This window comes from Sciurus vulgaris (genome assembly GCF_902686455.1).
Source record: "Sciurus vulgaris genome assembly, chromosome: 10".
Lineage (NCBI taxonomy): Eukaryota > Metazoa > Chordata > Mammalia > Rodentia > Sciuridae > Sciurus > Sciurus vulgaris.
This window is the reverse complement of record NC_136470.1, coordinates 89,271,577-89,395,313: the sequence shown is the minus strand read 5'-3', so window position 1 is coordinate 89,395,313 and position 123,737 is coordinate 89,271,577. Positions and strand designations below refer to the sequence as shown.

At 42.2% G+C, this 123,737-nt stretch overlaps 2 protein-coding genes across 7 annotated transcripts; both read right to left on the bottom strand.

Annotated features, from left to right (window-relative positions):
- Positions 1–6,946: 6,946 nt before the first annotated feature.
- LOC306670481 (cytochrome P450 2J2-like) lies at positions 6,947–15,869 on the bottom strand. The gene is made up of 6 exons (XM_079155111.1): positions 15,748–15,869; positions 15,112–15,285; positions 14,361–14,502; positions 13,421–13,608; positions 7,370–7,511; positions 6,947–7,273 (listed from the first exon to the last, which is right to left on the bottom strand). The coding sequence occupies exons 1-6, from the start codon at positions 15,757–15,759 to the stop codon at positions 7,005–7,007; spliced, it is 927 nt and encodes a 308-aa protein (XP_079011237.1). The 5' UTR covers positions 15,760–15,869; the 3' UTR covers positions 6,947–7,004.
- A 14,737-nt stretch (positions 15,870–30,606) lies between these two features.
- Positions 30,607–120,696, bottom strand: ABCC5 (ATP binding cassette subfamily C member 5). Of its 6 annotated transcripts, XM_079101532.1 has the most exons (31): positions 120,559–120,696; positions 118,952–119,076; positions 104,120–104,302; positions 80,579–80,736; positions 80,231–80,386; positions 79,437–79,584; positions 74,415–74,648; positions 74,106–74,279; positions 73,331–73,478; positions 70,916–71,064; positions 70,497–70,604; positions 66,197–66,553; positions 63,411–63,482; positions 61,059–61,183; positions 60,867–60,939; positions 59,224–59,427; positions 58,124–58,267; positions 55,252–55,354; positions 52,144–52,328; positions 51,360–51,506; positions 50,985–51,114; positions 49,366–49,519; positions 49,148–49,276; positions 47,283–47,469; positions 46,334–46,423; positions 44,036–44,225; positions 41,550–41,709; positions 35,602–35,680; positions 34,551–34,664; positions 33,767–33,931; positions 30,607–31,092 (listed from the first exon to the last, which is right to left on the bottom strand). In XM_079101532.1, exons 3-31 carry the CDS (start codon positions 104,246–104,248, stop codon positions 30,991–30,993), a joined length of 4,314 nt encoding a protein of 1,437 aa, XP_078957658.1. In that variant the 5' UTR covers positions 104,249–104,302; positions 118,952–119,076; positions 120,559–120,696; the 3' UTR covers positions 30,607–30,990. The 6 variants fall into 6 exon arrangements, with proteins under 6 accessions (XP_078957658.1, XP_078957655.1, XP_078957657.1 ...); XM_079101529.1 differs by lacking the exon at positions 118,952–119,076; XM_079101531.1 differs by lacking the exons at positions 118,952–119,076; positions 120,559–120,696 and adding an exon at positions 107,667–107,821.
- Positions 120,697–123,737: the final 3,041 nt, after the last annotated feature.

The window sequence follows — 123,737 nt, the reverse complement described above, 5'->3', positions numbered from 1 at the left end:
CATTGCTCTGACCCTAGTTGCAGCCATACTAAATCATTGGCAGTTTCTCAAAGGCACCATTTCCACTTCTGTGCATTCTTCTATCATTCTCACTACCTGAACACCTTTCTCTTCCCAGGCTTCTCAACCTAACCAACTTGTCCTTCAGATCAGACTTAAATGTGAGTGATTCTGAAGACCTTTCCCAGACCTCAACTCTGATTTCAATGTTCTTCCTTTGTACTTTTATGCTGCTTTATGCATATTTCTATAACACCTCATTCATTCTATAAATACTTACTTAGCACCTACAGTATAACAGACTATCTGCTAAATTTAGAAATATAATTTAGAAGATACTACCTTTGACATCACAAAGTTCCTACAGTTTTGGGGAAGAAGGAAACAAGTAAATAAATAGGCAATTATAATAGATTGTCATAAGTGCTATGATCAGAGACACACCCGAGGCTCTGTGAGATTCAGAAGAGGGGGATATAACTCAGTTAAGTTATTGGGGAATAAGAGGCTGTAGGAGAAAGCTTCCCAGAGAAACTGACAGAGGTCAACAAGAAAAGGGCAGAAACATTTTGGGTAGAGAGAATAGCATGTGTGATATTTCCTAAGGCATGACTTGTTTGAAAAAACTAAAATAAATTCACTTTTGGCTTGTCATAGATAACAAGCCTGGAATTTGATTTTACTTTATTTGAAAGCTAAAGGTTGGATCTGGCAAAAGATAGGAGACTCCTGGGTCAAAGACAAGACTTTATCATCACTCCTCAGCAAGCCTCATAATCATCATGTCTACATGTGTGCCCTTGTTCTTTTTGAGTCCCACCCTGACAATGCTGTGGCCCAGATAGATGTTGACATGCTACAGATTTACCCCTCATTTGAAGAACTTGGGGAATCTACTCTTTTATACTAAATTTTTATAGTAAACCAGCTAACAGCCTTTGAAGGTAGACATAATGCTTTCCTTCAGAGCAAAGGGAAAGTTCGTTTTTAATCTTGGAAGAAAGAGACAGCATCACACCATGGAGCACGAGCATGTGTAATACCCATTATAAAAGATTCTGGTTCCTAAGCTGAGCATTCCTGTCCTTTAGTTCCACCCATTGAGTTTTCAGGTGCCCCATTGGATTTGGGACTCAAGAAACCAGCAGAAAATTTTGAATAATCTAGCTAATCTTTTGGTATGAGTAATAAATTACCCTTAATTTCTGTCCCAGGATTCTTGTGTTTTTTTTACCAGCACAGTAAAACTACAGCAAGCTATTAGCCTGTATCAAGGAGGATAACATACCAGGCCTTCACAGTTCTTGACAAGGGTCTGTGAATTCACAATTTCAGTGGAGAAGTGCCTTCTCTATGTTCTGTCAAGAACTTGAGTGTGGTCATAGGACTGATGGCTGAAGGTGAAAGAAACTGGAAGTCACTGAAGGTGAGGAAGCCCAGAAACTAAGTGTTAGATATTGACTGATCCACATGAATTTGGTGTAACAAGGACTTGGAATGGAATCCTAAGGTTTCAGTGAAAGAGAGGTGGTGGTGAGATGATTAATAGTGCTGAAGAGGTGTAAGAAATAAAAAGCAGAGTCTCAATAGAGGAAAAATATGTGCTCAAGGCAATCAGTGTGAGATAGTCATGAACCCCCATGAAAAGCAGCACCCCTTAATATTAAGAGAGTGAAAACTCAGAGTGCAAATGCACTCTAGGGACCTTGACTTATAACTTGTTAACTATTAAATGCTCCCCACTTAACTCATGATTTGTTATCTATTAAGAGCATCGGTGCCTTATTATTAAGAATACAAGTAACGAAAAATGTTGGTGAGGATGTGGGGGAAAAGATACACTCACATTGCTGGTAGGACTGCAAATTGGCACAACCACTATGGAGATTCCTCAGAAAACTTGGAATGGAACCACAATTTGACCCAGTTATTCCACTCCTCAGCATATATCCAAAGGACTTAAAAATCTTCATGCCTTAGTGACACTGCCACATCAATGTTTATAGCAGCTCAATTCATAATAACTAAGCTATAGAACCAACCTAGGTGCCCTTCAATAGATGAGTGGATAAAGAAAATGTGGTACATATACACAATGGAATATTTCTCAACCATAAAGAAGAATGAAATTGTGGCATTTTCTGGTAAATTGATGGAATTGGAGACTATCATGCTAAGTGAAATAAACAAATCCTAAAAAAACCAAAGACTGAATGTTCTCTCTGATACTCAGGTACTGATTCACAATAGGCAGTGAGTGGGGGTGGGGCAGGCATGGAGGAGTGGAGGTTCACCAGACTGGACAGAGGGAAGTAGGGGGAAGGTAGTAGGGATGGGAATGGGAAAGACAGTAGAATGAATTGGACATCACTTTCCTGTGTTCACATATGAATACACAACCAGTGAAACTCCACATCATGTACAACCACAAGAACGGGAAGTTATATTCTATGTATGTATGATATGTCAAAATACATTCTACTGTCATGTATGTCTAAAAAGAACAAATTTTAAAGCATTAAAAAGATCATAGGTGACTTTTCCTACTCTCCAAGGATAAGCAACATAAAGTATAAAAATATTGAGCAGTCACCGAAACAGCAATTTCCCAGTACCCATACCTTGTTCCTCAAATAATTTGTATTTTCTTCCACACCCCATCTGTGTATCCTCTTTTTTAAAAATATTTTTAATGTAGATGGACATAATACCTTTATTTTCTTTATTTATGTGGTGCTGAGGATCAAACCCAGTGCCTCATACATGCGAGGCAGGCGCTCTACCACTGAGCCACACCCCCAACCCTGCGTGTTCTCTTAACTGTAAGCTCATGGCCCACAAATGACAGTGGCAGGAGACAAGCCTTGGAGGATCAGCAAGCTTTCCTTTATTCTGGGGTGAGGTCCATCAATCAGGCATGGGAGGGCCCATTTTATGGGTATGGAGATGGTCCCCAGGTTACAGAAGGAGTCTGGGTTTTACAGTTTCATTGGAAACTGCAGACGTGCAGTTTGGACAGTCAGGGGCTAGTTGTTCAGGTTAAAACTTTACCTCTGGAAGGCAGTGGTAAAAAGTCCGAAACTCGTTGTCACTGGGAAAAGCTCATAACTGGGTGTTCACTGCTTATCTTCCTTCTTCTGGGACCCATTGTTACCTAGAGCTTCACTATTTGCTTTTCTCCTTCCAGGACTCATCTGCAATGGGGAAGGGTAAAACTCCAGGACCCAGCATTGCAGTATCTGCCTCCTTTTTTTCAAGATCCACTGGGGTTGGGAAAGGGTAAATGTATGTTTTTGGTGGAAATGCTAGGGATGAACCCAGGAAGTGTTGAAAGTTTGCTTTTTCCCTCAGGGCCCATTGTTATTGGGGAGGATGTATTTGGAGAGGTTTAATATTTGGCTAATTTCCCTTCCCTTCTCCCGAGCCACACTGTCCCTCCATTTTTCTTGGGGAGCTATCTTGGAGGAATATAATTTTCCATAACCCTTCATTAACAGTTACAGCAACTCATCCTTATCACAGGGCAAAGATGTTTATGCAGGACGCAGTGTCAACTGAAAGATGCAACATTTGGCACAAAGGTGACTGCTGACTACCATTCCCTGTGGGCTGAAAATCCAAGAGAAGAAAAACACCTTTGGAAATGCCCTAAATCCAATGAACATTCCTAAACTGTAGGCCACTCCTACAGAATAATACCACCTATCTCTTTGTCAGGAGAGCCAGCTTGACACTCTCTGGGTCAGTGCTATGTCTTCCTTGTGCTCCAGCAAGAAGTCCCAATATAGAGAGTCTTGTTCCTTAGCAGTTGTACCTATATCTGATTCTGATGGAGAGCACCAAAACAGAGTTGATAAAAAGTGATGAGGAATCTCTCCGGAAGATTCATTAGGGCACAAGGGGGATGTGGTCTACCTCAAGCACCAAATGAATGTGGGACTGGGATGTGCTAAATATTCTTTGCTTGCACTTCCAGATCATTCTCATATGCCACTCCATTGACGCTGACCTTTATGGACCACATCAATGGATTCTCTTGCACTCTGGCTTCCAACTGGGTTCTGCCAATTACAGGCAGGAATAGGAGATCGGAGCATGGGAAGAAAATGAAGTAGAGTACTTATTCCTCCCACTCCTTTCCTCTTGCAGCCACATGCATTGGCTTCTGGATTCTGTTTCTAAACTCTTCCTGGTTGCTCAATTTGAGTGAATGAGGGTGCTGTTCTCAGCCAGAACCTGAACTGACACTGGAAGAACAAGCAGCCCTCATTCAGTCTGCAGGAAAAGCAATGTCTTCAGGGGGATATCCAGGGGCCACTGTCAGCTGAGATGATGAGTGGAAGAATCTTAGGGAAGGGGAATCTAATTGTGATCCAGGCAAGGAGTATTTATGATTGTTCATTGACATTCAGTGAGTACTTAGTATGTACCAGGTACTGTGCTAGGTACTCTGCATTCAGTATATTATTTCATTTAGGTTTTGTTTTGTTTTGTTTTTTTGCAGTGCTGTGGTTTGAACCCAGGGCCTTGTGCTTGCGAGTCCAGCACTCTACCAACTGAGCTATATCCCCAGCCCTCATTTAGTTTTAATATCAAGTAAATGAGGTATCATTGTTATTCTACTTTACAGATGAGGAAACCAAGGTTTTTTGATATTCTGACACTCTCTCTTTGTTCATGGGCAAGATCCTGACTCTCATTCCTGTAAATTTAGATAACTTCAATGATTAAATGACTTTGTATATATTGGGTACCCAGTTCACTCACCAGCACACATGGCACTCAAACTGTGATAGATCACTAGAAGGTGGTAATTGGAAACCAAGAGAGAAACCCATCCAAGGAGAATGGCTCCTTTCATCATCATTATATTATTTTAGGGTCATAAACAAAGATGCATAGAGCTTTATGGGTGTTACATGGGAGACATAGATCCCCACCAACATTTATCATTCTCCAGACTATGCTGAGTACCGTCACTCAAACTAATTAGAACAAATAAAACAATAATAATAATAATCCTAAGGGGCAGCTCCATTTGACATGAGAAGAAACCAAAGCACCCAGGAGTTGGGGATTGAGAGCAAGACAACAACTTCAACCAAAGTGAAACCCATGTGAGGAAAGCTTCCAGAGGAGCTGACAACATAAAGAGAGGCAAGAATAACATAAAGAGAGGCAAGCAAATCAAAGACAGAAGGCTGGATTTTGAGGGGTGGGAGACATGGAGCGAGGGGTATTAAAGGTGCTGTAAGCTCCAGGCAAGGTCTCTAACAGGGAGAGGCTGACAGAGGATTAACAAAGCCAGGCTAGAAGCTGTTGAATTAGGGCCTAGTTTTGTTTTCTGTACCCCAGATCTTGTGTGGGTCACAAACATCTGCCAGCCCAGGACAGGGATGTCCTTGTAGAAGAACCCAAACTTTCTACTACTTTTGGGGACACCTACTTTTGGGGACACCACTTGTCCAGTGTGTCCCAGTCTGGACTCCCCAGGTTCTGTGTATGGTTCCACACAAAAATAGAATGTCTGTTATAAAGTTTCAAGATTTCAAAAAACATAGTGGAATTTGTATATTTGCCTACAGAAGGTCAGACATGAATTAATATATCACATTTCCTTATTTCTGTCTGGACTCCTTCCAGCAGTGTAGAAGTAATGATCCATAGCCTACTACTAGTGAGAAACATTGCTTCATTTGTATTCATATCTTTTATTATTTTAAAATATTATTTTAAATTATTATTATTATTATTATTATATTATTAGTGCTGGGGATCAAACCCAAGGCCTTGTGAACACCAGGCAAGTGCTCTACCACTAAATCACATTCCCACTGCTTTAAATAATACAACAGAGAAATATAAACCATTTCTTTTTTTACAAGTTAGGTTAGGTTTATTGAGATACAGTACATATATATAATAGCACTTTAAATGTACAATTGTATTAGTTTTGACAAACACATATTGTCATGTAACCATCACCATAATCCAGGCATTGAATGTTTCCATTCCCCTAGAAAGTTCCTTGTATCTGTCTACATTCAACCCTACCTCCAGACCTTGGTAACTTGGCAACAATTTGTTTTCTGTTCCTCCAGTTTTGCCTTTTCAAGAATATCATAGAAATGGAATCATATAATGATTTATGGGAACACATATTTTCATCTATTTGGGTAAAAAAATATCTAGGACTGGGATGGCTGGATTGTATGGCATTATGCTTACTTTTACAAGAAATTGCCAAACTGTTTTCCATCATGGTTGCATCAATTTACATTCCAACTAGCAGTGTATGAGAGTTGCAGTTGTTGGGCATCTTTTCCAGTTATTGGGTTGTCAGGGTTTTGTTTTTAAGCAATTCTAACAGATATGTAGTGGTATCTCACTTCAATTTTAATCCGTATTTCCTTAATGCAAGTCATTCTCTTTAACAAAGAAGTCTTGTTTGAGGGCGTTATATTTCAAAACAGGGGACCCTTGAGGAGCAAGCAGAGAGGGTCCTTGGTGAAGAATTTTCTGGAAACAGGTTGACTGCTGGTTTTACCTGATGAACTGGGGGAGCTCTTTCCCTGTCCTGGTTCATCAGGGACCTGCATTTCTTCTCAGTGGTCAGAAGAGGGCAGGAGAGGGCAGAAAATAGGCTGCTTTTTTTTTTTTTTTCCCCCCAGCTCATCAGTCCTTGGCATTCATAACATTTGCAATCATTATTATATTTATAGTTTTGCCTGAAAGCTTTTCCCTCTGAAACTACTTGGCTGCTACTTTGTAAAACAAATGAACCATTTGATGTCATGTTTGAACTGATTTAATGTAAAACCTTAATTAACCTTGCAAAATCCTTCCCTGCCAAAGCATAACTAACCTAACCCAAGAACTAAACTAACCAAATTGAGCTACCTTTGGAGAGTCCTTGATAAATGCACTCTCCACTATCACCTATGGGGCTTGTATTGGGGGAACCACAAGCAGCTGAGCTGGATGAATCCCTGTTCGTCCTCTTTTTAACTGCAAAGACTAAGAGAAACTGAGGAAGACCTCCAGGGACCCAGCTGACTACAAGCTTCTTCCCTTGGACCTGAACTGGAGCTTTTCAGGCGGGGCACCGCACAGATCTCCTGCGGCTCGGGCTGCAGAGTGCCACCAAAGACATACTCCAGCCTGAGTCCCTGACTCCCCTCTGGCACTTGGAACCGAAAGGTCCGGAGAAGGGTGGCAAACATCAGGAAGAGCTCCATTCGAGCTAACTGGTCTCCTGGGCACACCCGATGCCCTGGAAGTAGAGGAAAAGGTCAGAGGGTGGCAGCTGCCCACGTCTGTCTCATCATCTTCATACCTACCACCCTGAACCCAACCCTGTGCCTTGTACCTGCAGAGAATGGCAGGAAGGCTTCATTGACCACGAAGTTTCCGTCCTCATCCAGGAAGTGGCTGGGGTTGAACTGCCGAGGGGTCTCCCAGTACTCAGGGTCATGGAGCACAGAGGCCAGGTTGGGCAAGATGATGGTGCCCTGCGGAGAGGAGCTGGTGTGGCTCAGGGAGCCTCAGAGGCCCAGTACCCAGTCCTGACCTGGTCAAAGTGAGCTCAGGGAACAGCCATGTGCTGGTGGGAGTGGAAGGGGGATCTCAGGAGGGCCTCACTCCAGGCCCGCAGGAATGAGGGGGCTGAGCATTACACCCTCTGGGCTACAGGCAACCCACATTTGAGAGACACACAGAAAAAGACAAAGATGGAGAGAAAGGAATGACAAAGAGAAGATAGGCTCAGTACTGAAAAGGCAGAGAAAAGAGTGAAAGTAAAGCACGTGTCTTTAGGGCTGGGGGGAGAGCGTGACCCATCCTCACCTTCATCCTGACCTCCACCCTAACCCTTGCCTCACTGTCACCCTAATCCTAATCCTCACTCTGTCTCAGAGATGTGACTGATGGATTGGAAAGAGGATCAGACTGCTCAGATGGGAGGGAACAGGAAGGAGCCAAAGACTGCAATCAGGGTCCGCACCTTCCTGTGTGGGCCCTGGGCTGAACAGAGATGACGTAAGGAGGCCAGCGTGGGGCAGGATGAGTTTGGTTATGGCCCCAGACCTAGGACAATCAGTTCCAGGATTCTGGGTAAGACCTCCTATTCCATGGCTCAACACCATAGAATTAAACCAGCCACGCTGTGAAGACTAGGAGACTTACTACAGGATTCTAGAAATTTAAAACAAAACCAAGTAACAAAACCTCAGCAAAAACTGAAACCTGCATCGGAAGCAGAAGCTAATGAAGAAAGCAGAAATCGAGTTGAGTAAATACTCCCAGAAAGCACTTTTCTTTGATGTTGTTGCAGTCTATGTGCTTAAGGGAAGGACCAGGCCCTAGCCTTCTAGACCAATGGGACACCCAGACCAGGTCACTCTGTGGCTTTAAGCACAGAGTTGGAGAGGAATGTGTTCTCACTGCTGCCTTTGTGAGCTCTACAAATAATTTCCCCATTATAGTCCTGGAATTTCCCCCTGTTTTCTCTACCTGGGATTAAGTAACCCTTGGCATTGCTATAATGTGTGTGTGGTGCTGGGGATTGAAACGGAGCCTTGCACATTCTAAGCACACAGTCTACTACTACTACCCCACAGCATCCTCAGTGGTTCTTCATAATCACCTCTAGATGAAGGGGCTTTTGGAAAGATGCTCTCTTCCTTCCAGAATTATTCATATCCTGTTCTGGGTAATATTCTGGCTTTCTTGCAAGGTGACTGACTGATCTCAGCACATGGAACAGGTTCAGAGTATCACCTATGCACACAGAAAAAGGTAACCTTCCCTTCCCCCAGGTTACAGAACCATCTTCCTGCTGGGTGCTTCCTGGGGACTTTATACCAGCTTCTCCCTAGTAAACAACAGTTTGAAACTCACAATCAAATAGAATGCCTGAGCAGAGATGGGCTTGAAGTGCAACCATTGTATTAGGGACCATTGTTGTTGTCATTGCCACTCAACAGATGGGAACGTTTAGGGATATCTGTAACATTTAATGATCTACTGTCAAGCTTTGATTCCACTTTCAGCAGACATCCCTCTCTCAAGTTGTAAAAGCCAAATATTGATTCCAGGTTGTTAATGGCCCCCTGGAGTCTTTATCACAGAGCAATTCCTAGAATCAAATTGGCAGGAGTGGGCTCTTAATAAGGAATGTCTAATCTCAAAAGGTATAGAACATCTGAGCCCTGGTCTTCTACTTTTTAACTTGACCTAATTTGGTACAGTTTTTAGAAAACCTGGACCCAGGCCCTCCTGCCATGCCAGCAGCAGGACAAGCCCATGCCACTATCTTGTCCTCATATTTGATAAACCCTTGAACTTGGTGGCCAATGAATGCAAAGAATGACTCAGTATCAGCCAATCAGGCTGATCAGTGGATGATGCAAAACATTTGTTTAACATGTCAGTTCATTTACTTACCAAGAGATGCATTTTTGGAACAACATAAGCAGCAGGGAGTGTGGTAGAAAGAACGTAATCTATGAATTCTAAAGGACAATTACTTGAAACCGAGTTAAAGTCATTTACTAGCTGTGTGTTTGGGGTAATTTCTTGTGCTCTCTAGGCTGAAATTTTCCTCCTGATAAAAGAAGAAGAAAAACAACAGCAATATCTAAAAGGGTTGCCATGAAGGAGAAATGTGTGGAGGTGGGAATCTCATTTGATCAATTAGTAAGTTAGTAATGGCATCCTGGTGGGTCCCTGGGAGTCAAGTCTGCCTTGAACCACAGTCATAAGAGCTGAACAAAGACTGTCATGATGCAGAAGATCAGACCACCATACCCTCTCTCCCCATGGCTTCCCCAGTGTGCCACATTATACCACCTTGGCTTCCACCAAGGATAGACAGGTTGGAGCATCAGGAAAGAGCCAAAGTTCCTTCTGGGGAAAATCTTAGGGCTCCAGCCACCAACTCTACATCTGCATCAGGGTGCCAAGATGAGTGACTCTGTTTCTTTTTGATTAAGATGGCAATCTTGCCACATACACACCTGTAATATGTTACCTCTTAAATGCCCCCCAAAGATCCTTGACGCCTACCATTCACACCCTTGTGAAAGCTCCTCCCCTTAGGCTGGGAAGGATCTAGTAACTCACTTTCAGCAAATAGAAAATGGCAAAAGGGATGGGATATCACAACTAGATTAGGTTATAAAAGACTAGCTTCTATTTGGGTTATTCTCTCACTTGCTCTCTGATGGAGGTCAGCTACCATGTTTTGAGCTGCCCCATATGCAATCCATATGTCAAGGAACTGAGGGAGGCCTCCATCCAACAATCTATAAGCAACCAAATTGTAAGGCCAGGCATGTTGAGTGAGCTTCCCCCAGTGGAGCCTTCAGATGAAAATGCAACCCCACCACAAACTTAATGGTGACCTCACAAGGGACTTTGAATTAGACATATCCAGCTAAACTGCACCCAATTTCCTGACCCTCAGAAACTGTGAAATTATAAATGTTGTTGTTTTCAACTGCAAAGCTTAGGGATTACTTTGTTACACAGCAAGATATGTAGGTACTCAGTTTGACATCTTTTGTCTAGCATCTGGGTGACTCATTCAATGGTACACAACACCACTGTATCTTGCAACATTGTCGCAAGGTCTTAATGGAATGGTGAGCACAAAGCACTTAGTGCACAGAAAACCTGGGCAAAGAGCAGGAATTACTATTGTCCAGCTTAGGTAAAAAACCTGCATGAAAACCTATCTCAAGCAGGATTGCCAGAGAGATATATACCTTGACTGTATTATTTTGACTCTACATAAAAATGCATTCAATTTCATGTTAAACTTTTGCCCAAGAATTCAAAAGTCAACTTCAATGTTCATCATGATCTTGGCAGACTTCTCATCTCCATGGAAGGCAGATAGCAGACACCAATATGAAATGATCTTAAAACAAACAAACAAACAAACAAACAAAAAAGACTGCAATCCTTTGTAAGCATGTAATGCCAAATAGAACCACAAAATAAAATCTAATTTTAAAAACCATGTTTTTAGTTAACCATTTTTACCTAAGAATATTTATATAAGAATTTTTATATAAGAATATTTTCATGTGTAAGAAATTAGATCTTATTGTATTATATAAACTTGGAATTATGCTAAGAAAGAGAAAGACTTCTCTGTAAAGATACAGACCACAGTTAAATACTAAAGAAGTTCTTTAAAAGTGGGAACATAAAAATACAGCCCCTGCATTCTAACTATCTGATTTTAAAAAATCTATGCATACACTTATTTTTTATTCCATTTATTTTATTATTTATTTATTTGGTACTGGGGATTTAACCCCGGGTACTTTAACCACTGAGATACATCCCCAGCCCTTTTTATTTTATTTATTTATTTTTTGAGACAGGGTCTCACTAAGTTGCTGATGGCCTCGTTAGGTCACTGAGACAGTCCTCACACTTGCAATTCTTCTGACTCAGCCTCCTGAGTTGCTGGATTATAAGCACCAAGCCCAGCTGTGCATACATTTAAATGGTAACCAATAGTTTAACAGAGTCAGCTCCAAATAATGAGAAACAATATTCTCTTATAGCTTCAACTCTGGACTTAATTGTATTAATGGAACATGAAGTGATACAATATAAATTGTTTCTGAAGGGAAAATAACTCCTTGGTTACACGGGTTCCAAGCTAAAGGAAGCCCCATCTTGTCTGAGTCTGTAATAGCCCCATCCATATATATGAAGAAACACTTGCTGTAAAATCATTAGTCTTTAATGCATAAACATTTTTGTTTGTTTGTTTGTTTTGTACCAGGAATTGAACCCAGGGGTCCTTAACCACTGACCCACATCCTCGCCTCTTTTTATGGCTCTTTTTATTTTTAATTTTGAGATGGGGTCTCACTGAATTGTTTGGGGCCTTGTTAAATTGCTAAGGCTGGCTTTGAATTTGAGATTCTCCAGTTTCAGCCTCCTGAGCTGCTGGGATTACAGGTGTGCACCACCACACTCAGTTGAGTAAAAATTTTATATGAAACTTTTACTCATTAAAGACTAAAACACCTTCATTTTAACTTGTAAAGTAATTTAACTTTTAAAAGAATTTTCTATGTATTTCTATGTCTCTTCTAAGAGAACTGATCAGTTTTGGACAAGAAAAAATATATTGAGTAATAAAGGAGTTAAGACAAGAAGCAGTTGCCATTTTGAAGACTGTTTCTGCATTTTTCAAAAAATTTCTACTTAAGGCACTATCCAGTATATTTTCCACTGACCCTTGAAAGGCTATTATGAATGGTGATCCTCACAATAACTTCTTGGAGTGCCATAAGCTAAAGCTTTCCTTAGACAGGCACACTTCCTTTCATTAAATAATGAGAGGCATAACTGTGATTCCTTTTTCTGCCTTCATTCTAAGGAAGCTCAGAGACATGTTTTCTGTATACATACAATAGCTGTTCTTGACTAAATAGTTATATATGACTTTTCCTCTATCTCTCTTTATTTGGCACTTGTCCTTTTAACCATGAAATGAGAAACAAGAATGACATTTCTGCTAGAAATCAATTCTAAGGAAATAATACAAAATGTAGACCAAGCTCAAGGCATATAGTAAATTGCAAATAGCCTAAATGTTCACCAATGAGAGCTAAGAAAAATCACAAAAACCCTCATTTGACTGGGCCCCATGACGCACACCTGTAATCCCAGTGGCTCCGGAGGCTGAGGCAGGAGGATCACACATTCCAGGCCAGCCCCAGCAACTTAGTGAGACCCCTGTCTCAAAATAAAAAAATAAAAACCAAAAAAGACTGGGGCTATCACTCAGTGGTAAAGTGCCCCTGAAATCAACCCCCAGTACCAAACCAAATCAAATGAAGAACAGTCATTTGGTGGAACACTGTTCAGACATTAAATGGTATTAAGCAGTGGTTTCAAAGTGTGTTCTCTGGACCCATAGCAACAGCACCACCTGGAACCCTGTTGCAAAGGCAAATGCTCAGGCCCCACCCCAGACACTGGGGGTGGAGTCAGCAATGGTCTTAATAGGCCCTCCAGGTGATTCTGATGTATCCAGGGGTTTGAGAATCACTGTTCTAGAAGAATCTGAAGAATGTGTTAAGTGAAATGAAAGATTCAGAGTGACATATTCAGCACGATCATAGCTATGTGAAATATACATGTGCAACAAAGATTGAAAAAAGAAACATGTAAGGGTTATCTCTCAACAATAGGAAACTTTAAAAATATCCATCAGTGTGTGCATTCTTTCATAATCCTCTATCCTGGTGCCATAGATAGATAATAGATAGATGTCTGACTGACAGAGAACTAGCAGGTTGGTAAAAGCTATAGCAGATGGCTGTGCTGGGCAGGAAGAGTGCTGTCTGCAGGCACTGGGTTGAGCATGGGGCCATGCAGGGCCACCTACCTTGGGCACGTAGTAACCACACACATGGGTGGATGTCACACACTGGCGCACAGCGCCTACGGCCACAACACTGCTGAGGCGCTGCACCTCGTGGAGGACGGCTCGGGTGTAGGGTAGTCGCTCTCGGTCTTCATAGCAGACAGCAGGGGCAGTGCCCAGCACTGCATCCAGCTCCTGCTGCACCCTGTCTGCAGGTGACTCAACATGGGTCTGGTGGCCTGGCCCCGCATCCCATCCCAGTTCAGTCTGCCCCATCTAGAGACAGCTGCTGAGTCTCACAGTGCCAGGATCAAACTGCCCTACCCTGCTGCCTCTGGTCCCATGGGAGACAGAGCTTGCTTCTTGTAAACAAGAATTTGCAGGATTTGTACCTGCAGGGCACTTAAGGGAAAGGAAAAGACCCAGGTTTGAGCCCCTACTATGTGCCAGGTACTCCATATACAAAGAGACTTGTCATGGGAACTGTTGTCTCCATTTTACACATGTTCTGAAACTAAGGCTCCAACAGGATAGGTTCTTTTGTCCAAAGTGACTGGACTGAACTGGAGCTAGGAGTTGAACTTAGGTCATAGTAAATTTGTCCCTCAGACAACTCCAGCTGCCTTTGCTCCTCCACAGCTATGGTCTTAAGGTGAACATTAGCATAGGGCCTGACACTTGGCAGGGGCTGGATCGTTATTGAATGAGCAAAGTCATGCCGCCCCATTTACACTGGCTCTGAGAGCTGGAATGACTTGCCCAAAGCCACACAGCAGGCTGGGAATTGAAGCACCTCCCATCTGACTCAAAGCCACCAACACTCTCTTTACCACACAGGTGACAGCAGAACCTACTCCTGGGGCCATGGGACAGTGATGGGGGCAATGCCCATAGCCCAAAAACCCCATGTGGGATTGACAGGCACAGGGCAGTCAAGCAGCTGTAACCAAGAGCTCCTCACCTTGGATGGCTCTGTGTTGGACCATGTAGATGAGCGCCCAGTGCAGGGTGGTTGCTGTGGTGTCGGTGCCTCCCAGAAACAAATCAATCACCACCTGGATCAGGTTCTCCTCATTGAATGTGGAGACAGGGTCGTCCACGGCCTGGTGGGCAGTGGGGGAGCAGCTCGGGTCTGGAGTTCCCCCCAGCAGTCTCCTGGTGCCTCTCTCTCTTGTTTTGTCTTTTTTTTTTTTTTTTTTTTTTTTAATGGTACTAGGGGTTGAACCTAGAAGCCTCTACCACTGAGGCATACTCCCAGACCTTTTTATTTTATTTTGAGACAGGGTATTACTGAGTTGCTGAGGCTGGCCTTGAACTTGCAATCCTCTTACCTTAAACTCCTGAATAACTGGAATTATAGGCATGTACTACCCTGCCCTCCTTGAGGCTTGATTTGTCCCAAGACTTCTGTAAGTAAAACTCATTGGAGGGTCAGACTCCTTGGGAGGGCTTGAGTCCTAGGACTGCATTGACTTTTGATGGGGGACTGCCCTGGGGTTATGGCCTGATATCTTTCAGGTCATCTGCTTCCCAGCCTACCCCTATCTGAAGAAGCCAGTTCTTGGCATGGGAAAATATAGGGAGAAAATGTCTTCTTAATGTAATTTTCCAAGGTGCTTGGGTCAATGATGAGGAACTGAAATCATGCCTTGAAAGGAGGCTCAGCCCAGTAACACAGCCCCTTGCTTTCTCTGCAGCTCTTCCAGGCCCACCTTGGTGATCTGGGTCAGGTAGCAGCTGATAAAGTCCTTGGGAGCCTCGGGTGTCCTGAGCTTGTGCCTGAAGATCTCGTGGCGGATGAAGCCCTGCAGAACTTCTTGGTACCTAAATATCTCCTGGTGGGGTCCTGGGAGGTAGCGGAGCGCCCAGGGAAACATATCATAGAGCTGTGGGGAGAGAGGCCCACCCAGGGCCCACTTAGGCTCCAGCTCCTGAGTCAGGGCAGCTGAAAACTGTCCTGAGGACTCCAAAGTGGACTGAGACCTCTGGGTTGCCTTTCATCTGGAGAACCCAGAATAATCTAGACAGAAATAAGAGAAGTGGTAGCAGTGATTGTGTTCAGGGCTTAGCTAGAATACTGCAGGCTTAGAAAGCTGCATTTCTGAGGCTATAAACTGCCTCTTAACCCTGCCCGACATCCATGTTAAAAGCCCACACAAAGGAGGTTTGGTGACACGAGCTTGTTAGCTTGCTGAGCAGATGCTGCCTAAGGAACCCAGCATCAGGCTCCACAGTTTCCCCTCCTGCCCACTTTGCACCCTCCCTATAGAGGCCCTGGCTGAGGCCCCTGCCTGCCTCGGGCCCCAGCCATCCATGGCCTGCACATCTGCCTCCCAAACACAAATTACCCGGCGCCACATGGTGCTGACAAAGGCCAGGCCAAAGCTGATGGCTTGAGTGAGTTCCTGGAAGATGGGCTCCTCTGAAAAGAAGCGGTGGCCAAACACCAGGACCCCGATGACTCTGGCTGTGGACCTGACAATGGGGACCTGAGGGTTGAAGGGTCTACCTGAGAGTAGAGGGGAAGAACTCAGGGTAAGGAGGCACAATGAGAGCTGCCCTGAGCACTCTTCCAATCTTGGCTAGGGTCACTCATTTGCCTCTTCAATCACCCATTCTCATTCCTCAGTCACGCACCATCACCATCCAGGTGCTTGCTGAGCTCTTTGTATGAGCCAGGTTTTGTGAAACGTGCTGGGTTTGCAGAGAGAAGTGTAAGAGACAGTGTTTAAATGCATCAGAATGTAGGACTGGCAGATCACAGCTTGGAACAAGCGGGGTGGCAGGGGATTAGCTTTGCCTGGGATTCAGAAAGGACTTCTTAGGGCAGGGGGACTTTGGCCAATTCTGAAAGTATAACAGTGGTTTACTACAGTGAAGGAAGGGGTGCAGGTCAGGACACTCCTTGAGGGATATGCAAATGTTGAAGGTGCGAGAGGTCTTGGGTATTGATGGAGGACACGTCCCTAGCTATAGAGAAGGAGGGCTTCTGGTTTGCACTGACCTGGGCATTGCTGGGCCTCTCTCCATCCACCTTGGAGAAACTCCCAGTCTATTGATGTAGCTCAAAAGCATTGTCAATGTTCCTGGGTTTCATAGGTGCGCGCGCGTGCGTGCGCACACACATGCACGCACACACACACACACACACACACACACACACACACAAATGCACAGCGAGGCTCAGCCTCCTCTGCAGGAAGGTGCACCCATGTGGAAGGTGTGCAGAGCTTAGGATAAACCAGTTCTTCTCTAACTCTTACCCTTCTCCCTGTGGAAGGCCTCAGCCAGCTCTGCTGCCTCTTCCTGAAGCTGCACCTCCAGTGCCAGCTTGCCTAGGCCTAGCCCACGGAGCGTTGTCAGGCAGAAGCGTCTCTGTTGCCGCCATGTGTGCCCATTGCTGCAGATGACTCCTGGCCAAGATGGGGAAGAGGAGGGATGGACAGTCCTCCCAACCTCCAGGTCAACATCACCCATCTCTCACCAGGCCCAGAGTGCAGATCCCAAAATAACCTTCCCAATCAACTCTGGGGTTGTGCTCTGGCCAGATGGTGGGCTCAGTGATGGCTTCCTCAGGTACCTAAGCCTGACTTTGCCTTTAAGAGTCCTCACAAGAAATTGAAGAGGAGATAAAGAAGGAAAGGGGCAGGGTCATTTGCTGAGCCAGGTTCTGGAATGCGCCTCTCAGGTATTTGGGCTTGCTTGGTCTCTTCCACATCTTCAGAAAGAGAGGGTACTCATTATCCTCATCTAACAGATAAGCACACAGACCCACAAGGGGCTGAATGGGATTTGAATGCAGGTCTTATTTCCTTCCACACCATGCCCTCCACTCACATACAGGTTTTGAGGAGATTCAAGTCCTCCTGGTAGGTTCCTCACTGTTCACAGTTCTAGGTCAATCCTAACTTTGAGTCTAGGGACCATCCAGCCATCTTCCCTCTCCAGTAGGCGGGACAGTCTTACCTCTTTCTCCAAACAGGTCCTGGAAGAGTGGGGTGAGGGGCCTGCCGGAGAACTGCTCTGAGTTGGAGACCAGAGCTTCCTTCACCGCCTGGAAGCCATTTAGCACCACAACAGGTGTGGGGCCCACCCACACTGTGAACACACTGCCATGAGTCTGAGCCAGCTGTAGAGAGACAGGGCAACCCAGGGCTGTGGACAAAGCCTGTGGGCCCCATTCTTTGGGATCTGCCTCTTCACATGAATTCCCCACCTTATTACTCCTAATACTCATGTCAGGTGCACTTTCTCAGAGCAACCCACCCCCTTCCCCATGCAAGCTGGGGTCACAGGGTCCCTGGAACTAGAGTAGTCAGTGCCCAGGACTTATGCCCCATCAGTTCTTGAGGTGGGCATCTTCTACCACTTTACAGATCATGTAAATAATAGCCACCATTTCTTGAGAGCTTAGTGCCCTAGGTGGACTTCACATGTATTATTTGAGTCCACCTGCAGGGTAAGCATGTGAGGTAGGTATCTTTACCTTCATTTTGTGGGTCAGAAATCAGAGGCCAAAAGATAGAGCAAAAGACCAGAAGGTTGGACCATTTCTCCTGATTCCCAGTGTAGTGCTCTTTCTACTGCAGGAGGAGTCTGGGAATCCCAATTATCTGGAATCCTCAACCAGATACTTAAAGCACTTATGCAGCACCGATTGAGAGGAGAGATGAACATTGCTGTGTGGAAAGATAGTGCCTCCCATCGACTATAGATCTCAGCAGAAATTCAACTCTGACCCAGATTCCATATCGTACTCAGTACAACAGGGGCCCTCTGGCCATTGGAATTATCTACCCTGGAAGATGCCTTTATGCAGAGATCACTTGAGTGTCACTTGAGTGTGCCCATGGAGTCCCATTCCTCCAGATTCCCATCTCAAGTGGTTTTCCAGAAAATGACTTCTATCCACAACAGTGCTCTCTCCTGAGTAAAATCCATTCACTTTTTTTCCCCTTGATGTTATATTTGCAGTAGACTTCTACTGCCCTCAGAATCATCTTAGGTACACTCTGCAAAGTCTTTACATTCCATTTTTGCAATCCCCCTATAGTGCAGCATTTGACAGGTGAGAAAACCGAGGCTTAAGTTCTCAGAGCTGATGAGTAACAGGACCAGGATCCACCCCCATGTGTCTGATCCCAATTTCTTCCTTCTACCTCCAGTGTCCCTGGGCTGAAAACAGGAGGGGTTGCTCTGCCCACCCCTTTAGGGCCTGTAGCTTGAGGACCCTTCCCTACCTGGATCAGTGTTTCTGGGTGCAGTTGAAAGCTTAGTTGCCACAGGTTTCCAAGTAGGGGGATAGGGAAAGGGCCAGGAGGAAGGTGACTCCTTTTCCAGCAGAAGGTACCAAGTTTCAGGAGCAGGAAGGAACCAGCCAGAAAAGCCAGCCCACTGAGCAGGGAGAACATCTCTGTGGTCCTGTGTCTCCTCTCCTCCCCTGTGCCTCCCAAGGTTTCCAGCACGATCTGGCCACTCTTCTCTCCCCACTGACTGCCCTGCCTTTTATGCTGGTGCTCTCAGGTAGTGTGGTGGAGGAAGGCAAACCCTAGGGGTCTTTTCCTAATGAAGTAAATTCATTTGGTCACACCAGTCACACCCAAGCCATGCTGCTCAATAGGGCCACAGGGCTCCTCAGCCTGGGATAAGTCGAGACACAATTATTGCTACATCAGCATTGGCTCACCTGTGGCCCATGGAGTTCCACCTTGGGGAAGCTCCTCTCAGCCTCTGCCCAAGCAGTCTCAGCTAACCACAAGGCTCAGGTGATTGGGGGACAGAGGCAGCCACTGGAATGGCAAAGTCTTCTCTGGGGATACGCTCTCCTGACTGGACATGACTAAAGCTGGGCTCCTATACCTGCTCTCCTCCACCCAGGTACACAGCAGCTTCTCCTGAGGGCTCTCCAGCCTCCCAGTCTCCACCTGCTCCAACCTCTGGTCAGCTTAGACTCTTCATCTGCCCTGGATTCCCATGTTTGTCAGTGGTTAAGTTCAGTAGCCCTTTCTTATGTTTCAACTGTCTTGTAAGCAGGTTCCTGGCATCTAAATCCCAGTTCTATCCCTTACTAGTTGACACTGGGTAAATTGTTTAGCCTCTAAAATGGAGTTAGGAGACAATGATTTTAGCCAAATATCTTATAGAGCTGTGGTACCAGTCCAGTAGCAGAAAGATGCCACACTCTAGTTGGTAAATTGAGCATAGTTTAATCAAGAGACTATTGGCAAAGATGTTTGGGTAGCCAGGTGCAGTGGCACATCCCAGTAATTCCTGCACTCAGGAGGCTGAGACAGGAGGATCCTGAGTTCAAAGACAGCCTCAGCAACTTATTGAGGCCCTAAGCAACTTACTGAGACCCTGTCTCTAAATAAAAAATATAAATAGGACTTGGGATATGGTTCAGTGGTTGAGTACTTCTGGGTTCAATCCCTGATACAAAAAAAAAAAAAAAAAGATGTTTGGGCAGGGAATCTCCAGTCATGATGTTAGCCATAGCAGGAAGCCTTTCCACTGGAGGTGCTGAGAGTCGAGGGACATGTTTGGGGTAGAGAGTCCAGCTTGGGAAAACAAAAAAATCACTGATAAAGGACAGTGGTGCCACAATGTGAATGCACTTAATGCTAAAAACTGTTCACTTAAAAATGCTTAAAATGGTAAATTGTGTGTTATGGATACAGTGTTTTACTACAACTTTTAGAAGGTCAAGAGGCAGAGATTGGGAGGAAGCTAGCACCACTAGGTGGGTGGGGAGGGTGGTTGAGGAACTCATGCAGCACCTTGTGCTCTGTGAGCTCTAGCCAGCTCCAGGGGTGTCTGGCCTGATGTGGTGAGAGCAGTGCTCTGCTCCCCAGGCTGTTGGGAGGTGAGCTGGAAAGATGTCATGGGGATTGTGCTTGTACAATCGTGTTGCTACTGCAACTTCCAGGGCACTGCTGCCTTCTTCCTTTATAAGCTGCCTTCTCTCTGACCAGTCCAGTCCCTCCCTCCTCAAAACATTGAGACTACAAGTCTCTGAAACCTTCCCTAGCCAACTCCATCAGTCTCTAACCTCCACCTCCTAACAACACGTCCACATCTCCTGCAGTGCCCCTTGCCTTGGCCCCAGGTCCCCTCCCTGCCTCTGTTAACTACCTTGTGTGTCTACCCCATCTTTTCTACAGCACAACAGCTCAAGGGCGGGAGCCATGCCTCTCTTTCTTTGAGTTTCTCTAACAGTGTCAACAGTTGCTGCAAGTTGCCATTGAGTGGTGTGACTCACTGTTGGAAGGATCTGGTGGCCATGAGTCCCCATCTTATAGTGTGCAGTGTTCCTCCATGAATACTCATGCATGACCAGAAGCTCATTTGGCCACCTCCTGTCCCTACTGCAATGAGAGCTACTTGAGGTCAGGGACCTTCCTCAACTGGAACATCATCCCTGTAGCTTGATACACGGTTTCATTGTTCAACTGGATTCAGATAATTTTGGCATTTGAGGCTGGCCATTTTGGGGTAGCCATGGTGGGTGGTACTGGTTTCAGTGGGGACTTCAGTGTGGATGATGACTGGGATTCTGGAGATAGAGGTGGGATTGAGAGATGGGCTTGTCATCTTCCCATGACCCACTGACCACCTTCCCCTTGGGCTCCAGCTTTCACCTGGTTATTTTGGGCAGGCTCATTTCCCAAATCATGCATGGCATTTGAAGCCTTTTTTTGGAGAAGTCTGTGACCCCTGTGGGAAATGTGCCTACTCAAATGTCCCAAATGTGCTGACCTCTGATAAACTTCCCCTCCCTCTCTTGTCCAAGGGTCACAGTGTTCTGGCTGCTGAGGGTGGGACTTGGTTCCTGGAACAGAGACACACCTGGCACACTGGGCCACAGCATGTCAGATTCCAGGTGTGGTGGGGACATGGAAGCCTCAGTGACCAGACCAGCCCCTTCATTGCTTAACTGAGGCCCTCAGTGTCTGACTAAGGTGTGGCCTCCTCAGTGAGATGGCAGCAGTGGTCACAAGTTTTGGTCTTAGAGGGAATCCCTATGCAGTGAATGGCTGACCCTGGGGTAGCCAGCTGTGAGTTACATCTGCCTCCTTGGTGGTCTCCTTATGATTCCAGCCATTATCACCATCCAGGCCATTGGGTTCCCTGTTTCCTTTATATTCTGGGCCAAGAATGGACAAAACTCAGATCCCTCTCTGCAGCAGTGACTTGGAACAGGCTATTTGATTGCCTCGTGGTTGCAGTGTGTTTATGTTGAGAACGCCCTGTGCAAAAGTACAGGTTAAGATTGCCCAGATGCTATGGTGCCAACAGTCTGAGGAAACACTGGGCAAAGACTCAGTGTTAGCAGTCTTATCCTTGAAACTCAGATACTAGTTCCCAGGGATAGAGGATTCTGAACTTAGCAAGTTAACCATAATGTCTTGTCAGTGCTGTTGTCTTCGAGCCTACCTGCTTTGCAGAAACTTGCCTTGACAGAGCCTGTTCCTTGTATGAGGTATTGTTGCATCGAATCTCCAAACTACTTCTCTCTACAATCCCGAGAAGAAAGTTTTTACTTCTGCCTTACAGGTGAAGAAAGCAAAGTTCAGAAGGGTGAAGTTGTTCGTTTGAGAAACAACACTTATGTCTCAATTTTCTCTCTACAGCTCCCTCCCAGTTGGGACAGGCCAGCACTCTCAAAAGATGGGTTATAGCTGGTGTGGTGGTGCACACCTATAATCCCAGTGGCTCAGGAGGTTGAGGCAGGAGGATCTCAAGTTCAAAACCAGCCTCAGCAAATGTGAGGCACTAAGCAACTCAGTGAGACCCTGTCTCTAAATAAAATACAAAATAAGGCTGGGGATGTGGCTCAGTGGTCGAGTGCCTGAGTTCAATCCCTGGTACAAAAAATAAAAATAAAAAATAAAAAAAGGTGGGTTCTGTGAGGAACCCAGAGCTCAGGATGATTCTAGATTCTAGAGATTCTGATCCAGTCACAGAGGCCTCCTTTCTGGGGCTCAGACTACTGCCAGGCCTGTTATCTGCCTCCTGTCTGATGTTGCACCCAGAAACCTCCTCAGGGCTGCCATCTTCCCCCTCTTCTCCTTCTCTGCCTGCAGATTCCATCAGAGAAGAGCCCCTTCCACAGCTCCTGGAGAACCAGTAGATAAGAAGTGTATTTCACAGTCTCAGCCAGGGCAGAGGTCACTTCCCTTAACAGATTGCCCCTCACCATATGGACCCTCCAATCCTACCCTGCCACCATAAAGGAGAGACTAAGCACTGTGGAGACACAGAGATCACTAGGAATAGGGTAAGTGAGGCAAGCGGAGACAGAAGAGACCCCAAACTTATCACCACACACCTGGACCAAGAGTGGGATTTTTTATTTCCTATGTTTGTGTTTAATTTATACAATGTATCCCAGCACTGCACGGGAGGGATGGGGACAAATAGAGGGTGGCCCGATTCCCTCTGAATACTATGTGGTGTCTCCAAAAGATAGTAACTATTTCTGGGACAGTTTGGAGTCCCAGGAATCCCTTACCAAAAGAGGGGCAGGCTCAGAGACCACATCCAGGCAGCCAGAGCAAGGGTTAGTGCTGAAGGACCTGGGGCTGGTTTGCGCTTTTTATTAACAGTGTCTAATTTCACTCCCCAAAGTATCCCTGCTAGGGCTGGAGTTGAGGCTTAATGGTAGAGCACTTGCCTGGCATGTGTGAGGCCCTGGGTTCGATCCTCAGCACCGCATATAAATAAATAAATACATACATACATACATACATACATAAATAAAAGACCCATTGACAACTAAAAAAAAATTTTAAAAAAAAGTATCCCCATTTCACTGTGCCTCCTGAACACTGTGACCACAGACTCTGTGAGTCTCCAGGCGGTGTAGATGGGGTAAGGAGGATGTAACTCCTGATGGTTTGCCGTCTAGAATTCATTTATGGCATTTGAAACCTTTTTTTCTTGAACATGGAGAAACCTGTGACCCCTGTGGGAAATGTGCCTGCTCAGTAGTCCCAGGTGTGTTGACCTCTGACAAACTTCCTCTCCTCCCTCCCTTGCCCAAGGGTTACATCTAGAATTCTGCTGCAAGTTCCAGTGGAGTTTCAACTTCAGCTTTGAAGAAAGGGACACAGCAGCACAAGACACACCTGTGTCTTTGCTGTGATCCAAGGAGTCTGATCTCACGGAGGCTTAGTGTCTGCAGGGTGTGGCAAAGGACGGTCAACAACCTCCCCGCCCTGAAGCCCTGACATACATACAGACATACCCACACCCCAATGTGGTCTGCTTTCAAAGAGCTTCAGGAGCAGTAGAATTAGCCATCAAACTAGAACCAGGTCTCTATTGCACTTAATAATTTTATTTTACCAGAAGCCCAACTGCTGCTGTGTTCCCAGAGGTTCCTTTAAGTAGAAGCTTCTGCTGATCACTTCCAGGGGTGACCACCTATGAGGCAGTCAAGTGGGCTAGTCTGCACAGGCTGGTGCCTGGGGACTTCGGCAGCTCATCTGGAGACCTAAGGCTCCTTTGGATCTTACCCCCTGGGGGATTATAAAAACCCAAGGCCAAGAGGAAAGGGTGTCCCTAGGACTTGAAATGGAACTAGTCCAGCTACCAGCCCAGGGGTGAAAGACCCTGAGTGCTCAGTTGCATAAGACAGAGACAGGCACAAAGGAGGAAGGGTAAGAAAAAAAGGCAAGAGACAAATAACCTAAACTCTGTTCTCTGGGCTGTAAGCACCATGCGTCTGTTTTTGGTTTTTAGTGCCCAGCATGGTGCCTGGCACTTTAATAGATGCTCAATAAATATTTGGGGGGAAAAAATATAGGAGGCTAGAGAACAGGTATTAGGGAAGCTGTGAAGGACAGTGGTTGAACACATAAGATTGGAAGAAGCGAGTAGCTGAAACTTATAGAGAACTAGAGGGAGGCCATTCTCATGTGCCTGTGAGGACAAGGTTGGGAAAGGACTCCTGGTGGGAGAAAGGGGTTGGCATATTGCTTTTCACCAGTGAATGGCCCCAGGACTTCAGCTCAACAGATCCTCCATCAAGGAAGGACACACAAAAAATGAGTCAGAGCAATGTCCCCAGTCCCGGGAACCAAATGTTCCCAGGCCAAGCCAGTGTCTTTGCCCCTGTCACTTTGTGCCTGCAACCCTACTGGGATGGCACTGGGCCATTCTCAGCTGGGTGATGGGGTTCCCCTTCAGGAAGATGACTGTGTCAGGATGGTGGGAGATCACCTTTCGCTTAGGCAGGGGCTGGCTGAGTCCACCTGAGCAGGTGGAAGGGAGCTTGCCTGAGTCCAGGAAAATGCTGAGCCCAGGCTGGAGGCAGAAATGGAATACAGGGCAGACTGCAGGGAAGGAGGCAATCCTTCCCCAACATGCACCATTTTTCTCCCTTCCGGGAACTAGAAGGAATAGGCATAGTTCTGGAGGTGTTTCCAAAGGAGGTTAGCAAGATCCAGGCTTTTCAGGTCATATTGATTGACTCGCATTAGCCATAGAATAAGAGCTGGAAGAAACCTGAGAGACCATCTGGTTCCTGCACTTATTTTTGATGAAATTGAAGCCAAGGTCATGAGATGTGAGAGAAACAGCTTGAACTCTCTTAGGCTGTTTGGGCTTGAATTCTGTGTGATTTGCTGCCTACATGAAGCCTGAGACAAGAAATTTTCTTCAATTACAAAATGTGTTTAATAGTATCTACTGTGGGAAGCCATCCTTATCTAGCAGAATCAGATGGTTCCCTGCCTAGTTCCCTTAAGAGAATGGATCCCCTAACTCCACCCTATCCTGTCCATCACAGAAGAAGCTCCTCCCAGTCTTGGCCCCCTTTACCTGTGTGTCTGTAAATAAAAGAGAGTTTGGCTACACCATACTGTTAGAGGCCAGAGCTGGTATGCCAGACCCATCACGACCCTTCTCATTTAAACGAGTATTGGCTCTTGTGTGTTTATTGAGTAGATAAGTTTATGGGTAATTGATTGATAAACAGCCAACATCATCCTCTGGCAGTTAACCCTTTTCTCATCCATGCGGGACATAGCTGAGAGACCCCCACAATCTACCTTGTGAAATGGTTGAGAAAATTAAATCAGGTTGTGTTGAAAGTGCCTGGATGGTACACAGCACACAGGTGCACCTGAATTCCAGTCAATGCAGGTGATGGAGGAGAAGCATAATCTTCAGGCCTGACTCATGAATGCTTTTTGCTCAATATTCCACTCTTGTTCTTCCCAGATCCACCAGCCCAGCACAGTGGACCCAGCTGAGAACTTCAAGTCTAGAGGTTGAGAGAGTGACCAGAGGGAGTGAGCCTGGGTTCATGAATGGCCACATGAGTGGAACTCTCACTCCATCCCTCCATGGATCTGCTGAGAGTTTGGCCTGTTATAGCTGCCACCTACTTTTTCTACTCAGAAACAATTATGGGCTGGGAAAGCACACAATGGTGATATGGAAATTGCATTAAAAATCAAACCGAGAAGACAACATGCAAAAATGAAAAGCTGAAACAACCTCAATGACCATCAAAAGTGGACTGGTCATGTGAATCATGTACCTTCTTAGACTTTTTCTGCCCAGTCTCTAAAATTTTATCCTCTGGTCCTGATATTTCACATCTCTTTCTCTGCTTTACTTATTCTTCTTGACACTATCATCATCCAGTGCACCACACAACTTAATTATGGCTTGTTCTCCCAACAGAATGTCAACTCCATGGGGTAGGATGATTTTGCTTCATTCGTTACTGTATTGTCAGTTCCTAGAACAATGCCTGCCATGTACCAGATGCTCTAAATACTTGTTGGATAAAACAAATACATGGATCTCTACAAGAAAATGTTAAAATGAAAATGTTTCTCACAATATTTAATGACATGAAAAAATGTACACAGTATGTCGAAATCATATAAATTGAATCTGTAAATTATCCCAATTTTGTTTTTAAAAATTGGTTGAGGAATAATGCTTTTGTACTCAGAAGAAAAATCTGGAAAAATATAGATCAACTTGTTAATAGTTTTGTCCTTTGTAGAATGCGATTAAGACATGGTGAAGCACACCTGTAATCCCAGCAACTTGGGAGGCTGAGGTAAGAGGATCATAAGTTTGAGGCCAGCCTCAGCAAATTGGTGAGACTCTGTCTCAAAAAATAAAAAGGGTGGGGTGCAGCTTAGTAGTAAAGCACCCTGGGTTCCATTCCCAAAACCTCCCATCCCTACTCCACCCCACCGAGAAATAGAAAAAAGAAAAAGGTCTGGGACCATAGCTCAGAGGTAAAGTGTTCCTAGTTCAATCCCTAGTATTGGAAAAAAATAAAAAAAGATGTATTTCTATTCTGTACATTTATAGACTACTGGATTTACAAGCATGTATATTTTTGATAATCAAAAAAAGCAAAACATACATGCTTAGAAAAAGCTGTAAAGAATATAGCAATATAACATCAGCTATTTCTTGGTGCTGGGAGCTTCAGTAATGCTATACAACTACCCCAAATGTAGTAGCTTTAAAGAATGTTTTATTTGCTCAGGGATTTGGGAAGGGCTCAGCTGGGTGGTCCACCTGTGATCTAAGTGGCATCCGCTGTTAGGGCTGGGGGTGGCATCCCCTTTCCAAAATGGTTTCTTCAGTCACAGTCTGTTGTCTCCGTACTCTTTGGCTTCACCCTCCATCTGGTGTCAGTCTCCAGAGAGCCAGGTTCTCTGTGTGGTTCACAGTATGTGGTCTCAGGAGAGCTATTTACATGGCTGCTGGCTTCTAGTACGCAAGAAGTGTGAGCTTCGAGGCCACACAAGGACTCTGTGCAGTATCACTTTACCACACTCTGTGGATCAAGGTGGTCTCAGGACCCACCCAAATCTCAAGGGGGTAGAAAAACAGACTCCCAGCTCTTGGTGGGTCAGTGGCAAGGTCAGACTGCAGGATATCACAATGAGATGGGAGATACTGTAGGAGTCATCTTTGGAAAATATACCCTGCCATAATAGGGTTGCAGGTGAGTGTTTCATTTTGTTTTAAGAACCCAGAGAAACTGGTTTGAAGAGACAGGCTTGGGGCTAGGGCTCAGTGGTAGATGGTACAGCACTTGCCTTGCAAGTGTGAGGCACTGGGTTCCATCCTTAGCACCACATAAAAAAATAATTAAAAAAATAAAGATATTGTACAACTAAAAAAAAATTTTTAAAAATGGCATTTGCTGGTAAATGATGGAGTTGGAGAATATTATGCTAAGTGAAATAAGCCAAACCCAGAAAATCAAAGGCCCAATGTTTTTTCAGATCTGTGATACTAATTTCACATTGCGGGGGGGTACCACTATGGATGAATAAAGCTACTTTAGATTAGGTAGAGGGGAGTAAAGAGAGGGGAAGGGGCGTGGGGGTAGGAAGGATAGTAGGGTAAAACAGACATTATTACTTCATGTACACATATGACTGCATGACCAATGTGACCCTACAACATGTACAATCAGAAAAGTGAGAAATTATACTCCATTTATGTATGATTTATCAAAATGCATAAATGCATTCTACTGTCATATATAATTAGAACAAATTTAAAATTTTTAAAAAAGAGATAGGCTTTATGGGAGAGAGAGATATGAGCTGAGATTTAAAAAAAAATCATGGCTGTTTAATGAGACAGGATCAAGAAATTCCGGGCTGAGAAAATGGTGAGGACTTAAAGGTATGATAATAGATGGCCTATTTTTAGGAACACTGCACAGAGAAGGAGGGTTGGAGCTAGAATGGACAGCCTTGACCATGCAGGTAAGTGAGACAGGCCATTCTCTAGGCATCCATGCCTAAAGGTACCTGGAGGGTAAAGTATTTGACCAGTTTGCATTTTTAGTCTGTGACAGTAGCATATCCAGTGGTGCAGAAAGGGACATTGAGGCAGAAAGGCTGGTTAAGAAACTCTAACCACAAGACGAAAGGGAAGGGAGGTGGGCCTAGTTAGGGCAGAGGTAAAGAGAAACCGTGGGGGCGGTGATGCACAGGACCTAAAAGTGGCTGAATTGGGAGAGAAGGGGGGTTGGGAATGACTTGCCTAGTATGTGTGAAGTCCTGGGGTCCATCCCCAGCAGTGCAAAAACAAACAAACAAACAAACAAACAAATAACCTCTTGAGAGGAGGGACGGGACAGTTGCCTGTGAGACCAGGAATTCAGTGGCACTAACAAAAACAAGGAATGCTATCTTTGGTGTCTGTGGAGTCACTCTGCAGGGCAGGCAGGACAATCTGGTCCAGGAGAGAAGCCATGATTGCAAATGAAGTTTTGTCACTGCACTTCGTGAGTGAAAGGACACTATGCAGGGAGAGAAATGGAATGGGCAGAAGTCAGGAAGTACTTTCTTTTAAGGGGTGAAGCAGGATGAGAGGTGGGAGGAGAACCAAGAGATGAGAGAGAACAGAATGATTGGGAAGACGAGAGGACAGTGTCACAGCAATGGCAAGCTTGGCAGGAAGATCACAAGGGCTGGCTCTGCTAATCCTGTTACTCTTCTCAGAGGACAAATCCAGTGCATGAGAAGAAGCGCTCACAGTCCAGACCAGTGCTGCCCAGCAGAGCCTTTGCAATACTGGAAATGTTCTGAACCTGCATTGTGTGACAGTAGTCACAGGCCACATGTGACTATGGGGTACATGGCACATGACAACTGAGCAACTGATTTTTTAAATTTATTTTTTGAGGAACTGAATTTTTAACTTCAGAGTCAAGTTCCTGAATTTTCAAGATGGCAGTTTGCAAAAAAGCCTAGACTTGTGCCCATCGGTGGAAATGCTTTTTTGTTTGCACGCAACAGAAAATAGAAACTTTAGCCTTTTGAATAGACACTTATTCTTAGTGGGTTAATTTGAATGAATTGGTAGCAAGGGGAATCTTATTATTTGAGTTGCTAAGGACACTCAAAATGCTTCATTATAAACACATTTCACCACGACCACCCACCTCATTACAACCGCTCATTTCCCCACTCCCTGCCCTCCTATCAACAGCACGGGAGCTTCATTTGGTGACATACGAAGGAATGCAGTCTGCAAGGGGTCAGGCCCATCCATAATGACTTCAGGCATTGTGGGTCCCATGCTCCTTGCAAGTAACTGGCTTGGCTACCAGCCTTTCCCAGATGTAACTCCATCACTGGACAGTCAGATCCAAGGCACCAGTACTCCAAAGTCATTCAAAGCCATCTCACTCCCTTCCCAGAGGACTATTTTATGCACCAGGAATTTTTTTTTTTTTTTTTACAAAATCCAAAATAATTTTATTCACTTTTTCAGATTTTTGCTTCCACAAGGTGTTCAGCAAACATGCTAAGGCGACAGAATGTCTAGTTGGTCACAACATGCAACACTGACCATACAACTGATGACAGCAGCGACCACGCCCACCTGAGCTACCGGCCCCAGAGCACAAAGGGGGTCTGCAGGAACACACCGAACCACACGGCAATCAGCAACCTGAGGTAGGTCTCTTTACAGTACAAAAAAACTTCTACGCCAGTGTGAGACACTGATTAGCAAGAGCTGCTGAAAGTTGCAGACTTTGGAGAGAAGGAGACTGTGCGACAGCTGCAGTGAGGAGGGAAAACAGACCCACACGATCCTGCACCCTTCACTGAACTGTGGAGGTGTGGGAACAGGCAAATGAAAAGTACCACCTAAAAAAGCAGCAGTCGGCCCCGGGGCTGGGAGCCAACAGGTCTCGGAGCTGGAGAGCTCCGTGCAGTGGCCAGCTTGAGGAACCTGAGGCAGTGCGACACTCTGTGAACGGACTGATTCCTGTTTGGAAACAACAGCAAAAAGAGGAAGGCAGGAAAGAAATCCCCCTCTCCGAGGAATGCGGAATGCGTCTGCGACTCTCATTCCTGTTGGAGGGAGGGCAGAGGGGTCCGGGGTTGTGCCCCACTGCTCTCCTGACAGAAACAGTAAGTGACACCAGGACAGAAAGCAGGAGCCCTGAGAATTCACGGCGCTCTGCAAGGCCTCCTGCAGCCCCGTCCCATCCTTGGAGTGGCTGCAGAGAGGCAGCAGAGGGGGCCGCGGAGGGCCCGCTATTGCCACAAGTCTTCCTTTGGACACCCAGAAAGCCCAGCACCGTGAAACAACCAGCTAGAGAACAACAAAATGCTATCCTTCCTACGGTCTAATAGCAAAACCAGATTTCTAGTGCAGCAAACTGTACAAAAATGATAGAAAGGAATATGCACTGTTATTAGCACAGTGCTTATTTTAATATAAAATAAACAGCTTACATTTTCACTGTAAATATAGGCTATATACAGAATTATATATAGATATAGCTACACGTATAAAGCTTCATTATAGGCCTCTGATACATTTATAGTAACGGTTCCCTGAACCTTTTAGAGTGCAATTAAGAACAAAAACTAAATTTTGTTTACATGAATATGGAATAAATACAATAATCAAAATATGATTCTCCCTAAAAGTGAAACACACAAGCCAATCCTGAACTGCTGTGCGAAAGATAAAATCGGGAAAGGCAAGGTTTCGGCAGGAGGACACGAGGGGCCCACCCCAGGCAGGGAATGGCGATGCTCTGAAGAAAGGACCTCATCAGTGGGGAGGAGTTAGCCCTTGACAGCCACCTTGTTCTCTGCAGCAGCAAACATGGCGTAGAACCGGGAGCTGTCGTTGGACAGAAGGACTGATGGGGTGTCAAACTCCACCACCTGCAAGAGGAGGAGATGGCGTCAGACTGTGGGACAGTTGGGGTGATTCACAGGATCTACTGCTAAGGAAGGGAGGCAGACCCCAGAACTCCCCGAGGATGGAATCAGGGGGATAACTCAACTAGTCCTGCTGGGCCCATTTTTCCAAATACCCAGGGAGTAAAGGAAAGTTCAGGGAGAAAGACCTCTAGACCTCCTGTGTATAAATCCTGCTTCTTTTAGCCTTGGGAAGGAAGGAATTGATCAAATGCAGGGGAACAATCATGGCTCAAGTCAAGGACATACAGGCTCGTGCCATTTTGCTGGGCAAACCAATCTAACCCTGCAGATGGAGAAGGAAGAGCTCAGGATGCCTAGTTGGCAGAGAAAAAAAGGAAGGGACTGACTTGGTCAAATGCCCATTCCTGAGATGGACTTCCAGGCAGAAGGCACCATGTTAGTAGGGCAGAGAGCATCCCACGTGTGGGAGTCTGTGATGTTTGAAAAGTACTGCTAGGCGAGATGCCGATGTATCACAATGCTTATCTTGGGGAGGGGAGATAAATGACGTGATCTTGTTTTTGCCTTTTTGTGTGTTTTTAGGGTTTACTAAAATTAAAGTCTTACAGAAGGAACGAGCCATGTATCATTGGTAACTTGTCTTCTGTTATTGATAATAATGGTACCGCAATGGCTACTTTTTTGGGGGGTACTAGGGATTGAACCCAGGGATGCTTTACTACTGAGCTACATCCCCAGGCTCCACCCCCCTTTTTTTTTGAGATAGGGCCTCACTGAGTTGCTTAGAGCCTCGCTAAGTTGCCAAGACTGGTCTCAAACCTGCAATCCTCTTGACTCAGCCTCCAGAGTCACTGGGATTATGGGTGTGTGCCACCACTCCCACTTCAAAATAGCTTCTTTTATTTAATCTATTATGTGATTAGTTCTTTATGTGCCATCTCTCAACATGTAATCAACCCTTACAACTGTTGAGAAAGAGACAGAAAGGTTAACTCTGCTTTTCAGGTGAGGGGACGCAGGCTCAGGGACTTGACCAGGGCAAAAAGAAGTATAAGCGTTATTTAACAAGAAAAACAAAATAAGGGAAGAGAAGGGTAGAGTCCCTCATGAATAATCAATCATCCTCCAACTCCAAAACACATCAGGTCATGCCTAGACACAAATAGGCCTGGACTGATATTTTTTAAAAAGAATTTCCTAGAAGGTGTTCTTGGTTCCTTCTACCTTGATTTATTTTATTTTTTTGCTATTATCAGTTTTTCAAAGGCATAGAGAGAGGTTTATTTAGGAAAGTAGATACGTATTCAAGGGAGAATGGGGGTAATCTCAAGAGTGGAGGTAGCAACCAGTTGGTGTGGGTGTCCTTTTTACCTTATTTTATTATGTTCTATTTAATACCTACAAACACAGTAGTAGTGCTGCATATGTCATAAAGAATCTCTAAATATTTAGGATCATGTAAAGGACAGTCACGAAAAATACTAAAGTGAACATAATTTCAAGATAAGGAAAAAAACTGTCTACATTTTCTCAACTCAGTTTTCGAGCCCAGGAAGAACCAATCCTGCAAAATGCTTTTCTCAATATGTCCCCCAAACAGTGAGGTGCAGTGGTTAAAAACACTGGCTTGGGAGTCAGGGCCTGATTAGTCCAAGCCCTTCCACTTCCTGTAGCCCCTTACCCGTGAGGCAGAGCTGGCAGTCCTGCCTGGTTCTGGAGTCACATGGAGAGATGGCCTGTAAAGCGCTAAGCGCAGTGCAGACACACAGTAAGCCTTCAATAAAAGTGGCTGCTGTGGTGCCATTACTGTTAATAACAGAAGACAAGGCATTATAAATGACCTATTTCTGCTAAATTATTAATATATTTCTATCCCAGGGGCACACAAAGGAAGTATTTGTCCAACATAAATTTACTTGACAACTGCTTATGTACAGAACACTGCTGGGGACCCAAAGAAGAGTGAGGTGTGATCCCTCCTTCAGGGAACTTAAAGGGAGCTCTCCAGGGAGAAAGGGTATTTCACAATCACTACAGATGAGGCAGAAGGCTACAAGAAAGGGACAGATACAGTTTGAGAGAGCTGAGGCAACCAGGGAGTCTTGTGAAAGCTTTTGCATTTGAGCCATGTCCTTCTTCAGGGACAGGCAGGCAATAAGCAGGTAGCATGAGCTCTGGGAGCAAAGACAGAGAGAGGACAAGGCTTAGAGGGTGCAAGATTGTCTACAGCCAATGAAGCCTGCAAAGAAAGGTGGGAAACGAGGAAGGCTAAGCTAGGACCAGACTGTGGGAAAGTCTGGAACACCAGGACAGAAATCTGGCAAACTACATGATTGCAAAAAGCAAACACAGGGTGGCTGGTCAAATATGCCTTAGGTGGTTTGTGTAGGTGAATGAATCACTAAGTGAACGTGCTCTCTGCCCTACCTCAAAGTGCCACAGCTTACAAGCAGCAAAAGAACTATTAAAGCAAAATCAGAGTGTGGTAGGAGCCCACCTGATTCCATCTCTTGATTGTCTCCTTCCCAAGGGCAACCAGAACGGGGTTGCTATGGCTGCTTATCTGAATGCCCAGGATCACATGAAGATGGCAATCAGCCCATCATCAGCAGAGGCCAGCTTTCCTCCCAGAAAAGGCCACATGCCAAGCCAAAGTCCCTGAAGGGCTCAGTACCTGTCCCTGGGCCAGCACCATAATCCTATCAGAGCCTAGAACCGTATGCAGGCGATGCGCAATCGTCAGCATGGTGCAGTCCGCAAATGCTTCTCGGATGGTCTCTTGAATCAGTAAGTCTGTCTCCGTGTCCATGGCAGCTGTGGCTTCATCTAAAATCAGAATCTGCCAGCAAAGCAGAGGAGAAAGAGGGATCCAGAATGCTTAATTCCTTAATTCCATTCTGGTTGATCTCAGTTTTACTAAAATGTATTTCCTCATTTTAATTCTATACTATACATTGTTTTTTCTAAGTAGATACACATGTATAAAAATATGCTTTGGCTTAGAATTGAAATAACCCACATGTGCCTTGATTACCACAAACAGGACACACAAGTAGTACTGTTTTAATTCAATACTTGTCCCTACTTGCTCTGTGGCTCTTGATGTACACATTAACTTTTCTGGACCTCCCTTTTCCTATTTGTAAAACTAGGGTAGGGTGGGGTAGTTTGATGATCTGGAAGTCTCTTGCCGTGCTACAACTACTCCCTGGCCAGAAACAACAGCTGTCCTTGGATTCTGAAGGCTTAGGGAGGTTAAAAAACAGAACAAAAGATACTCCCCCGAATCCATATACTAAATCGTGTCAAGGTTAATCTAGAATCAAGGCTGGCTGTGCTCATGGAAAGTGCTCCTGGGCTTCGAGGCAGGAGTTGGGGGCTGCACTGGCGCTCTAGCTCTTCTCTGCTGCTCTCTGCTCCTGCCACCTGCCCAGTGCCTCACCTCACTGTGCTCTCACCTTACAGTGACGCAGCAGGGCCCTTGCTATGCACAAGAGCTGCCGCTCCCCCACAGAGAAGTTGTCCCCGTTCTCCATCACTTCAGATTCAAGTTTCAGAGGTAGCTGAGCAATCTAGGGGTAGGGAAGCAAAGATTGGAAGGGTGAAAATCCAAATTCAACCTTTCCAACCTCCAGAGGCAAAAAGAAATTATTCTGAAACTTATGAAAGAATCAGTAGGCACAACCTGGCTCATTTGAAAAAAGGGACATGTGATCACATGTGCCAGGATCCATATTTTCTATGACGGCCCATGTCTCAAATACAGGAGTCTATGAGTTCCACACCATCCAAATATCCCAGAAGTTTTAATATTTACATGTTTCCCAAATCCTGTCAGATGGTGGGTTCACATTTTTGGTTCTGAAAATGTGGTCATATAAGAGGAGTAGGCAAAAGTCCACTCCTGAAGGACAGGCTGTAGGCCCATGGCTGCCAAACTTCCTTCTGTAAGCTGTGGAACACATTCTTCAAATGAAACTGTTTGAGGAAGCCCAGTGAGAAAGATAAAGCAGGCTCATCTATGTGAATCGGGGACGGGGATACCCAGCCCGACTCCAGGCCAGTGGTACCCATCTTTAGATGTGGCTCCTGGCAGAGGTTTGCCGAGTTGCCCTAAGAGGTCTGTGATCCACATGCATACTACGTGTTTTCTGCAGACTCAGTAAATTGTATAACTTTTGCACATACATGGATGCTGCACAAGTATTACACTCTTATGATTAATTAATTTCAAAGCATTAATGAATTCTGAGTTGTTATTAATATCTTGATGGATAGTATGAGGCAATATGGTGGTGTGGGAGATGGGGCTAGGAGAAACCAACTCTTAGGACATATCTGAAATGCCTGGGAAGCTCTGCTCCAATGCACTCTTTCACAGACATCCTGAAGGTGGAGGGAAAGGTGGCCACTGGCAGAGGGAGCCAAAGCAGGCTAGGGAGTGAGAGTAGCACTCCTGGTTCCCTCTCTTACAATTCCAGCACAGCTCATGCATGGCTCTTCACTTACACATTCTTTCATGTGCGTCCTTTCTAGGGCATCCCAGATCTGGTCTTCAGTGTACTGGTTGAAGGGGTCCAAATTTGATCTACAGAGAATGTAATAACAATTTCTCAGAGGCCAGCATTTAAGCAACCAAACTACAAGGGCTGCCTGTGCTGAAAGTTTAACACGCACACACAGAAACGGAGGACTCCAGCACTGAAGGTCACAGATGGTTCATTCCACAAGCAGCCACAAAGAAGTCTGAGAGGGGACTGAGCCTCCCTTTCTTCTCTATAAAACCTGATTCAACTTTAACTTTTTTTACGTAAATAATACTAGTTATAGATTTTTTTTTTTTTCCTTTTTTTTGTACTAGGGACTGAACCCAGTGGCGCTTAACCATTGGGCCACATCTCCAACCCTTCTTTATATTTTATTTAGAGACAGGGTCTCACTGAGTTGCTTAGGACCTCACTAAGTTGCTGAGGCTGGCTTTTAACTCACCATCCTCTTGCCTCAGCCTCCAAGCCCAGAAAATTAAAAAAAAATACAGATATGCAAAACACAATCGGAACAAAGATGAGTATGTTTTAAATACCTCTAATGATACCCCTAGAAACAAACACTGAGAGCATTTTGACAGATGTCCTTTTAGATTTCTTCCTGTGTCAATGTGTTAAAATACATCTCTTGATATGTATAAGCTTAGAAGAATATAAAAGAATGCATTTTTTTTTTTTTTTTCTTTTTTGCAGTGTTGAGGATCTAACCCAGGGCCTAATGCATGCTAGGTGAGTGCCCTGCCACTCAGCTAACTGCAGGCCCTGCTATCTTTCTCAATGCCCCATCACTGAGCAGGGAGCCCAATCAGGAAAAGAAAACAACCCAGCAGAAGGGCAGAGAGGAAAGGAGAGAGGGAAAAGGATAACTCAGAAGGAAAAGATTTTTCTGGTACAGATGACTGGCTTGGGGATTCCTGATGTTTATTGTACCAACTGTTTCTACCTCAAAGAAATCAAGATGATGCCAAAGGAACAGGACTGGACAGTTCTGAACATCGTGTGACAATATGGGGGCAGAGACCAGAGTGACTCATCCATAAGCCAAGGAATGCCAAAAATTGCCACCAACTACCAGAAGCCAGAACAGGCAAGGAAGGACCCTCTTCTACAAGTTCTGGAGGAAGCAAGGTCTGCAACACCTTGATTTCAGACTCCTGGCCTCTAGAACTCTGAGATGATAATTTCTGTTGTTTAAATCCACCTAGTTTGCGGTACAGTTGTCCTTTGGTATCCACAGGGGATCAGCTCCAGGACCCCCAAGGACACTAGAATCCATGGATGCTCAAGTGCTTTATGCCAAATGGTACAGCATTCCACATAACCTACATATATCCTCCTATATACTTTGAATCATCTCCGAAACTACATATAACACCTAATGCAATACAAATGTTATATGGTTTCATACTGTATTGTTCAAGGAATAATGACAAGAAAAACATATATAATTTGGTATAGATACAATGCTGGGGAACATTTTCAACCTGAGGTTGGTTGATTTCGTGGATGGGGAACCGGTGGATAGAATGGCTGACTGTCCTTTGTTATAAAATCCTAGGAAGTAAGTATACTTAGTAAATTCATCAAATACTTCTTAGCAGACAAATAGCACAAAAAAGGACAGCTGCCTGCTCACTAAGCAGCCTGCCCCATCAGATTTTCTATGGGTGAAAACTTGGCAGATATATTGACAGGCTTGATCCTCAAACCCTGGGCCTATCCCAGTGCTGAAGGAGTCTCAGAAGCCTAACCCATGGGCTCCAGATACATAAGGAATATTTACGTGCACCAGTGGGTGGTCTATATACACATTAAGGCAGACCAGACTATTCCCATCAGGGAGCTAATCAGGAATAGAAAAAACACACTCTCATTTAGAGAAGCCAGATGGTCCTGGGTCTGACCCACAGGGAGCAAGGAAAGAAAAGTCACACATCCAGTGCATCAAGAGTATTCAGATGGACAGGCAGGAAAAAAAAAACAAAAACAAAAACAAAAACAAAACAAAAAAATCCCTAAACATGAGGGTGCTTATTTTTAATAATCTGAACTCCTGGGGTCCTGATGTTGTCAAAAGTACATTTCCATCTTTGGTTTTCTACATTTTATTTTAAGCAACTTCTAAGCTAGCCTACTGGCCACTGCTAAATAAAGCCAAGAACACCTCCCAGGGTGTGAGACCATGCAAAAGATCCAGTGGAAGACTGGGCACTTAAACACCCTGTCCGACCATGTAGGGTGGGCTCCTGAGAAGACCTGGTCCTCAGCAAGAGACACCGGGGCTCACATACCTCTTCAGGAAAGCTCAAAACAGTTATTCAGAAACATGGACATGGACTGATCCTGGCTGTTAGCTGATAAGGGTAAAATCAGGTGACAAAAGAAGTGAACACAGAGTAAATGACAAAGACTAAAGAAAGCAGCAGACTGGGTGGAAAATTTTCTCAAGATGGAGGAGGTAGACCAGGAGACTCAAGATGCTGGTAAAAGGTCACTAAAGGTCAAGATCCTGGGGAGGTAGGCTTGCCTCTTGTTTTTAGCGAGATGAACTATCCCTCAAGGTTGTGATTATGAGTGGTGTCAAATACCTCCTCCGGGAGGTATCAGTGAGGGTAATGAGTGAAAGCCCAAACACTGCAGCCAGCTGGACTAGGTTCAAATTCTAGTTCTGCCACTTTCAGCTGTGTTTCTTTAGGTAAATTTCTTAACTTCTCTGGGTTTCAGTTCTTCTGTCTATAAAACAGGCATAACAATAGTACCTACCTCATGGAGTTTTGAGTATTTGATGAATTAGCACAATTAAAACACTCAGGACAGTATCTGGCTCATCCTAGGTCCTCAATAATAAGTCCTCAATAAGCTTAGCTGTCACTATTACTCTTGCTGTGTTGTTATTTAGAGCAGCAGTGTCCAGCATAGAATGACTTTTCAACAAATGTTAGACCTATCTAGTGGACTCTGTTACTATCTGATGTAGAAACTACAAGTTGTTTTTTTTTTTTTTGAGGGGGGTTCCCAAATTCAACAGGAAGACTATCAAAAAAAGGACAGGGGGCTCCCTTAAAACCACAGAAGAGTTCAGAGACAACTGAAAGACCCTGAGATTCTAAGAAGGTGCTTCAGCCCATCGCGAGTCCCAAATGCTCCTGTACCAGATGTTCTGGGCCCAGGATAAGCCAAAATGGAATGAGCCAGTTATGGTCCCAGTTGTTTCTGCTGTGATTGTGAGTTGAGAGCTGCAGATGCTTCCTAAAAGTAAGAAAATTTAATGAACAGATCAAATGGCAGAGCACTGCCATGGGAGGGGGAGGCTGGAAAAGCACGTAAGGCCTGGACCTGGGGCCTCTCCTCATGGAGCCATATCTCAGTGCAAAAGGCTGAGGAAAGGAACAGCAGCAGAAACCCAGGCCTGAGAGCCAAGCCCAGATATGAGGGAGGGCTGGGATGCAGATATGGGGAATAGCACGTAAGGCCTGGACCTGGGGCCTCTCCTCATGGAGCCATATCTCAGTGCAAAAGGCTGAGGAAAGGAACAGCAGCAGAAACCCAGGCCTGAGAGCCAAGCCCAGATATGAGGGAGGGCTGGGATGCAGAAACCCAGGCCTGAGAGCCAAGCCCAGATATGAGGGAGGGCTGGGATGCAGATATGGGGAATGGACAGGATTCTGGTTAAATCTAGGGAGGGATGGCTACAAATCAGCTGGTCTACGATATCGATTATATACATATGTAGACCAATTCAGGAATCTAGACCTCGGGACTGTCTGAGTTTGCTTGATCTTGTTTTCCATCTTGCTTTCCCTCTAAGAGTTCCTTCCAAGCTTTAAATTACTTGCTGGTATCTCAAGATGCACCTGCTCTCAATGTTGGTTAATGGCGGTGGAAACAGGGTTTCCAGATTCAGAGCCTCCAGGAGGCAGTTGAGGAAATAGCTGATCTCTCCTGCCCTAGCTTGGGAAGCTCAACTCAGGCTTTCTACTAAGAAAAGCAAATGAGTGTGACAAACTGAAAGTTCTTTGAGATCTATAAGTAACGGAGGAGGGAAGAAGAGGGAGGGCTGGATAAAAGGAGGAGGACAGATACTCTGGGAATCAACCTTTTTAGCGTCTACTACTGACTGAAGAAGCCAAAGTTAGAGTGGCAAAAAATGAAGCTTACAAAGTTTTCTGAGTTTGCAGAGCCGACTGCCCTATGAGCATGGTGAGTGCAATAACGCCACTTCGGGACGGCAGCGCACCCCTGTCCCCAGCTTGTCCACAAGGCTGCAGACATCTCTCTGGAGATGATACCAAAGGGTCCCAATTCCACTAGAGTTGCATTCTCCACTCTCCTCATTCCACAAACACAACTGCACACACCATGGTCGATTCTCGACCATTAACTCTCGAAGCCCTCAATTACAAATCCAAAGAAAGTGCTGTAAAATTCTTAAATGAAGGCTTTTTAGTTGGGTGTGGTGGCACATGCCTGTAATCCCAGTGACTTGGGAGGCTGAGACAGGAGGATCTCAAGTTCAAGGTTAGCCACAGCCACTTACCGAGGTCCTAAGCAACTTAGCAAGAACCTGTCTCAAACTGAAAATATTTTAAAAGGGCTACGGATGTTAAACAACCCTGGGTTCAATCTCTAGCACCGAAAAAAAAAAAAAAAAAAAAAAAAAAGGAAAAGAAAATTAAGGCTTTTTGGTAGCAACATTTTCAAATTCAGTCTAAAGTTCAGCATGCTTTCTTAATTCTTTCAAATGATGATGAAAAAACAATAAAAAAATATCCAGTGCTTTTGTCTAGCGCCAAATACTAAAAGGCCATTTTCCCCTCCAAAGTGTTCCTGTGGTATCTAAAAACAGAAAGATTTATGGGAAGAGAAGACTTGGCAACATGTTCTAATGTCTTAAGTTTAAACTTCACCTTTCAATGAATTCTAATTCTCTTCTGACATTGCTTAAGTGACCTTGTTACCTCAGTACCCAAAGGGAATGATTCATTATCATCAAAAGATCCAGAACACACTATCTGAGTTCAGTGAGAGAAATGCCAAAATAAACACTACCAAGAATGTTGACTAATTGTCTGGCATGGACTGAATGTTTGTTTGCCCCCCAAATTTATACACCAGTGTGTTGGGGCCTTTGGGAGGTAATCAGGTTTAGATGAAGTCATGAGGATGGGGTCCTTGTGACAGGATTAGTGCCCTTCTAAGAAGAGGAAGAAACAAAAACTTGCTTGCTCTGCTCTCTGTCTGCATGGATACACCAAGAAAAGGCCAGGCTCTGTGCTCATATTATTTGTATGAATTTATTCAATCCACAACAACAGGTCTTTAAAATACTTAAAAAGTATTCCCATTTTAGGGGTGAGGAAACAGGCTTAGGATTGGTAACTTGTCCAGTCATGGGGAAGAACTCTGGCCCAAATCTCTCTGATTTCTTTACCACCTGCTGCAGGACCTCTCTGCTCTGTTTAAAGGGGCTCCTGCAGCAGAGTTGCCTCTTGCCTCTGCAACAGAAAGCACACAGTGCATGCTGGGCATGGTAGCACATGCCTGTAATCCCACTGGCTGGCGGGGCGGGGCATGGCAGAGGCAGGAAGATCAAAAGTTCAAAACCAACCTCAGCAACTTAGTGAGGCTCTAAGCAACTTAGCGAGACCCCATCTCAAAAATAAAACATAAAAAGGGCTGGGGATGTGGCTCAATGGTTAAGTGTCCCTGGGTTCAATCCCTGTGACCAAAAAGAAAACACACACACACACACACACACACACACACACACACACACACACAGTGTAGAGGGAAAAGTACTAGACTGAGGTCATGGGCTTTCATCCCAGGTACCAGCCAGCTCTGGCACTGTGTACATACCCACCTGGCCTCTAAGTGAAGCAGGAAGCATGCAGGTGCACAGGTCCTCACCTGACAGTGCCACTGAACAGCACTGGTTCTTGAGGAATGATGGAGAGCTTGCTTCGGAGGTCAGCAAGGCCAATATCACTGATTCTTACTCCATCGATCTTGATGCAGCCTCCAGATAACTCCACCAGACGGAAGAGGGCCATCCCCAGAGAGGACTTCCCTGGGGATCAGAAGACAGGCAGGAAAGTAGCTCTATTAGCAACTTCTGGGAAGCCAAAACTGGTTTATGCCTAGGGCAAAGTCATTTTTTTCTTTTCCTAGCCTATCCTTCTTTGGACTGACTGAGATAATACGTAAACAATAGCTGGAAACAGAAGAAAGCATTTAACGTTCCTGAGCTACAAAGTAGTCATTTAAATCCAGAGGTACAGCCTGAGGCATGGGAGAGACAGGTCCCGGTTCACAAGAGTAAAGTGGAAATAGGCCTGTTCTTTCTCCGGAACAGGCATGGGGCAGGGCGGACTGCAGAGTGAGGGGAACAGAGTCCTACATCAAGCAGCTGGAGGGCAAACCAGAGCACAAGAAGTCCTGCCTCTCTCTATCCCTTTGCTGTGGCTGAGAAAGAAATTAAGGCAAGGTTTCTCACTGCTGGAGCAGTGGGGTGTGGAAGGGGTTCTGGGGTAAATGCGCCAGGGAAGGAGGTTTTGGCTTAAGCAAAGAAGAGGCTGCGGATGACTCTCCTGAGACAGGGAATTGTGGTGCGGCAGAGAAGCAGGAGTGGTGGATGAAATGAGGAGGCCAGTATCGTAAGGACAGGCTGAAGTTTTTCTTGATGGAATCTGCATTTGAAAAGCTATGCAATACAGGAAGACAATGTCCACCTCCCATAAACTCACTACTGACACACTGACATATTGACACACTCCCTTTCAGTTTCTTCCTTGGAGTTGAGCTCATCTCAAAGATATAATACTATCACTGTTTTTTCCCTCACTCTTGTGTGACGAGCACTCACTCAACCTTTACCAGATAAAATCTGCATGGTTCCAACATATTCACATGGATGTATTCTCACTTATTAATCCAGTCTTCTCTTTTTATAATAATGTTGTGGCACAAATCTCAGTGCTCAAGCTTTCCCTTGTGTCAAATAATTTCCTTGGGTTACATTCTCAGAACTGAAATTACTAAGTCAAATAACCATGTAAAAGTCTCTCTCCATATGGTGCCAAAAACAAAACCAAAAACAAAGCAACAACTACCAGAAAAATTTGACAAAAGCTTTCTGTAATTCAGACCCACAGTTTAGATCTAGAGCAAAGGTGTTTCAAGCTTTTGGGACAGTCATGTCCTTGCTGACAATTCTCTTTCCAGTTTGAAACACCTGGAGGCAGTGTCTTGTTTTGACATGAAGCAATTCCCTCCAACAGAAAATAGGTAATGACTTTTTCTTTCCCCTTAAGAAGGCTCTTTAAAGTAAATTGGCCAGAAAAGACAAAAGGTCTCCTTTAAAAAAAATTTTTTTTCATGGCAAGAGAAAGAGCTCAAATGGTTTTGATGCCAAGGAAGCATGAAGCCCAGGAAGCTAATGATAAATAAACCAGAGAGACCTCTGTACAAGGACAGACCATTTGTAAAAGAAGATAAGACTTAATCTTTGAAAATGTCACTAAGGAAGGAAATGACCCTAGAAATCTACAGGTTATATAGTAACGTATTTGTAAGAACAAGAGTGAAGTAAAATACCTAAAATGAAGGTCACTTCTTTTATCTCTTCACAATTGATGTCAGATCAAGAAAATAATGTGTCTTCAAAGGAACACAGGTTCTTTAGAGTTTTGCAAGCTTCCAACAAATATGAGGCTACACGAGCAACGTATCACAAAGTCCTTCAAATTCTTCACCTACTCTGACTTCATAAAAATAGGGATGTGCACTGCAGTGCTATTCATGAGTGAAAAATTAACAACAGCCTCAATTCCCTATTGATTGGGGATTAGTTAAATATCCATTATGGTACACCCATAAAATAGAACTGTATATTATGTTACAGAGCAATCATTAAGTAACATGGGAAAATAGTGATAGTTTTAAAAGAAGTTCATAAAACTTCATTTATACAACAGTATAAAATGACCACATTTTTTTGTAAACATATATGTTAGTAGGAAAAAAACCAAACAAGATATCCACCAAGATGTCACCAGTGTTATCACTGGGTAGGGGAGTCCCAGGTACTTTGCTACACAGTCACAGCATTCTGCTCTGACAGGGTAGGCTTTGATAACTGGAGAAAGCCCAACATAGCATAAAAGCAGGGTTAAAAACCAATCTAGAAAAAAATAAAATGAAGAAAAAAGAAAAACAAAACCAAAAAACCAACCTACAAAGCCAGTTTTGGAGAGGTCTGAGAAACTAATTGCTTATCCAATAGGGATCCAGTTTTCAGAGATCAAAGCAATATTCAATAAACTGTTAAATGCTGACAAAAAACTAGGTTTCAATTGCTTTAAATGTTTCTCTAGAGAGGACTTTTTGATCCTTACCTGACCCTGTCCGCCCCACAATGCCAATCTTCTCCTTGGGTTTGATGGTGAAGGACACTTTCTTTAGGACTAGGGGGAGATTTTCTCGGTACCTCATCTCTGCATTCTCAAAGGTCACCTCTCCTTCCTGAGGCCAGTCAGGGGGAGGAGCCTTGTTCTTGATTCTGGCGGGGGCTTCCAAGGAGAGGGTCTAGGGAGACAGAAGTGGCCAGTTCAGACTGACTGCAGGTTTTTGGAGAGCAGCATGGCTTTGTTATAGACACATAAAGACAGAACAACTGGGGCTGGAGTTGTGGCTCAGTGGTGGAGCGCTTGCCTTGCATGTGTGAGGCACTGGGTTCGATTCTCAGCACCACATATAAATAAATGAATAAAATAAAAGGTCTCTGAACATCTGAAAAAAATTAAAAAAAAAAAAAAAAAAAAAGACAGAACAACTACAGCAGCCACACACAGGCAGCTACCACCCCGAGCCCCTGCTGAAAAAGAATGCCTTGGCAGTAAATGCTCACCAACACTAAACTAGACAGAGAGAGTACCCAGCTACTGTGCTAATGGCCGCCATGCAGCATGGAGATAGCCTTGGTTTTCAAACTGCCTTCTCTCTTAAGGAATTCTCCATAATACTGCCTGGGGGCCAAGGGAGAATCTAACTGGGGGGGGTCACAAGGTCCTTCACCCCCTCTTCAACCACAGTTTTTATCAGAATTCTTTGAAAATATCCCACTTGAAATTTTAGAATCCCACCATTTGAATACTACAAGCCTAAATTAATCCCAAAGTCAGGAAACCAACATTTTCTGAACATCTGATCAGATCCTGGCATTTTGACACATCCTGGTGAATCCAGGAGACAGACTCCAAATCCAATTTTGCCACTAAGAGCTGTGTGACGTAGGCATGCCACTTCTCTTCTCCAGGCCATAAGGTCTCATCTACAATTTATGGGGACTGGGTTAGATGACCTTGGGAATCCATTCCAGCTTTAAAAGGTTGTACTATAACTGCCTGGGTAATTTGGTCACCAACACCCACACTTCACAATGTCCTGGCAAAACTCTCTGGCAATTAGACATGGGGCTTATAGCCTTAGAGAGAAATCAGGGCCAAAGACTAGTGTTCGGGGACAGTGGAGATTGAAGTCTAAAGTTCCAAGCTGGAAAGACTGTGTTGGGAGAGATATTCAGGTAAGGGACTGGCTGTGGGAAAGCAGTCCTTAGAAATGGGTCCGCAGTGCATCACCACTGACCATCATCCTGTCCTCTCTAGCAGGAGACTGACCCCACCAGCAGTATTAACTCAAGCTCCGCACCCGCATGTGCATACACGTGTTCTCTGCGGACCACAACACAGGGCAAAGCAGCAAGGTCTAAACATAAAGAACAGCTGCCACCAGATACATCAGAGAGTTCCCTGACTCTCTTTATGAGAATATTTGTAAATTTATGAAATACTTGATAATGAATGAGGCTCACTGTCTAAACAAGTGGGTGAGGAAGCACACCTCTGATAGGAAGTGCAGTTTACATACACTTAGTTCTCAACTGTGAGAATGGTTTTTTGAAACTATGTTTGTAAGTTGAACTATTTGGAATTCAGAAAGTATTATTCTTCCCTGTCAATGATGACACAAATACTAATACAGTCTCAGGGAAGTTCATAAGACAGGTGACTCTTGAGAAATGAGTAAAATTTGAGAATCCTAACTCCTCATGACTCTGCTTCCTTCCACAGAAAATTGTTTTTAGGGTTCCACTGGGACACCAGCAAGATGTCACCTCAGGGCAAGACTAAAGGGGCTCCAAGGAGAAGTTGAGAAGACTAGCTACTCTAAGTGTTGCCTTAATTTACTTGTTTCAGTTTAAGAAACATCTATGGAGCTTTTAAAACTACAGAAGCTGGGGTCCCACTCCAGACCCATGGCATCAGAATCTGCAAGTGAGGCCCATGTTAGTCTCCACCGAAAGTCCAAAAGGGGATCCTGGTGGCCATCTCTGGCCAAGAACCACTGGACTAGACCAGGAATTTAAATGATTCATGGTTTCAAACAGGACAAGGAAAATGTTACATCAGTAGGTTAAACTGAAATAAGCAGATTCTGAACATTTTGGGAATTAGCCAATGAACCTAAGTTCTCTACTGGACATAATTTATCAATATATTTAGAAGCTCTTATGGTATTCTATGCTCTATTCCAAGCATGCTGGCAAAGCAGAGAAAACAAATCTCTTGCTTGCACACCATCTATGGAAATAAGGGAGGAGTCAGACCACCGCGAAGGGCCTGAAGCAGTCTGACCTTAATGTAGTGATTGATCCTCTCCACTGAGGTGAATCGCGCTTCTGTCTCGGATGCCAGTCTGACAGTAAACTGGAACAGCCCCGTTAACTGATAATGGAAAGCAAAAATCCAACAGAGAATTCGTTATCCATATGTGCCTGGCAATAAGAGAGAACTTCCTTCATCCAGAGGACTGTGACTCAGTTGTAAGAACTACCTGAGCACACATACAGCTGGTTTCAGGGACCTGTCACTCTCTCACATTTAAGACCATGCCTACCATTCCTCACGTCAACTGCATGGCTCAGTGAATGCAGGTGGCACTGGGGTCCTGCTGGCACTATGTTCTTGTACCCTGAGGCCTTCTAGTCAATTTTATGTTTCCAATAACACACCTGAAGCTGCATGACTTTGTATCTGAGCCTGTCTGTGGTAGTCACAACAGAGATTGTAGCCTGTGAGCCACTAGTGAGAAAGCTCCTAGGGAAGTAAGATAAAAGAAAAAAGGCTGAGAAAAAGGTGAAAACAGCCCATGTGCACCACAGACTGAGGATTCTGAGCACAGTGGATACAGCACACTGTCTTCCCCAACCAATCATCTAGTGAGTCTGCATGGACATCTTTGGACATCTATGAAGACATATCTTTCTGGAGTTCCTTTGGTTACTTATTTACTTTTACCTTTCCAATATGGAAAATGTCAAATATACACAAGAATACAGGGAGTAATAAAAGGAACACCTGGTCTTAAGGAGTTAAATTCTTTTATTCTGAATTCTACCCCTCTCTCCCATTCCAGCATGTCCCAGCCAAATCCAGACTATTACTGTCAGGCCAGACCAGGAGATGCTCTAGGGGTCCTGTGGTGAACCAATGGTTAGGGTGCAGCCCCCATTCCCACCCCAATGATGCCAAAGTAGGATGTACTCAAATATGCAAAGCTGATGCCCCCAACCCAGATACTGACCTGGACAGCGTAAGAGATGGCAAGACCTGCATAGGCTGGGGGAATCTGCCCATGCATGAGAACAATCATCAACCCAGTGGTGGTGATCAGAGCAATACTGATGAGGTCCAGCCGCACCGCCAGCCACCTCATTGCACATGTGAACAAGAAAAAAGGAGCCTGGTTGTCATCCAGTAGCTCCTGGTACCTGTGGGCAGATAAAGTACCATGCGACCCAGCTCATGGACGGCTTCAAAGCTTCAGTCAACCACAGAATGCAGGGTAAATGATTAAATACTTCCAGTTTCTAACTGAGAGAATGACATGGAACCTTCAGGGGGGCAGATTATCCTGGGCCTTTAACCTAGGAGGACATGGGGTTTTCTAATGTTAGTTACCCTTCCAAAAAAAAAAAAAGTGCCACATTAAAGATATTAGGGAGAATCATCGACCTGAATGGCACAGGAAAAGCATGGCACAGACCATAAAGGGGCTTGTACTAAGCTTTAGAAAAATGTCTTAGGTTAAGGGTCATTTTCTCAAAGAGGTTATAAATGGTAAGTAGGAGAAACAGTCTAAGGCCAGGAAAAGGAAACTTTCAGAGTGCACGTGGGAAAGTTGTGCGCATGCGTGCGTGTGTGTGCTGACACACCACCAGTGGGCAGAAGACACGTGCTTCCCAAGGCCACAGAGTGAAGAAGCAGAAGTGAGCTGAACCACGGCAAGAGGGACTTAGATAACTGTGCCCCTGGAGGAGCATCACACCAATCAGGGGCTGCTAGAAAGACCAGACCCATCTGAGGGCCCAGGGCATCATGGAAAGTTACAACTCCCGAACAAGGGGTTTGGTTAGGCATGTGTGCTTTGCTTTAAAAAAAAATCATTTTTCCCCCTGACAATAAAATAATACTCTCCAAAGAAAATTTAGAAAATGCAACCAAAAAGAGAAAAATGTAAATCCCAATTATCACCCATTTAAAACCAGAGTTAATATTCTGTGGTATTTCCTCCTCCTTCACTTTTTCAATTAAATTTACTGTGTCTACGCACACATATACATTCAATATATACCACTTTTTTTAAGTTAGGAAGTATTTTTCTGAATCATTTAACATTTTGAAAATAATTTTTTCTAATCTTGTTACTGCAATTTTTTTAAAAAAATCTTAATTTTTTGAATAGGTGATATATATACACAAGATAGAAAGTTTAAAAGTTACAAAACGTTTACCAGGATAAGTCAATTTTTCTCCTGCCCATCCTCCAGCTACCTAGTTCCCCATTCCAGGCAACTGTTTCTTTTGTATCCTTTCAGAGACATTCTAAATGTTGTACAAAAGCTGCAAACACATTCTCAAAAGGTAGCACACCATACACACACCTGTATCCTCCTCCTTCACTAATACCATGTCAGTACACAGAGCTGCTTCATTCTTTATAAGGGCCAGGGAATAATCCATACCATAGCTTATTTTACCACCTTCTATTGAAGGACAATTAAATTTGTTTCAATCTCTTAATACAGATCTCCAGAATGACTACCTACACACAAATTTCATAAACAACATTTGATGGCTAAATAAAATGCAAATATAAGATCAATGACTTTACTATTTCAAAAAGGAAGAAAAGTAAAAGTCCACCAAATACAGCTTTTCAAGAACAAAAGCCAAGAGACTTCAAATCTGTATTTCATCTTCTCATTTGCTCAGAGGACTCTCACCCAAGCAACTCAATTTTAATCAGAGACTGTTGCATTAAATCACTAATACCCTTAGTAAAAACTTTACAATCCCAAGCTGGGGCCTTGAAGAGCCCCTTAGACTATTGTTAAGTGTTCGGATGCTGGCTCCCCCTTCAAAGCCACAGCCCCCATCAGCACTAACCTGTGCAGAAACTCTTGCCCTTTGTTGTAGGCATGGATGGTGGCGAGGCCCTGTATGCTGGATGTGATGTGGGAGAGGAAAGGTGACTGAGTGATATTGTCCAGACGCTTCAGCTCCCGAATCAGGACCCTGAAAAGAGAATAGTCCTGTATCACAGGGGTGGACCAGCAACTCTGGCCTCCTCCCTGCTCTGGCAGACACGAATACCTCCTGTTTACCTGGAGACGATATGCAGAACTGAAAAGAGGATGACCAGAGGCCCCACGGCCACAAGGAACCACGGGAAAACTCCTGCAATCATTCCGACACAGAAGAACACCAGGATGACATTCTGGATGAACATCTCAGCCTGGAATGGCAGACGCACGTCGACTGGGAAAACCACAAGGGAACAAGTGTCAGAATCTTGGGACCCGTAAATAAGGAAAATAGAGCTAAACATTTAAAAATGGAAAAAAAAAAAAAAAAAAAAAAGGCTCACAAAAATTCCCATCTGAAATTTTTGATGCTGCCTTTAAAAAGTCTATCAAAGAAAAAGTTAGAAACCTGGTTTCTTTAACTTTTCTTGAGACTAGAAAATTTAGGTGATATTTCATGCCCTCTGCCTTTTATTTCTAAATTTTTTTAGGATGTCAATGGACCTTTATTTTATTCATTTATTTATATATGGTGCTGAGGATCAAACCCAGTGCCTCACACGTGCTAGGCAAGCATTCCACCACTGAGCCACGATCCCAGGCCCAACCTCTGTTTTTTGTTCACTGTCCTGCCTAGCCCTTTTAAACATTTTCTGCCTTTACAAAGTACTATTTGCTTGTTGTAAAATATTTGGAAAATATGTTTATAACCAAAGATAATCTATATTCTTACCAATATCAATGAACTGCTGCTAACATTTAAGAGCTTTTTCATCATGACAAAAGTCAAAGTAGGTATACAGAACCTTTATTTTCTTCAACTCTTCTTGGCAGTCTCCCCACCCTACTCCTCCCACTCTTTTCTTTTAGTTGAAGTATTTTCATGTAAATTCCATATTGATAGCACTGATTTTTTTTTTCCTGCTTTCCAACTGTGCATGAGTACACATATGTAGGTATCTGTGTGTAACACATGTGGAAACGTGTCATGCATCAGTTCAGTTACTAGGGATGGTTCTGATATGTTACCGCTGGCCATGGCTTTACGCTAGCCTATAGATACCTGAGACAAACTCCTGCTGTGGAGGCCACCATAATGCAATTGTTAAAAACACTAACTTTGGGGTCAAAAAAAATCTGAGCTCAATTCCCAGCTTGGTCACCTGACAGCTCTATGGCTCTAGGCAAGCTACTTTAACCTTTCTGGACATCAGCCTTCTCATGTATTCAACGGCGGAAACAATGCCCACATCACTAGGCTGCTGTGCAGATGAGGATGAGATGCATAACACTTCAGCACTCTGCTTCTTGCACAGCAAGCTCTTAGCAAAGGTCAGGAGGCACCACTACTCTTCTGGGTTATGGGGAGCATTAAGTTCTACTGCAGGCATAGACCATGCAGCACCCAGAAAATGTCAAGGAAAGTGCAGCTACCTAGGAACCAACACATTACTTCAAAGTAAACATGTGCTTTGGAATCTCAGATGTCACTGTCCAAAGCCTGTCTGCTAACTCAATCCTCTGAACCTTTTAGGTCAGATAAAGCAGAATGAGAATGTGGACGAAAGGTTCCTGGTGAAAATACCAGCATCTCAGGACAGAAAGAGATGCCCATCCAGGGGTTCATCTGGGAAGGCTGCAGGCACAGTAAGCTCTGATTTGAGCTCCAGAGCATAAAAGAAACCAGCAGTAAAAAATACCTTCATCCATGTCTTTGGAAAACCGATTGAGAATCCTCCCTGTGGGGGTAGTGTCAAAAAACTTCATAGGGCTCCGAAGAATTCTTCGGAAAAGCTCATCATGGAGCCGGGAAGAAGCCCGCAGGGTGCCCTGAAGAAAAGATACAAAGTGATCACAACTTAGGGGCTCAGGGTGCTACTTTGCAGGATATCCACTGCCAAAGGCCTGGGAGTCCAAATGGTCAGGCAGCACAGGTGATGAATGAGAAGCTGAGGACGATGGGGTGCAGGTCATTTCAGCTAGGGTCATCCTGCTGACCCTAGAGATGCTATGCCCAAGCATGACCACACAGTCACCAGAGAGAGGGGGTGCAGAGGCTGCCCACCATGGCATACCTTGACAAAGACAACTCCACGAATAGCTTTCAGGATCAGCATGACTGCCATGGAGAGGGCATAGATGCTGGCATAGTACTGCATGTGGGGATTGTCCTTCATGCTGTCACTCACAGAACTCCTGTTCCCTCGAATCACCGTGGCATTCTGTTTAGAGGCAAAGCTTTATGAGGCAAGACTCTAAAGACAACCAGGTGTCCCCCTTCTTGGCCATGCTAACTCAGGGGCGGGTACAGGACATGACCCTGGGACTTGGTCACACAAACACAAGGCAGGCTTTGCTACTCCCTTCTCTTTTCTAAAGATAGCTGATAGCCTGCCAGCGTCCTGTGGGTTGGTCAAGAATTTTTCTCATGTCTTGTGGGATTATATTAGGAATTCATCTTCCTTTTTTTTTTTTTTTTAAATTTTAAATTGATACATAAAATCAAAAATTGATTTTCTTTTTCTTTTGTAGAGCTGGGGGACTGAACTCTAGGCGTTGCACATATTAGGTAAGTGCTCTACCACGGAGCCTTATCCCTAACCCTTTTAATTTGAGAGAGTTTTGCTAAATTGACTGGGCTAACCTGGTACTTTCCATCTCTTGCCTCAGCCTCCCGAGTAGCTAGGATTATATATAGACTATGCCAACATGCCAGGCTAAAATTGTACATATTAATGCAGTACCAAGTTGTGTTTCTGTTGCCTCTTTTAAATGACAACTAGAAGCTTCCCTAAGAATAGCCAGGAAGAGACAGCCACATTCTCAGACATAGGATCGCCTGTTGGTGAGTAACCTTACCCCACTTCCTTGTTTGATCCAATAACTCAGCCACCAGGTGCTGAAGGCAGTGCTGCCCACGTTCAGCATGAAAAGGGCCATGATGACCAGGAATGCCAGGGGTCCCCCTGCAGCCTGGATGTAGACACCGTACACCGACCAGGGCACTGAACCCTGTCCCTTCTCTTCCAGCTGCACAAGCTGCCCTAAATAAGTGAGAAAGAAACATGAACTCGGGAAGAGTGTGAATTAAACTTTCTGAGGCCATAGATTTGGATTGGAGCCAATAGACCAAACCAACATAGAATAATTGCAGTAACTAAGCTTTGGTGGGCTACAGGAGGTCCTGTGGCCAATTAACTTTATTCTGTAAATAATTAGTTAATCTGTAACCAACTGACTGGTAGATTGAGCTGTAGCCAATGAAGTTGTTTACTATGCTGAAAGTCTTGCTATCAGATCACATTGTTGGTAGGAGTTTTCAGAACCTGCTCTGACTGGCGAATCATTTTTGTTTTGCACAAATAAACTCTACTCAATTTAATTATCTAAGGAATTTTCCTTTTAACATGAGCTACTCCCCCACAACTAAGTCACCTCAAGGGGAGCAGAATCAAAGACAGCCTAGTTTCACAGGGCTCTGGATTAGAATAATTTCTTCTTTACCAGAAGGATTCATTCATCTACTTAACACTTACTGATCACCTACTATAAAGCAGGCCAATAAAGAGGCTTGAGCAAGGCCCCTGTCACTGAGGACCCGCCTGAGGATCCCATCAGTCTGGAGAACTGGCAGATAAATAAGCACATGATAAAATGTGCATAATGGGACGAATGGGTCGTACGCAGGGCAGCATGGGGACATCCAGGCAATGCAACCTAATTTTGGGAGGGGTGTGGGCTGTCAGCAGGCAAAAGCAGAGAAGACTTTCTGTGCTTCTTGAAAAGTAAGGCAGAACCAACCAGGCAGGGAGACACTCAGCAAAGAAGATAACAGGAGCACTGGCAGAGGGGGGAAAACTGCCTAACAGTGTAAAGCTGGCAAGTCGTCACAGCTGGAACAAAGGTGCACTTAAAGAGTGATGTAAGAGAAGGTGAGGCTGGTTAAACAGGCTCTGGCCAGGGAACAAAGGCATCTGAGCCTTCTCTTGAAGACAGGCTGTCTCGAGAGAATGGGTTGCAGGCATGTGGAGGTTTGACTCCTGATTACTGCTGGGCTAGGTGGATCCAGGATGGTCACACTGTAAGACTGGCTGCCTCAGTAGTGAGCAGCCTCTTCTATGCCTCTCAGTGTTCCCTACAGACAGGAGCATTTTCCTTCTTCCTTCCCTTTTTTTTTTTGACCAAAGATTGAGCCCAGGGGCACTGAGCCACTGAGCCATATCCCCAGCCCTTTTTTCCTTAAACAAGCATTTTCTGTGTGCTGTGCCAAGGAAAGAAAACACTGCTTTGAAATTGAGAGGTCACTCTAAGGCTTCATGCAGGGGAGTAAATTGACTATCTGTTTTTATTTATTTTGAGATGGGGTCTTGCCAATGTCGTCTGAAATCCTGGGCTCAAATGATCCTCGAGCCTTAGCCTCCTGAGTGCCACCACACCCAACTTTGGTCTTTTGCTTTCAACTAGGTGTCTCAGCTGTTTAGGTGGAGAACAGATTTAAAAAGGAGGCAGCTGTAATACTCTAGGAAGGAAACAGTGAGGGCCCAAATCAGAGTGGTGGCAATGGGGATAGAGTTGCAGGAGGTATATTCAGTAGAATGTGGTCACTGACTCAGAGGAAAGAAAAGGTCCAAGGACATCTCCCAGGTGTGGCTAGATGATTGATGCTGACTTAAGAAAACAGAGAAAGGTCATACAGGAAGCACCTGCCTCTTCACATACCAGGTTTAATAATCTTGGATAGGCCACCATGGCTTGGGGACTTAGAGAGTTGAGTAACCAGGCTGGTGGCTGGATAGATGAGAACAAATGCTCCCTTAGTGATATTCTGGTTTATGGCAGGAACTACAGATGTCTCAGTTTTCTGTGCTGTTTGCTTTATGGGTGTGTCAATAAAGGATCTTAAATCATGCCTGGATTCAAAAATTGAGGCTGTTCCTTTCAAATAAAGAGGCAGAGAGTGATCAATCGATATGTCAACTTCTAATATTAAATGTCTGCTGCAGTTTTAAGAACTAGGATAGTGGATTTGCCATTGCCCCAAGCAGGAAGGTCCCTGGATTCAAAAGTATCAGGTGAGGAGGTGACTCTATAAGAAAAGAGTTTTAAAATAAACTGCTTTTTAAATTTGGAAGTTGATATGCAGTTTAAAATTCACAAAATGAAAATGGTCACATTATTTCAAACAACTTTTCTAACTCTTAAGATATGCCTCAGTTGCTAAGAGAAAAGTTTATTTATCTATTTTTGGTACTGGGGGTAGAACTCAGGGGCACTTAACAACTGAGCCACATCCCCAGCCCTTTTTTGTATTTTTTTTTTAGAGACAGGGTCTCACTGAGTTGCTTAGGGCCTTGCTAAGTTGCTGAGGCTGGCTTTGAACTCATGATCCTCCTGCCTCAGCCTCCCAAATTGCTGGGATTATAGGCATAAGCCACTGCACCAGGTGCTAAGAGAAAAGTATAAAAACCAGAACAAAGGACAGGGAAAGCAGGAAAAACTGCTAACTGTAATTCTGCATAGTCCTGATGCAACACGGCTACGATCAGGCAATAAGTCCACGTTGTTTCAAAACAGTGCTTCTAAGAAAATAGCCTTCTTAGAACTGGGACCCCTCAACTTTGTCTAGGACTGACTTTTAAAAGTGCAGAGGTGAATGGCAGAAAGAAAAGGTATACCTCTACCCAGCCCTCAAGTTGTCCTTACTCAGAATGACTCTGCTGTAACTGTTACACCCGACCTTACCCTGCATAAGAGGAGAAAGGTATGGGACCAAAGGTCCTTCTTATGGCCTTTTCTGTTTAGGTAAACAGAAGGTGCCTCACAGTCTTCCAATTTATCTAAGGATTTTGTTATTCAAGAAATATAAGACCAGGTAACATACAATGTCAAACATCATGAACTACCACTTGGTATTATTCCTGATAAACTTTCATGACAAATCTAAAAAAATCTCAAAAAGGTCATTACCTTCTTCTGCCTTCACTGCTTTCTCCTTCTTTACTGATCCTGTTTTAGGACCCTTGTCTTGTGATTTCTTCTGTGAACCACTGGTTTCCTTTTTTGAATTAATCTAATAGTTTTGAAAAAAAAAAAAAGTCTCCAGTCATGATATGGCCATCCAGATCAATGTCCACCAGATACATCTTAGCAAATTATCTAGTAAGCTACTATCTCTGATATATCTGAAGATATAGAATATAGAAGACATAGATATAGAAGATATATATCTGACTTCTTACAAGGGCACCTGTACTTATTTTTTATTTTTCTTCCATTCCTTAAATCTTTGAGATTGGGGTTCCTACCCTGTTAGTCCATTGACATTTTCTCTCTCTCCAAAGTCTCCCCAAAGACAGAAGACATTTTATTCTGTTCTCATCCTCTCCAACTTGTCCAAAGTATTAGGGCTGGATTCATTTCCCTTCCTCTAGTCTGAGTTACCACATCACTAAATCAGATCCACAGATGGGATCATTTCCTACTACACCACAGGAGAAATCCCAAGTCCTCAGCCTTGTTTTGCAGGACCTCCACATTTGATCTGAGGCAGTTCTCCAGGTTCCTACTCTCTAGCACACTGAAACTTAAGGAAACCACATCACAATTTCCCATTCTGTACCCTGTCTGGACTGGTTCCTTCGTTTAGAATGCCCCTCCCCTCAGCCCAATCTCCATCACAGTTCCATTTGAAAGGATTACAATTTTATGTCCTTTATGAGGTGACTTCAACTCCTCTGAAGTTCACCCTTGCCCTTCTCTCCCTCAGCACATTTTCAACATTGCTACTACCTACGTGACCTGGTGTTACAGCGGCCTGTGAAAGCACGCAAGCTCTGGTCTCCCACTGAGAAGTCTCCATAATAAGGCAGAGTGGGACTCAGTTAACAACACACTGAACCAGACAACAGAATCTACTTAACTCATTTTGTCCCCTTGTCTCACATGTGGAACACATCAAACAACTTAAATCATGTAACGAATATATCATTTATAGTAATTGAAATAATAATTATGTTTGCAGAATTAAAACTTGAACTTAATGGGTTAATGCCTCCTTGTCAACTTCCTACCATATCATTAGCTAGGAGATTCCCTGCCTACTATTCTATGACATATTGTTAGCCTCATGCCCCCAGCAGGCTTTCCAACTAATTTTTTTTTTTTTTTTCCTGGTACTGGGGATTGAAGCCAGGGCCACTTGACCACTGAACCACATCCCAGGCCTATTTTGTATTTTATTTAGAGACAGGGTCTCACTGAGTTGCTTAGCTCCTCACTTTTACTGAAGCTGGCATTGAACACATGATCCTCCTGCCTTAGCCTCCTGAGCCACTGGGAATACAGATGTGTGCCACTGTGTCTGGCTCCAACTAAATTTTTTAAGTTGACAGTGAAAAAACTTAAAAAATATAAAATTTAGAGAGATGTCTGAAACACAAGTTAGAGATACTACCATTCGTTGAATACTTACCAGAAGAAGAACATTATATATTATTTAATCAATGCAACAATTCTAGGAGGCAGTTTTGTTTTTGTTTTTTGGTATCAGGGATTGAACCCAGGGCATTTTCAACCACTGAGCACTGAGCTATATTCCCAGCACTTTTTTTTTTTTGAGACAGGGTCTTCTAGGTTGCTGAGGCTGGCTTTGAATTTGCAATCCTCCTGCCTTGGCCTCCCAAGCTGAGGGGATTGCAGGCACCAGCTAAGAGACAACTTTTTAAGATGAAGAAACCAAAGTTTAAAAAAAATTAAGACATGCTGAAAGAATGTTCTCTCCACCACCGCAGGCTGACTCAGTACTCTTACTCCTTAGACGTTTTCATGTTCGCTTCTTTTCCTCATATTTTGCCTTGTATATCTACAATGATGAGGAAATGACCCACGGAGTCCAGACTGCCCTAAGAATCACAGAGATCAGACATCTAAATCTGGATCGGGATCTCTATGGAAGTTACCAATGACTCCTGGAGGTGTGAGTTTTAACAGAAGCCTAAATTACCAGTCAGGAACAGTCTGCTGTGCTGTACCTAAAGTCAAAAAGTGATAAAAACCCAAACACTGAGCTAAGACTCCCAGGAAAGGTCCCAATAACTTTCTGCTTTTGTTTCACTCTGACATCAAAATGTCCTGATAGCCAAGAAAGCAGTTTTCAGTCCAGCCTAAGTCACCTCCTTTGCCACTTCTGAGCATGCCATTGACTGTACCCAATTTGGAGCTGGAGGGAAGGCGTGGCAAAGCCTCCACCTCTGAGTGTCATACAGGAGGAGGGCTACAAACAGCGCTTCTGAGTCAAAACCCCCTTGGTTGCTTCACTTTTCTGAGCTTGAAGTCCTTCTTCAAGTCAGAGATAATCATATTTGACCACATAGCCCCAATAAAATGACTAAATAGAAAATGGTATTTATAAAGTGCCTAAACCAAGAACTGGCAAACAGTAGGCGGTCAGCACCACTGGATTCTTTCCCAAAGTACACATTTAATTTCCTTTCCTTATTCACCTCTTGTTTAAAAAAAAAAAAAAAAAAAAAAAAGAGCTTCCCACTGCTTCAATCAGGGTTGATGGGGTTTAAGAAACTAAGCTGCAACCACATAACAACACACATCTTATTAATAAGTTCTCAGCAGTAGAATAGCCCAGCTCACTACCCCCGACCCTGCTCTCCTACAGTAGATCCAGCATGTAAAAAAAATGCACAGCAGTCTGGTTACAGGAGAGAAGGACCCATTATGCCAATCAGACACAGACACTGAGTTCAGCCAAGCACTCCCCAGTACCCACTACAGCCATGACTCCCCTGCACAGAAAGGCGACACACACAAACCCAGCAAACCTTACCTCAACTGGGGGTGTCTCTCCAAGCAACAGGTTATTAAAAATGGTAGCATAATCCCCACTTAAATTCATCAGCTCCTCGTGGGTGCCTCTTTCTGTAATACAGCCCTCTTTCATGAAGATCACTTCATCACAATCAACAAGGTACTGAAGAAAAAGGTAGGAACAACACAGGACTGCAGATATTTGTGCAAATATATATATATATATATACATACCCAGAACTTAGTTCAGCAGGTCCCAACTGGAGGTGATTTAGCCATCCAGGGGACATTTGATGACTTCTGGAGATATTTTGGGTCGTCAAAATTAGGTAGAGGGGTACTACTGGCATCTGGTGGATAAAGACCACAGACGCACACAGCAGTCCCCTCCCCTCCATCCAACAAAGAGTCATCATTAGCCCAAAATGTCATCAGCACCAAGAGAACCTCTGTTTTAGTTTTCCATATTCTATGATATAATTCAAATAGCACTTCCTCCGTTTTTTACATGAATCTGCTGATGGAGTTACGTGAGCCTTCCATTAAATTTCACTGTACTCAGAAGTACAGACAATTTCAGATTTCTTGGGGCAGAAGTGGAAGATTAACCCTCCAAACTTAACATACATGGCAACAACCTTGAGCTGCTCTTTAAAGTGGCTGCCTGTCATGGAATGACACAGGCAGAAGAGCTTGCTTCCTAAAGCAGTTCTTACCTATATTCAGACGTCAACACACTCTTTCCCCACTCACTCAGACCCAAACTCTATTTTCAGCCACATCTCTCAGCCCTTTCACTTGCTGATCCATACACAAAAGCTAATGATCTCTGATTCAGATGGCCAACTGAGATGCTGATACAATGTGCTTTAATGGTATGATAGGACTGAAGGCAATTTGCTGAGGAAATGGAAACTTTTTTTTTTTTTTTGGGTGCTGGGGATCGAACCCAGGGCCTTGTGCTTACAAGGCAAGCACTCTACCAACTGAGCCATCTCCCCAGCCCCATGGAAACTCTTAATTCCAGGAATCTCTAGTTGCCCCACAAAAGGTTCCTCCCACTATCCTATGTCTGATTCCCAAGCCAAGGTGAGCAGCCTAGGGGAAGGTGTAACATACCTGTAACTGGTGGGTAACAAACAGAACCGTCTTGGACTTGAGGTGCTTCCGGATAGCACTGTTGAAGATGTGGTTGCCCACGTGGGCATCTAAGGCACTGAGGGGGTCATCTAGGATGTAGATGCTCCGGTCACTGTACAATGCCCGGGCAAGGCTGATCCTCTGGCGCTGTCCACCACTCAGGTTGGCTCCTCGTTCACCAATCTACAGAGCCCAGAAGCACAGCAAAGCCTCCAGGTCAAGTCCAGAACAGTGCCACTGCAGTCACCTGTCCTCTCAAACTGGTACCTTCTCTTGAATCCTCTGCCAGGATAAACTGCTACTATGATCCTTCCAGGAACTGGGGGAGTTGGCTCACAATCATTTGGATACCAATCAGTCCTATACTTGGCCTTGCCACTGCCCCTGGGCACTCCTCCAATCCATTCTCCACATGGCAGAAAGATCTTTCCAAAACACGAAGCTGACTATGCTTCACTGTTACTTAAAAATCAACAGCTCTGATAGAATCTAAACACCCAAATATGGCATATGAAGCGGAACCTTAGCCCCTGGCTGCCCAGCAGCTCTCAGGTCCATTGAACAACCCCTCCTACACTCTGGGATCAGAGCCATTTAACCTCCTTACTCTCGTTCATCAGATTATTTTGTGCCTAAGTCTTTGGGTATGTCATGCCCTTAACTATAAGCTTCGTGAGGGTGCAGACAGTTGCCTTAATCCTTTATTCCCAGTGTCAGGCAGGTGGTGCACCTGTCACTGGCAGACAATGTACCTGCTAAATGTTACCACATGAACAAACAAGGAAATTAATTGTCTGGTAACAGGCTTTGTTGGAAAAAAAATCTTGTCCTTAAAAAACATTCAATTAATTCAAAGGTTTTCAAACCTGACTTGCATCAGAATTTCTTGCAGGGTTTGTTAGAACAGATTGCTGGGCCCCATGGCCAGTGCCTGATTCAGTAGGTCTGAGTATGGCCTGACAATTTGCATTTCTAACAAGTTCCCAGGTGATTCTGACACTGCCGACTTGGAGACCATGAGTTGAGAACTCTGAGCTAATTAAACCATTTGACAAATCTGGTTTGAGGGATTTAAATGAAGTAATAAGTTGAATAAAAATGCCAGTTCCAGAGACCTCCAGGGCAGCTCAGGGAGATAAACTTTAACACTTGAAGAGCACAAACTAGTTCCAGAGATATGCCTCTGGAAACTGCTCCAGTGCAGAGAACCAAAGAAAAATGGATTTGTTCTAAGGGCTCTTTTAATGGAAGGGGACTCTATAGACTGAGTAAGGCAGTTGGCAAAATAAAGTCCAGGGAAGAAGTTTGTCATAAACATGCTTGACTTGTGGCTTTAAAAGTATCCAAATAGAGTAAAAAACGTTAAATCAACAATGGGATTTTGTTTAAAATTGACATGTCATGTGGAAAACTTAGACACTTAAAACAGTGTTCACATTCCTGTGCTAGTGAATAAATGCTTTCTTAACATAAAGGTCCAATGAAAACAAAACCCCCTTGTGGTTCTTCTCCCAAGTATTTAGGATGCATCCTAGCAGGGGGCTCTGGCCCAACTCACCACCTCTCCCAGAGAGAGCCCCCCTGCTAAATGTGCTGTCACAGCAGAGACAGAAGGCCTGTACCTCAGTTAGGTCGCTGTTGGGGAGAATGGCCAGGTCAGGTCTCAGGCAGCAGCTGTTCAGCACTGAGTTGTATCTGAAGGACACAAAGCGACACAGTGTCAGGGACATGGTTGGAGCAGAGCCTGATGATGGGCTGCCTTGCATCTCACGTGGCCAAGATGGAAAGCATGACAGAAACCAAACATTCCTTGCCTTTCTTCATCAAATTCCTTCCCAAAGAGGATGTTGTCTCTCAGAGTGGCATTGAGGATCCAGGCCTGCTGGGCCACATAAGCGAAGGTTCCACTGATGGCAATGCTGCCCTCTAGAAGTGTCATCTAGGGAGACAGACACCATCCAAAGGCATCATAACTCGAAACCATCACCCTAAGGCAACAGACCCCCATACATTCTGCAATGGAATCTGAAGTTTTGGCAACTTCCTTAGATGCTTTCTGGACCCAAGTCTAAACCCTACCTTTGTTCTAAAGAGTTATAGCAGCAAAGAAAATCAAAGTTCTCCTTGCTTATGTGAGATAGAAACCCAGCATAATCCACAACTTGACCAAGCCAACACTTCACTCAGCCTACAGGCATTGGCCTATTCTGCACTCTTCCTAACTGTATACTGTTTTAACTATGGGAAGCACAGGCAAGGAGGGATTTCAGAAATCCCCTGGAGAGGATGCTGTAAGGATTTATAGCTAGCATCTGACTCAAGGGGAGGGCAAGCCAACTCATCTACAGAATTCATCCAGGATTTTGGCCAGGTCAGCTGCTTCTGTAAAATGAGGACCAAAGGGGAAAAAAATTCCAGGTTAGACATCAACTTGTAAGGCCCCTATGTAAGGATGGCAGAGCTTCCCCTCCAATGTGAAGGGACAGCATGATGAGCCATGTGCTCTGAACTGCATTTCCATCACAATGCTTGATATGAATCAATTTACCAATTTTATCATGGATCCTTTTGAGACCTACAGTAGACATCTGTCTTGGTTAGGGCTGCTGTAGCTTTGAAGCAAAGTTTCATTAACCAGACATGTAATACTTGCACATACAAGCTTGTCCTCTCAAATGCCTCAAACACACACTCATGGTGTACACACACAGGTGTATGCCACAGACCATAACACCTAACCACCAGAAACTGGCAAACACTCGAGATGTACATGCCAAAGTATTTAGGAAAACACTTCTCCTGGCCAGAGCTGCACAAACATCCACACAGCAGCACTGTCAATGAAGAGTTAAACCTGAAAGAAGCAGGGTGGACCAAGATCGCCAGCCTCCCTGTCAGAGAGAGGGCTGCCAGGACTTGGTCCAGAAGCCAAGCCCACCATGACAGTGCAGCATTTTGCTGGATGTTGAGCAGAACTTAGAAATGGCCCTTTTCCACTCCCTTTAGCCCCTCATCTCTGTCCCTCATCACTGGCACTCAAATCTGGCTGAATGTCAGAAATCACCTAGGAAGCTCTTTTACAAAGACCCCCAGCTGGGCCCAAGGGCTGGAGAGTCTCATGAAGCAAAATGCAGCCTTCTTGGGCTGTCCTGGGCAACACTGCTCTCCAGAGGAGCCACAGCTCACCAACTGTGACTGCTGATGCCAAACATGACAAGGAAATATTCCCTAACATGGAGGCCACAGAAACACCCTCCCCCTCTCCCATTTGTTTCATGTCCTCAAGAAGAATATGCAATTCAGAGGACCTTGCCATCAGGAGCTAGGAATGGTCCTGTGTTTATCCCCACGTCAATCTAAATCAAGGAGTTTAATTACATTTAAAAGCACACAGATACCTTGGATTCTTCTGATTATTTGGTTCAAAAACACTAAAGACAATGCATCTCAGCAGATGGTACCTGCCCTCTTGTCCCTCACTCTCAATGCTGACAGCTGTCCACTGGGCTCCTCATGCACTCTGTACTCACAGCCTGTGATGTGCTTTCGTATCTAGTTGGCTGGCCTAGCTCCCACTGGACATGAACTCCTTGAGGAGCTAACTCCTTTGTGGGGCTGAACATCGAGTGGCGCTATGATTCTCAATCAAATCCTGGGGTGCTCTACTCCTGAGCTACACCCCCAGCCCTTTTTATCTTTTATTTTGACACAGGGTCTCACTTAAGCTGCCCTGGCTGGTCTTGAACTTGTGATCCTCCTGCCTCAGCCTCCAAGTATCTGGGATTACAAGCGAATGCCATCCTTGGCTCTGGAATACAGGTTGACCCTTTGCTGCAGTTTGGGTGTTTGTTCCTCTCTTATCTCTGCCACTTCACAACACGCTATCTGACATACCCATGGCACTCAATAAGTACATGCTGAATAAAAGAAGGAGCAAAGAGCAAATGAAGCCAGCTGGGACATACATTAGTCACTCATCAGGTGTCAGCTGCGCCCTTCCAGACAGGCTGTTGCGGGGGGAGAGAGGGACAGGACATAGACCAAGGTTTTTTTGTTTCCACCTCTCCTGACTCTTCAGCAAAAGAGCTCATTTTTCCTGAGACGTTTGCTAAATAGAGTCCTAAGAAGTAAGCAGGACATGTCAAGGGCAATGACAGAAATCTTACCTGTCCTAAAATGGCCGAAATGAGAGACGTTTTTCCACTTCCCACACTGCCACAGATTCCAACCAGTTTACCCTGCACAAAGCACATGGGGAGAGGAAGATCATTAAGAAACTACCAACCCACTCATCCCGAGGAGTGCAATTTCTCTGAGGAAAATGCATTGATACAGTAACTGTCATCCTGATGAGTCAACAAGTCGTGTACCTGTTTTCTCCCTCGTTAGCAGCCTACTTCTCAGGGATTCTGTGGGGATACACTGAGGCAACAGAGACAGAAGCCCTTTGAAAAACTAAATGTGCCACATACATTATAGTATCCCACTTTTAGAAAGTCTTAGCTTCTTCCAACTTTATTGGTAACCTGTGTTTTTTGTTTTTATTGTTTTTAGAAGAGAAGGCAGGACTCTTGTAAATAATGATTTTTCTTGGGGTTTACATTCTCAATAAAAAGTATGTGCATTTTTTTTTAGAATTTTTTTTTGTTGTTGTTGTAGATGGACAGAATCCCTTTATTTTATTTGTTTATTTTATGTGGTGCTAAGAATCGAACCCAGTGTCTCACACGTGCTAGGCAAGTGCTCTACCACTGAGCTACAGCCCAGCTCCAGTATGTGCATTGCTGCACATATTTTTCTGCAAATATTTCCCAAAATCTGAGGAATATTTATATTTATGTCACCAGTTCCAAATAAAAGTAGGAAGCCAAGACTGTGATAAACTCAGGATCCATGGGGACTGGTTCAAAGACTCCTGAGGATATCAAAATCTGTGGATGCTTAAATATCTTACATAGAAGAGCACAGTCTTTGCATATAACCTGCACACATCCTCTAGTATGCTTTACATCATCTTTAGATAATACAATGTAAACACTATGCAAATAGTTGTAATACTGTATTGTTCCAGGAATAACAAGAAAAAAGTCCACTTTTTCTACACATTCAATTTTTCTCCCAAACAAATACCTTCTGTCTGCAGCTGGTTGGAATGCATGAATACAGAGGGCTGACTGTATCCTCAGGTAAGCAAATGAGTTCCCAATAGGTAGTGCTGAAAATTTTCAAGTACAGACAGATGACAGCACAAGTTTTCAAGGATAGATAGCCCAAGGAAGGAAGGAAGACTGGGTGGTGTGGAAGGAGCACAGACTCTAGGGGTGGACAGGATATGACTAGATCCCAAACCCACCAGCTCCTGCTAATCATGTGATCCTTGTTACCGAAACCAACACTGTGTCTGCCCTGCTCACGAGACTCTGAGCACCCAAGAAAAAGATTACTCTCAAAAAACCAAGTACAGTGTCTGGGACATAATAGAAGCATGGTGAGCAAACAACAGTTTGGCATGGTCTGTAAGTTTGAAAGATCACTACCTGGTGGTATTGAGAGATCAAGTCACATTTTAAGCTCTCCTCAGGCCAGTTAGTTTTACACAGAGGAAAACACAGTTTTGGTGACTAAGTGTGATAGCAACAAAGAAGCAAGTGCCTGGGGCAGAGAAGACATTTGGCAAATATCACTGTCCCTTCCCCTCCCTGGCCTGTAATCCCAAAGACTCAGGAGGCTGAGGAAGGAGAATTGCAAGTTTGAGGCCAGGTAGGCAATTTAGCAAGACACTCAGCAACTTAGCAAGATTGTGTCTCAAAATAAATATAAAAAGGATTGGGCTGTAGTTCATTAGTAAAGCACTCCTGGGTTCAATTCCTAGTACCCCCACCCCATAAAAAAAAAATCTACTTTTTAAATGAGGCTTCCCCCGCCCAGTATAGTAGAGGAAGGAGAGGGAACTAGGGGAAAGGAAGGAGGAAAGAAAGGGGGCGATAATGGGGAATGCACTCAATCAAATTATGATATGTGTATGTATAAATATGTCACAATGAATCCCACTATTATATGTAATTATAATACATCAATTAAATTTAAAAAACTACTAAAACTGCAATCACAGCTGTCCCCGCCCCAGCACGCTCCACCTCATTTTTCACAGTCCTTATCACAATCTGACACAGAATATACAGGATATCTTGGACTTGTTTATTGGCTGTCTGTGCCCACGGGAGTGTATACTTGAAGAGAGCAGGGATTTTTGTCTGCACTTTTGCTGCTATATTCCTAGCCCTATAACAATGCCTGGCACATAGGTGGCACTCAAAAAATGGCTGTTGAAGGAACAAATGTACGTATGACTGGGTCCCCTGAATATTATGGGCCTCTCAACATGGTGCTGGTTCCCAGTCAGTCTGCATTTTAAAAACTTTGAACCTGCACCAGTCCTGCTGAGACTCCTGACCTGTGCTCCCTGCGCTGTGACATCATATACCAAAATGACCCTTCACTTCCATTAAAAATAAATTATTATAATATAACTGTCGGTAAAAGTAGCACTGAGACCTACCCTGTGCCAGGTCATGTGCAATGCTTAGCCTACTGGGCACAGGGAGCCCACACAGAGTTATAATATCAGAAATAATTACTGCAGCTCACATACAGCTATAATAGCCAGAAACTGATTCAGGGCAAAATCTTGGAAAATCCACTTGAATGCTTCATTTCCTTGTTTATAAAATGAGCATCTCATGAGATCAGTTTTTATTAACTCTGTTGTTAAATGCTTAAATAATCCCTTTGAAATTACAGCTGGTCCAATCTGCTTTTTGGTTCAAAACCATTCAGAGCCACAGAGCACCTTGCTAAAAGGAACTGCACCTGCCTATTCAGATCAGAAGGGGGTGGCACGCCAGATGGGGTGCAGGTGCGAAGGAGGTTGGAGTGGAGGCAGACGGCTCACCTCTTCAATTTCCAGGTCGATGCTGTACAGTGTCCTCTGCAGGCGGAGGCTCCCCAGGTGGATGTGTTTGCCTTCTTCCTCCTCAGGACTGGGCCGCTCGTCACTGTCCAGGAGGAGGTGGCCTTTCTGCTCTGCCAGCACCGCCTGATGCTCAGTGCGCTGCAGCTGCCTCACCTTCTCTTTCTTGCCCCTGGCAGCCCTCTTGTCTTTTTTCATTTTGGGGGTCAGCTTGGGCGAGTTCTGGATACTGGAGTGGGAGGAGTCCCATGCCAAGGTGGCATTTTTCATCTCTATCTTGATGTGAGGACTGGCTGGTTTGTTCTTTATCATGTGAACCTCTTCCATTAGAAACAAACTCTGATAGGAGTTGTGAGAGAGGTGCAAAGATGAGACACTGGATCAAGACCAGGGAGACAAGCCTAGGGCGCACACTCACGTAGCAAAACACATCAGGCTATACAGTGGAAGGAAGCTGAAGGGCAAAAGGCAGCTCATTAGTGTAGCCTCGCCTCAGGCCCGCCAAGGGGGTCTCAAGAGCATGGGGACAACCACAGGAGGTACAGGTACTTTGTCCATGGACCCAGCCCTCTACACTAAGCTACTACTAAGCTACTCATTCCTTTTCTGCCAGCTTAATATGGACCAAAGGACAACTAACTGTTATGTAGCCCCTTGTTCTAACTCAGGAGCAGATAGGAAACCCAAACAGCACTCCCATCCCCCATACAGACTCTCACCATCCTGTTTTCCCTCCAGACCACTCCTGCAGATCACAAAGCCTGCCCATTTCCCTCACCCGCGGCATGACACCTGTTGGGAGAGGATGAACTGAGACTGTCGCCAGGCTTAGGTGGTTAGGGTGGGAAAGCGGGTCTAAGGTTCTATCTTCTGTAGAATATTCCTTCTTGCCAAGAAATTCTCATGTCTTCAAAGCCCTGCCTTGGAACTTGTGAGAATTCAACCAACCAGGGATGGGACTGTGGTTCAGTGGTAGAGCACTTATCTAGCATGTGTGAGGCCCTGGGTTCAATCCTCAGCACCATATAAAAGAATAAATAAATAAATAAAATAAAGGTATTGTGTCCATCTACAACTAAAAAAATATATTTAAAAAAATTTAAATAATTAAAAAAAAAAAAAGCATTCAACCAACCAAAGGACAGGCGTACATGGAAGCAAAGGGTATCTCCCTGAGAAAGACCCCTTGGGAGGAGAATGAGACTCTTTTCCTCCAGTTTGCTTCCAGAGACCCCCCCTCAGTTAAATTAAAGGGAAGGAAAAAGGGATGCTTGAAGAGGGAAGTCTCTCTGAAATTAACTGGAAACACTACCACTGTACACCACAGCCTGGGACCTTCCCGTAAGATTTGAATCCTCTTCTGACCACCCTCTTAAATCTGTCATCTCTATAGAATGCCACCCCCACTGGATTCCAATAATGATTTTAAAAAGATAATAAAAGAATTTATGCTATTAAATGTAATATATAATCCCTTTCTCATTCTCTTGGATCCTAAACTTCTAAGTTTGCTCTCCTCCTTCCTTATATCAGCACATCTTACCTATTCCTAACCCCCAATCTTCCTGGAAGTGTTGCATCTTTAAATTTCCTAGATAATATTCACTCTTGATCAATCTTGGGTTTAGTCCCTGCTTTCTGAAAACAGCTGTTGGTTTCATGTGTTCAGAGCCTTCCTGAGAAACTGAGCTAAAAATAACAAATATTTTAGTCACCTTCATAGAGGAAAACCACAGGCTGACAGAATTTCCATCACTTCTCTCCCCTGGAGTTATTAAGAGGATGAAGAGAGTTTAGGCCTTAATGAATTACTAAGAAATATGTGGATGCCTAATCATGTACACAGTTCTTCCTCCACGTTTCCTTTTAATTAGCCCTGCCCTCCCCCAGGAGGATTTCAGTTCAGGTTACCCTGCCCTGTCACCGTGAGGCAGATGGGGACACTTGCATTTATACCTACTTGGATTTGCACTTGCCAGGACAACAGAATCTTAGAGATGCACAAACTGTAAACCTCAACTTTACCACGGGACACTGACCATCAAAACACTACTTTCATTCACCAAAAGATAAGAATGTATCAGTTGAGCAGAAGAGGGGCTACAAATAAAATGCAAGACACCAGATAAAATAAAAGACACCCAGTTAAATTTGGATTCCAGACAAAGAATGAACAATTTTTCAGTATAAGTATATCCCATGCAGAATTTAATTGGGCATCCTGTGTCTTTATAAAACCTAACCACACTACAGTGGGGTCAAGCAAATAACACCCTTCTATAGGTTCTCTCTCCTGGGAATTGTATCCCTTTGTCTCTCCTTTATCCACACTACCCAACAGGAAGCAGTGAGTTCTTGTGCAGGATGTACTTCCAGGGAATATCAAATAGAGAAAGGACCCTGCTTGCTCATCTATCAGATCCCCAAGTCTGATGTTAAGAAGAGAAAGGTGATGATGCAAACTAAGAAGGCCGCGGGTGAAAGCAGGCTTCTGCAGCACCGCCGCCGAACTTCACACGCAGAAAATAGATCAAACAGGCAAGGCCCACCCTGGTTATTCTCACATCCATTTCCTAGAAGATGACAGGAGAGATGTGATCTCAGGAACAGTCTCATTTCAAAAGACTGCTTCAGATGGTGCCCCAGGATCAAGGCAGATTTTCTCTAATGAATTCAGGAACATTTATAATAAACAGCTGCCTTACACCTAAAAAACAGCTCCTTCCCCACAACCCTTAATGAAGTCAACATAATTCTAATTAATAAGCACATGAAGGTAATAAGAAAGAAACAGCTTAGAGTTGGGAAAGGATTAAGCAATAAATACTCATTATCTTGGGCCACACATCTACTTTAAAAAAGGAAAAACCCTGCCAAGAGGCATAGGATAGAATTGGACTGAAGTCTCATGGGACATAAAATAGCACTGTGGGTGATTTTACTATTATTAACGCTGATGCTTCCGGGACAGAGGAAGGAACGCTGAGATGAAATGCCATCTGCTAGTACAAGTCCTCACTAATAAGTGAAGAGAAGTGAGCCCCCCCAAAACAAGGGGAGAACAAGGCTATATTATGCATTCTATTCTTCATCCAAAATCCAACCAAATCCATCCACTAACGAGGATACAGAAACAAACAGGAGGGAGGGCTTTAGGCGAAAACATCTGCTTTCTCCCATGAGTGGATACTGTGGGTTCCACAAAGCAGGAAGTATATGACTGCCACCAGACCACTTCTTCTCACATGACTCTGGCTCTCATCTGTGAAGCAGCCAGGCCAGGAAGTAGGGAGGAAATGGGGATGGGGGTGTGTTCTGGAGGCTAACTTTCTTGATACAACAAAATTCACCTGATTAACTATGAATAAGGAGATAATATAAATAAATAAATCCTGGGAAGGTATGCTCCAGTCTTAACAGGAAAACCAAATTTGTTCTCTGCTGAGCTCTAAGGGGGTGACATCCATCCCTCAAACACCTGAGCTTCGAGTGTTCATGGCACCAAAATCACTTTCATATTATTCTCACTGGCAAAGAAAGATGAGCAGGAGCATAGGAGTGTCAATGTTAAGGAAATACAGTCCACTTGACACAGCTGCTTTTTTTCTTTCTTTTTTTCTTTTAAATAAGTATTAATCACTTTCAAATATCTATCTCCCTCCACCCTCCCAAATATATCTTCCTCTTATAACATTTATTTGTATTATTCTGATGGCACAAAAAACACGGCCAAAGTATGACCAACTAACCACCTGCAAGGAAAAAAACTGGTACTTACTTAACTGTACTTCCCAACATGATCTAGACTTATGACTACTTCCATGTCACTGCATTCCCTGCATCGTGAGTGGCAACCACAGGGCAGGAGAAAGAAAGTATCAAACAAGGGCTTAGTATATCAACCAAACTGACAGCAGCAATGATAAAGGGGGGGGGGGGAAACCTGACAGTCACCTGGCAGTTCTGGTCTTCTAGGTTTAAATCCCTTAAAAGCCCAGTGAGTTATGACATGAATCCAAGTTGGGCCTCGGTGTTCTGGGAGGGAACACTAACCCCAGGACCAAGTCATCCAGGAAAGGTAAAAGTTCACAATAATTTAAAAACATAACTAGTCTGTCCCTTAATTCAGTGTCTTCCATGCCTCCTCCTCACCAACTTGCCAAAAGGCTCAAAGCAAATCAAAGCCAATGTGGCTAACCTGTGTGGCCCCATAGAACAGAGGCAGCAGTGGGTTGTGCCAGGGACAGCTCCTGACACAGGGGAGGAGCAAGGAGCTACTTACCTTAAACCTGTCAACAGCCACCGATGCTTCCGAGAGGGACTTTACAGAGAATGGTGTTACTTTCAAAGCAAAAGTCATGGAATTGAAGACAGTCACCACTGTGAAAGCCTTAAAATGGGAAAGGAGGAGAAACTGAGCATGATCACCCTGTGCAACTATAATAACAAGACATCACCAATTTCCTTTCGGGTGGTAGAAAGGCTGCAACTTGGCTGTCAAATGTTACTATGAGTCATATTTTTTAAAAGGTAAGGTTTTCATGAGACCTTCAATTAAAATTCTCAGTAAATATGAACCACAGATTGATTGGTATTTTCAGAATTAAACCCAAACCTAAGTTGACAAAAATAACCTGTACACTATCTGCAAGGGCTCGCTCCCCACTCATCAATGTTCCCCACCCCTGAGGGTCCCCTGACCTGTGCTGCTGTCAGATCGAAGCCCAGGGTCATGTGAACAGAGAACGTCACCACACTGGCAATCACCACCACAATGGGAGCCACACCAACAGTGATGCTCTGAAAGTACCCAGCTTTTTCCAATATCCGACGCTCCTCCTCTCGGATTTCTATGAATAAAAAAGAAGACGCCTTTAGAACAAGTCAAAAGAAACATTGGATTTTGTTCCTCCAAAACGAAACAAGACTTGGTCCTCAGTCACAAACAGGTTTTAAAATGACCCTTTAATACCTATGGTGCAAACATTAATGACTTATCAACTCTACCATTAGAGCTGAAGTTTGAAATGGATCAGTCACAGGAAAGAATCTAACGGGAAGTAGTCACTTCAAATGAGTACACTGATCACCTTCTACCTTTTTCTTGTAAGTCTCTTGGGTTTAGTAGAAATAAATATGTTAATTGTATCTACAACTGGCAATTTTGTTTGCTTTCCTGGTTGTTGCTTATTTTTTGCCTCAGGAATCATAGAAAAGACTGTTCAACAGCACTGGAGAATTAAAAAAGAACTAAGATTTCTTAAAATGCCTACTGTATATTGGCAATGGGAAGGAGATGGCACACAAAAAAGCAGTTGGAAAATGGAAGATGGGTGAAATACAACTTCTACAAGCAGAATGTAATTTTCTTAAGTATTTGCAAAACTGACACTCTTATTAACAAAGCGATCACAGAATACTAGAACCACGGAGTAGGAAGTAGGGTGATAAGATGGCAAGGTATCAACCCAGCGTCATAAGCACGCCTATAACCCCGCAACTCAGGAGCTGAGGCAGGAGAATTGCGAGTTTGAGGCCAGTTTGAGTTTGAGGCCAGTTTCAGCAACTTAGCAAGTTGGGAATGTGGTTCAATGGTAAAGCACCCCTGGTTCAATCCCCAATATCAACACACACACACACACACACACACACACACACACACACACAAACACACACATACACAGACATGAAGGCAAGTTTTATTTTAAACATAAAAGTGATTCTTTGCAGCTATGCCCTGACCCTAAAGGCATTACCACTGCCCACAATATCTTGACAGCTAGTTTGCAAGTCATATAAAAACACCAAACTTGATTCCCACAAAACAAGACCAAAACAAACAAAAACCCCACCAAACTCACTGCACTGATCATACATCTTAGCCATGAACATAATAAGAAAGAATCCTCTTCAAACTGACAAAAACAGAGGATGATGCAAAATAGGGGACTGAAGGATGAGTGGAATCTCAGAAAGATCATAAAATGACAGAAGGAGAGCCTGCAGCAGTCATCCTGCCATCCACATGCCTGGCATGTCCACTTAGAAGCCATTTGTTCCATTCTGGTGGAAACAAAACTACTACTTTACAAAGCAGCCCGATCCGTTGCTGGGTACCTCAGAGAAGTCACCTCTAGATGCTTCTTAGCTTAACAGCCTTCATGAAAAAAGTGTAGCGTCCAGAGCTGGACATAAGTTTCTGAAGGCCTAATCAATGAAACTACACCAGCTACTGTGATCTAAACAGGATATTTCTATTCCACTTAAAATTGCAGTAGCTGTTGAACAGCACTGTATTCAGTTAGCTCAATGTGAGATTATGTCCATTAAAGGTTCATGCAGTTTTTATTTAAATTAAGGTTAAATGTACCCAAGTATTCTTTTTTTCAACTCAAAAGTACCTTTAAATATTCTTCTTAAATTTCACCAGTTTTAAGGGTTTTAAGGCCCATCTTCCCAACATTTGTTGAGATTGTTCTGAATACCCAGTCTGTACTAATGATCATGATTCCTCCCAGCTTTGTGGCACTTACATATTTGACATGTTTATGCCTGCACTGAATTTACAGATCAGGATGGGGCCAGGCACTGAGAACCTGTGACTCAACATAAACAATTATTTAGAAAAATAAAACAAGCCCCTGGTGAGCAGCAGAACTAGGATCAGAATCCAGGCACCCTGATGCTCAGCTAAACTTCAGGGTCCCACAACTAACTTTGGTACATTCACAACCAGAGTAGAGGGGACGGACCAAAGCTGAACTCTCAGCAATCATTAAGTATCAATTAAGTATCTGTGACATCCTCACTGCCAAGCTGGAAAACCATGGGCAGAGTGAGAGAATATGGAGGCTTTGGAATCAAAATCATTCTAATTATTTGTGTTGTCTTAAGAAAAATCACAATTTCTCCAGGTCTCAATTTCCTATCTGTGAAATGAGGTTATGGGTTCAAATTTTGAAGACCCTTTTTGAACATCAAGGTTCTATGACATTATGATTGTAGACATTAGAAGTTCTAGTGTCCAATGTGCTCAGGAAGTCAAGTGTGAGGGATCAGACCCAAAGAATACAGAAATCCTTCTACCCCATGCACACAGAAAATCTTTAAACTCACTTTGAACACTCTGAGAAAACGCTTTGACCCAGGCATACATTTTAATAAACTTAATGTAGGTGAGAACTTCATTCATCTTCTGGACACGGTCATCGGTGGCGGCCACACACTTTCTCCTGAAATATGCAGTGAGCCGTGACACGAACATCTGAAAGGAAAAGCAAAGCTATGCCAAGTTAGAGCTCGTTCAAACTGAAGAACTGCTTGATCTGCTTCAGGTCACTCTAAATACAGTGAGTAATCCTGTTTTCTGGGACAGGCCAGATTTCATGTTGTTGTGCTATTTAAAAAAACAAAAACAACAACAACAACAAAAAAAAAACAAGTGATCTACTGAGTTATAATAAATATTATCCAGTTCTTATCTCTTTGTATGGCAGTGAGGACAAATAACTGTTTATTCTCATAGTGCTCATGGGTGCCAAGCGCTACCCAAGCAGAAGCAGGAGAGCCCTACCAGAGAGCATCAACTGAAGACGGGGTAATTCAACCCCTGTGTTACCCGGGGTAGGGTCTACCTGTTGGCTTTCTCCTTCATTCAGACTCTTTTTTAATGTCACTGGGAGCCATTGCCTTTATGCAAGTGACACCTTACTTCCTCTCAAGTCAAAATCCTGTCTATACAGACTAAGCACTATACAGCTCCAGAGTTTTCCAAAGCAGGCACCTGCTTTGAGGAAAATTCCAAACGAAGGGTGATGCCTACTCTAATCCAATGGAAACAATTTGTCTATTAAGGAGTAGCTGCCAAGATACAGCCAGGAGGCTTACTCACCATTGCTGGATAAAAGAGGATAAAAACAGCTGATCCCAGGAAGCCTGTTGGTCCCAGAATGATGACATTATAAATCATGCCCAAGATGGCAACGACGGGTCCTCCAGCCAACAAGCTGCCAACGGCAGCTGCCTCGAACATCCTCTGCCCATCATTGGAGCAAATATTGATGAGCTGCAAGATGGAAAGAGCAGGACACAGGTCACTCACTTCAGGAGGAAGATGAAGGACAAAGTCGGGCCCCAGGGTGAAGGAGGAGCTCAAGCTGGGGAAGTGAGCTCTGCTGTGAAGCACACACTCTGCTCTCACCTCACCCAGGGACTTCTCTTTAATGTTCTTTAACTTAAGGATCTTCTTAAATGCCATGGTTAGGATGGCCCCCCGCAAGCGGACACCAGTTCGGTAATTCAATGCCCAAGTCAGTGCAAGCGACCAGGACCGCACAACTTCTGTCAGAAGGAGGCCCAGGACCAACAGCAAGCTGTACTGCAGGTTAGACTCTGCTGCCTGGGTATACTCCAAGAGGTGTTTCACCACAAAGGCCTACAGGGAGAAACATACACCACTGTCAACATCCCTACAGCACCCACACACAATGCCACAGGGTTATGTTAAGTTAGAAAGAGTAGGCTGCTCCAGGACACAGGGATCAGTGTGCAAAGCAAAAACCATCTTGGAGGATGGAATATTCCTGAAACCTGCCTATGGTAATTTACTCAGGCATTCTGCAGGCGGCAGGTCTAATTAAGACTTTCTTCCTTAAGGACTTCATCGTAACTGTTACTCTTTCTAATGTAACATAAACCTGTCCATGAGCTGAAATTAATTCTAAACACATGGTCCTTCAAAAGTATATATTGACCTTATGCCAGTATCTCCACACATGGATACATTTCTTTAAATGAAATTAAGACCTTTCTTTGTATCGTTTCAAACGTGCTTATTTGATAAAAAGGAACAGTGTACCTACAGTTGTACTGGGGAAGAGTGAGAAGTGCATTTGCAAAACATTCCTGAAAATAAACATCAGCAGTTTAATAGTACAGAAGAAAGCAAACAGCAGACTATCAAAAATCCAGAGCCCCTCCCATGGGCCCTCCCCACGCCCCACTCCCTCCCAAAAACAAAAACATGTTACCTCAGGTAGCATATGTCTAACACCACCTGCAGGGAGGGAAGGCGGCCAGCCCCCAAGAACCACCGAGTGCCACCTCCAGCTCTGAGGTCCTGCAACGCCGGAGCACACACTCACACAGGCACATTCAGCAACAGTATTAAATACCAGGAAGTGGGAAGTAATGTGCTTTTATTGAAAATGAAAAAATATAAAGGTACCATCTTCAAAGAGCATCTCACAAACACTGTACAAGGGCAGGAGCATTGCAGTAACATACAGTGGGAACATACAGAGTCGAGTTACACAGGGCTGGCCATCTAACAGGTCATCTGGCCTCCGACTGTTGTTTCAACTACACACAGTAGAAATACAGAACAGAACCAATATCTGCTTCCAGAGTCCGAAGGAGTACATCAGGCTGACAGCATTTAACTGGTTAAGGCTCCTGAAGTTGCAATGATTCTGCAATGGAGGAGATTCTCTAGAAATAAAGACCTTGCTGCTAAGGAAAGAGAATTAAAAAACAAAGCAAAACAAAAAACTCCCTAAAGAGGTAGTCTGCTTTAAAATTGCTAATGCAATCGGTGCACTAAGCTGTGAGGAATTACCTCTGCTCAGGATAGAATACAAAATTCTAGGCCTCGAGGAAAAACTGCTGGCATCCTTCGGAGTCTTTTCAAGTACTTGCAGCTAAAATTGATCTGGCAAAAATTAAGCCAAACAAACTACAACAAAAGAAGGCCAAACCAATTCCCCACTCTAAAAGAAGAAAAAGAATTAACTTAAAACCCATCCACCCATCTACCCTGGTTCCTTTAGCAAAGGCTATTAGCACAGCTGTGAATTATCACTGAGTGACAGAAAAAAAAAAAAAAAAAAAAAAAATGGAGACCAGGCACAATAGTCCTGAGGTAGCTAATGCTAAATTCCAGAACCCAGACTCTCTCTGAGTGAATCTGTGTTTCTCATTTTTCCTGAAAGTAACTTAATACCAGGTATTCACTAGTCCGTAGGAGAGCCCCACCAATTAGATTTATGTCAAGTCCCAGTAAATAACCTGATCCATTAGATTTCAGATTCTCAGAACTACTGAATTCCACCTCTCCCTCCCTCAGATTTTTTATGTTTATATCCAGTGTTTGGGTCCCCATTGCATACAGCTGGGTTGCTGGTTTACTAGCAAGAAGATTGGCTTCTTTTCCAGTATGCATCCAAAATGCGGAACTGAGTCACAGGGTCAAAACCCTTTCTTCCGTGAAGCAACTCAGTACGATGGCGTGCAGTGATGCGCTTTCTCACACACTGCGGCACTGAAGGAAGAGTCTCCAAAGGAAGGCGTGAAAGGACAGCAGATTGTTGTTTGGGGTTCCTTCCTTCCCATACCTTTAGAGTGCCATTTTTCAGCACGGATAAGAGCATCAGCACCTCCCAGAGGGGAGGAACAGGGAAGGTAAAAGACAACAAATGTTTACACTATGTAAAACTTTCAGAGGTGGGGGGAAAAGAGGAAACAGCAGATTAAAGAAGTTCCAACACACAGGGTTTTTTAAAAAGCAATGACATTTCAAACTATTTCATATGGAAGAAAAGAAGGTTTTCATGAAAAATCCAAATAAAATTCAGTTTTTAAAAAGTTACACATTTGTCATTTAAATCTAAACAAACTGGGAGAAAACTTGAGATTGTCAGCATAGCTGTCTGGCTGTGGAAAGCATTCCCCCAGTGAATAAACGTTACCTTACCTGAACTCTTGGCGAGAGATTCTGCCCAGCTTGACTCTCTCATTCTGACCGCAGAATACAGCCATCCTGAAAATTCTAAAGAACAGCTTCTGTCACTGGTTCCACTACAGAGAGACTCCCCCCAAGTCCAGATCCTGACAGCACCAAGCGAGCTGCAGCTGGAGAAAGGTTGGAGGGGTGGGAACTTACCTCTCTAAAGGCTTTTCACTGTCCTTTCTGGGGCAGAGCTAGCATCACCAAGAGATGGCGCTGCAGAGGCAGCCTTCTCTTGCAGGGCTATGGGCAGATGCTAACTCTTCACACACATATCCTAGGTCAGGCCAGGTCTTTTAAACTACCTTGGTTTAAGAAGGCCTGAAAGCATCTCTGTAAGTTTACTAATTCGGTTCCTCATCTTGGGCCAGGACCATACACTAGAGATTCTAGTACTCGGTTAACATTTGTGTGCCCTTGGGCACCCTGCATAGAGTGCTGGTCCACTGGCATCACCAGAACCTTGGATCATCTTGATGCACACACATCTAGTATGAGCTGGCCAGCAATTTAAAACACACACACAAAGAAAAACACAACTTGATTGTGTTTCATTTGTTCTGTGTATGGCAACCAAAATTCAGTGAGATCTAAGGGGGAACAAGAAATAATGATGTTCTATTTGGGGATGGTGGGCTATAATTTGGGGAGTCTGTTCTTGTGCAGATTTCTGAAGAACAGATTAAGCCAGTTAGAAAACCATGCCAGATTAGAAAATATGCAAAAATCTAAAATGGATCTTCCTCGAAAGGACTGAAGTCCACACACAGGTCTGCTCACTGCTAGTACTGATCTCAAAATCAGCCTGGTTCTTCGATTTCCAGTTAAGAAATGGTTCAGAACTGGAGCTCCAAAAATGAAGTCTACATTGTTTACACTTTTAGATATTTTTCTCAACGAGTTGATGGATAGGTCCATTGCTTTCTTCAGGTGTTCCAGGACAGAAGCCCATGAGAGAACACTGGCCTTGAGCTGCTCTTCCCGAGAGGGCAAGAGGAGAAGCGTGCTCCAGTTTCCTGTTAAAGGAAGGTACTCTCTTTCCCTGACATCTAAAGGAATTTTCTAGAGATTAGCATCCCAGTGTGCTGCATCATAAATTAGAGATTAAGGAATAAACAGATGCTTGAGGGTGTGACCTTAAAGTCATCCAGCTGAACATGTACAGGTAACTTTTTTCCCTAAGTAAAAAATTAAAATCCCATAAATCCATGGAATTTCTTTTTCTTTTCTTTTTCTTTCTTTCTTCTTCTTCTTTTTTTTTTTTAGAAGACAGTGGAATCAAGAAAACCCACTGTAACTTTATCAAGAAAGCCTAAATACTATGCTACACAGATGAAAGAATTCTATGAAGGATCAGAGTAGCCACCAGCCCTGTAGTGAAACAATGACAGAAGCTCTTCTTGGGGGAAGCTGGCTCTATGGAAATGTTTGCCATTTTGGTCAATAACATAACAACATAACATTTTTGTTACATGGTCCCTTTTATTTAAAACTTATATAAAAGTGTGTTAGTTGGTCAATTAATATAGAAACACAATACGAGAAAAGTAGTGTCCTCTGCTTCAGAAAAAGAGTTCAAAACTTTTAAAAAGACATCAAACATTTTAAAAAACAAAATGAAAATAAAACTGTAAATTAGTTTTACCTAATCACCATGCATTTTAGGCACATACTTACCAAAACCATGAACCTCTCCAGCTTACCCACACACGGAAAATGCACAGAATAAGCAGTATTACTGCTCCGATGCCTCAAGGCAAATATGTAGAGAATAGATTTAATCAAAATCTCAAGTGTAAGGCAGCACAGCAGGTGTAAGAAACAGGCGCTCAGGAAACTGATTGTCAAAGGCTCCCTTACCTACTCTGGTTCCAAACAGACTAGGAAAAAAACACAGCTGCCACCCCAATACTTGCCATGGTTTCCACTATATACCAAAACTTGAAACAGACTCCAGGCAGACTCAAAAAGCCTTCTTCAGTGATCATTTGCCAAAGGACTGCCAAATGTGATAACTCCACCTCCAAGCATTCAGTATATGTCACCAGCACTGGCTAACCAGCCCATGCCACACAATACTGTGCTCACCCACTCACAGCACTGTCAAGACACATCTGCCCAGACTGAGACTGTCACTTCATGTCAACACACGACCAAGAAGCCTGATCCTGTGCAGAACCAGAATCAGTTCAGTGTCACCCCACCCCAGGAGCAAGCCAGCTCTGTGTCTTCTTTCACAATCATGTCCCTCCAATCTCCTAGCTGCTGACACACCTCCATTCCTCCCAAATCCACTGACCCCTTTCAACAGGTCTGGAGGTATCTCTAAGGCTGCTAACTAGCCCAAAGGTGAGCACAACCCCTGCAACAGAATGAGAGAGTTAGAGCTGGCCGTGGCTGGGCCCCTGGAGATGGTCAGAAAAGATGGCTAGAACTTACTGGTCCACTGAAGCCGGCCAGCTGCGTGATCATCAGGCACACGATGGACAGGATGAGCCTGGTGCGGCAGAAGATCCATACAACCCTTCGCAGGGAGGCAGCGTCTGGCCCAACTTCATTCAGCTCTTCTTGCCACAGTCTCTCTAGTCTTAACAAGGGCACATGTCCTCTGTTACAAATCTCCCAGGGGAAGAGACACACCCTAGTTTCCCTCCTGCCATCGCTTTGGTCTCCAGGCTCTGTCACTGCACACACAAGCCTCTCCTTTAAAACTATGCACATAGTCTTCACCTTGTGGAAAAAAAATTCCCTTCCTGGGTAAGTGCAGAAAATGATGAGAGCAAACCCCGTTCCTTCCACCTCCCCAAAAAAGGTCTATCCTTGAATAAAATTTGCTTGTGCATGAGAATTTCCTTTTTTGAGGGTCCCAACCCTTTCTGAAGGATCCTGTGGTAAAATGCAAAGCTGCAAACTAGATTTTAATGGTACATTCAGCTACCACAAAAATGTATTCTGTCACAAGGCAGCGCCCGACATAATTTCCCTGCAGACTCAGGAAGAGAAGCGGGGCTGAGAGAGAGAAAGAAAGCCCGAGGTTAAAACAGGATTCAATTAAAATAGGAGACAAAGCAGAAGAGCAAAGGGAGAGCCATCCCAGGTTACCCACCCTCCCCAGGACAGTTCAGCTCCTTAAAGGACACAGAGCTGCAGATTTCACACTTTAGCAGCCACCCTCCTAGCTCAGGCCCTAGCACCCAGTATGTGGGAGAAAAGGGTGAACCAAAGAGGCCTACCTTCTGCAGTTTACATCCGAAGACTCGAACTTGGACAAAGACCACACGTCCTCCATTAAAAGCTCCCCCTTCTTGTGGGCCACACGGGCCAGAGGAGAAAGCCATGAAAAAGTCATGCAGGAGAAGAGCCCAGCATTATCCACTGGGTGCTGGTGTCTATGGCAAGAAACCCAGATCACAAAACTGTCAACATGCACTGAGAGGTCAGTCAGTATTTAAAATACACTGTTCAGTAAACAGAACCCTTGACTAAAAGTAGTGTGTCCCCAACTCCCCCAATCTTAACCTATTTTTCAAAAATGATTTTGGTGCCTTGCGGATAAGTTTTGAACCAGCAGAGCCTCTTACTTGGAAGTGGTCCGGATGGGCTTCAGTGTATTCAAGCCATGATGGTATTTTCCCTTGGGATGTTCCTCATCCAGAATTCTGAGCTGAGAATGCATAGAGACATCCAGGGAAAGGCCCTCAGCTCGGGCTGCTGTTTCCAAGGCATCTTGGCATTCCAACTGTTCCACCAAATAGAGAGAGATACAAGAGCAGTTAATGAACATTAATAAACACAAGAGCAACAAATCTAATGGACACCAGCTCAAACTGCACACCACTAGTCCTATGAGAGATTCCAAGGGTGAGGCAGTTAAACACTAATCGTGTGATGTGAGCCCATGAAGGACATTAAACCAGCTATTTAAAATTAAATGAACAGACCCTTTTTTTTGGTGGTGGTGGGGAGCCCTTTTAGGTTTATAGAACTGAGTAAAAAGTCTAGAGTTCCTGTATACCTCTTATCCTCTCTTCCTTCTATTATGAACACCCTCTATTAGGCTGTCTGCTTGTTAGAACTGATAAGCCAATGCTGACAAATTGTTACTAACTAATGTCCGTAGGTTCATTCTTTGTGTTGTACATTCTAAAATTTATATATTTTTTTCACCAAAATCTTTTATCTTCTGTTTTCCAATGTGTCCCGAGAGTCAGTCACTTCACTACTAACCTCAAATTCCAGTGTTCATTTTCTATGACAAAAACTCCACAATCAGCCCCAATTAACCATACAAAAAGAGCAAGAATATACTCATGCCTCCTATTTCCCTCTTATCGGCAACAGAGAAAGCAGATCAGCTGGCTGCCTATCTAAGGAGTTCCAATACCTACATTCCTGCAACATGCCGCAGGAGATCTCACGAGATGAAATACAAAGTTACACGTATTTACTATACAGTTTATAAGTGTTGAAAATGTATACTTAATAAAAGGTCCACTTGTGGCAGAGAGAGTGGACCAGGAATCTCCAGGTGAAAGCTAATGCTTTACTGTGGCATAAGCTTCCCTTGCCTCGATTCCATTATTTTCTTCTCTCTAAGCAGTCAAGCTCGCACATTGTCACAAATATTTCCAGCAATTAGTATGAGATAATAACAAACAATGGATCCCTAATCAAGAAAAAGTTAAGTGATACAGCACCTAACATACCAGACCTCACACAAAGATGAGTCTCTGTTTTGTTTTTGGTACTAGATTTTGAACCCAGGGACACTCTATCACCGAGTTACATCCCCAATTCTTTATTTTTTTAAATTTTGAAACAAGGTCTTGCTAAATTGTTGAAGGTCTCACTAAGTTGCCCAGGCTGGCCTCAAAATTGTGGTCCTTGTGCCTTCAGCTTCCTGAAGACACTGGATTACATGCCTGGCTCCTGGAATTTCTATTTGTATATACCACCTCTTTTCCACACACAAAAAATACAGGCAAATATTAGTAGAACTGAAAGGGTAGAATTTGTGCATAGGGGTAACCTGGATGCCTGGGCTAATCCAACAGAATAGTTTTAGCTTTAGTTCACAGCATAATTATGTGTCTTTAGATAAGATAACTGTTTGATATCAGGCAAGTACACAGCCCAGGGAAGCACAGTCATTTCCTTTTGCCAAAGGCAAGGTAGACTAGGTTTCTAGAGATTAATAGTACAACATAGCAAATGAGTCAACTCAAAAGAAAAAAAGCATACAAAAGTTCTTATGTATAAGTGAACATAATTTAGTGGTTAATGTATAAGTGAACACTTAATTTAGTGGTTAGGGACTATGACATGGAACAATTAATTGAAGGCTCCTAAGATTCAAATATACAACAAAGATTTTTCTTAGCTTTAAGCTGCATAAAACACAAGGGAAGGGAAAAATTGGATCAAGAAACAAGAAAGATACACTAAAAATACAAGCATACCTACTATATGTAGTGGAAACGGGGACTCTACAAAAAGTTATAGGGACCAGCCTGATTTGGATATCCATGGCTTTGGAAGACAGTTGAAATCACTGTACATATTGGGTATCTGCCAAAATGGGCTATATACTGCCACACAGCAAATCTCAACAAATTTCAAAAGACTGACATCAATGTGTACTCTGACCACTCTGGAATTTAGTTAGAACTCAACACAGATTACCAGAAAATCTCCATATGTTTAGAAATTATGCAATACACTTTTAAATCATGTGAGTTAAGGAAAATATCAAATGAAAACTAGAAAATATTTTGAGCTAAATGATAAGAATTTGCAATACATCAACATTTACGGGATCTAGATGCTCTACAACTAAAGCAGAGCACAGAGTGCAATTTTGATTGTTTTAAAAATAATGCTTTAAAGTTAGGGGTCAAAGCTATGCCACTCCTTGTTATTTACCCTAAAAAATTAAAGTCATCATCTAGAGTGATACGTACAAATCCATGTTTATAGCAGCACAATTTACAAAAACCAAACTATGGAACCCGCCTCAGTGTTCATCAATAGATGGAGAAGATAAAGTAGCATAGATGCACAATGGAATTTTATTCAGCCATAAACGAAAATTTCCATTTGCAGGAAAATGGATAGAACTAGAGACCATTATATTAAGCAAAATAGCCAAACTCAGAAGGTAAAGAGTCATATGTTTTCTCTAATACATAGAAGTTAGGAAAAAGGAAAAGAAAGTGGTAGAGATCTCATGAAAATCAAAGGGAGATTAGTAGAACAGAGGAAAGGGACCAGCAGGGAGGAGAGAAAGGAGAGGAGAGTGAAATTGGCCAAATTATATTGTTATATTGCACGCGCAGATGAATATGTAGCCACAAATCCTACCAATATGTCCAATTGTCATGCACTAAAAAACTGTGGGAAAAATTCTGAGAATAAAAGAATAAATAATAAAAAAATTAGCTAGGGGTCAACGAACATTTTCTGTAAAAGGTCAGGAAATTATATTTTAGGTTTTGTGGGAAAAAAATCAAGGATATTTGGTAGGTATTTTATTATGAGAAAACAATTTCCACAAAATGTTTATTGACAAAATTCAAATTATAATAAGGGGGAAGTAACATTTCACTTAACTGGGGTCTAAAATAGTTCTCCCTTTTATCAAAGTCATTTGCAAATCTTCATCTGTTAATGGTGATTGGTAATAAAGTTTAACAATTTCATTTTTAAAATGTCTTCACAAAGACAGGTTCTGCCAAATACTGAAATCAATCTGTATGTGATTCTAATTGATCATATTTGTCTCTTGGAAGGCATTACAGAATTCTATTAGATTTTTTTGACATTTGCCTTCATTGTATCATTGCACTGAAGATTAATCACTTCCATTTGAAAGCCGGGTAGAAGCCACTAAATGACAGAGTTAAACTGATAATTTTTATTGTGGCAAAATATATATAACATAAAATTTGCCATTTTATTCATTTTTAAGTATACAGTTCAGGGCCATTAATTACATTCACAATGTAATTCACTGCCACCATCTATTTCCACAATAAATAGATCTTTCTTATCATCTTCAGTGCTGGGACCAAATCCAGGGCCTTGGGTACACTAAGCACATGCTCTAACACTGAACTACACCTCCAGCCCCAATGGATAGGATATATGGTAATTTACTTTGTACTTCAATGAGGTCCAAAAAGCACCTTAGGAACCATGATTTGAGCTCAGAAAATACACCTACTTCAAATATGTCATGGAATGGAGTTTTACCTTTTAACAGCATGAGAAGTAAATGAGGTAGGTTTATAGTATTTATGGTTCAAATGTTAGTTGTCATCATAATTGCTTCTCCATAATATCATTTTACATTCCCACTAGCAATGTATGACAGATCAGTTTTACCACATCCTCTCCAGCACTTGGTATTGGCATAATTTTTTATTTTAGGCATTCTAACAGACATGGTATGGATCTCACCATAATTTTAACTGGCACTATTCTAATGGTGAACGATGTTAACTTCTATACTTATTTTCCACCAACACATCTTTTTTGGTGAAGTATCTGTTCAAGTCTTTTAACCATTTTTAAATGGATTGTTGAATTTAGAAACTTCTTTATATATTCTGGATCCAAGTCCTTTGTCGGATATGAGATTTGCAATTTTTCCTTCATTTTAGGGCAAATTTTCATCCTCTTAATAGGACCATTCATAGAGCAAAAGTTTATAATTTTGATGTTCTAATTTATTGATTTTTAATTCTTTTATAGGTTGTATGTTTAGTGTCACATCTAAGAATTCTTTTTTAAAATATACTTTTAGTTGTAGCTGGACACAATGCCTTTGTTTTATTCATATATTTTTATATGGTGCTGAGATCAAATCCAGTGCCTCACACGTGCTAGGCAAACAGTCTACCACTGGGTCACAACCCCAGCCCTAAGAACTCTTCATCCAACCCTAGATCATCAAGATCTTCTATGTTTTCTTCTAAAAGTTTTATAGTTTTACATTTTACATTTAGAACTATGATTCATTTTGAGTTAATTTCTATATAAAGTGTAAGGCTCAGGTTAAAATTTCTTTCTTTTCTTATGGACGTCCAATTATTTCAACACTTCATTTCTCCATTAAACTGCTTCTGCACCTACGCCAAAAAAGTTGACCATATGTGTGTGAGTCCACCTCTGAACTCTCTTCCATCCTGGACTCTATTTCTCTATCCCTCCACTGATACAACTGACTCAATTACTGGAGCTAAAAAATGTAAGTGTGTGAAAACTCTGATTTTATTCTCTTTCAAAGTTGTTTTAGTTATTCTAGCTCTTTCACCTTTCCAGGTGAACCAAGTTCAAGAATTAAGAGAGTTTAATAAACATCCTTTGATGTTTTCAGAAAAGGAAAATATGGTATGCCGTCCATTAGTATGCTTACATGAGAAAGGCATATTAGCCAAAGAGGAAACTAGAATCTTCACATATTTCAGTCATTCTATCAACAAATAAGTTACTGAGCATTTTCCGTATATGAGACTGTTCTAGAGGGTAGGAACATGAATGTGAAAATGCTCTGTGTATAGCACACTAATCTCATTTTCTTCATTTAAAATGCCTAGTAACAGTTTTCATCAAAATCTATTATTTGAAGAGTGGACTTAATTAAACAATCCTCTAATTGCGAGGATTTTTACAAAAAATATTTTTAGTTGCAGATGGACACAATACGTTTTGTTTATTTAGTGTTATGTGGTGTTGGCAATTGAACCCAGTGCTTCACACATGCTAGGCAAATGCTCTACCACTGAGCCATAACCCCAGCCCTGGGTTTCTTCTTTTGACCACATGTAACAATATCATGGTACACTACCTCCAAAATGTCAAGTTATAGCCTATATTGGAAGATGCCAAAATCAAAGGCTTTTTCTTTCTTTCTTTTTTTTTTTTTGTACCAGAGATTGAACTCAGGGGCACTCAACCACTGAGCCACATCCCCAGCCCTATTTTGTATTTTGTTTAGAGACAGGGTCTCACTGAGTTGCTTAGTGCCTCACTTTTGTTGAGGCTGGCTTTGAACTCAAGATCCTCCTGCCTCAGCCTCCTGGGCTGCTGGGATTACAGGCGTGCCCCCCTGTGCTGGGCCAAAGGCCTTTTCAAAGAACTCAATGACAGTTGACAGGCAAGGCTTCATTTCCTCAGGCTTACTGTAGGTACTGTGGGGACATCTGTAAATGACTGTAATGTGACAGAGACTGAGGGCTCTTTATATTGATTTTAGAACAGGTACTCAGTGAACCTTATCCTATTCAGATAAACATTAGCTCCCATTAAAGTGATCAAAATGGCACTAATCCTCAAAAATCTCATGTAATAACAAAACAAGGAGTAGGAATTCCCCCAGGAGGGTGTGGAGAATCTATATTGTTGATTTAAGAAAATAAAAACTTGTCCCTTTACATAGCACACTTTCCAAGTTATACCCCATATCTGCCATTCCTTCCTGAACAGCTTCCCAGTTGTCAAACTTGTCATGACCTTTCTCACTGTCTACGTCAGGGAAATGAAATCTCTGACGAAGCTTTGAGGATCTGATAAGGGATCCTCTCTTTTGAAAGCTGCACCCAGCTCCTTTAGACGCAGATCTCTCAAAACAGTAACACCAGGTGTTTATTTAGCTATTGACAAGAACTCTCAAATGCTAACATTAAAACAACACAAAACCAAAATCCAAGTAAATAGAATTCTTACTCTAACAAAACCATTTTATCTAATGGCTTTAAAGTATTAACACTTTCATGGGAAGAATTTTCCCATAGTTAGAGGCCATAATGATTTGTGACTAAAATCTCTTTACAAATTTTAGAAGACAAAAATGGGTTTGAATGCCGATTCTCCCACTAGTCTTCACCATGTTATGGGGCCACTTTAAAGTTCAGTTTACTCACTCTTACCATAGTGCGTGCACCTACCACACAAAGCTGAGAGGAATTAATGAGATAAGGAGAGCACTTAGCAAACATTTACTGCATATTTGCTATCTTACCAGAATTTATCCATCGATAAATCTTGGGGCCTATTTCAACTATTTCCTCTTTCCTTTAGCTTCCCTGTCCCTGCCTTCAAGGTTGGGGAATTTACTTCCCCCACCCCTTTGAGTTTAGTTTAGTTAGTTTTGGTACCAGGGATTGAACGCAGGGGGCACTTTACCACCAAGTCACATCCCAGTCCTTTCTTGAGGTAGTCTCTTAAGATGCCAAGGGTCTCGCTAAGTTCCTAAGGCTGGTTTGGAACTGCAATCCTCCTGCCTCAGCCTCCCAAGCCGCTGGGATTACAGGCGTGCACCACTAGGACCAGCATCCCCTTGAGTTTTTCTGGAATCTATACAACTGCAGGAGGATGGGAGTACAATAAGAGTGACTGAAGGGCAAGCTTTTGCTCTTGTTCGTATCCCTGTCTCCTGGCATGGTAGAGTTTGGCACCTATCATTCACATGTCAACTAAAATACCTTTAGGTTGCCTCACAAGCTTCAAAATTATCATTTAACGCTGCATGATATGCCACTGAGGATCCTAACCTTTCCACGTTTGTTTAGAGTCTCTAGTTGTTTTATTATTAATAGTATAATAGACAATTTAGTTTATTTTTCTCTTTCTGGATTATATAGGATACATTCCATCAGTGGAATTAGAAGATTAAAGAGTGTAGCTCCTAGCAATTAGATACCTACCCAGTGTGACCCAACTTACTTTATTATAGAATATTAGAATATGTACTCTACTATTATTGCAAAAGAGAAGTGCTACTAGCTTCAGAACTTTCAGTTCTATTTTGTTGACCTGATGTACCTCTGTTCCATCTACCCTGGGACACTGGCAAGAAATAGGAAGCAAGGGCATTTTTATAGCCAAATCTCATGACTAGCATGTGTGTACTACAAAGACAAACTGTTTACTTGAAAGTGACAAGAAAGTATGTACAAATTAATTTAAAACAAACTAACACAGCAGACACTGTTGTAAATGTTTTACTGATATCAACTCACTAATCCTCATAACAACCCTATAAAGTAAGTACTACTATCCCCACTGTACAGCTGAGGGAACGGAGGCACATATGTGTTAAATAGCAGCAAGAGTTTGAACCCAGGCTCAGGTTGTCCTGAATCACTCTGCATGTGCCTTTTGAAGAAAAAGAAAGCAAATAAATCATTAGCTCTACAAGATGATCTCAAATATACCTTCATGAATAGTTCCTCTCTTCCCCAGGGTGAGTACCAGATAAATAAATGATATGACTCTAACGAACCTTGTTATAAGCAAATGGTAGATTTCCAACTCAGTTCAATTATACAGAATACAAGAATGTAAAAACTACTTTACTTAATTGCAAAAATGCACATCTCTAATTGTTTTCAAACCAAAGATGAGCAGATGTTAAAAGATGGACACATTATAGACATATTTAAACATAAAAGCAACTTCATACCAACCTGCCAGAAACTGCACAGATGTCTCTTTACTTATATCTATAAGCCTGGATGTCTAACTTCTCTTCCTCTCTAGGCTCCCTAAAAAGGCTTACATGGCCAAGCATGCCAGGAGGAAAGAGTCTGATTCAAGACAAAAATAAATATATCCTATCAGAGTCAAAATCCTATAAAGTGAGTTATCAACATTCTAAGGTTGAATGGACTGAAATGGAAAGGAACCAAGAGAAAAGACTTAATATATTCAAGCTATAAGAGCTTACTATGTGAAAGCATAAATAATACAGCAGGGTTTGGAATCATGAGTCAGTGAGTACTGCTGGGACAAATAAATACCAGATTGCAGATGAATTAAGAGATCCAGGTTTCACACAGTACATTAATCCATCTGGAATTAACCCTAAAATGGTACATAAAAATGATGAAATAAAGTTTGGCCCAGTGGTGGAGAAAGGCCAGCCTGGGTAACCCAGCAACCCTGTCCCAAAAAAGAAAAAGAAAAATAATAGTATAGTTAGCCTAGCCACAAAACTTTCTTCATAATGAAATTATCACTAAAGGAAGGGGACAAAGCAAAAAAGTGACCAGGTAACTGAAACGATAATATAAATAGTGAGCTTTTATTGAATAATAATTCTCTTTTCTCCCCGCTTCGGCACTGGAGATTGAACTCAGAGCCTTGAATATGCTAGGCAAGCATTCTACCACTGAGATACAATCCCAGCCCCTGAATATTTCTTTTGATCCATTCATTCAGCACATATGTTCAGGTACTGTTCCAGGTGCTAGGTACCCAATGTCTTGAAGAAAGAAAGAAAGAAAGAAAGAAAGAAGAAAGAAAGAAAGAAAGAAAGAAAGAAAGAAAGAAAGAAAGAAAGAAAGAAAGAAAGAAAGAAAGAAAGAAAGAAAGAAAGACACAGAAATTGAATTTTAAGATACAACTATATATCTTTTTTTTCATACATGTATACAGGATAATAATGTTTGTCTCATTTTACCCTCCTTCCCATCCCCACTCCCCCACCCCTCCCATCACTTCCCTCTGCATAATCCAAAGTTCCTTCATTCTTCCCTACATCCCCCCCCTATGGATCAGCATCCACTTATCAGAGAAAACATTCGGCCTTTGGTTTCTTGGGATTGGCTTATTTCACATAGTATGATACTCTCCAAGTTCCATCCATTTACCTGCAAATGCCATAATTTCATTCTTCTTGAAGGCTGAGTAATATTCCATTATGTATATGTACCACACTTTCTTTATTCATTCATCTGTTGAAGGGCATCTAGGTTGGTTCCCATAGTTTAGTTACTATGAATTGAGCTGCTATAAACATTGATGTGACTGTGTCACTGTAGTATGCTAATTTTAAGTCCTTTGGGTATAAATTGAAGAGTGAGTTAGCTGGGTCAAATGGTGGTTCCATTCCAAGCTTTCTTAGGAATTTCCAGACTGCTTTCCAAAGAGGGTGTGTCAATCTGCAGTCCCACCAACAATATATGAGCGTAACTTTTCCCCATATCCTTGCCAACACCTATTATTGCTTGTATTTTTGATAATTGCCATTCTGACTGGTGTGAGAATAGTTTTGATTTGCATTTCTCTAATTGCAAGAGAAGATGAACATTTTTTCGTGTTTGTTGATCAATTGCATTTCTTTTTCCGGGAAGTGTCTTTTCAGTTCCTTAACCCATTTATTGATTGGGTTCTTTGTTTTTTTGGTGTTAAGTTTTCTGAGTTCTTTATATATCCTGGAGATTAGTGCTCTATCTGAAGTGCATATGGTAAAGATTTTTTCCCATTCTGTAGGCTCTCTCTTCGTGTTATTGATTGTTTCTTTTACTGAGAAGAAGCTTTTTAGTTTGAATCTATCCCATTTATTGATTCTTGATTTTATTTCTTCTGCTTTAGGAGTCTTTTTGAGGAAGTGAGATCCTAAGCTGACATGATGGAGATTTGGGCCTACTTTTTCTTCCATTAGGCGCAGGGTCTCTGTTCTAATGCCTGAGTCTTAGATCCATTTTGAGTTGAGTTTCATGCAGGGTAAGAGACAGAGGTTTAATTTCATTTTGTTACATATGGATATTCAATTTTCCTACCACCAATTGTTAAAGAGGCTATCTTTTCTCCAATATATGTTTTTGGCACCTTTGTCTAGTATGAGATAACTGTATTTATGTAGGTTTGTCTCTGTATCTTCTATTTTGCACCATTGGTCTACATGTCTATTTTGGTGACAACACCATGCTGTTTTTGTTACTATTGCTCTGTAGAGTAGTTTAAGATCTGGTATTGTGACGCCTCCTGCTTTACTCTTCTTGCTAAGGATTGCCTTGGCTATTCTGGGTCTCTTATTTTCCCAAATGAATTTCATAATTTCTTTTTCTATTTCTGTGAAGAATGTCATTGGGATTTTAATACAAATAGCATTGAATATGTATAACACTTTTGGTAGTATGGCTATTTTGACAATGTTAATTCTGCCTATCCAAAAGCATGGAAGATCTTTCCATCTTCTAAGCTCTTCTTCAATTTCTTTCTTTAGTGTTCTGTAGTTTTCATTGTAGAGGTCTTTTGTTAGATTGATTCTCAGGTATTTTATCTTTCTTAAGGCTACTGTGAATGGGGTAGTCTCCCTAATTTCTCTTGCAGTGGATTTGTCACTTATGAATAGAAATGCATTTGATTTATGAGTATTGATTTTATATCCTGCTACTTTGCTGAATTCATTTATGAGTTCTAGAAGTTTTCTGATAGAATTTTTTGGCTCTTCTAAAAATATAAAATCATGTCATTGGCAAATAGTGATAGTTCAAGTTCTTCTTTTCCTATTTGTATCCCTTTAATTTCTTTTCGTCTGTCTGACTACTCTGGCTAGAGTTTTAAGGATGATGTTGAATAGAAGTGGTGAAAGGGGGCATCCCTGTTTTGTTCCAGTTTTTAGGGGGAATGCTTTCCAATTTTTCTCCATTTAGAATGATGTTGTCCATGGGCTTAGCACATACAGCTTTTACAATACAACTATACATCTTAATAAAATGAAATAAAATGCAACATGGGAGCTTGGCACGGTGGTGCACACCTGTAATCCCAGTGGCTTGGGAGGCTGAGAAAGGAGAATCACAAGTTCAAAGCCAGCCTCAGCAAAAGCAAGGCACTAAGTAACTCAGCAAGACCCTGTCTCTAAATAAAATACAAAAATAGGACTGGAGATGTGATTCAGTGGTTGAGTGCCCCTGAGTTCAATCCCCGGTACCCAAAAAATTAAAAAAAAAAAAAAAATCCAACATGGGAAAGGGGAAAAAGACACAAACATAAACTATCTGAAACCTGAACCAATTTTTAAAAAATTTTAACACTGTTTTAATCAAGTAATGTAGCTGTTTGAAACAGGAAAATTTTAAGGCCATTCTATAGAGCAAAGTGGATTACTCTGTTAGCTTAACCTGTGAATTTAATCCAGATCATATAAATTTGAATTCCACTAAAGTTTAGCACCAGTCATAACACTGGTCTAAGCCCTAACCCTCTTCGTGTTGAGAAGCCCTGACACAGTCCCCTTAGTGTAAAAATCACAGCTCTACAACAATCACTTCATCAGCTTGACACCGGGTGTGCTAAGTACTCAACATGGGTCACCAGCACCTCCTGTAGAATTCAGTAATGACAGCAAATGGGCCTTTGAAAACTAGGTTACATGTGAGTTTGCAAAAGTCCCTTCTCTTTGGTGTGATACAGCGTGTTCCCTTCAGGCATATAGCTCCTGTTTCTCACTCACTAGAATCTATCAAAAGGCAAATGGTGATTTTTAATATGGCATCGGCAGATAGATAGATACTCAGGAGAAAAAAACTGGCAACATGTAACACTTTACAAATGCTGTGTCTACATAATTTTACTGTACAAATGAAAATTTTCCAAAGGAAAAAATAATTTAAACTCAACTGTTTTTTAGGGATCTAAATGCCTAACACAAGAATAATAGCTCAACTATGGTACATGAACACTTGTCCAACAGAAATAAATGCAAGCCACAAATGCAAGCCACAAAATGCAATTTAGTTTTTTTAGTAGCCACATTTAAAAGAGAAATTAATTTTACTAATACATTTAATGCAATAAAGTATCTATTTAATATTTAATACTATATAAAATATTATTTTTAACATAATCAATATAAAATTATTAATGAGGTGTTTTATAAATTTTACACTTGTCTTTGAAATATAGTACTGTACTTAGAACACATCTCAATTCAGACTAGTCACATTTCAAATATTAAATAGCCATGTGTGGCTAGCGGCTACAGCATTGGGCAGGGCAGTCAGTTCTCAAGTGAGGATGTTTTTGCTTGCCAGGGGACATATGGAATCACTTGTGGTTGTCACACTGGAAGAGGGCTACTAGCTCTAGTAGGCAGGGACCAGGGGTGGCTCCAGACATCCTACAATGCACAGGACAGTCCTACACTAAAGAATTATTTGGTCCAAAGTGTCAGAAGTACTGAGGTAACTCTAGGCAGCTAAATATATTCTTGATATATGCTGATCTAGGGGAACGTAGTTTGTTTGTTTTTTTAACACTATGATTGCTTTAAATGCTTTTCAGCAGTGACTTTCTAAAACTTCTTCTTGGATGAGATGAGGGCACCCATTTTCTTTAAGGAGCACAACGGTAGGGCTTGGTGGCCAGATGGCCTAGTCACATATAGTCACCACAGCAGGTGATTCATTACGGGGGAAATGCTGCTTGATCCAGGAGTTGAGAACACAGAAGGAAACACTAGTGCCATCTGTATCTTCCCTGTGACTACGTGGCTACGAGACACTGAGCATTATCTTTCCCCCTACCAGGGTGATGATGATGGGGAAGCAGTGGAGACACTGCAGAGCTTAAAAGGGACAATAAAGTTCAAATTGTGCCACGACTCAAATAACGGTCAGGGAATCACACACACATATGTGCCCATCTGAGAGGGAACAAGGAATATTCAATCCATAAGCAAATAGAGCTGCTTACACAAGAGACTTCCTCTCCTCTGAGAGCACTAATGCCACCTTCGTATCTGTAATAATTAATTCATTTATCATGCCACACAGCCACCGTTTGTCTTGGTTGTCCATCTCATTTTAGGCTGCCAGAGCAGAATGTTTGCTGACAGGGCAACGGTGTGGTTTTCCCTGCACCAAGGCCCCTGGGACCCGATACCAGGGGCCAGAAATCATTTCCCAGGCTGAACGATCCAATTCCTTCCTGACAGCAGCACAACAGGAGGGGAGCATTCCTGAGCCTCAAGGCTGAGGATTCATCAAGTTGTTCCTGAATGCAGAGATGGCAACTTTAACTGGCTAAATGGAGGCGATATCAGTTTCTGAGGTAACTAAGGGCTGGGCATTTCTGTCTGCACACACCTCAAAGAAAAGTTTTTCTGGGGTATGATCAGAATCTGCAGGTCTCAGCTCCTGCAGCATAGTCTTTCTCTCCTCTCCATAATTCACAAGATCTTAAAAACAGAATGAGCTGCCTCATGTGTCTTTTTACACAGGCTTCCAACCCAAGAAAAGCCTTTCTGCAGATGTCCCAGCCCCATGGCTGCCTTTATCAAAAAAAATTTAGAAAGACAAACTTTTTTTTCAAGTGGATTTTTAAAATAATAACTTTATTTTATTTAGTTGTGTATGTGGTGCTGAGGATCAAACCCAGTGCCTCACGCAAATGGTCACCACTGAGCCACAATCTCTGCCCTAGAAAGATACACTTTTAAGGGGGAACTGTCATACCACCAAATACAGTTCTCAAGAGACTAAGAATATTAATAGTTCAATTAAAAACGGAGAAATTAAAATTTTCATTTAAATTTAAAAAGAAATTTAAAAGTTGATATTCTCCCAAGACCAGCTAACTTCAGGTTTTCCTACCCTGGGACATTTCTTTTCCAAAACCTCACATCCTTCCTTCCTTCCCAGAGGGTTGTTGAACATGAGCCTGACCATCTCAAGCTTTCCCCTTAAGAACTTCCAAAGAGCAGCCACTTCAGACAAGAGGGTCAGCAAAATTCTAGAACTAGCCTTCCTGGTTGGAAGATGCAGAAAACAGTAGGAAGAGCGTACTATTCAAAGTCATGGGACCTGCCAATCTCAGCACTACCACTTGGCAGCTGCACCAGGCTGGGAAAATGAATTAACTTGGGCATCGGCTCAGTCATCTATAGCTATGCTGTGTTAACTCTCATTCTGTTGACCAGATATTTACACAATTCATAGGGTAAATATATGAAGCCAATGGATAGAACTTAATACCAGCACCATGGTAGAACAGGTATTTTTCCAGAGATCATAACCTTGCATTACCCCATAATCAGTAGGAATTTGAGGGCTTTCCGTTGTTTCATAAGCTTAATTCTAAGCAACTTTATTCAAAGTTCCTATTACATTGGGGTTGGAAATTAATCTTGTTAATACCATGATAACGTTTCAAAGGATTAAAATGAAAATGAATCACGGGGTGTGGAAACACTTGGAGACCCTTGATTGAGGGAATAGAACAAATAGCCTTTATTCCATGAGATCTAGAGCAGAGGTTCCCAGCAATGACTGCACATTAGGATTACCAGAGGTACTTTAAAACCATACCAGTACCTATGTTCTACCTCAAAGACTCATATAACTGGTCTGGGATAGGGCATATTAGTATTTTTTTAAAAAATATTCTTTAAAGGATTTTAATATTCAGCCTTGTCTAAAAACCATTGATTTAGATAGCAGAACTTGTGAATACTGACCTGTTGCACTTGATAAAATCCCTTCAGAAATCAGATTTTCAGGGTTTAGCTTTAAGAAAAACATATGTAAATAGAATTTGGAAATAAAACATATTTCAATGCTTACTACAGAGTGTTAAATATCAAATGCTTAGTACAGGCATCAGGGGTTCTATATGTGACCACAGTACTGTAGAGCAGGCTAGAACTCCCTACCATGGTAAGAAGAAACCCAAAGGTTCCTAACTCTCATTGGACAACTGAGTTGTTCTTTCTACCATGAGATACCACATTTAAGAAAACTGAGTAACTGCTCAATGTCAACCAAAAGTAAATAGAAGGTTATAAAGTTCATGAGATTCTTAAAAAGCAAACCAACTATAGTCACTTACTGCAATCCATTCTGTGTAGTTTGCCTCTAACAACCTGAATATGTCTGTTTCTATGACACAGAAAAATGAATCCTTTTTGTCTATATTAACTTTTAAAACAAACATATCCTGAACTCCAAAGTTAGGTACAGTTGTCAGTGCTGTTGGCATTAGCTGGCTGTTCCATGCATCTTTCAACAATCCAACCCACTAGGCCAGGAGAATGGGCAGCAGAAATTAACACTGAAGGGAAATGGAGAGCTCTGTTTTTTGCAGAAATAACTGAGAGGAGCACACAGTCCTAGCCCAGTCTTCCCAGCAAACTTCTCTCTTGGGCCTCTCTCACAGAGAAGTGAGACTAAATGGGAGCCAGTCAGAATGTCCTTTATGATCCCATCTGTCTTTTAAAGTACATACATTCATAAATCAATCTTGCTTTCTGTCTTCATGAGCAGGTTTTGTTAAATGCATTTTCATTTGATATTGATTAATAAAATTAAGTTGATTCTTTGAACAGTTAATTCAGAAAATAATCTTAAATAATTAAAACACATAAAACAGATAGTTAACTCCCTAAAAGGAGGGAAGGGAAGGAAGAACTAGCCAAGTGAATTCTGCTAATTAGTGGATGTGAGTGCATCAAATAAATTTCACATTAGTAAGTTTAAAAGTTGACAGGTTCAACCACTGAAAAAATTTTTGAGACCCTGTTTCTTCTTCTTGATATTGGTATTTTTTTTTTTTTTAATATCCTTTTTAGTTGTCGATGGACCCTTATTTTATTTATTTATATGTGGTGCTGAGGATCAAACCCAGTACCTCACACATGCTAGGCAAGTGCTCTACCACTGAGCCACAACCCCAGCCCCAGATACGTTTATTTTTGATTAAGAGAGTGGGGAAAATGCTGACACATTAAAGAAAGCATTAGCAGAAGTTACCTAAAAACAGAAACAAGGTTTCCTTGAAAGTTTTCATTGGTCATTTATAACTTTCAACTTAACAAAATAAAGACTTGGGTACTTAAAACTGCTTTGAAAACAGGAATCTAGTTCCAACACTTTTCTTCCCTTTTTGACAGAAAGCTCTTGTAACTCTCGCCAGTAGGCTCTATTTCCCTGTAGCAGTGTTTCCTGGGAAGGCAGCAGCAGTCTTGCTGAGGTTGGCAGCGTGAGAGCTCATGATCAAGGCAGCAGGCCAGCCTCGGGAGCCCCTTCAAGGGGAGCTATAGTGCAGTCTCAAGTGGCACAGTCACCTGGGCTCTGCACCAATGGCAGCCCTGTTTGTCATCTCCTCCAGAGAGTTCTGGGCTGCTACCGGAGACCAACAGCTGGCAGTGGGCCAGATACCATATCACACCCAGCAGCACCCAGAGACTACTGAGCCTTGCAAAGCTTTTTATGGAGGAAAAGAAAAGGGGAGGGGGGCGGGGCAGGTGTTCTTACTCATCTTAACACTATCCAGAAAATCTGCTAAGTCACTGAGTACCAGTCCAGAGAAAAATAATGCAGAGCTAAAACAAACAGAAACTATCTCCTTCATCCTGCTCTCCTTCCTAAGAGCAAGTACAATCACAGGTAATATTCTTGACTCTGACATCACAAAGGCATAAACAAACTCACATATCCTTAATCTGTAGAGAAAAGCTTTCAGGGTCAAATTCTCTAAAAGTGTAATGTTACTGGGCAAAACTATGTTATGAAAACAACAGTGTTTGTGGGTAGAAGAATTAGGGTGATTTATTTTTTCTGTTATAATCTTACATATGTTGCACATTTGCCATATTGAGCTCCCATTTCTTTCCTAATATAGAATTGTTTCTGCTAAGATTAGACCCACATCCAAAATTCATATCTTTGTCCTAAGCAAAAACTTCAATTCACCAAAATATTTCAAATAACTAATCATAAAAACTCCAACCAAGGTTAAAGAGTCTGCCTAATACAGAATTTAAAATTTGCTAAGTGAAGATTCCTGGATTTTCTGAACACTTGTGCTTTGTTGCTTTTCCTAGATGCAGAATATTCTAACTTGGAGGAAAATTCCACCAACAGCATTTCTGGGTAAAGAGAAAAAATAATGCAGTACTAATGGCACAAGAACTTTCATTGACTCCTGCTCATTCTCCATTCTTCCTCCCTTTTTAGATTAGACATGCCCATGAAAAACAAGTCACCTTTAGCTTTGGTCTGAGAGCACTAAGAAGAAAGACCACCACAATCGAAGCTTATCTCAGTGTCTCCATAGCTTTATCTTGCTTTGGTCTAAATAATGATTTTTTTTTTCTAACTATTAAAGCAACAAAATTCCAAACTTATTCAAGAACATTCACTGACTTATCCCTATTTGTGATTCCACATACTTTATGCTTAATACCAAAAGGGCCTAGTGACCCCTACCCATAACACTTTCTTCTGCCAGGCTTTTTCTTCATTTCTTCAAATGCTGCCTATTCTTCAAGCCACCAGTGAAATGCTACCTCCTCCTGAAGTCTTCTCTAAGGGAGAAGCACTTCTTTTTTGTCAATTTCTATAGCACCTAAATTACAGTAATCCATGTACATGTTCATGATTTTAAGCTTCTATTGAAGGGAAGCACTGTGTCTGCATTCTGAAGAGTGTACAAATGTTTGCTGAATTATAAAATGATCAAACACTGCACCTTAAAAAGAAAAGAAAAATCAGGGCCATGACACATGCCTATAATCCCAGGTACTCAGGAAGCTGGAGAGAAAGATCACAAGTTCCAGGCCAGCCTGGACAACCTAACGAGACCCTGTCTCAAAGTAAAATAATTTTTTTTAAAGGGCCATGGATGTAGGTCAGGGGGTACAATTTGCCTAGCATATGCAAGGCCTTGAGTCCAATCCCTGGCACCACTAGAAAGAATGAAAATATATATTATATATTATATATACATTTTTTGGCTGTGGAGTCATATGATCTACATGTGCATATCTGAATGCAATTATAAGGAAAGGAGCTGTACCTGAAAAATGAGACCTCAGGCATTGTAACAGTGTTCAGAAGTGGCCTAGATATAAATCTTTAAGTAAGTTGAAAGAATGCCAGTCAAAGCTAGTTCTTAGTTCAAAGAACTAACAGCAACAGAAAGCACCACTATTAACACTCAGGATTAAAGGGCGTCAGCTAAATCTAAAATTGGATGTGTCACAGAAATTAACTTTATAGCCCTAAAGAAGGAGTAAATGTACAACTGCATCAGTTACCCTCATTATCTCTAAGCAGATGTGGGAAACTACAAAGACATGACTGATTAGAAAAATTTCCCAGAATATCCCAAAAGAAAGATTTGGTGACAATACTTAAGAAATAAGCAAAGTGGGCTGGGGTTGTGGCTCGGTGGTAGACCACTTGCTAGCATGTGTGAGGCACTGAGTTCGATTCTTGGCACCACATATAAATAAATGAATAAAAAATAAAGGTCTATCAACATCTAAAAAAAGTGTTAAAGAAATATAAGCAAACTGTGTACTCAGAGCCTTTGTTTACAGCACTGGTATATTTAAAATCAGAACTTTTTCCTTGGTCCTTTTCTTTTGACATTTGTTTGACACAGTTTCATGCTTCCACATTAAATGGACCTAAACTAGGTGAATGAAACCTAGTTTTCCAATTCAGAAAATATGATGTCTCCTTATCTTTTGTTACTGAAAGGTATTTTTTTTTATTTCTTATGGACAACAGGCATACCTGGCATCTGGGAGGTCCTGTCCCAGATCACCTCTCTAACAACTAATACAGAAATGATTGTTATGATGATGTGACATGAAATTGCAATCTCTGCACAATTAGCTGTTCACTTTAAAAAAAATAAAACTCTACATGATTATATAGGTTTTCTGCTTCCTAAGAACTTAAATTATCCACTTTTATACAATCTCAGGCTGGAAAATTTTCGTCATCTTGCTGGTTCCTTCTGTGAGCAAGCTTATTAACATATGAGCCAAGCTCAAGATAAATATATCTGAGAAATTGTGTTTTTTGATGGGTGGTATTTGAGAGGATTCTAGATGATATATGAACTTCTAAAAATACTTAATAGCTATGTATTCATTTTAATGTATACACTAAAATAGGATAAATAAACCTATGATTTTATTGCTTAGGTCAAGGCTAAGAAAAAAAAAGAGAAAGTATACTACAAGAAATTTTTTGAGTAAAAAATGTTCAGAGGGTATATGATACAGTAAAAATCAAGAAAACAGCACCCAAATTTAAAAGTTTACAATACAGGCAAGTGTAGTGAAAATAAAGTTCACATGGACTCCTCAAACCTTGTAGATGCACTAGCCTTCCCTGTGGCTCGAGATCAGGTTTTGGCACAGAGGGAAGCCTGCTATCACAATGGCTGACTCAATCAGCAGTGACTCTATTTGCACTTCTTCCACCTGTGGAAGAAGTCTGCAGCTGCCCTTGCACACCTTAATGTCAATTCTACCTCAACAAATCCAACAGGGTCCTGTCCCCAGGAATTCCACAGGTCCACACCCTGCATAGGTTCCACCTTTCCTTGAAAGTGTGCCCACACCCATGGCTTCACATGGGCACACTAATGAGTCTAAAATCCTTCCTTACTTTACTTCTGGTCCATGCTCTACCTACTGATAATTTTACCAGGATGCACTTCAAATTCAACATGTTCAAAATCGCTCATTTTGATCTTAAGCCAAGAAGCAAACAAAATCACTCATTCTTTTCTACTAAATCTTCTCCTTCTCTTCTTCTATGTCCACAAACAGTCTTAAATCCTTACCACCAATCTCAGACGCTCCAAGCCTCCCTCCCCTTCACCTCTTTCACCTCCTCCATCCTCACTTCTATATCTTGAAACCCTTGGACATTCTCACAGGGACTGACGGAGCAGACTCCTGATGGCTCCTGTATTTTGTCTCTCCTATACAAGGTTTTTCTGCACTGCCTCAAGACTAATCTAAGATAAAATCTAGTCTTAAAAATCTGTTCTCATTTCGACATCTGTAGCCATTAGAGAAATGCAAATTAAAACCACAATGAGATATCAGAAATACCAATCAGAATGTCTACAACAAAAATAACCATAACTCCAAATACTGGTAAGAATGCAGAAAAACTGGATCATTGCTGGTGTGAATGTTAAATGATACAACCACTCTGGGAAAGAATATTGCAGTTTCTTATAAAACTAAATATGCACTTACCCATATGACCCAGTAATTTAGAGTCCTAGACATTCATTCAAGAAATGTAAGCTTATATTCACACAAAATACAGTTCATAAATGTTAAAAGCAGCTTTATTTGTAATTGTTACAAACCAGAAATAACTCAAATGTCTTTCAGTGATAAATAGTTAAGCAAACTGGTTTTTCTAACAGAGAATACTATTCAGCAATAAAAAAAAGAAGAACTACTGATGCACACCACAACAGGCAGTTATCACAGGAATTAGGCTGAGTGAAAAAAGCAATCTCAAAAGGTTTCACTATATGATTCCACTTAATAGCATTCTTAAAATGACAACATCACAGAGATGAAGAAAAGAGTAGTGGTTTCCCACATGATATTTGCCAGAATCCAGAAAGGAGTTATGACTTTAATAAGGGCCTAGCCCCCATGCTTTTTGTACTTTCCTGATCATATTTATTGTGTGCACAGACATTATTGCAATAGGTATAACATTATTTTAATATGAGTCTATAATGATTTATAATTTCTTTTTTCAATTAATCTAAATCACACTGAGACATTCATTATACTAATACTCCCTGAACAGATGCTCCTTGACTCGCTCATAAACATCCTGATAAACACATTGTAAGTTGAAAATTTTTAAATAAAAAATGCATTGAATACACCTAACCTACTGCATGCACATGCTAGCTTAGCAACATGTTGTTATAGTCTTAGTAGTCTTCACTTGTTATAATGAGACTGGTAGTAAACTAAAGCTTGCTGCCACTGCCCAGCACCACAAGAGATTATCAGTCCACTACTGTTAGTCTAAGGAAGACCAAAATTCAAAATCTGCAATACAATTTCTACTGGATGTATATTGCTTTCACACTATTGTAAGTTGAAAAAATAAATCAAAACATTGTAAGCTGATAACCATCTCTACTAGCATTCATGCTACTAATATTAATAGGGTTTTACAAATATTGGATTTTGTGTTAGGGAAATGTGAGTTTATCTTACAGTCTGGTTGGTCCTAATGTTAGTCAGTGATGCATATTTACAAGGGTTCAGGTGGCAGTAAACACTCTTTCAGTGAAATAACTTTGATAATGTTTTTATATTTTATTTAAAACAGTTTATATTTATTTCAAATAAATATTTGATCATGTCCATTTCAATAAAAATTTAAAAAAGAATCTCTAAACCACTTTAGGAGACTTCTTGGAACCAGAGAATATTTTTAGCTTACTGGTCTATAACTCTTAGTTTTTACTGTGTTACAATTGTTTACATCTTTAGAAATTCTTTTGAACATCAAATAGTTGATTAAAAGAAAAAAAGAGTAGTGGTTTCCAGTGGGCAGGGTAAGGTAGTTATAAAAAGGTAGCATGAGAGCCTCGTAATGGAACTTTGGTATTTTGACTGTGGCAAAAACGGCATAGAATGCATGTGCACACACAACTGAGTAGTACATGTAAACCTGGTGAAATCTTAATAAAGTCAAATGATTGGATCAAGGACAATCAATATCTTGATGAGATACTGTATTATAGTTATGCAAGATGTTACCACTGAGGGGGAAACAGGATGAAGTATACAAGAGAACTTTCTGTATTATTTTTTACAACTGCAAGTAAATCTACACTTACCTCAAAATAAGAGGTTAAAAAAAAAAAACCCTCATTAATTTCTGATAGTTCCCCAATGTCCCACAGTAAAATATTCCTTGGCACAGCATGCTCAGTTTTTCCTGACCTATACCCCTTTTACACATCCTACACTTTAGACATTTATATCTAAGAGCTAATATTTATTGAGCACTGGACATGCCAGGCACCATCCAAAGTATTTTGTGTACATTATCTCACTTAATTCTCAATGATCTCATGAATTAAATATCACTATTGTCACCATTTAATATATAAATGACAAAGGGATGATGATATAATTTATCCAAGGTCCCAACATGCCATGTACTTTTCCTATGCCTCTGGGTCTTTACTTCTATTACCTAAAAAGCCTTCCTACCTAATCACCCTTCAAAATCCTACTCCAAGGTTACCTTTGTGATTTCACGTGCTACACTGATGGTGTCAGAATATATTCAATAAATGTTTAATTAACATAAGGTCTAGACAAAGGACCCAGAGAAGTTACAAAACAGGCACCAAAGAAGTAAGTGACTATGATTACATTGAATCTGTTTTTCCAAAGCTAAGACTGAATGGAAACATATTCTAGAGTAATTAAATATCAGAGATAGAGAAGACCTATGAGTGAAACAATGTTGATTAGTAAAGCAACAGCTTTAATGCACCAAAGAGGAACAGTAATGTCAGGCAAATGAAACACTTGCTATCAACTGCAAAATTCATGTCTTTCTTAAGTTTTCACATAGCAAATACATTAACATAAACCTCAACTGCCTAGACACCCCTATTCTGACCTATTAGTTACTGTAGCAATTCAAGAAAAATATGCTTTTTCTTAGGAGAAATTATATACATATATAATATGCACACACATATATACACACACATAAATATAATATTTAGCCTCCAGTTTATATATGTACTTATATTATAAGCCTCCAGTTTATATATGTACTATGTTCTATTATTAAGCTATAAAAATCCTCCGGTTTAAAATATATCTTCATTATTTCTATTGGAGGAAACATTATTATTTAAAACTGCTTTACATTAATTAATTCACCTGAAAAACTTACAGATCATCCATCAACTATCTAGAATTATTCCAATCACTCTCTGAAATCAGAGCAAGTCCCTCCAAAGGATTCATATTTTAAACACAAAACACAGGTAGAAGAAAAAAAAAAAATCCCCAAATTATAATGAATGCAGATTAATGGGTCAAATTCCTTCTGTCTTCTTCCCCCTAATAATAACAAGAGGGATAAGTTATCTTCTCTTAAACTAAAGTTCTTCAGAAAACAACAAAAATGGAGTAAATGAAAGAGAACACGAAGGAAGAAATAGATAAGAGCCTGCAGGACACGCTCCTTCCACTTACTGAGTGTTTACTATGAACCAGCGTGAACCACCAATTCCTTCACAAGTAACTATAAATTCTTGTTTTTCTGATTTTGGGGCGTTATTGTTGTTGTTAGTGTAGGAATGGAGGCTAGGGGCTCTTACAGGCTAAGTGCTTGCTGTACCACTGAGCTATACTCCAGGCTCAAGTAACCATAAACTATAAATTCTTAACCATGACCTATAGCCAATGAAGAAAAATAGAGGTTTAAATTATGTACCATACAAAAAAATTAGGTGTGGTCTAATACGACAAGCATATAAGAAAAGGGACTACTAGGAAAGCAATCACTGACCGGTCGAGCTCTCTTGAACTTGGAGTCCTCACGATCTCTGTGCGGCCCAGAAGTGCTGCTTCTCTCCCTGACATTTCTATAGCCGGGACTGGGGATGATGTACTCTTTTCCTATGTCAATATCCTTCATCTTTGCTGAGTGGAGGTGCCAGGGTTCACAGACACTTGGTTTCACTTGGAATTTCTGAAATTAAAAATTCATCAAGAAAAGACATTTCCTACATTGTGTTTAAACATGTTCTAAAGTACTTTGGGGGGAAAAAAAGGGCAAACGTATTAAAGCTTTCTATTATTAAGCTATAAAAATAATTTTTCAAAATTTTTAGAACTACCATTTCATTTTTTAAAGAAAAAAATCAGCATAATAAAGAAAAATTAACTTCTCCCACCCCTAAGGGAAAAAACTTATTAAAAAATAATGAACACATTATTAAAGAAATACCCACCCATTTCAGTTACACTCAAAAGCAATGTATGCAGCATTTAGATAATTTTTTTTCTTTTTGAGACTTTCTGGAAACAATTTCAGCTTTTTCTAAACATTATAAACTCAAAAATTTTAAAATGGATATCATTTCTCCTAACAAGTTTTACTAAATAAAAATTTACAAAACACTTATCCATCAATGATAGATCCTATCTCTTTATTTTTACAGTTAGCTAATAGAGTAACTCATATTATTTTTAAGTTCCTTGCAATTACACAGCTAAAACACAAAATAATAGGATAACACAATTTTAAATACAAATCCCCTTGGGGTACTAAAAATGTTCTAAAATTAGAATATTTGCACACTTATGAGGAAATATATATGTATATATGTATATATACACAAAGAACCTACAACATTAAATTGTATACTTTAAAAGGGTGAATTTTAAATTTTATGATATATAAATTGAATCTTCGTAAATTTGTTATTTAAAAACAACAATAAATTCCCTATTCTCACCTGGTCTCCACCTGAAACTCTGTTCTAAACCACTGCTTGTTTGGTTGACTCTTATCAATACTCCTTTATCAACTCTGGTCACTTTTTTAAAAAAAAATAAACACAGAAGAGTCTTAAAACATTCCCCCACTCTGAAGGTTTGCAGCTGCCAGATAGAAGCTGAGAAAACCATTGCATAGTAGTCTCACTAGAAATTACAATGTAGCACAAACCCGGGCTGTGACTTAGAAGTACAGTTCCTCCGAGTAGCACAAAATTCTAACAATTATAATTCATTTTAAAGGTATCAGAAAAAAAGAGAAAAACACTTACTAATCCTCTAACTAAAGAGGACTAAATCTACTCCACAGAGACAGGTTACCAGCACAAAGAAAAGTTGACTTATTTTTCAAAATCCTGATTCAAGTACCCTAAATTGGTATTGCTAAATTATTTATCTTAAAAAAAAAAATCACCTTGTCCAATGACAAAGTGCACCATAAAGAACACTGGCTTACTAAGCAAGCGTACAGTGATCACGTCATTGAGACCTCATTAAGGCTAAACTATAAACAGACCTGGCATCTGCCAGTGTCCCCACTGTCCGGCTGTAGCTACAGATCAGAGGAACCCTTCTTGTTACAGTGATCACAGAAGTCCAACTTTGCCCTTCAAAGGTTGCCTAGCCTAGCAGATTATGTGAAGAGGATTAGTGCTACTTTTTAAATAGGCAGGGAGATGGGGTAGGGAGCTTGAAAAGGGGTGGTTAATGATAACCAACTCATTTACAATACCAAATGGCACATCAAGAACATAAAGAGCATCTCATTTACCTAAGAACCCAGGATAGCCAAATTCTTTCAACTACTTTATTTCAAAGGAAAAGCAGAATCAGCAGAACTCGTGAGCAGATAGGAGCAGGGATGAAATAATTTTTGTTTTGTGCCTATTGTGACTGATGTAAGATAGGGACTTTAGTAAGCTACTACCCTAAGAAACCAAGTTATTCTAAGAAGGAAGGATATGAGGAACTGTTTCCATTATCTTTAACACTTTCATCTCTTAAATTTCCTGGAAAAAAGGGGGTAGTCATGAGAGTAGACAGGCCCCCAGTAGGCAAAAAGTTACTGCCTCTTGGCCTTGAATAAGGAGGACACCATCTTCTGTGTCTCAGGAATATGACAGGGCACTCCACGTGGAGGCCAGCTAAGCAAAAGGAAGTCAAATAGATGTAGGAAAGAAACAAGGCACCACTCTGAAGCAACGAAGGACAGATCACTAGGCCAGACCTTTTTTTTTTTTTTTTTTTAATACTATTTGTATGTTTTTTCTCTTGTTCCACCTTGAAGTTGTTGGAAAGTCTTTAAAAGGTTAACAAGTCTCAGCTATAAAGGGAAGAAAAGAAGGGGATTTTTAAGGTACTGTCAGAGCTGTACAAGGGCAGAACAATAATAATCAAAGTGGGGGAACCCCAATCAAGTGCCTAGACTCAAAATTGACTGGGTTGAGACCACTTGGTCAGCTAACTGCCTTTTGTATCGAGAAGTCTCCTGCCAGTGATAAAAGGGTAGACACGCTCCCTGCACAGCGATACAGACTCAACTGCACGGGGGAGGGGTGCCGCACAGGTTTACAAGAAGAGTAACCAGGCAGACTAGTGTTCCCAAGTTGCCTTATCATAACATTCCTAAGTAGTTTCCAGTACCTCAGGGACCGTTCGCCAAGCCCTAAAGCGGCACACGGAAACCCTGAAGCTAAAAGGATACATATTTACCACGCCCCCTACATCCACTTGTGCCTCCAAGCTTCCTTGCCTTTCACTTACGCTAAAGACCACTGTATAACCTATCCATCTCCTCCCTCAAAACCTTTCTGAAACTTTCTCAATCGTTCCTGCGCCTATCCGCCTCCAGCTTCCCACGTCTGTGCAGAACCAAATGACCCTGTATGATAAATACAAAGCAGCGCACAGCTGCGTGGTAGAGGTGAAAAGGGCACCCGATGACAGTCAAGAGATATGGGCTCCATTCCCGGCTCTGCCACGCTTGCTGTTCGTGCTTATGTCACGTACCTCCATTTACCGGTTCGCAAAAACGAAGGGAATCACTGACTTCGGAGGTGGCTGACCTCGCGGTCTCCAGTTCACGGCTTGAGGCCAGTGCCCAGGCCTCCCGCCCACAATCTTTGGGGCAGCGTCTTTTTTCAAGCCAGCTTCGCCCGAGGAGCCCCTGCCCTAGGGCGTTCCCACCGCCCGCACGGGCCTGGCTAGGCTAGGCGAGGCGAGGCGAGGCGATTGCTACCCACACCCACAGCCCGGGAACGCAGCACCCCCTGGTGGCTGCATCCGGGGATGGAGCCGGCACCCGACCACTCACTCCAACCCTACCTGCCTGCTTTCGAACGCAAAGACCCCACCGAAAGCCCTCTGAGATCGCAACACAAGGAGAGGGAGGAGGGAGAACAGAAGGAGGCCAGGCCCCGCTTCTCAGGTCTCCGGCTTCCAGCGAACTCCTCGAACCCCTGACTACAGCCCGCAGCACCTCAAGGAAAGGTAAGGGGGTGATCCCCCTGACAATCAGAGGACACGGTAGGGGTAAGGCTGGAGCCGTCACCTACCTGCTCCCCAGCTCCCAGATAGGAGCGCTGGCCACTCAACCACGCTCCCGAGCATCTGCACCGGAGCAAAACAAGCCTTTATAGCGGCATCGGCTGCCACACCACGCAAGCGCGCTGCACAAAGCTTTCGCAAGACTGAAGGGAATTGTAGTCCCCCTTCCCGGAGCCCCTGGCTCCGCATGCAGCAAAGGACTGCATTTCCCAGAAGCACCGCAGACACCAGGGATGGGGTGGGAGCTGCTCTCTTTCCACCGCGCTCTCGATGCTGCCCCGTCCTTCCCTTATCTCTGCGAGCTTGTCTGGAATCTTCTTTGAGGTCGTGTGTCCCCATGGGTATCCGGGAGGGTAGCCGGTGGCCCTTCATTTGCCGGCAGCCTGATGTTTGTAGGCAGAGCTGTCAAGCCATTTGTGACCCTTCACGTGCCAGAAAATATCGTGAAGGTCATCGTAGCCTGCTTCTGCCTGGAGAGGAGCCTCCATGGGCCCCCCCAGCCACAGACCTTCTCTCTTGTGGTACTTACCTTTTTACATTTGCTTACTCCTGCTTCGACCCTACATGCTGCATAGTACACCGTTCTCACTTTCAACCCAACTGCTCGTCACATAGTATGCTGCCTAGATCACAGCTTTGAAAGTGGCAAGAGCCTTAGAAGTGGTATGCGAACTCATCTGTTTAAAAATAAATAAATAAATAGAAATGGGACTTTCAGAGGGACTGGCATTTCGTTTTTGTTTTATCTGTTTCTTCGACATTATCGTAATATAAAGGTTGCTCTATTGAGTGCCTCCTTACTCTTTCTGGGTCTTTACATAACGATTTTGTTGCATTTAATTTCCTTAACAACCCTATTTCTAGGTATGATTTTCCACTTTAAAAGTAGGTAAAGTGATTTGTCCCTTTTCAAACAACTAATGAGCTAGTGTGAAGACACTAACATAAAGTTAAAGTTATTGACACCAGTGTATTCTTGAACACAGATAAATTAATAGACCAATGCAATAGAATAGAAAACCTAGAAACAGACACAAATGTAAATTTGACCAGTGACCGAGAAAACCTTAAACATCAGTGGGGAAATAAAGAAATTCTACAAATAACACTGGAACAATTCATTATCCATATGAAAGAAAAACTTACTACTTCATACCACACAGAAAAATCTGTTTGGGGTAGATCAAAGATGTAGGTGTGAGAAAACTTAAAGTCTTTTAGAGGAAAGTAGGAAACATCTTTATGAACTTGGGAGTAGGGAAAATCTCTTGAGATAAAAAATCAATAAAGGGAAGATTGATAATTGTTTACTATATTAAAATTAAAACATGTACAAGATGCCATAACATGAAAGATAAACCACAAATTAAAACTGATGTTTTAAATACAGAATATTCAAATAATTTCTACAAGTCAATAAGAAAAGGAAAGTAATATAAATAAACAGCTCACAGAAAAGGAAACCCGAACAACTGCTCAAATATGAAAAGATACCCAATCTCACTAATCATCAGGAAAATGAAAATTAAGGTAGCAATGAGATCCCACCTCACTGAAGAATACCAGTACGTTCAACTGTGCCTCAAATACTGTAGCACCCAATAGCTGCAAATCTGATAACTTTTTATAAAATTTTAAAAACTTCTAACATCTCCCTGAAATACTTCAAGTATATTTATTATAGTTTCTTTGAAAAATAATGGATGCACACTATACAGCGTTGGTGCCTGGCTTCAAAGTATTGTAGCCCTATCTTGGTCTGTCCAAGAAACTTTACTTATTTACATAATATTGATAATAAAATATGCCCTTCTTGAAATGTGTCTGGGTTGTCAAAGATTGGGGGAGTAATTTTCCCCAGACTTCAAGCAAAGAGCAAATTGCCCCCACCATCCCCCACAAAATAACTGGTGTTCAAAAAGTGGCTGGTGTTCAAACTCTAGTTGCTTGCTACAAAATAGCAGCAGTGATCTTGTTTTAGCAAAAAAATCATTATCCACTATAATAAATTAATGTTTTATTTATAATCTTGATATATAATTTGCAAATTTAATTTTATAGTGATATATGTATAGGCATAAGGACTTTGTACATGGTTTTATGAATGTACATATTTAAGTAATATTATAATAAAAGTGACTTAAGTCAGCCTCAGGGGTTTAAGAGAACTGTTTCCCTTGGTCTGAGCCTTATTCTTGTTTGGGAAACAATGGACAATAGATTAAACCAAACTTTAGCTTGGTACAAGTCCTTCAAAATGCCACTTCTTCCTGATTCTCCCCTACTCAAAGTCGAGGTCTTGGCAACCATGTTTTTCCATGTTTTTACTCTGGCTGTTTGTTCCACCCAGAAGAACCTTCTAAATCTACTCAGCTAACATAACAAACATCATGGCCCATAAACAGGACTTGGCATTTTAATCCTCCCAGAGTGACAATTAGGAATTAATTACTTAGTTGAATAAAGCAGTCTGGTGTTTCTAGCATCTCTCTTAAGATGTGAATGGAGAATTCTCCCACATCACTGAATTATGGACTGGGCATCTGTCCGGGCATTATATGTGCAGCAACAAGGTCCCACTAAGTCAGGGAGGCCAAATCAAATAGTCCATGGAGATGGAGACTTCTTAGGCCAGAAGCCTTCCTAGGCAGACTTAGTACAGTGCAGACTTAGTACAGTGCAGAACAGTCATCCCCCAAAACTTTTTTAAGTGTTGTCCTCTAAATAGGAACTTTTGATCAGAAGAGATAAACAACTTTGGTCTATATTAGTAATAATAACCTTTTTACCTGAATGTCAACTTAAGAAAATTTAAAATGTATACAAGCTGCATTTACTTTTCAATCACAATAGTTTAATTATTGACACACATGTATACAGGCTGCATTTACTTTTCAATCAAAATATTTTGATTGAAATAGTTTTAATATAAATGTATATGTGTGTGTATTTAAAACATAAATTATATGCTTTATTGATTATAAGAGGCCACCAATGAGGAAAATTAACATTACATTTCAGCTGCTAATATTACTGTGTGGGCATATTTGAAAAGTAGCAGTACTAAAGCATTTTTTTAGACCCTCATCCTAAAATTAGAACTAGGTGAATACATGTAGTTTACACTTGGAAAGTCATTGATCTAAAGGAAAAGAAAAAAAAAGTTGGAAAATATTCCTTCTTGAGGCAGTCTAAATTTATATTGTTTGGAGATTTAGAAACAGTTTGAATTTATATCTATTTTATGTGTTACTTGCTGGTAGCTTTCTTAAAGTTCTAATCAAACTTCATGTTTAAAGAACTTATCTAGTTTATGTTTTTAATTTCTTGATTTATTTACACCATACCACTTGCAGTCTATATTCTGTATTCTACCTGAAATGATTTTGTCAAGTTTTTTTTTTTTTTCTAAATTTACTCTGTTTATCTAAAGTAGTATTTGCTTCAAAACAATCCATGGGTCAGGTGTGGTGGCGTATGCCTATGATCCCAGTGGCTAGGGAGGGCCTGTGCCACCTGAAAGCAGTGGCACCGGTAGGTAGGTGCCTTTTCGGTGATGCATTATATGCTGAGTGGTTTTCAAGCATGAGGAGGCGATTCACGCTGCTCTAGTGATGTCACATTTTTGTTTCCTTCTCTCCAAATTTATTTTCCAGTTAATTTTAGAGACTATATTTAGACCACTGGGTGGGTTATCCCTGCAGGACATTCTCTTGTCACCACGTATATTTGTTAGAGGCAGCAAGTAATGCCACCTGATGTGTGTATTATTTAAACTAGAGTTGAAGGTGAGGACTGTGACCTTTGAAGGTTGGCATCATTACCAAGACCACAGTGAAGAGCCAAGGGGAGGGAGATGGAAAGAGGCTGGCTCCAGGGAGAAGGATTCCTCTTCTGCCTCATCCTCCAACTCCAGCTGCAAAATAAGACAGGATAAGAGCAAGAGCCAAGCAAACACAGAACTACTGGGAAATAGTACGTAGCTGGGCTACTTTTTGTTATTCCTAGTCAATAACTGGACATTAGTTTTGATAAACATGGGAAATCATGATACTGACAGCTTCCTATCTTTTTCTAGAATCCTAACCAAGAGTTGGCACTTCTCTGGTTACTTCACTCCACATGCTTCTGAGGCTCTTGTCCCTTCCACATGTCTTTCCTGTTCCAGGCCTATAATCTATCCTCATGGTTTCTGAGTATCAACTGATGTTAAGGGGGAAAAAATCTTTCTTAGCTCTCTTGAGGCCAAATGAAATGGGCCAGTGGAGATGCTAAGGAGATGGAGGTGGATGAGACAATCTTTCATGAAAGATGGGAACTTTTTCAGTATAATTTTTCCACTCAAGAAAAATAATTTTTCTTTTACATTCTAGAAAATGAGCAATGAGGGATAGTGCAACATCAGAGATAGATAAAATAGACTCCACCAGAAATAGTAACACATAATGTACCACGCAAGTACTAGAAAGGGGTTATGACATGGATATCAATAAACTCTCTTTACGATTATCTCAATGATGAAGACTATGAGTTTCAGAAGAAAACAATCACAGCACATAGTAGAGACACGGTATATACTCACTAAATTACAAAAAAGTTGCTTCCTTAAGATCCCATAGATACCATACCTGGTTACTTCTCTTATCATTAATTTATGACCATCTATGCCTTATTAATACAGTGAGAAGAACTGTGATTGCAAAATTTGTTACAGACATCACCCAGATGGCTCAAGGGCCGAGGTAAGCATAGAAGGACATTCTGTGCAGGTGGAGAGGTTTGTTGTGAGATTGGGGACAGAGCAGACACTGTAAAGTTGTGGACAGGGCTGAGTTTGCATATGCTTTTAAACAAGTTTGTATGTATGAACATGGAAATTGAATTGAGGACAGATCCCTGATTCAACTCCCATTGGCACCTTTCACTACCTTCCACTCTCCCTGGCCCAGGAACATGGAGCTCACACTTCTCCCAGTGTCCCTTGTTTTCTTTCTGGGGATGTGGAGGAATTGAAACCCTTGTGCACTGTTGGTAGGAATGTAAAATGGTGCAGCTGCTGTGGAAAAAAATTTGGTGATTCCTCAAAAAGTTAAAAATAGGATTACCATGTAACTCAGTAATCCCCCTTCTGGGTATATACTCAAAAGAAATGAAAATAGGGTTTCAAATAGATGTTTGTACACTTGTGTTCATAGCAGAATTATTCATAAGAGTTAAAACATGGAAACAGCCCAAGTGTCCACTACCAGATAAGTGAATAAACAAAAAGTAACATATACATACACTGGAAAATTATTCAGCTCTAAAAAAGGAAATTCTGACACTCTACGATATGGACAGTAATGTTCAATAAAACAAGCTGAATGAAATGAGTCAATTACAAAAAAAGACAGAGACTGTATGATTCCATGCACATAAGGTACTTAGAATAGTCAACATCATGGAGACAGAAAGTAGTATAGCAGTCTCCAGAGACTGGGGGAGGAGGAATAGGGAGTTCTTAATTAATGGGTATAGCATTTCTCGGTTAAGCAAGATGAAAAGAGTTCTGGCAATGGATGGTGGTGATGGTTGCACAATGAGAATGTACTTAGTGCTACTAGACCATAAACTTAAAAATGGTTACAACAGTAAATTTTATGTTATATGTATTTTATTACATACAAATTTGGAAAAATTATTTTTAAAAAGTTTTTTAAAATTTGAGACTCAATGTAAGGGTAAGGAGACATGATAGGGTATGTTGCCATATCACTGCACACAGAGTCTGTTCCCTTTTGGAATATTCCACCAGAAACATATTCCCAATGGACCCTTCTAATGGGTTTTTCACTGGATGTACTCTGGATTGGTTCAAAGTACAGTTTTTGGTGGCTTCTGATTAAAACTCATAATTGCTACATTATATGGCCTTGAAAATGAATATAGAGCAGATGGTGGCAATAAACCTGTCTTTTTGGAGTTAATGATCCTGGATAAAAATTGTCTTTCAATTTTTAAATTTTTAAGTAGGACTCAGTTCTCTATTTATTTTACTATGGTACTTCTTCTTTTTTAATTCCAGGGTCCAGCTTTGCAGACTAATTCCATAGAACTGAGAATACCATAAACAGATAAGTTCAAACAGACCAACAATGAAAACAGAAATTTGCTGATTATTCTTCCAGCTTAAAGGAGAAGAGATGAAGCACAGGAAGAAGGTGGCATTAAACCAAGTTCATGAAAGCCAATACTTAAGTGGCTCCATCCCAGGGGATCCAGAGCCAGAGAATCAAGTAAAACTTTGCTAGTGATATCATGACAGCTGTCACCAGAGAGGGGAGTGGGTGAGTGAGAAATTATGGAGAAAAGGAATGTAAGTGCAGGAGGCAGAGCCAGATTAAAATGAGAGAGAAAGGTCAAGTCTGCTGGGGACTTCACAGCATCAACCTTCCTATCTGTCTCACATACAGCACGTTTATCTCATGCTGTGGTTTCCTCTAGATCTGGTATAACCCATTCAATGGGTGAAACCCTGATGATTGTGAGGTCATCAAGAAGCTCATCATAAGAAAATTAAAAAATAAATTTAAAAAAGAAGCTCATCGTAGTGTTTGAGCAACCATGGCTTCCAGATACCTTCATTGAGGGGCTGTGTCAGATCTGAAAAAAACAAGAAGGAAACCACAGCTACACAGAAGGGCACCAGTAACCAGTGGAGGCTCAACTTAGAAAGAGCAGAGTCTGAATTGAATAGCTTACAAACCTCAGACTTTGGTGATAGGGGAGAAGTCAGATGAGTGGGGTAGGAGCCCAGAATTTGGGGTGATCTGAGAAAGGTTAAGTCTGCTGGGGACTTCACAGCATCCACCTCTCTATCTATCTCACATTCAGCATGAATGTGGATCAGAAATCCACAGGTCTTGTGGTTTATGTTAACAGTGGAGATTGCATCAAATACAGAAGGCCAGTGCTGAGGCTGGCATCTGTCACCTGGACATCTCTTCCTTCCCCTCTGATGAACAGAACTGCGCACTCACCTTTGGTTCTATCATCTACACAAATGAGGGAGGCTCATTAAAGTAGACTGTAAAGAGGCAGAGACAGGGTTTTGAGGGAGGAGAAGGTACAGTGAAGGGGTCTGGAAGCTGAGCGTTGAGGACTCCAACAATGTGGGTAAGAAGCTTGAGAGCATTTGAGGAGCTGTGTTGTCTGGGTCTCCTTTGCAATGGAGGGCACGGAACTGGGCATGGCAAAGAAGTGCAGGGTGCTTTCCAACACATCACAGAACCTCATTTGGAACAAGGGAGAGTGGTGCTCCTGGGGATCCACCAAAGATCAGTGCAGATGACTGTAGGCAACAACCAGTATGCATTTTCTGCACAGCTCAGGGGCCCTGGTTGTGGTCTTCTATGATTTGCAGCTTACATCCTCTACTACGATGTAAGCTCTGTGGGAGCAGGGGGTTGTCACATTTTTTTACTGATATATCACTAATGCTAGAATAATACCTGATCCTCAGAAATTATTCATCAAGTAAATCTTCCTTGAGGAGAAAGCAAAGTTCCTTGTGTCAGTGGTTTAAAGTTGGGTGAAACTCCCTTCCCTAAAGACTATAAAAACATTTTTGGAGGGCAGGAGTCTTCATGTTTATTGTTTTACAAAATATGGGGAGAAGAGTTGTAAGCACAGTCCTAGGGATATCCTGACTCCAAATCCTGAGAAGCTCCATCTCCACCACCTAGTTTTCCTCCCACTGGTGTTGAGAGTGTATCTGAAAGTCACAGGAGATTAGGCCTCGATGAAAAAAGCAAGCAGAAACAAAAGATGAAATGCATGTGATTCCAAAGCATCTGCTCCCACAGTCTTGCTGAGAACACAGTGGTAGTGGAGAAAGTTGACACCTCGGGCCAAGAAGGGGAGAGATACATGCCGTGGTAGGCAGCGTGTTAGAACCAAGCTCTGTGATACCTTTGCATGGAGAGAGGGGATACTGAAAGAGACATGAGGTAACGTTTCCTCACTAGATAGTCTAGCCTGGAATAAATCCCAACTCTTGCTTTTACCTGACTTGGCAATTTCCAGTCACTCCTCACTTGATCCTCCCTTTTCTCCCTACCAGATGGTCATCAGACTCAAGCTCAGGCTCTATGCGATAATGCCCAGTGACTTTCTGGTGGCCATTGAAACCCTTAGTTTCTGCCTAATGGCAGAAAATCAGAATTGCGCCCCATTCAAGATGACCTTTCTGCTGGGCTACAGCTTATTCCTGCTCATGATGAATGACTTACTGCCCTCAGATTCTACTTCACCCTGTGTCTGTCTTTGATAGTGGCCAGCCTGCTGGAGACCATCCTCATCACCTGGACCTGGCCACTACCCAGCCTCCACCCATGCCTGGGTGACTCCACTCCCTGCTGAGGCACTACACCAGCCCAAGGAGGTACTGCCCCACTGGGGCCCAGAAAGGGGCCCCTGCCTGGTGAGGAAGCCAGCACTGCCCACTTTCTCTTCCCATTCTTCCACTTCTCTACTCCTTTCTCCTCTTCTGACTCCCTTCCTGCCCACATGACTTGTGAATTCCATGGCTGAGTCTCTGTCCTCCCCACAGGGCTGAAGGAGGCAGTAGACTTGGTGGTGAAGGTATCAGGTATCAGAGAGGAAGAGCCAAATAGGTGACCTGAATCAGCAAGAGCCCAATGGGAACTGAAAGTCCGGAAGCAGCACTTGGTGGAACTGTGGGTGAAATTCAGCCACCTGATGAACACCCTGCTATTCCACCTTTACCTGATCTTCCACTTCTACCTGCTCTTCAGGGCCTCCTACATCATTCCAGTCAATGTCCTCTGGAACACCTAGGCTGATGCCCACCCATAAACCCCAGGCAGGAGCTTCTCTTTTCTTCAAAAGCCAGTGAAGCTCTGAAGCTTGTCCAGATTTCATCCTCACTGGCCTGGCAACCATCTGGTTTTCAACCCTGTCCTTCTGTGCACTTTCAGAACGCACCTGGATAGTCTCCTATGCCCTTTAATAGCTCCTGCATACCGTCAGCTCCTCTCAGCCCTCCCATGAATCCTGCAGTCTTGGATCCTCAGGATTCAGGTTCCCAAATCCTGTAATCACCCCAATAAACCCCTTTGCAGAGTGTTGTTTGGCTCTTCCCTTTTTTATATCACAGCCAAAAATCTTGGAGTTGAGAGTCTTCTTGTACAAACTTCTAATTATCAAAATAAGAATTTTATTGTGTGTTTTTAAACTTGTATCCAAGTGGGAGCATGGAGGAGAAGGGGCCAACATCTATTAGAAGGAATTACAATAAAATAGAGATTAACCTCCTAAATCCATCTACTTTGGATTTCAGCTTCAGAAATTAATAATGTGCCAGAACAGAACTTCTCGCTTAAAGAGTGAAGCCTTTTGTCACAGCCTGGCATATGACTCATTCATCATTAAGCACTTTGAGTGTTAACATAATCCTGTATTACCATTCATTGTCTGTGTTGCAATTTGAGTTGATCTACCCTTTCTATTCATGCTAAGAAAAGAACATTAGGTCTAAGGAAGCACATTTGAAAGTGGCATTTACTTTATTTGGGAGAAACATACATGCCCCCATACTTAACTGGAAAATTCCCTTTCCTAGCACTGGTATTACAGTTTTGAAAATCTTTGTTGGCCCATCTCTCCCACTAGCTGCCTGGGGCATACAAAAGCTCCAATGTATCATTCTATAGGGAAGCTGTGGTATGATTTGTTGGACACCCGAAGTTCAGGAAAAAAAAAAAAAAAAAAAAAAAAAAACAGAGAACAACTTAATTTCAACTCAAATATGATCTTTTATTTTTAGCAATTATTTCTTTCCCTTTTTTTCATCTGTTCTACTACTTTGTTTTGTTTTGCTTTTTGGTATTAGAGGTTGAACCCAAGAGTGTTTTGCCATTAAGCTATATCCCTTTTCTTTTTTTACCCCCAAGACAGGGTCTCAATACATTGCCTAGTCTGGTGTTGAACCTGTGGGCTCAAGCCATCCTTGCATTTCAGCCTTCTGAGTAGGTGCATCTATGGGTGTGTGCTGCCACACCCAACAACTTCTCTTTTCTTTTTGAAATCTGTATTTTCTAGGTCATAATAGTCCAGGAGTAAAAGAAGAGTCATAGCATTGTTCATGAAACATTATTTCTCAGCCAGGTGCAGTGCCACAGGCCTATAATTCCAGTGACTCAGGAGGCTGAGGCAGGAGGATCCCAAGTTCCAGGTCAGCCTGGGCAATGTAGCAAGACCCCATTTCAAAAAATAAAAAAAAGTACCAGATATGGTGGAGCACACCCATAATCCCAGCAGCACAGGGGACTGAGGCAGGAGGATCACAAGTTCAAAGACAGCCTCAGTAACTTAGTGAGACCCTGTCTCAAAATAAAGAATAAAAAGAGTTGGGGATTTGGCTTTATGGTTAAGCACCCCTGAGTTCAAAAAATAAAAAGTTAAAAAAGCTGGGGATGTATCTCAGTGGTAAAGCACCCCTGGGTTCAAAAAAGAATATATATAGATATACACATAAATATATATATAAATATACATAAATATATCTCTACATATCTAGATATGTGTGTGTGTGTGTGTGTGTGTGTGTGTGTGTGTGTGTGTGTGTATTTCTCCTCTCCACTGCTCTTCCTTGTACTCTTCTGGCCCCTTCTGGTCACTGTAGATGCCTGAAGAGTAGTAAAATTGCCAGGGTCCACCTGAGGAGCTACTGATGGGGCTGCCAGGGGCTGCCAAAGGTCCTACCCACATGTTCCCTTCAAAACCTCTCCTCTCAGAGCCAAAGCCACTGGAAGGCTGAATCCTGTGGTTGCAGATGCTCCCAGCTGCATGCTGAGTCAACAGGACCAGCTGTGACTTGCTCTTTCCTTGCAGTCTCCTTCTGTTGGGATTCAGAAGTCTGTAGGAATTGGGAGTATTGAGTCAGAAATACCCTGTAATGCTCTGAATTGCTCCTTTCTCATGACCTTCAAACTAAATCTGTGTCCTTCATTCTCCTTTTAGGATCCTTCCCCCTCTCCACCCCCAGGAAGATTCTTTGGCTGCTCAGTTTTCAGAACCTACCAGGCACTCCCCATTACCAATCCTCCAGGCACAAACAAAACGTCCAAAACCTACTACATATACAACCTAGGCTCAGAACCCTGTTGCAACTAAATAAATGAATGCATCTGTTATTATTTCAGCAGTTCCTCAACTTAGCACATACTACAAGGTAGTTTGTCAGAAAGGACTCAGTAGTAGTAATAATAACAACCAGCATTTATTAACTTACTGATATGTGACAGGTTCTCTTCTAAGTGCACTACACATAAGTCATGAGTGAAGGGGCTGGGAAGATATCTCAGTTGGTAGAATGCTTGCCTTGCATACACAAGGCCCTTGGTTTGATCCCCAGCACTGCAAAATAAATAAAAAATAAACAATAAATAAATAAATAAAAATAAAAAAGTCATTAGTGAGCTATGCCATAAACACAGACCAGACATGTTTGTACATTTCCACAATGTCAGGATTTATTAACAATATATCCATAAGCTACATCACTTTTATCAGCATTAATTCATCAAATATTTATGGGTCATTTGGTAGCCTTAAAAAGGGCAATCGGTTTCTTTTATTCTGTTTCAATCTTAATTACTAATATCTATAACACTTAAGTCACACATCATACTGCATACACACACACACACACATTTTACATAAAAGCTAAGAAAGGGTTAACAGGGTCACAGGGTTTCAAGAGGCCTTATTAAGAGCAAAGGCAGGGAGAAGATGCAAAAGCAAAAGCAAAAGAGTCAATGCAGGTGGTCAAATAAGATTATGAACTTACTCAGGGTGCAGAGCTATTCAGGTCACAGAAGTTATACAAAGCAAAGATGCAGCCAGCAGGCACTTGGGAGGAGCAGGGACATGGAGCTGAGTTGAAGCCCAGGACAGAGTCAGAGTTTGTGGCCTGATAAGATGACTGGTCTGTGTGTGCTACTGTGCCAGGTCTTAGGTGGCTATCCTTTTTTGTGCTTCAAGTGAAAGGGTTGCCTCATTACATGGCCTGGTGAGTCTGATAAGCTCAGGGCATGGTTCCTCTGATAAGGGTTTGGTATGTCCACACATTCCCATGTGCTGCTAATTGAATTTTAATAAGTTTGCAGGTGGTCTTTTTTATTAGCATAATTAATTTACCAGTTTGTGCCTTATGATGGTGCTGAGCAACTGGGGGTTATTCTTAGTAAATTCTGTGTGTCCAACATCTGGTGGTTATTTAGTTGCCCAGTAGAGTTACCACATCATTTTGCCTTAGCAATTGTTCTCAAAATGGAGTGGCTCTTGGCAAACTTTATAAATGGAGTTACTCAGGGCAGAGTACAGCCTGAAAGCTGCTGTTCCATACAACATAGAATAACTCAGAGCAGGGCACAGCTTGCTTTCCACAGTGAATTAGCACATTTACTCCTTATGTAACACTGTGAAGTAAGAACTGGAGATTCAAATACCCATAGAGCCAGTTGTGTTCTGGAATTTGAAATGTTTCAGGTCTTTAAAGGGTAATAATTGGTGGGCTGGGGATATAGCTCAGTTGGTAGAGTGCTTGCCTTGCAAGTATAAGGCCCTGAGTTCAATCCCCAGCACCGAAAAAAAAAAAGGGTAATAATTGTGCATGGACTGTGGACTGTGTCATTTGGATGTGGTTTGTCTCTACCAAAGCTTACACTGAGTCTTGGCCCCTAGTGTAACCATGTTGAGAGATAATGGGGCCTGTAAGAGGCAGCATGGGTCACAAGGGATCACTCTCATAGAAGCCTTAATATAGTTCCCATGGGAATAGATTATTATAAAGCATTGGTCCTCCTTTATTGCCTCCTCTTTTTCACCTGTACTTACTTTTCTTCTGCTTTCAGCCATGAATCGAAGTAGCATGGGACATTCACCAGAAGCCAGGTGGATACTGGTTCCATGTTCTTGGACTTCTGGAACTGAGTATAAACTTCTTTCTTTATAAATTATCCAGTTTCATGTATTCTGCTATAGCAACTGAAAATGAATTAACACACACTTTCACCATTCTTTTCTAGAGATTGCATTTCCCCAATCTAATCTGGGTAGGGCATCTTTCCTCCGTGTTCTAAGGGTGTGTGTGTGTGGTTTTTTGGGTTTTTTTTGTTGTTGTTGTTTTTGTTTTTTGTTTTCTTGGGGTTTTGTTGTTGTTGTTGTTTTGGTTTTTTTTTTGTTTTTTTTTGGTTTTTTTTTTTTTGGTTTTTTACTTCTGCTGACCTATATTCTGCTGCCAGACATGTTTGAATTTTCTACTCCTATGCCTTGTCCCAAGATGGCCATCTCAGCTGGAAACTCATCCTTAGATCTTTGCTGAGTGGATAATCTACCCGGTTTTTGAGGGGTTCTGAAATTATTTAAAATCAATTTGCCCCATTTGCCTCCCATCTATTTTTATATACATATTTCTCTGCTGCTTTTCTTACATTTCCCTCCAAAATGTTGCTTTAAAAGTTTTATTTGAATAGAAAAACCTGCAGTTCATCTTGTTTGACACATGGATTAAGATTCTACAGTTCCTTTTGGTAAGAGAGGACATGATATAATTATAGTGATTTGATTTTTTCCAAAAGCAAAATCTGAACATGTGATCTTAACACATAACTCCAAATCTCACAGAACCTTTGAAACTAGAGCTTCTCCCACAAAATTAATGGGTATGGTTGTGCCTTTCTGTTCCACCCATGAGAATCAGGACCTGCACAAAGTGCACTAATGACTCTCCTTCCCTGAAAAGTTTCTGCAAGGCAATTTATGGCAATTTATGGTAATTTGTGGCCTCTGCCGTCTTGCATGTGATGGCCTGTGATGGCCTGTGATGGTCTGTGTGCCTAGCAGCTGCTTAACACCTTGGTCAATCATCCACAGTGCTGCCCTGTGGATTTTACACTTATTTTTGTTCACTTTCTTGTCCCCTAAACCATTGTAAGCAGTATTTCTTCGTGTCTTCCACTTTTCCTTTTGGTTCCATATTAGCCTGATACTAGAATATTTTTTTCTCATGACCAGCTTTGCCTCCCACTCCCCCTTTCTTCAGGTCCGTAGGATGTGAAGTCACAGACTGTTTCAAGCTTGTCCTTTTTCTCACCTCCAATTTCTGATTCTCCCTTGAACAACCTCGGTTATCTGATCATTCGCTGACACTGATTCTCCTACACAGTAGGGGGAAATGGTACAGTATAGAGACTTTGGAATCTGGCAACCCTGGGTTTTAATTTGATGCCATCACTTGCTAGGGTAACCTTGGACAAGTGGCTTAACATTGTAAGTTTAAATTTCTTCATTTGCTTAGTAGAGCTAGTAATACAGGTTTTAAGTTAGGTTTAAAATATTGCTTTTGAAAAATTATTTGTGGGCTGGAGGGTATAGCTCAGTGGTAGAGCACTTGTTAGCATGTGTAAGGCCCTGGTTCAATATACCCAGTGCTGAGAGAGGGAGAGAGAGAGAGAGAGAGAGAGAGAGAGAAATGAACCCTTTGAAAAATCATTTCTAAGTTTATAGAGACTAAAAATCTAAATGTGTAACACCAGAGAGCACCCATTTTTCATGCAGGCTGAGACCTAAAGTACAAAATAGACTTGTAGGTGGGAGGCAAGAGACATAAAGAATTAGACTTTCTAGCTCAACCCCCACAGTTTTTAGATGAGAAAAATTAAGTAGAGAAAAGTGAAGTGACAAGTACAGGTTGTCGCAATTCAACAGAGCCTGGGGTCAGAGTCTGGTCTGTGAAAGCAGCAGCCGCGGGTGAAGCTCATTTCTCAGATGACTCTCAGGAGTCCCAGGACTATTGCTCTCCTGCCCCTGAGCACCACAGAAGCCTGCTCCCAGATAGTGTCCCATCCTGTAGGGTGGGTGCTTCGGCTGCCCTTTGTATTCTTGGTTCCCTCACCTGGGCAGTGGCCTCTGTGTAAGACTGCCATCCATCTGGGCTGCAGAATGGTGATACTCACTCACCAACTCCTTCTGTATCAAATACTGTGCCCCAAAATTACAGCAATATCCCAAACCTAATCTCCCAGAGTCCCACGTTAACTGGGCCAGCAGGGGGACCATACAGTGTGATCCTCTTGGAATAAATTGAGGAGATAGGTGTTGGTGATTGTGACTTGCAAAACTGCAGCAAATAGTACTGTCTCCACTGTTTACTATCGGATCTAAGCACTGTCTAAGCCCAGGGATTTTTCTGATGGAAACCGGGGGGCCTAATTACCCAGTCTACAAGACTCTCCAGCTATGGGTTAATGAAAAAAGTAAGAAAAAAAAAATAGCAGAATCAGATTAATCTGACTTTGAATCTGGATTCTGCCAATATCCACCAAACAAAAAAATTTAAAACCTTTCTGCTCCTTTGTTTTCTTAACAGTAAAATGATCTCTCAAAGCAGTCATGAGGATATGAATACTTTAAGTGTCTAACAAGTACAGGGCAGATGACACAAACTCTAAGGGATGTTACACCACAGAAACAGTAGTTAACTTCTCTGATATGGGGGTTGGACATGCAGCTGGGTGGTAGAGCACTTGCTGGCATGTGTGAGACCCTAGGTTGGATTCCTAGGGTTGGACAGAAGAAAAAAAAATATCTGATATGGCCTCAGAACCCCTATGAGTTTCCCAATCACCTTTTTATATCTGCCTGTGGCACTGGTGTCCCCTCTCCCATGGTGAACAGAAGGTACAGGTATTTAAACATTTGTACTACCTATTAATATATGCCATATGTTGGAGGTCTGAAGATGAGGTTACAGAGCAGGAGGGAAGATGTACATGTACAGATGTTTTCAATTTAAGGGTCATGATAGAGTGAAGGAGTGTGTTTGTACATGTATATGTGTGCACACGTAAGTGTGAAAGGAAGACTTCATAGAATGGGTGCTAGAGTCAAGCTGAATCTTTAAGAATTTATTAATAAGTCAGGAGAACAATGGTGGTTATATTTTAAGATTGAGGGAAATATAAAGGAGTAAAATCATGCACAGTTCTGTGGTTTATGCCTGTAATCCCAGCAAC

Coding starts and splice junctions, on each gene's coding strand:
- LOC306670481 (XM_079155111.1), bottom strand. Junction 14,503..15,111: donor ACCTGACCCAGATCACCAAG/GTGGGCCTGGAA, acceptor ACTGCCCACCAG/GCCGTGGACGACCCTGTCTC. Junction 7,274..7,369: donor CTTCCTGCCATTCTCTGCAG/GTACAAGGCACA, acceptor CTCTACTTCCAG/GGCATCGGGTGTGCCCAGGA.
- ABCC5 (XM_079101529.1), bottom strand. CDS start 120,594: ATGCTACTTCGATTCATGGCTGAAAGCAGAAGAAAA. Junction 70,605..70,915: donor TCGATCTGACAGCAGCACAG/GTCAGGGGACCC, acceptor TCCCATTTTAAG/GCTTTCACAGTGGTGACTGT. Junction 49,520..50,984: donor TTCCAAAGACATGGATGAAG/GTATTTTTTACT, acceptor TGGTTTTCCCAG/TCGACGTGCGTCTGCCATTC.